The sequence below is a fragment of the Atractosteus spatula genome, unplaced genomic scaffold (assembly GCF_055471065.1).
Source record: "Atractosteus spatula isolate fAtrSpa1 unplaced genomic scaffold, fAtrSpa1.hap1 Scaffold_82, whole genome shotgun sequence".
Classification (NCBI taxonomy): domain Eukaryota; kingdom Metazoa; phylum Chordata; class Actinopteri; order Semionotiformes; family Lepisosteidae; genus Atractosteus; species Atractosteus spatula.
In genome coordinates this window covers 76231-184327 of record NW_028296915.1, presented here as the reverse complement: position 1 = coordinate 184327, position 108097 = coordinate 76231, and the positions used below count along the sequence as shown (strand labels likewise).

At 56.4% G+C, this 108097-nt stretch overlaps 2 protein-coding genes across 2 annotated transcripts; both read left to right on the top strand.

Annotated features, from left to right (window-relative positions):
- Window positions 1-10424: 10424 nt before the first annotated feature.
- On the top strand, window positions 10425-78986 carry LOC148805172 (phosphatidylserine lipase ABHD16A-like; the record flags this gene model as incomplete). Its single annotated transcript, XM_088909755.1, has 19 exons — window positions 10425-10513; window positions 10606-10672; window positions 12573-12659; window positions 13324-13409; window positions 13515-13588; window positions 27781-27891; window positions 50322-50436; window positions 50517-50618; window positions 52671-52734; window positions 54911-54960; window positions 57652-57775; window positions 60662-60766; window positions 60874-60937; window positions 67376-67432; window positions 68648-68710; window positions 69688-69764; window positions 74107-74205; window positions 74310-74356; window positions 78255-78986. Coding segments are annotated over 19 exons (1565 nt in total), but the record flags the coding sequence as incomplete, so codon positions are not given.
- A 16757-nt stretch (window positions 78987-95743) lies between these two features.
- Window positions 95744-106899, top strand: LOC148805171 (uncharacterized). The gene is made up of 2 exons (XM_088909756.1): window positions 95744-96007; window positions 106397-106899. Exons 1-2 carry the CDS (start codon window positions 95847-95849, stop codon window positions 106581-106583), a joined length of 348 nt encoding a protein of 115 aa, XP_088765882.1. The 5' UTR covers window positions 95744-95846; the 3' UTR covers window positions 106584-106899.
- Window positions 106900-108097: the final 1198 nt, after the last annotated feature.

Genomic DNA, 108097 nt, shown 5'->3' with positions numbered 1-108097 from the left:
TATGAAACCCCTCTCTCTCAGTGCAGTGTTCATGTACTGGAGTGTCCAGTCAGTGGTGTTTGCATGAACCCCTCTCGCTCTCAGTGCAGTTGTTCATCGTACTGGAGTGTCCAGTCAGTGTGTGTGTATGAACCCCTCTCTCTCTCAGTGCAGTGTTCATGTACTGGAGTGTCCAGTCAGTGTGTCTGTATGAACCCCTCTCTCTCTCAGTGCAGTGTTCATGTACTGGAGTGTCAGTCAGTGTGTGTGTATGAACCCCTCTCTCTCTCTCAGTGCAGTGTTCATGTACTGAGTGTCCAGTCAGTGTGTCTGTATGAACCCCCTCTCTTCAGTGCAGTGTTCATGTCCTGGAGTGTCCAGTCAGTGTGTGTGTATGAACCCCTCTCTCTCTCAGTGCAGTGTTCATGTCCTGGAGTGTCCAGTCAGTGTGTCTGTATGAACCCCTCTCTCTCTCAGTGCAGTGTTCATGTACTGGAGGTGTCCAGTCAGTGTGTGTGTATGAACCCTCCTCTCTCTCAGTGCAGTGTTCATGTACTGGAGTGTCCAGTCAGTGTGTGTATGACCCCCCTCTCTCTCAGTGCAGTGTTTCATGTACTGGAGTGTCCAGTCAGTGTGTGTCGTATGTAACCCCTCTCTCTCTCAGTGCAGTGTTAATGTCCTGGAGTGTCCAGTCAGTGTGTGTGTATGACCCCTCTCTCTCATCAGTGCAGTGTTCATGTCCTGGAGTGTCCAGTCAGTGTGTGTGGTATGAACCCCCTCTCCTCTCAGTGCAGTGTTCATGTACTGGAGTGTCCAGTCAGTGTGTGTGTATGAACCCCCTCTCTCTCAGTGCAGTGCAGTATGGATCAACTCGTGTTCATGTACTGGAGTGTCCAGTCAGTGTGTGTGTATGAATCCCCTCCTCTCTCTCTCAGTGCAGTGTTCCATGTACTGGAGTGTCCGTCAGTGTGTGTGTATGAACCCCTCTCTCTCCTCAGAGCAGTGTCTGTGTGTGTTGAACCCTCTGTGCCCAGTGTGTGTGTATACCCCCTCTCTCTCTCTCAGTGCAGTGTTCATGTCCTGAGTGTCAAGTCCAGTGTGTGTTGTATGAACCCCTCTCTCTCTCAGTGCAGTGTTCATGTCCTGGAGTGTCCAGTCAGTGTGTGTGTATGAACCCCTCTCTCTCTCAGTGCAGTGTTCATGTCCTGGAGTGACCAGTCAGTGTGTGTGTATGAACCCCTCTCTCTCTCAGTGCAGTGTTCATGTACTGGAGTGTCCAGTCAGTGTGTGTGTATGAACCCCCTCTCTCTCAGTGCAGTGTTCATGTACTGGAGTGTCCAGTCAGTGTGTCTGTATTAACCCCTCTCTCTCATGCAGTGTTAATGTCCTGGAGTGTCCAGTCAGTGTGTGTGTATGAACCCCTCTCTCTCTCAGTGCAGTGTTCATGTCCTGGAGTGTCCAGTCAGTGTGTCTGTATGAACCCCTCTCTCTCCAGTGCAGTGTTAATGTACTGGAGTGTCCAGTCAGTGTGTGTGTATGAACCCCTCTCTCTCTCAGTGCAGTGTTCATGTACTGGAGTGTCCAGTCAGTGTGTGTGTATGAACCCCTCTCTCTCAGTGCAGTGTTCATGTCCTGGAGTGTCCAGTCAGTGTGTGTGTATGAACCCCTCTCTCTCTCAGTGCAGTGTTCATGTACTGGAGTGTCCAGTCAGTGTGTGTGTATGAACCCCTCTCCTCTCTCAGTGCAGTGTTCATGTACTGGAGTGTCCAGTCAGTGTGCTGTATGAACCCCCCTCTCTCTCAGTGCAGTGTTAATGTCCTGGAGTGTCCAGTCAGTGTGTGTGTATGAACCCCTCTCTCTCTCAGTGCAGTGTTCATGTCCTGGAGTGTCCAGTCAGTGTGTGTGTATGAACCCCTCTCTCTCTCAGTGCAGTGTTCATGTACTGGAGTGTCCAGTCAGTGTGTCTGTATGAACCCTCTCTCTTTCAGTGCAGTGTTAATGTACTGGAGTGTCCAGTCAGTGTGTGTGTATGAACCCCTCTCTCTCTCAGTGCAGTGTTCATGTACTGGAGTGTCCAGTCAGTGTGTGTGTATGAACCCCTCTCTCTCTCAGTGCAGTGTTCATGTACTGGAGTGTCCAGTCAGTGTGTGTGTATGAACCCCTCTCTCTCAGTGCAGTGTTCATGTACTGGAGTGTCCAGTCAGTGTGTGTGTATGAACCCCTCTCTCTCTCAGTGCAGTGTTCATGTACTGGAGTGTCCAGTCAGTGTGTCTGTATGAACCCCCCTCTCTCTCAGTGCAGTGTTAATGTACTGGAGTGTCCAGTCAGTGTGTCTGTATGAACCCCTCTCTCTCTCTCTTGCAGTGTTCTGTATGTACGAGGTGTCCAGTCAGTGTGTGTGTATGAACCCCTCTCTCTCAGTGCAGTGTTCATGTACTGGAGTGTCCAGTCAGTGTGTCTGCATGAACCCTCTCTCTCTCAGTGCAGTGTTAATGTACTGGAGTGTCCAGTCAGTGTGTGTGTATGAACCCCTCTCTCTCTCAGTGCAGTGTTCATGTACTGGAGTGTCCAGTCAGTGTGTCTGTATGAACCCCTCTCTCTCAGTGCAGTGTTCATGTACTGGAGTGTCCAGTCAGTGTGTGTGTATGAACCCTCTCTCTCTCAGTGCAGTGTTACATGTACTGGAGTGTCCAGTCAGTGTGTCTGTATGAACCCCTCTCTCTCAGTGCAGTGTTCATGTACTGGAGTGTCCAGTCAGTGTGTCTGTATGAACCCCTCTCTCTCTCAGTGCAGTGTTAATGTACTGGAGTGTCCAGTCAGTGTGTGTGTATGAACCCCTCTCTCTCAGTGCAGTGTTCATGTACTGGAGTGTCCAGTCAGTGTGTGTGTATGAACCCCTCTCTCTCTCAGTGCAGTGTTCATGTACTGGAGTGTCCAGTCAGTGTGTGTGTATGAACCCCTCTCTCTCAGTGCAGTGTTCATGTACTGGAGTGTCCAGTCAGTGTGTGTGTATGAACCCCTCTCTCTCTCAGTGCAGTGTTCATGTACTGGGAGTGTCCAGTCAGTGTGTCTGTATGAACCCCCCTCTCTCAGTGCAGTGTTCATGTACTGGAGTGTCCAGTCAGTGTGTCTGTATTAACCCCCTCTCTCTCAGTGCAGTGTTCATGTACTGGAGTGTCCAGTCAGTGTGTCTGTATGAACCCCTCTCTCTCTCAGTGCAGTGTTCATGTACTGGAGTGTCCAGTCAGTGTGTGTGTATGAACCCCTCTCTCTCTCAGTGCAGTGTTCATGTACTGGAGTGTCCAGTCAGTGTGTCTGTATTAACCCCTCTCTCTCTCAGTGCAGTGTTCATGTACTGGAGTGTCCAGTCAGTGTGTGTGTATGAACCCCTCTCTCTCTCAGTGCAGTGTTCATGTACTGGAGTGTCCAGTCAGTGTGTGTGTATGAACCCCCCTCTCTCTCAGTGCAGTGTTAATGTCCTGGAGTGTCCAGTCAGTGTGTGTGTATGAACCCCTCTCTCTCTCAGTGCAGTGTTCATGTCCTGGAGTGTCCAGTCAGTGTGTGTGTATGAACCCCTCTCTCTCTCAGTGCAGTGTTCATGTACTGGAGTGTCCAGTCAGTGTGTGTGTATGAACCCCCTCTCTCTCAGTGCAGTGTTCATGTACTGGAGTGTCCAGTCAGTGTGTGTGTATGAACCCCCCTCTCTCTCAGTGCAGTGTTCATGTACTGGAGTGTCCAGTCAGTGTGTCTGTATTAACCCCCTCTCTCTCTCAGTGCAGTGTTAATGTCCTGGAGTGTCCAGTCAGTGTGTGTGTATGAACCCCTCTCTCTCTCAGTGCAGTGTTCATGTCCTGGAGTGTCCAGTCAGTGTGTGTGTATGAACCCCTCTCTCTCTCAGTGCAGTGTTCATGTACTGGAGTGTCCAGTCAGTGTGTGTGTATGAACCCCTCTCTCTCTCAGTGCAGTGTTCATGTACTGGAGTGTCCAGTCAGTGTGTGTGTATGAACCCCTCTCTCTCTCAGTGCAGTGTTCATGTACTGGAGTGTCAGTCAGTGTGTGTGTATGAACCCCTCTCTCTCTCAGTGCAGTGTTCATGTACTGGAGTGTCCAGTCAGTGTGTCTGTATGAACCCCCCTCTCTCTCAGTGCAGTGTTAATGTCCTGGAGTGTCCAGTCAGTGTGTGTGTATGAACCCCTCTCTCTCTCAGTGCAGTGTTCATGTCCTGGAGTGTCCAGTCAGTGTGTGTGTATGAACCCCTCTCTCTCTCAGTGCAGTGTTCATGTACTGGAGTGTCCAGTCAGTGTGTGTGTATGAACCCCCTCTCTCCTCAGTGCAGTGTTCATGTACTGAGTGTCCAGTCAGTGTGTGTGTATGAACCCCTCCTCTCTCTCAGTGCAGTGTTCATGTACTGGAGTGTCCAGTCAGTGTGTCTGTATGAACCCCTCTCTCTCTCAGTGCAGTGTTAATGTACTGGAGTGTCCAGTCAGTGTGTGTGTATGAACCCCCTCTCTCTCTCAGTGCAGTGTTCATGTCCTGGAGTGTCCAGTTCAGTGTGTCTGTATGAACCCCTCTCTCTCTCAGTGCAGTGTTAATGTACTGGAGTGTCCAGTCAGTGTGTGTGTATGAACCCCTCTCTCTCTCAGTGCAGTGTTCATGTACTGGAGTGTCCAGTCAGTGTGTGTGTATGAACCCCTCTCTCTCAGTGCAGTGTTCATGTACTGGAGTGTCCAGTCAGTGTGTGTGTATGAACCCCTCTCTCTCAGTGGCAGTGTTCATGTACTGGAGTGTCCAGTCAGTGTGTGTGTATGAACCCCTCTCTCTCTCTCAGTGCAGTGTTCATGTACTGGAGTGTCCAGTCAGTGTGTGTGTATGAACCCCCTCTCTCTCAGTGCAGTGTTCAATGTCCTGGAGTGTCCAGTCAGTGTGTGTGTATGAACCCCTCTCTCTCTCAGTGCAGTGTTCATGTCCTGGAGTGTCCAGTCAGTGTGTGTGTATGAACCCCTCTCTCTCTCAGTGCAGTGTTCATGTACTGGAGTGTCCAGTCAGTGTGTCTGTATGAACCCCTCTCTCTTTCAGTGCAGTGTTACATGTACTGGAGTGTCCAGTCAGTGTGTGTGTATGAACCCCTCTCTCTCTCAGTGCAGTGTTCATGTACTGGAGTGTCCAGTCAGTGTGTGTGTATGAAACCCCTCTCTCTCTCAGTGCAGTGTTCATGTACTGGAGTGTCCAGTCAGTGTGTGTGTATGAACCCCTCTCTCTCAGTGCAGTGTTCATGTACTGGAGTGTCCAGTCAGTGTGTGTGTATGAACCCCTCTCTCTCTCAGTGCAGTGTTCATGTACTGGAGTGTCCAGTCAGTGTGTCTGTATGAACCCCCCTCTCTCTCAGTGCAGTGTTAATGTTCTGGAGTGTCCAGTCAGTGTGTCTGTATGAACCCCTCTCTCTCTCTCAGTGCAGTGTTCATGTACTGGAGTGTCCAGTCAGTGTGTGTGTATGAACCCCTCTCTCTCAGTGCAGTGTTCATGTACTGGAGTGTCCAGTCAGTGTGTCTGCATGAACCCCTCTCTCTCTCAGTGCAGTGTTAATGTACTGGAGTGTCCAGTCAGTGTGTGTGTATGAACCCCCTCTCTCTCTCAGTGCAGTGTTCATGTACTGGAGTGTCCAGTCAGTGTGTCTGTATGAACCCCTCTCTCTCAGTGCAGTGTTCATGTACTGGAGTGTCCAGTCAGTGTGTGTGTATGAACCCCTCTCTCTCTCAGTGCAGTGTTAATGTACTGGAGTGTCCAGTCAGTGTGTCTGTATGAAACCCCTCTCTCTCAGTGCAGTGTTCATGTACTGGAGTGTCCAGTCAGTGTGTCTGTATGAACCCCTCTCTCTCAGTGCAGTGTTAATGTACTGGAGTGTCCAGTCAGTGTGTGTGTATGAACCCCTTCTCTCAGTGCAGTGTTCATGTACTGGAGTGTCCAGTCAGTTGTGTGTGTATGAACCCCTCTCTCTCTCAGTGCAGTGTTCATGTACTGGAGTGTCCAGTCAGTGTGTGTGTATGAACCCCCTCTCTCTCAGTGCAGTGTTCATGTACTGGAGTGTCCAGTCAGTGTGTGTGTATGAACCCCTCTCTCTCTCAGTGCAGTGTTCATGTACTGGAGTGTCCAGTCAGTGTGTCTGTATGAACCCCCCTCTCTCAGTGCAGTGTTCATGTACTGGAGTGTCCAGTCAGTGTGTCTGTATTAACCCCCCTCTCTCTCAGTGCAGTGTTCCATGTACTGGAGTGTCCAGTCAGTGTGTCTGTATGAACCCCTCTCTCTCTCAGTGCAGTGTTCATGTACTGGAGTGTCCAGTCAGTGTGTGTGTATGAACCCCTCTCTCTCTCAGTGCAGTGTTCATGTACTGGAGTGTCCAGTCAGTGTGTCTGTATTAACCCCTCTCTCTCTCAGTGCAGTTGTTCATGTACTGGAGTGTCCAGTCAGTGTGTGTGTATGAACCCCTCTCTCTCTCAGTGCAGTGTTCATGTACTGAGTGTCCAGTCAGTGTGTGTGTATGAACCCCCCTCTCTCTCAGTGCAGTGTTCATGTACTGGAGTGTCCAGTCAGTGTGTGTGTATGAACCCCTCTCTCTCTCAGTGCAGTGTTCATGTCCTGGAGTGTCCAGTCAGTGTGTGTGTATGAACCCCCTCTCTCTCTCAGTGCAGTGTTCATGTACTGGAGTGTCCAGTCGGTGTGTGTGTAGAACCCCTCTCTCTCTCAGTGCAGTGTTCATGTACTGGAGTGTCCAGTCGGTGTGTGTGTATGAACCCCTCTCTCTCTCAGTGCAGTGTTCATGTACTGGAGTGTCCAGTCAGTGTGTGTGTATGAACCCCCTCTCTCTCAGTGCAGTGTTCATGTCCTGGAGTGTCCAGTCAGTGTGTCTGTATTAACCCCTCTCTCTCTCAGTGCAGTGTTCATGTACTGGAGTGTCCAGTCAGTGTGTGTGTATGAACCCCCTCTCTCTCTCAGTGCAGTGTTCATGTACTGGAGTGTCCAGTCAGTGTGTGTGTATGAACCCCCCTCTCTCTCAGTGCAGTGTTCATGTACTGGAGTGTCCAGTCAGTGTGTGTGTATGAACCCCTCTCTCTCTCAGTGCAGTGTTCATGTCCTGGAGTGTCCAGTCAGTGTGTGTGTATGAACCCCTCTCTCTAGTGCAGTGTTCATGTACTGGAGTGTCCAGTCGGTGTGTGTGTATGAACCCCTCTCTCTCTCCAGTGCAGTGTTCATGTACTGGAGTGTCCAGTCGGTGTGTGTGTATGAACCCCTCTCTCTCTCAGTGCAGTGTTCATGTACTGGAGTGTCCAGTCAGTGTGTGTGTATGAACCCCCCTCTTCTCAGTGCAGTGTTCATGTACTGGAGTGTCCAGTCAGTGTGTCTGTATGAACCCCTCTCTCTCTCAGTGCAGTGTTCATGTACTGGAGTGTCCAGTCAGTGTGTGTGTATGAACCCCTCTCTCTCTCAGTGCAGTGTTCATGTACTGGAGTGTCCAGTCAGTGTGTGTGTATGAACCCCTCTCTCTCTCAGTGCAGTGTTCATGTCCTGGAGTGTCCAGTCAGTGTGTGTGTATGAACCCCTCTCTCTCTCAGTGCAGTGTTCATGTACTGGAGTGTCCAGTCGGTGTGTGTGTATGAACCCCTCTCTCTCTCAGTGCAGTGTTCATGTACTGGAGTGTCCAGTCAGTGTGTGTGTATGAACCCCTCTCTCTCTCAGTGCAGTGTTCATGTCCTGGAGTGTCCAGTCAGTGTGTGTGTATGAACCCCTCTCTCTCTCAGTGCAGTGTTCATGTACTGGAGTGTCCAGTCCAGTGTGTGTGTTATGAACCCCTCTTTTCTCTCAGTGCGGTGTACATGTACTGAGTGTCCAGTCAGTGTGTGTGTATGAACCCCCCTCTCTCTCAGTGCAGTGTTCATGTACTGGAGTGTCCAGTCAGTGTGTCTGTATTAACCCCTCTCTTCTCTCAGTGCAGTGTTAATGTCCTGGAGTGTCCAGTCAGTGTGTGTGTATGAACCCCTCTCTCTCTCAGTGCAGTGTTCATGTACTGGGAGTGTCCAGTCGGTGTGTGTGTATGAACCCCTCTCTCTCTCAGTGCAGTGTTCATGTACTGGAGTGTCCAGTCAGTGTGTGTGTATGAACCCCTCCTCTCTCAGTGCAGTGTTCATGTACTGGAGTGTCCAGTCAGTGTGTCTGTATGAACCCCCCTCTCTCTCAGTGCAGTGTTAATGTACTGGAGTGTCCAGTCAGTGTGTCTGTATGACCCCTCTCTCTCTCTCAGTGCAGTGTTCATGTACTGGAGTGTCCAGTCAGTGTGTGTGTATGAACCCCTCTCTCTCAGTGCAGTGTTCATGTACTGGAGTGTCCAGTCAGTGTGTCTGCATGAACCCTCTCTCTCTCAGTGCAGTGTTCATGTACTGGAGTGTCCAGTCAGTGTGTGTGTATGAACCCCTCTCTCTCAGTGCAGTGTTCATGTACTGGAGTGTCCAGTCAGTGTGTGTGTATGAACCCCTCTCTCTCTCAGTGCAGTGTTCATGTACTGGAGTGTCCAGTCAGTGTGTGTGTATGAACCCCTCTCTCTCAGTGCAGTGTTCATGTACTGGAGTGTCCAGTCAGTGTGTGTGTATGAACCCCTCTCTCTCAAGTGCAGTGTTCATGTACTGGAGTGTCCAGTCAGTGTGTCTGTATGAACCCCCTCTCTCAGTGCAGTGTTCATGTACTGGAGTGTCCAGTCAGTGTGTCTGTATGAACCCCTCTCTCTCAGTGCAGTGTTCATGTACTGGAGTGTCCAGTCAGTGTGTGTGTATGAACCCCTCTCCTCTCTCAGTGCAGTGTTCATGTACTGGAGTGTCCAGTCAGTGTGTCTGTATTAACCCCTCTCTCTCTCAGTGCAGTGTTCATGTACTGGAGTGTCCAGTCAGTGTGTGTGTATGAACCCCTCTCTCTCTCAGTGCAGTGTTCATGTACTGGAGTGTCCAGTCAGTGTGTGTGTATGAACCCCCCTCTCTCTCAGTGCAGTGTTCATGTACTGAGTGTCCAGTCAGTGTGTGTGTATGAACCCTCTCTCTCTCAGTGCAGTGTTCATGTCCTGGAGTGTCCAGTCAGTGTGTGTGTATGAAACCCCTCTCTCTCTCAGTGCAGTGTTCATGTACTGGAGTGTCCAGTCGGTGTGTGTGTATGAACCCCTCTCTCTCTCAGTGCAGTGTTCATGTACTGGAGTGTCCAGTCAGTGTGTGTGTATGAACCCCTCTCTCTCTCAGTGCAGTGTTCATGTACTGGAGTGTCCAGTCAGTGTGTGTGTATGAACCCCTCTCTCTCTCAGTGCAGTGTTCATGTACTGGAGTGTCCAGTCAGTGTGTCTGTATGAACCCCTCTCTCTCTCAGTGCAGTGTTCATGTACTGGAGTGTCCAGTCAGTGTGTCTGTATGAACCCCTCTCTCTCTCAGTGCAGTGTTAATGTCCTGGAGTGTCCAGTCAGTGTGTGTGTATGAACCCCTCTCTCTCTCAGTGCAGTGTTCATGTACTGGAGTGTCCAGTCAGTGTGTGTGTATGAACCCCTCTCTCTCTCAGTGCAGTGTTCATGTACTGGAGTGTCCAGTCAGTGTGTGTGTATGAACCCCTCTCTCTCTCAGTGCAGTGTTCATGTACTGGAGTGTCCAGTCAGTGTGTCTGTATGAACCCCTCTCTCTCTCAGTGCAGTGTTCATGTACTGGAGTGTCCAGTCAGTGTGTGTGTATGAACCCCTCTCTCTCTCAGTGCAGTGTTCATGTCCTGGAGTGTCCAGTCAGTGTGTGTGTATGAACCCCTCTCTCTCTCAGTGCAGTGTTCATGTACTGGAGTGTCCAGTCGGTGTGTGTGTATGAACCCCTCTCTCTCTCAGTGCAGTGTTCATGTACTGGAGTGTCCAGTCAGTGTGTGTGTATGAACCCCCTCTCTCAGTGCAGTGTTCATGTACTGGAGTGTCCAGTCAGTGTGTGTGTATGAACCCCTCTCTCTCTCAGTGCAGTGTTCATGTACTGGAGTGTCCAGTCAGTGTGTGTGTATGAACCCCTCTCTCTCTCAGTGCAGTGTTCATGTACTGGAGTGTCCAGTCAGTGTGTCTGTATGAACCCCTCTCTCTCTCAGTGCAGTGTTCATGTACTGGAGTGTCCAGTCAGTGTGTGTGTATGAACCCCTCTCTCTCTCAGTGCAGTGTTCATGTCCTGGAGTGTCCAGTCAGTGTGTGTGTGTATGAACCCCTCTCTCTCTCAGTGCAGTGTTCATGTACTGGAGTGTCCAGTCAGTGTGTGTGTATGAACCCCTCTCTCTCTCAGTGCAGTGTTCATGTACTGGAGTGTCCAGTCAGTGTGTCTGTATGAACCCCTCTGTCTCTCAGTGCGGTGTATTAACCCCTCTGTCTCTCAGTGCGGTGTATTAACCCCTCTCTCTCTCAGTGCGGTGTATTAACCCCTCTCTCTCTCTCAGGGGTGGCCCTACCAAGCCCAGGACTCTGGAGAAGCACACTGACAGTGTCCTCGGCTGGGTAAGTCTCTGACCTGACTGTGTGAGAGGAGGGACCCCTGACTGTACCCCTGGACCCCGAGAGAAACTGGTTCTGTTGCTTGTGTCTTTCAGGCCTCTGCTCTGTGGTCTCTGTCCTACTACACCTCCCCCCTGCTGGCCTGGTACTTCTACAGGAAGGGTAGGTCTGTGCTGGGGTCAGGGCGCCCCCCCTGGTCTGGTGTCTGATCCACAGCGCCCCTGTGGTCTGGTGTCTGATCCACAGCGCCCCCTGTGGTCTGGTGTCTGATCCACAGCTCCCCCTGTGGTCTGGTGTCTGATCCACAGCTCCCCTGTGGTCTGGTGTCTGATCCACAGCGCCCCTGTGGTCTGGTGTCTGATCCACAGCTCCCTGTGGTCTGGTGTCAGATCCACAGCTCCCTGTGGTCTGGTGTCAGATCCACAGCTCCCCGTGTGGTCTGATGTCAGATCCACAGCGCCCCTGTGGTCTGGTGTCTGATCCACAGCTCCCCCTGTGGTCTGGTGTCTGATCCACAGCGCCCCCTGTGGTCTGGTGTCTGATCCACAGCTCCCCCTGTGGTCTGGTGTCTGATCCACAGCTCCCCCTGTGGCCGGGTCTGGTGTCTGATCCACAGCTCCCTCTGTGGTCTGGTGTCTGATCCACAGCGCCCCTGTGGTCTGGTGTCTGATCCACAGCTCCCTGTGGTCTGGTGTCTGATCCACAGCTCCCTCTGTGGTCTGATGTCAGATCCACAGCTCCCCCTGTGGTCTGGTGTCTGATCCACAGCCCCCTGTGGTCTGGTGTCTGATCCACAGCTCCCCCTGTGGTCTGGTGTCTGATCCACAGCGCCCCCTGTGGTCTGGTGTCTGATCCACAGCGCCCCTGTGGTCTGGTGTCTGATCCACAGCGCCCTGTGGTCTGGTGTCTGATCCACAGCTCCCCCTGTGGTCTGGTGTCTGATCCACAGCTCCCTGTGGTCTGGTGTCTGATCCACAGCTCCCCCTGTGGTCTGGTGTCTGATCCACAGCTCCCTGTGGTCTGGTGTCAGATCCACAGTGCCCCTGTGGTCTGCTGTCTGAGCTCCACAGCTCCCCCTGTGGTCTGGTGTCTGATCCACAGCGCCCCCTGTGGTCTGGTGTCTGATCCACAGCTCCCTGTGGTCTGGTGTCAGATCCACAGTGCCCCTGTGGTCTGCTGTCTGAGCTCCACAGCTCCCCCTGTGGTCTGGTGTCTGATCCACAGCTCCCCCTGTGGTCTGGTGTCTGATCCACAGCGCCCTGTGGTCTGGTGTCTGATCCACAGCTCCCCCTGTGGTCTGGTGTCTGATCCACAGCCCCCTGTTGTCTGGTGTCTGATCCACAGCTCCCTCTGTGGTCTGGTGTCTGATCCACAGCGCCCCCTGTGGTCTGGTGTCTGATCCACAGCGCCCCCTGTGGTCTGGTGTCTGATCCACAGCTCCCTGTGGTCTGGTGTCAGATCCACAGCGCCCCTGTGGTCTGCTGTCTGAGCTCCACAGCTCCCCCTGTGGTCTGGTGTCTGATCCACAGCTCCCCTGTGGTCTGGTGTCTGATCCACAGCGCCCCCTGTGGTCTGGTGTCTGATCCACAGCTCCCCTGTGGTCTGGTGTCTGATCCACAGCGCCCCCTGTGGTCTGGTGTCTGATCCACAGCTCCCCCTGTGGTCTGGTGTCTGATCCACAGCGCCCCCTGTGGTCTGGTGTCTGATCCACAGCTCCCCCTGTGGTCTGGTGTCTGATCCACAGCGCCCTGTGGTCTGGTGTCTGATCCACAGCTCCCCCTGTGGTCTGGTGTCTGATCCACAGCTCCCTGTGGTCTGGTGTCTGATCCACAGCTCCCCCTGTGGTCTGGTGTCTGATCCACAGCGCCCCCTGTGGTCTGGTGTCTGATCCACAGCTCCCCCTGTGGTCTGGTGTCTGATCCACAGCTCCCCCTGTGGTCTGGTGTCTGATCCACAGCTCCCCCTGTGGTCTGGTGTCTGATCCACAGCTCCCTGTGGCCCGGGGCCTGTCTCTCCTAAGGTGTGTCCTCTGCTCTGCCTGACTGCTTGTCCATCTTTCCAGGATACGTCTGCAGCTCCAGACTGGTCCCAGTCAGCCAGTACCTGGGCACCCTGCTTGTCCTGCTGCTGGGGGTGGCCTGTCTGAGAGGTGAGGCTCCTTACTGGACAGGGTCTCTGACTGGACAGGGTCTCTAACTGGACAGTGAGTCTGACCGGACAGGGTCTCTAATTGGACAGTGAGTCTAACTGGACAGGGTCTCTAAATGGACAGTGAGTCTAACTGGACAGGGTCTCTAACTGGACAGTGAGTCTGACTGGACAGGGTCTCTGACTGGACAGTGAGTCTGACTGGACAAGGTCTGTAACTGGACAGGGTCTCTAACGAGGGGGACAGTGTCATTAACTGGACAGTTTCTCTAACGAGGGGGACAGTGTCAGTAACTGGAGGGCGTCTCTAACGAGGGGACAGTGTCAGTAACTGGACGGCGTCTCTAACGAGGGGACAGTGTCAGTAACTGGACGGCGTCTCTAACGAGGGGACAGTGTCAGTAACTGGAGGGCGTCTCTAACGAGGGGACAGTGTCAGTAACTGGACGGCGTCTCTAACGAGGGGACAGTGTCAGTAACTGGACGGCGTCTCTAACGAGGGGACAGTGTCAGTAACTGGACGGCGTCTCTAACGAGGGGACAGTGTCAGTAACTGGAGGGCGTCTCTAACGAGGGGACAGTGTCAGTAACTGGACGGCGTCTCTAACGAGGGGGACGGCGTCAGTAACTGGACAGCGTCTCTAACGAGGGTCTGATGTCCTCAGGGATCGGGCGCTGGACCAACCCCGAGTATGTCCAGTTCATCTCCATCCTGGAGGAGAATCGGAGGAGCAGGAGTCCGGAGAACAAGGTCGGTCGGGGTCGCGGGGGCTGAGGGGTCGCGGGGTTGCCGGGGGTGAGGGGTCGCGGGGGTGAGGGGTCGCGGGCTCACAGGCTCCTCTCTCCCTGTCCCCAGAGGAGGCTGGCCTGCTTCGACTTCGAGTTCTGCGCCTGGCCGGTGGACTTCAGCTGGAGCGAGGCGGGCAGCCGGTGAGTGTCCTGAGTGGGGCAGAGGGGGTGTGTGTCCTGAGTGGGGCAGAGGGGGTGTGTGTGTCCTGAGTGGGGCAGCCGGTGTGTGTCCTGAGTGGGGCAGAGGGCGTGTGTGTCCTGAGTGGGGCAGAGGGCGTGTGTGTCCTGAGTGGGGCAGAGCGGGTGTGTCCTGAGTGGGGCAGAGGGGCTGTGTGTCCTGAGTGGGGCAGAGGGCGTGTGTCCTGAGTGGGGCAGAGGGGCTGTGTGTGTCCTGAGTGGGGCAGAGGGGGTGTGTGTCCTGAGTGGGGCAGAGGGGCTGTGTGTCCTGAGTGGGGCAGAGGGGCTGTGTGTCCTGAGTGGGGCAGAGGGCGTGTGTCCTGAGTGGGGCAGAGGGGCTGTGTGTCCTGAGTGGGGCAGAGGGGCTGTGTGTGTCCTGAGTGGGGCAGAGGGGCTGTGTGTGTCCTGAGTGGGGCAGAGGGGCTGTGTGTCCTGAGTGGGGCAGAGCGGGTGTGTCCTGAGTGGGGCAGAGGGGCTGTGTGTCCTGAGTGGGGCAGAGGGGCTGTGTGTGTCCTGAGTGGGGCAGAGGGGCTGTGTGTGTCCTGAGTGGGGCAGAGCGGGTGTGTGTCCTGAGTGGGGCAGAGGGCGTGTGTGTCCTGAGTGGGGCAGAGCGGGTGTGTCCTGAGTGGGGCAGAGGGGCTGTGTGTCCTGGGTGGGGCAGAGGGCGTGTGTGTCCTGAGTGGGGCAGAGGGGCTGTGTGTGTCCTGAGTGGGGCAGAGGGGCTGTGTGTCCTGAGTGGGGCAGAGCGGGTGTGTCCTGAGTGGGGCAGAGGGCGTGTGTGTCCTGAGTGGGGCAGAGGGCGTGTGTGTCCTGAGTGGGGCAGAGCGGGTGTGTCCTGAGTGGGGCAGAGGGGCTGTGTGTCCTGAGTGGGGCAGAGGGCGTGTGTCCTGAGTGGGGCAGAGGGGCTGTGTGTCCTGAGTGGGGCAGAGGGGCTGTGTGTGTCCTGAGTGGGGCAGAGGGGCTGTGTGTCCTGAGTGGGGCAGAGCGGGTGTGTCCTGAGTGGGGCAGAGCGGGTGTGTCCTGAGTGGGGCAGAGGGGCTGTGTGTCCTGAGTGGGGCAGAGGGGCTGTGTGTGTCCTGAGTGGGGCAGAGGGGCTGTGTGTGTCCTGAGTGGGGCAGAGCGGGTGTGTGTCCTGAGTGGGGCAGAGGGCGTGTGTGTCCTGAGTGGGGCAGAGCGGGTGTGTCCTGAGTGGGGCAGAGGGGCTGTGTGTCCTGAGTGGGGCAGAGGGCGTGTGTGTCCTGAGTGGGGCAGAGGGGCTGTGTGTCCTGGGTGGGGCAGAGGGGCTGTGTGTGTCCTGAGTGGGGCAGAGGGGCTGTGTGTCCTGAGTGGGGCAGAGGGCGTGTGTGTCCTGAGTGGGGCAGCCGGTGTGTGTCCTGAGTGGGGCAGAGGGGCTGTGTGTCCTGAGTGGGGCAGAGGGGGTGTGTGTGTCCTGAGTGGGGCAGAGGGGCTGTGTGTCCTGGGTGGGGCAGAGGGCGTGTGTGTCCTGAGTGGGGCAGCGGGCTGTGTGTGTCCTGAGTGGGGCAGAGGGCGTGTGTGTCCTGAGTGGGGCAGAGGGGCTGTGTGTCCTGAGTGGGGCAGAGGGGCTGTGTGTGTCCTGAGTGGGGCAGAGGGGCTGTGTGTCCTGGGTGGGGCAGAGGGCGTGTGTGTCCTGAGTGGGGCAGCGGGCTGTGTGTCCTGAGTGGGGCAGAGGGCGTGTGTGTCCTGAGTGGGGCAGAGGGGCTGTGTGTCCTGGGTGGGGCAGAGGGCGTGTGTGTCCTGAGTGGGGCAGCCGGTGTGTGTCCTGAGTGGGGCAGAGGGGCTGTGTGTCCTGAGTGGGGCAGAGGGGCTGTGTGTCCTGAGTGGGGCAGAGGGGGTGTGTGTGTCCTGAATGGGGCAGAGGGGCTGTGTGTCCTGAGTGGGGCAGAGGGCGTGTGTGTCCTGAGTGGGGCAGAGGGGGTGTGTGTGTCCTGAGTGGGGCAGAGGGCGTGTGTGTCCTGAATGGGGCAGAGGGGCTGTGTGTCCTGAGTGGGGCAGAGGGGCTGTGTGTCCTGGGTGGGGCAGAGGGCGTGTGTGTCCTGAGTGGGGCAGCGGGCTGTGTGTCCTGAGTGGGGCAGAGGGCGTGTGTGTCCTGAGTGGGGCAGAGGGGCTGTGTGTCCTGAGTGGGGCAGAGCGGGTGTGTCCTGGGTGGGGCAGAGGGCGTGTGTGTCCTGAGTGGGGCAGCGGGCTGTGTGTCCTGAGTGGGGCAGAGGGGCTGTGTGTCCTGAGTGGGGCAGAGGGCGTGTGTGTCCTGAGTGGGGCAGCGGGCTGTGTGTCCTGAGTGGGGCAGAGGGGCTGTGTGTCCTGAGTGGGGCAGAGGGGCTGTGTGTGTCCTGAGTGGGGCAGAGGGGCTGTGTGTCCTGAGTGGGGCAGAGGGCGTGTGTGTCCTGAGTGGGGCAGAGGGCGTGTGTGTCCTGAGTGGGGCAGCGGGCTGTGTGTCCTGAGTGGGGCAGAGGGGCTGTGTGTCCTGAGTGGGGCAGAGGGGCTGTGTGTCCTGAGTGGGGCAGAGGGGCTGTGTGTGTCCTGAGTGGGGCAGAGGGGCTGTGTGTCCTGAGTGGGGCAGAGGGGGTGTGTGTGTCCTGAGTGGGGCAGAGGGGCTGTGTGTCCTGGGTGGGGCAGAGGGGCTGTGTGTCCTGAGTGGGGCAGAGGGGCTGTGTGTCCTGAGTGGGGCAGAGGGCGTGTGTGTCCTGAGTGGGGCAGAGCGGGTGTGTCCTGAGTGGGGCAGAGGGGCTGTGTGTCCTGAGTGGGGCAGAGGGCGTGTGTCCTGAGTGGGGCAGAGGGGCTGTGTGTCCTGAGTGGGGCAGAGGGGCTGTGTGTGTCCTGAGTGGGGCAGAGCGGGTGTGTCCTGAGTGGGGCAGAGGGGCTGTGTGTCCTGAGTGGGGCAGAGGGCGTGTGTCCTGAGTGGGGCAGAGGGGCTGTGTGTCCTGAGTGGGGCAGAGGGGCTGTGTGTGTCCTGAGTGGGGCAGAGGGGGTGTGTGTCCTGAGTGGGGCAGAGGGGCTGTGTGTCCTGAGTGGGGCAGAGGGGCTGTGTGTCCTGAGTGGGGCAGAGGGCGTGTGTCCTGAGTGGGGCAGAGGGGCTGTGTGTCCTGAGTGGGGCAGAGGGGCTGTGTGTGTCCTGAGTGGGGCAGAGGGGGTGTGTGTCCTGAGTGGGGCAGAGGGGCTGTGTGTCCTGAGTGGGGCAGAGGGGCTGTGTGTCCTGAGTGGGGCAGAGGGCGTGTGTGTCCTGAGTGGGGCAGAGCGGGTGTGTCCTGAGTGGGGCAGAGGGGCTGTGTGTCCTGGGTGGGGCAGAGGGCGTGTGTGTCCTGAGTGGGGCAGAGCGGGTGTGTCCTGAGTGGGGCAGAGGGGCTGTGTGTCTTGAGTGGGGCAGAGGGGGTGTGTGTCCTGAGTGGGGCAGAGGGCGTGTGTGTCCTGAGTGGGGCAGAGGGGCTGTGTGTGTCCTGAGTGGGGCAGAGGGGTTGTGTGTCCTGAGTGGGGCAGCCGGTGAGTGTCCTGAGTGGGGCAGAGGGGCTGTGTGTCCTGAGTGGGGCAGAGCGGGTGTGTGTCCTGAGTGGGGCAGAGGGCGGGTGTGTCCTGAGTGGGGCAGAGGGGGTGTGTGTCCTGAGTGGGGCAGAGGGCGTGTGTGTCCTGAGTGGGGCAGCGGGCGTGTGTGTCCTCAGTGGGGCAGAGGGGCTGTGTGTCCTGAGTGGGGCAGAGGGGCTGTGTGTGTCCTGAGTGGGGCAGAGGGCGTGTGTGTCCTGAGTGGGGCAGCGGGCGTGTGTGTCCTCAGTGGGGCAGAGGGGCTGTGTGTCCTGAGTGGGGCAGAGCGGGTGTGTCCTGAGTGGGGCAGAGGGGGTGTGTGTCCTGAGTGGGGCAGAGCGGGTGTGTCCTGAGTGGGGCAGAGGGGCTGTGTGTCCTGAGTGGGGCAGAGGGGCTGTGTGTCCTGAGTGGGGCAGAGGGCGTGTGTGTCCTGAGTGGGGCAGCGGGCGTGTGTGTCCTGAGTGGGGCAGCGGGCTGTGTGTCCTGAGTGGGGCAGAGGGCGTGTGTGTCCTGAGTGGGGCAGAGCGGGTGTGTCCTGAGTGGGGCAGAGGGGCTGTGTGTCCTGAGTGGGGCAGAGGGGCTGTGTGTCCTGAGTGGGGCAGAGGGCGTGTGTGTCCTGAGTGGGGCAGCCGGTGAGTGTCCTGAATGGGGCAGAGGGCGTGTGTGTCCTGAGTGGGGCAGAGGGGCTGTGTGTCCTGAGTGGGGCTGAGGGGGTGTGTGTCCTGAGTGGGGCAGAGGGGCTGTGTGTCCTGAGTGGGGCAGAGGGGGTGTGTGTCCTGAGTGGGGCAGAGGGCGTGTGTGTCCTGAGTGGGGCAGAGGGCGTGTGTCCTGAGTGGGGCAGAGGGGCTGTGTGTCTTGAGTGGGGCAGAGGGGGTGTGTGTCCTGAGTGGGGCAGAGGGCGTGTGTGTCCTGAGTGGGGCAGAGGGGCTGTGTGTGTCCTGAGTGGGGCAGAGGGGTTGTGTGTCCTGAGTGGGGCAGCCGGTGAGTGTCCTGAGTGGGGCAGAGGGGCTGTGTGTCCTGAGTGGGGCAGAGCGGGTGTGTGTCCTGAGTGGGGCAGAGGGCGGGTGTGTCCTGAGTGGGGCAGAGGGGGTGTGTGTCCTGAGTGGGGCAGAGGGGCTGTCTGTCCTGAGTGGGGCAGAGGGGCTGTCTGTCCTGAGTGGGGCAGAGCGGGTGTGTGTCCTGAGTGGGGCAGAGGGCGTGTGTGTCCTGAGTGGGGCAGAGGGGGTGTGTGTCCTGAGTGGGGCAGAGGGGCTGTGTGTCCTGAGTGGGGCAGAGCGGGTGTGTCCTGAGTGGGGCAGAGGGGCTGTGTGTCCTGAGTGGGGCAGAGGGCGTGTGTGTCCTGAGTGGGGCAGCGGGCTGTGTGTCCTGAGTGGGGCAGAGGGCGTGTGTGTCCTGAGTGGGGCAGCCGGTGAGTGTCCTGAGTGGGGCAGAGGGCGTGTGTGTCCTGAGTGGGGCAGAGGGGCTGTGTGTCCTGAGTGGGGCAGAGGGGGTGTGTGTCCTGAGTGGGGCAGAGGGGGTGTGTGTCCTGAGTGGGGCAGAGGGCGTGTGTGTCCTGAGTGGGGCAGAGGGCGTGTGTCCTGAGTGGGGCAGAGGGGCTGTGTGTCTTGAGTGGGGCAGAGGGGGTGTGTGTCCTGAGTGGGGCAGAGGGCGTGTGTGTCCTGAGTGGGGCAGAGGGGCTGTGTGTGTCCTGAGTGGGGCAGAGGGGCTGTGTGTCCTGAGTGGGGCAGCCGGTGAGTGTCCTGAGTGGGGCAGAGGGGCTGTGTGTCTTGAGTGGGGCAGAGCGGGTGTGTGTCCTGAGTGGGGCAGAGGGGGTGTGTGTCCTGAGTGGGGCAGAGGGGCTGTCTGTCCTGAGTGGGGCAGAGGGGCTGTCTGTCCTGAGTGGGGCAGAGCGGGTGTGTGTCCTGAGTGGGGCAGAGGGCGTGTGTGTCCTGAGTGGGGCAGAGGGGGTGTGTGTCCTGAGTGGGGCAGAGGGGCTGTGTGTCCTGAGTGGGGCAGAGCGGGTGTGTCCTGAGTGGGGCAGAGGGCGGGTGTGTCCTGAGTGGGGCAGAGGGCGTGTGTGTCCTGAGTGGGGCAGCGGGCTGTGTGTCCTGAGTGGGGCAGAGGGCGTGTGTGTCCTGAGTGGGGCAGAGCGGGTGTGTGTCCTGAGTGGGGCAGAGGGGCTGTGTGTCCTGAGTGGGGCAGAGGGGGTGTGTGTGTCCTGAGTGGAGCAGAGGGGGTGTGTGTCCTGAGTGGGGCAGAGGGGGTGTGTGTGTCCTGAGTGGGGCAGAGGGCGTGTGTGTCCTGAGTGGGGCAGAGGGGCTGTGTGTCCTGAGTGGGGCAGAGGGCGTGTGTGTCCTGAGTGGGGCAGAGGGGCTGTGTGTCCTGAGTGGGGCAGAGGGGGTGTGTGTCCTGAGTGGGGCAGAGGGGCTGTGTGTGTCCTGAGTGGGGCAGATGGCGTGTGTGTTCTGAGTGGGGCAGAGGGGCTGTGTGTCCTGAGTGGGGCAGAGCGGGTGTGTGTCCTGAGTGGGGCAGAGGGCGTGTGTGTCCTGAGTGGGGCAGAGGGGGTGTGTGTCCTGAGTGGGGCAGAGGGGCTGTCTGTCCTGAGTGGGGCAGAGGGGTGTGTGTCCTGAGTGGGGCAGAGGGGCTGTGTGTCCTGAGTGGGGCAGAGGGGGTGTGTGTCCTGAGTGGGGCAGAGGGGCTGTGTGTCCTGAGTGGGGCAGCCGGTGAGTGTCCTGAGTGGGGCAGAGGGGCTGTGTGTCCTGAGTGGGGCAGAGGGACTGTGTGTGTCCTGAGTGGGGCAGAGGGGGTGTGTGTCCTGAGTGGGGCAGAGCGGGTGTGTGTCCTGAGTGGGGCAGAGGGGCTGTGTGTCCTGAGTGGGGCAGAGGGCGTGTGTGTCCTGAGTGGGGCAGAGGGCGTGTGTGTCCTGAGTGGGGCAGCGGGCGTGTGTGTCCTGAGTGGGGCAGAGGGGGTGTGTGTCCTGAGTGGGGCAGAGGGGCTGTGTGTCCTGAGTGGGGCAGAGGGGCTGTGTGTCCTGAGTGGGGCAGAGCGGGTGTGTCCTGAGTGGGGCAGAGGGGCTGTGTGTCCTGAGTGGGGCAGAGGGCGTGTGTGTCCTGAGTGGGGCAGAGGGGCTGTGTGTCCTGAGTGGGGCAGAGGGCGTGTGTGTCCTGAGTGGGGCAGAGGGCGTGTGTGTCCTGAGTGGGGCAGAGGGGGTGTGTGTCCTGAGTGGGGCAGAGCGGGTGTGTGTCCTGAGTGGGGCAGAGGGCGTGTGTGTCCTGAGTGGGGCAGAGGGGCTGTGTGTGTCCTGAGTGGAGCAGAGGGGGTGTGTGTCCTGAGTGGGGCAGAGGGCGTGTGTGTCCTGAGTGGGGCAGAGGGGCTGTGTGTCCTGAGTGGGGCAGAGGGCGTGTGTGTCCTGAGTGGGGCAGAGGGGCTGTGTGTCCTGAGTGGGGCAGAGGGGGTGTGTGTCCTGAGTGGGGCAGAGGGGCTGTGTGTGTCCTGAGTGGGGCAGAGGGCGTGTGTGTCCTGAGTGGGGCAGAGGGGCTGTGTGTGTCCTGAGTGGGGCAGAGGGGCTGTGTGTCCTGAGTGGGGCAGAGGGGCTGTGTGTGTCCTTAGTGGGGCAGAGGGCGTGTGTGTCCTGAGTGGGGCAGAGGGGCTGTGTGTGTCCTGAGTGGGGCAGAGGGGGTGTGTGTCCTGAGTGGGGCAGAGGGGCTGTGTGTGTCCTGAGTGGGGCAGAGGGGCTGTGTGTCCTGAGTGGGGCAGAGGGGCTGTGTGTCCTGAGTGGGGCAGAGCGGGTGTGTGTCCTGAGTGGGGCAGAGGGCGTGTGTGTCCTGAGTGGGGCAGAGGGGGTGTGTGTCCTGAGTGGGGCAGAGGGGCTGTCTGTCCTGAGTGGGGCAGAGGGGTGTGTGTCCTGAGTGGGGCAGAGGGGCTGTGTGTCCTGAGTGGGGCAGAGGGGGTGTGTGTCCTGAGTGGGGCAGAGGGGCTGTGTGTCCTGAGTGGGGCAGCCGGTGAGTGTCCTGAGTGGGGCAGAGGGGCTGTGTGTCCTGAGTGGGGCAGAGGGGCTGTGTGTGTCCTGAGTGGGGCAGAGGGGGTGTGTGTCCTGAGTGGGGCAGAGCGGGTGTGTCCTGAGTGGGGCAGAGGGGCTGTGTGTCCTGAGTGGGGCAGAGCGGGTGTGTCCTGAGTGGGGCAGAGGGGCTGTGTGTCCTGAGTGGGGCAGAGGGCGTGTGTGTCCTGAGTGGGGCAGAGGGCGTGTGTGTCCTGAGTGGGGCAGCGGGCTGTGTGTCCTGAGTGGGGCAGAGGGCGTGTGTGTCCTGAGTGGGGCAGAGCGGGTGTGTCCTGAGTGGGGCAGAGGGGCTGTGTGTCCTGAGTGGGGCAGAGGGGGTGTGTGTGTCCTGAGTGGGGCAGAGGGGCTGTGTGTCCTGAGTGGGGCAGAGGGGCTGTGTGTCCTGAGTGGGGCAGAGGGCGTGTGTGTCCTGAGTGGGGCAGCCGGTGAGTGTCCTGAGTGGGGCAGAGGGGCTGTGTGTCCTGAGTGGGGCAGAGGGGGTGTGTGTCCTGAGTGGGGCAGAGGGGGTGTGTGTCCTGAGTGGGGCAGAGGGCGTGTGTCCTGAGTGGGGCAGAGGGGCTGTGTGTCCTGAGTGGGGCAGAGGGGCTGTGTGTCCTGAGTGGGGCAGAGGGGCTGTGTGTCCTGAGTGGGGCAGCCGGTGAGTGTCCTGAGTGTGGCAGAGGGGCTGTGTGTCCTGAGTGGGGCAGAGGGGCTGTGTGTGTCCTGAGTGGGGCAGAGGGGGTGTGTGTCCTGAGTGGGGCAGAGCGGGTGTGTGTCCTGAGTGGGGCAGAGGGGCTGTGTGTCCTGAGTGGGGCAGAGGGCGTGTGTGTCCTGAGTGGGGCAGAGCGGGTGTGTCCTGAGTGGGGCAGAGGGGCTGTGTGTCCTGAGTGGGGCAGAGGGGCTGTGTGTCCTGAGTGGGGCAGAGGGCGTGTGTGTCCTGAGTGGGGCAGAGGGCGTGTGTGTCCTGAGTGGGGCAGCGGGCTGTGTGTCCTGAGTGGGGCAGAGGGCGTGTGTGTCCTGAGTGGGGCAGAGGGCGTGTGTGTCCTGAGTGGGGCAGAGGGGCTGTGTGTCCTGAGTGGGGCAGAGGGGCTGTGTGTCCTGAGTGGGGCAGAGGGCGTGTGTGTCCTGAGTGGGGCAGCCGGTGAGTGTCCTGAGTGGGGCAGAGGGCGTGTGTGTCCTGAGAGGGGCAGAGGGGCTGTGTGTCCTGAGTGGGGCAGAGGGGGTGTGTGTCCTGAGTGGGGCAGAGGGGCTGTGTGTCCTGAGTGGGGCAGAGGGGGTGTGTGTCCTGAGTGGGGCAGAGGGGCTGTGTGTGTCCTGAGTGGGGCAGAGGGGCTGTGTGTCCTGAGTGGGGCAGCCGGTGAGTGTCCTGAGTGGGGCAGAGGGGCTGTGTGTCCTGAGTGGGGCAGAGCGGGTGTGTGTCCTGAGTGGGGCAGAGGGCGGGTGTGTCCTGAGTGGGGCAGAGGGGGTGTGTGTCCTGAGTGGGGCAGAGGGGCTGTCTGTCCTGAGTGGGGCAGAGGGGCTGTCTGTCCTGAGTGGGGCAGAGCGGGTGTGTGTCCTGAGTGGGGCAGAGGGCGTGTGTGTCCTGAGTGGGGCAGAGGGGCTGTGTGTCCTGAGTGGGGCAGAGGGGCTGTGTGTCCTGAGTGGGGCAGAGGGGCTGTGTGTCCTGAGTGGGGCAGAGGGGGTGTGTGTCCTGAGTGGGGCAGAGCGGGTGTGTGTCCTGAGTGGGGCAGAGGGCGTGTGTGTCCTGAGTGGGGCAGAGGGGCTGTGTGTGTCCTGAGTGGAGCAGAGGGGGTGTGTGTCCTGAGTGGGGCAGAGGGCGTGTGTGTCCTGAGTGGGGCAGAGGGGCTGTGTGTCCTGAGTGGGGCAGAGGGCGTGTGTGTCCTGAGTGGGGCAGAGGGGCTGTGTGTCCTGAGTGGGGCAGAGGGGGTGTGTGTCCTGAGTGGGGCAGAGGGGCTGTGTGTGTCCTGAGTGGGGCAGAGGGCGTGTGTGTCCTGAGTGGGGCAGAGGGCGTGTGTGTCCTGAGTGGGGCAGAGGGGCTGTGTGTGTCCTGAGTGGGGCAGAGGGGGTGTGTGTCCTGAGTGGGGCAGAGGGGCTGTGTGTCCTGAGTGGGGCAGAGGGGGTGTGTGTCCTGAGTGGGGCAGAGCGGGTGTGTGTCCTGAGTGGGGCAGAGGGCGTGTGTCCTGAGTGGGGCAGAGGGGCTGTGTGTCCTGAGTGGGGCAGAGGGCGTGTGTGTCCTGAGTGGGGCAGAGGGGCTGTGTGTGTCCTGAGTGGGGCAGAGGGCGTGTGTGTCCTGAGTGGGGCAGAGGGGCTGTGTGTGTACTGAGTGGGGCAGAGGGGGTGTGTGTCCTGAGTGGGGCAGAGGGGCTGTGTGTGTCCTGAGTGGGGCAGAGGGGGTGTGTGTCCTGAGTGGGGCAGAGGGGCTGTGTGTCCTGAGTGGGGCAGAGCGGGTGTGTGTCCTGAGTGGGGCAGAGGGCGTGTGTGTCCTGAGTGGGGCAGAGGGGCTGTGTGTGTCCTGAGTGGGGCAGAGGGGCTGTCTGTCCTGAGTGGGGCAGAGGGGCTGTGTGTCCTGAGTGGGGCAGAGGGGGTGTGTGTCCTGAGTGGGGCAGAGGGGCTGTGTGTCCTGAGTGGGGCAGCCGGTGAGTGTCCTGAGTGGGGCAGAGGGGCTGTGTGTCCTGAGTGGGGCAGAGGGGCTGTGTGTGTCCTGAGTGGGGCAGAGGGCGTGTGTGTCCTGAGTGGGGCAGAGGGGCTGTGTGTCCTGAGTGGGGCAGAGGGGGTGTGTGTCCTGAGTGGGGCAGAGGGGGTGTGTCCTGAGTGGGGCAGAGGGCGTGTGTGTCCTGAGTGGGGCAGAGGGCGTGTGTGTCCTGAGTGGGGCAGAGCGGCTGTGTGTCCTGAGTGGGGCAGAGGGCGTGTGTGTCCTGAGTGGGGCAGAGCGGCTGTGTGTCCTGAGTGGGGCAGAGGTCGTGTGTGTCCTGAGTGGGGCAGAGGGGCTGTGTGTGTCCTGCGTGGGGCAGAGGGGCTGTCTGTCCTGAGTGGGGCAGAGGGGCTGTGTGTCCTGAGTGGGGCAGAGGGCGTGTGTGTCCTGAGTGGGGCAGCGGGCTGTGTGTCCTGAGTGGGGCAGAGGGCGTGTGTGTCCTGAGTGGGGCAGAGGGCGTGTGTGTCCTGAGTGGGGCAGCGGGCTGTGTGTCCTGAGTGGGGCAGAGGGCGTGTGTGTCCTGAGTGGGGCAGAGCGGGTGTGTCCTGTGTGGGGCAGAGGGGCTGTGTGTCCTGAGTGGGGCAGAGGGGGTGTGTGTGTCCTGAGTGGGGCAGAGGGGCTGTGTGTCCTGAGTGGGGCAGAGGGCGTGTGTGTCCTGAGTGGGGCAGCCGGTGAGTGTCCTGAGTGGGGCAGAGGGGCTGTGTGTCCTGAGTGGGGCAGAGGGGGTGTGTGTCCTGAGTGGGGCAGAGGGGGTGTGTGTCCTGAGTGGGGCAGAGGGCGTGTGTCCTGAGTGGGGCAGAGGGGCTGTGTGTGTCCTGAGTGGGGCAGAGGGGGTGTGTGTCCTGAGTGGGGCAGAGGGGCTGTGTGTCCTGAGTGGGGCAGAGGGGGTGTGTGTCCTGAGTGGGGCAGAGGGGCTGTGTGTCCTGAGTGGGGCAGCCGGTGAGTGTCCTGAGTGTGGCAGAGGGGCTGTGTGTCCTGAGTGGGGCAGAGGGGCTGTGTGTGTCCTGAGTGGGGCAGAGGGGGTGTGTGTCCTGAGTGGGGCAGAGCGGGTGTGTGTCCTGAGTGGGGCAGAGGGGCTGTGTGTCCTGAGTGGGGCAGAGGGCGTGTGTGTCCTGAGTGGGGCAGAGGGCGTGTGTGTCCTGAGTGGGGCAGAGGGGCTGTGTGTCCTGAGTGGGGCAGAGCGGGTGTGTCCTGAGTGGGGCAGAGGGGCTGTGTGTCCTGAGTGGGGCAGAGCGGGTGTGTCCTGAGTGGGGCAGAGGGGCTGTGTGTCCTGAGTGGGGCAGAGGGGCTATGTGTCCTGAGTGGGGCAGAGGGCGTGTGTGTCCTGAGTGGGGCAGAGGGCGTGTGTGTCCTGAGTGGGGCAGCGGGCTGTGTGTCCTGAGTGGGGCAGAGGGCGTGTGTGTCCTGAGTGGGGCAGAGCGGGTGTGTCCTGAGTGGGGCAGAGGGGCTGTGTGTCCTGAGTGGGGCAGAGGGGGTGTGTGTGTCCTGAGTGGGGCAGAGGGGCTGTGTGTCCTGAGTGGGGCAGAGGGCGTGTGTGTCCTGAGTGGGGCAGCCGGTGAGTGTCCTGAGTGGGGCAGAGGGCGTGTGTGTCCTGAGAGGGGCAGAGGGGCTGTGTGTCCTGAGTGGGGCAGAGGGGCTGTGTGTCCTGAGTGGGGCAGAGGGGCTGTGTGTCCTGAGTGGGGCAGAGGGTGTGTGTGTCCTGAGTGGGGCAGAGGGGCTGTGTGTCCTGAGTGGGGCAGAGGGGGTGTGTGTCCTGAGTGGGGCAGAGGGCGTGTGTGTCCTGAGTGGGGCAGAGGGGCTGTGTGTGTCCTGAGTGGGGCAGAGGGGCTGTGTGTCCTGAGTGGGGCAGCCGGTGAGTGTCCTGAGTGGGGCAGAGGGGCTGTGTGTCCTGAGTGGGGCAGAGGGCGGGTGTGTCCTGAGTGGGGCAGAGGGGGTGTGTGTCCTGAGTGGGGCAGAGGGGCTGTCTGTCCTGAGTGGGGCAGAGGGGCTGTCTGTCCTGAGTGGGGCAGAGCGGGTGTGTGTCCTGAGTGGGGCAGAGGGCGTGTGTGTCCTGAGTGGGGCAGAGGGGGTGTGTGTCCTGAGTGGGGCAGAGCGGGTGTGTCCTGAGTGGGGAAGAGGGGCTGTGTGTCCTGAGTGGGGCAGAGGGGCTGTGTGTCCTGAGTGGGGCAGAGGGGGTGTGTGTCCTGAGTGGGGCAGAGCGGGTGTGTGTCCTGAGTGGGGCAGAGGGCGTGTGTGTCCTGAGTGGGGCAGAGGGGCTGTGTGTGTCCTGAGTGGAGCAGAGGGGGTGTGTGTCCTGAGTGGGGCAGAGGGCGTGTGTGTCCTGAGTGGGGCAGAGGGGCTGTGTGTCCTGAGTGGGGCAGAGGGCGTGTGTGTCCTGAGTGGGGCAGAGGGGCTGTGTGTCCTGAGTGGGGCAGAGGGGGTGTGTGTCCTGAGTGGGGCAGAGGGGCTGTGTGTGTCCTGAGTGGGGCAGAGGGCGTGTGTGTCCTGAGTGGGGCAGAGGGCGTGTGTGTCCTGAGTGGGGCAGAGGGGGTGTGTGTCCTGAGTGGGGCAGAGGGGCTGTGTGTCCTGAGTGGGGCAGAGGGGGTGTGTGTCCTGAGTGGGGCAGAGCGGGTGTGTGTCCTGAGTGGGGCAGAGGGCGTGTGTGTCCTGAGTGGGGCAGAGGGGCTGTGTGTCCTGAGTGGGGCAGAGGGGCTGTGTGTCCTGAGTGGGGCAGAGGGGGTGTGTGTCCTGAGTGGGGCAGAGGGGCTGTGTGTGTCCTGAGTGGGGCAGAGGGCGTGTGTGTCCTGAGTGGGGCAGAGGGGCTGTGTGTGTCCTGAGTGGGGCAGAGGGGGTGTGTGTCCTGAGTGGGGCAGAGGGGCTGTGTGTGTCCTGAGTGGGGCAGAGGGGGTGTGTGTCCTGAGTGGGGCAGAGGGGCTGTGTGTCCTGAGTGGGGCAGAGCGGGTGTGTGTCCTGAGTGGGGCAGAGGGGGTGTGTGTCCTGAGTGGGGCAGAGGGGCTGTGTGTCCTGAGTGGGGCAGCCGGTGAGTGTCCTGAGTGGGGCAGAGGGGCTGTGTGTCCTGAGTGGGGCAGAGGGGCTGTGTGTGTCCTGAGTGGGGCAGAGGGGGTGTGTGTCCTGAGTGGGGCAGAGCGGGTGTGTGTCCTGAGTGGGGCAGAGGGCGTGTGTGTCCTGAGTGGGGCAGAGGGGCTGTGTGTCCTGAGTGGGGCAGAGGGCGTGTGTGTCCTGAGTGGGGCAGAGGGGGTGTGTGTCCTGAGTGGGGCAGAGGGGGTGTGTCCTGAGTGGGGCAGAGGGCGTGTGTGTCCTGAGTGGGGCAGAGGGCGTTTGTGTCCTGAGTGGGGCAGAGCGGCTGTGTGTCCTGAGTGGGGCAGAGGGGGTGTGTGTCCTGAGTGGGGCAGAGGGGCTGTGTGTGTCCTGAGTTGGGCAGAGGGGCTGTGTGTCCTGAGTGGGGCAGAGGGCGTGTGTGTCCTGAGTGGGGCAGAGGGGCAGTGTGTGTCCTGAGAGGGGCAGAGGGGGTGTGTGTCCAGAGTGGGTGTGTCTTGTCCTCAGGAAGGACCTGTCCTGAGTGGGTGTGTTGTCCTCAGGAAGGACCTGTCCTGAGTGGATATATGTCCTGAGTGGGTGTGTGTTGTCCTCAGGAAGGACCTGTCCTGAGTGGGTGTGTTGTCCACAGGAAGGACCTGTCCTGAGTGGATATGTGTCCTGAGTGGGTGTGTGTTGTCCTCAGGAAGGACCTGTCCTGAGTGGGTGTGTGTCCTGAGTGGGTGTGTGTTGTCCTCAGGAAGGACCTGTCCTGAGTGGGTGTGTTGTCCACAGGAAGGACCTGTCCTGAGTGGATATGTGTCCTGAGTGGGTGTGTGTTGTCCTCAGGAAGGACCTGTCCTGAGTGGGTGTGTGTCCTGAGTGGGTGTGTGTTGTCCTCAGGAAGGACCTGTCCAGAGGCGGGGTGCCTCTGCTGAAGACAGAGCCCAGACACAGAGGAGCAGCGGACAGTGTCCTGAGCACCATCCAGAAACTGCCCTGTCAGGTGATCAGGTGAGACTCCTCTCTCCTCTCCAGGAACCCCATCCCTCTCTCTCTCTCTCTCTCCTCTACAGTCACCTCATCCCTCTCTCCTCTCTCCTCTACAGGAACCCCATCCCTCTCTCCTCTCTCCTCTACAGGCACCTCATCCCTCTCTCCTCTCTCCTCTCTCCTCTCTCCTCTACAGGTACCTCATCCCTCTCTCCTCTCTCCTCTACAGGTACCCCATCCCTCTCTCCTCTCTCCTCTACAGGAACCCCATCCCTCTCTCCTCTCTCCTCTCCAGGAACCCCATCCCTCTCTCCTCTCTCCTCTCTCCTCTACAGTCACCTCATCCCTCTCTCCTCTCTCTACAGGTAACTCATCCCTCTCTCCTCTCTCTACAGTCACCTCATCCCTCTCTCCTCTCTCTGCAGGTAACTCATCCCTCTCTCCTCTCTCCTCTACAGTCACCTCATCCCTCTCTCCTCTCTCCTCTACAGTCACCTCATCCCTCTCTCCTCTACAGGTACCTCATCCCTCTCTCCTCTCTCCTCTCCAGGAACCTCATCCCTCTCTCCTCTCCTCTACAGGTACCTCATCCCTCTCTCCTCTCTCCTCTCCAGGAACCCCATCCTTCTCTCCTCTCTCCTCTCCAGGAACCCCATCCCTCTATCCTCTCTCTACAGTCACCTCATCCCTCTCTCCTCTACAGGCACCTCATCCCCCTCTCCTCTCTCCTCTACAGGGAACTCATCCCTCTCTCCTCTCTCCTCTACAGTCACCTCATCCCCCTCTCCTCTCTCCTCTACAGGCACCTCATCCCTCTCTCCTCTACAGGCACCCCATCCCTCTCTCCTCTCTCCTCTCTCCTCTACAGGTACCTCATTCTTCTCTCCTCTCTCCTCTCTCCTCTACAGGTACCTCATCCCTCTCTCCTCTCCTCTACAAGTACCTCATCCCTGTCTCCTCTCTCTACAGTCACCTCATCCCTCTCTCCTCTTCTCTACAGGTACCTCATCCCTCTCTCCTCTCTCCTCTACAGTCACCTCATCCCTCTCTCCTCTCTCCTCTACAGGTAACTCATCCCTCTTTCCTCTCTCCTCTACAGGCACCTCATGCCTCTCTCCTCTCTCCTCTACAGTCACCTCATCAATTCAGTTCAATTCAATTCAATTCAAGGTGCTTTATTAGCATGACCGATGGGTACAATCAGTGTTGCCAAAGCAAATGAAAGTAATGATATTTACATGAAACAAAACAAAAATAGAAGTAAAATAAAATCTACAGACATATTACAGACATTTACAACAAAGACATATTATAAAATATTGACATATTCTGTAGGCGGCTGGAGCATTATTGTGAGACAGGCTGACTGTTCCTCAGGCTGTGACAGGAGATCACATACTGGGCTGCCAGTTCAACTGAGTTCCCTCCTCCCTCTCCCAGTAGGATTGGGACCCGTTGTGATTCTGGCAGGTGTGGGAACTCTGGGATTAGATTTCTGAATTTCGGGAAGAATGTTTCTCTAATCCCAGAGTATCTGTCACAGTGCAGTAGGAAGTGCACCTCTGTCTCTATTTCTCCCCGCTGGCAGTGGGAGCACAGCCTGTCCTCTCTGGACAGCCAGGTCTGCCTGTGTCCAGTGTCTGTGTCCAGGCTGTGGTCACTGAGCCTGTCCTCTTTGGGCAGCCAGGTCTGCCTGTGTCGCCCAGTTTCTATGGCCAGGCTGTGGTCACTGAGCCTGTACTTCGTCAGGGTCTGTTTCTGTTTGTTATTTTTTATTTTGGTCAAATATTCAGCTAGTGTGTATTGTCTGTTTAGGGTTCTGTAGCATTCCAGTTTATGTTGTGTTTGTGTGTGTGTCCCAGTGTGTGAGATATTGCTGTTTGATCTGTACTGTGATGTGGTTGAGTCTGGGTTGTGGTGCTCTAGCAGTGCTGTCCTGAGGCTGGTTGTGTGTTGTGTGTGTTGTGCTGTGATGTGGTTGAGTCTGGGTTGTTGTGCTCTAGCAGTGCTGTCCTGAGGCTGGTTGTGTGTTGTGTGTATTGTGCTGTGATGTGGTTGAGTCTGGGTTGTGGTGCTCTAGCAGTGCTGTCCTGAGGCTGGTTGTGTGTTGTGTGTGTTGTGCTGTGATGTGGTGGAGTCTGGGTTGTGGTGCTCTAGCAGTGCTGTCCTGAGGCTGGTTGTGTGTTGTGTGTGTTGTGCTGTGATCTGGTGGAGTCTGGGTTGTGGTGCTCTAGCAGTGCTGTCCTGAGGCTGGTTGTGTGTTGTGTGTGTTGTGCTGTGATGTGGTGGAGTCTGGGTTGTGGTGCTCTAGCAGTGCTGTCCTGAGGCTGGTTATGAGTTGTGTGTGTATTGTGCTGTGATGTGGTTGAGTCTGGGTTGTGGTGCTCTAGCAGTGCTGTCCTGAGGCTGGTTATGAGTTGTGTGTATTGTGCTGTGATGTGGTTGAGTCTGGGTTGTGGTGCTCTAGCAGTGCTGTCCTGAGGCTGGTTATGAGTTGTGTGTATTGTGCTGTGATGTGGTGGAGTCTGAGTTGTGGTGCTCTAGCAGTGCTGTCTTGAGGCTGGTTGTGTGTTGTGTGTGTTGTGCTGTGATGTGGTGGAGTCTGGGTTGTGGTGCTCTAGCAGTGCTGTCCTGAGGCTGGTTGTGTGTTGTGTGTGTTGTGCTGTGATGTGGTTGAGTCTGGGTTGTGGTGCTCTAGCAGTGCTGTCCTGAGGCTGGTTGTGTGTTGTGTGTGTTGTGCTGTGATGTGGTGGAGTCTGGGTTGTGGTGCTCTAGCAGTGCTGTCCTGAGGCTGGTTGTGTGTTGTGTGTGTTGTGCTGTGATGTGGTTGAGTCTGGGTTGTGGTGCTCTAGCAGTGCTGTCCTGAGGCTGGTTGTGTGTTGTGTGTGTTGTGCTGTGATGTGGTTGAGTCTGGGTTGTTGTGCTCTAGCAGTGCTGTCCTGAGGCTGGTTGTGTGTTGTGTGTATTGTGCTGTGATGTGGTTGAGTCTGGGTTGTGGTGCTCTAGCAGTGCTGTCCTGAGGCTGGTTGTGTGTTGTGTGTGTTGTGCTGTGATGTGGTGGAGTCTGGGTTGTGGTGCTCTAGCAGTGCTGTCCTGAGGCTGGTTGTGAGTTGTGTGTGTTGTGCTGTGATGTGGTGGAGTCTGGGTTGTGGTGCTCTAGCAGTGCTGTCCTGAGGCTGGTTGTGTGTTGTGTGTATTGTGCTGTGATGTGGTGGAGTCTGGGTTGTGGTGCTCTAGCAGTGCTGTCCTGAGGCTGGTTGTGTGTTGTGTGTGTTGTGCTGTGATGTGTTTGAGTCTGGGTTGTGGTGCTCTAGCAGTGCTGTCCTGAGGCTGGTTAGTGTCGGTGTGGCTCAGGTCAGTGAGCCTCAGGACCAGCTGGCTCAGGGGGCTCTGTTTTGGGCTCAGCTCTTGGCTCAGCAGGGCTTTGTGGTGGTAGGAATTTTGGTCGCTGTTTTGTAGGTGTAGCCAATACTTTAATATTCTTTTCTGTATGTTTATCAATAGTGGGTACTGGCCTAATTCGGCCCTGCACCCGTTGTTAGGAGTTCTTCTCTGCACACGGAGGATGTTTCTACAGATCTCCATGTGCAGAGTTTCTGTGGGGTGTTTGTCCCATTGGGTGTACTCCTGGTCTGTGAGGGGACCCCACACTTCACTGCCATATAGGGCAATGGGTTGGATTACACTTTCAAATATTTGGAGCCAGATTCTTGTTGGTGGGTTGATGTTGAAGAGCCTCTTTCTTATTGCGTAGAAAGCCCTGAGTGCCTTCTCCCTCAGTGCCTTCACTGCCAGGTCAAAACTCCCGGAAGAGCTGATGGTGAGACCGAGATATGTGTAGCTGGATGTGTGCTCCAATGTGTTGTTGTTGAGTGTGAATTTGTACCTGTTTCCCTGAGGTCTGGCTTTCTTCTGGAAAACCATAACTCTGGTCTTGTCCAGATTGACTGTCAGCGCCCAGGTGTGACAGTCCTGCTCCAGCAGTGCCAGGTTCTGCTGCAGCCCCTGTTCTGGGTCCAGATGGGCTGGCAGTGCCCAGGTGTGACAGCGCTGCCCCAGCAGTGCCAGGCTCTGCTGTTCTGGGTCCAGATGGGCTGGCAGTGCCCAGGTCTGATAGTCCTGCTCCAGCAGTGCCAGGCTCTGCTGTTCTGGGTCCAGATGGGCTGTCAGTGCCCAGGTCTGACAGTGCTGCCCCAGCAGTGCCAGGCTCTGCTGTTCTGGGTCCAGATGGGCTGGCAGTGTCCAGGTGTGACAGTCCTGCTCCAGCAGTGTCAGGCTCTGCTGTTCTGGGTCCAGATGGGCTGTCAGTGCCCAGGTGTGACAGCACTGCTCCAGCAGTGCCAGGCTCTGCTGTTCTGGGTCCAGATGGGCTGGCAGTGCCCAGGTCTGACAGTCCTGCTCCAGCAGTGCCAGGTTCTGCTGTTCTGGGTCCAGATGGGCTGGCAGTGTCCAGGTCTGACAGTCCTGCTCCAGCAGTGCCAGGCTCTGCTGTTCTGGGTCCAGATGGGCTGTCAGTGCCCAGGTCTGATAGTCCTGCTCCAGCAGTGCCAGGCTCTGCTGTTCTGGGTCCAGATGGGCTGGCAGTGCCCAGGTCTGACAGTCCTGCTCCAGCAGTGTCAGGCTCTGCTGTTCTGGGTCCAGATGGGCTGGCAGTGCCCAGGTGTGACAGTCCTGCTCCAGCAGTGCCAGGCTCTGCTGTTCTGGGTCCAGATGGGCTGGCAGTGCCCAGGTCTGACAGTCCTGCTCCAGCAGTGCCAGGCTCTGCTGTTCTGGGTCCAGATGGGCTGGCAGTGTCCAGGTCTGACAGTCCTGCTCCAGCAGTGCCAGGCTCTGCTGTTCTGGGTCCAGATTGACTGTCAGCGCCCAGGTCTGACAGTACTGCTCCAGCAGTGCCAGGCTCTGGTGTTCTGGGTCCAGGTGGGCTGGCAGTGCCCAGGTCTGACAGTCCTGATCCAGCAGTGCCAGGCTCTGGTGTTCTGGGTCCAGGTGGGCTGGCAGTGCCCAGGTCTGACAGTCCTGCTCCAGCAGTGCCAGGCTCTGGTGTTCTGGGTCCAGGTGGGCTGGCAGTGCCCAGGTCTGACAGTCCTGCTCCAGCAGTGCCAGGCTCTGCTGTTCTGGGTCCAGATTGACTGTCAGCGCCCAGGTCTGACAGTACTGCTCCAGCAGTGCCAGGCTCTGGTGTTCTGGGTCCAGATGGGCTGGCAGTGCCAGGTGTGACACTCCTGCCCCAGCAGTGCCAGGCTCTGCTGTTCTGGGTCCAGATGGGCTGGCAGTGCCCAGGTCTGACAGTACTGCTCCAGCAGTGCCAGGCTCTGGTGTTCTGGGTCCAGATGGGCTGGCAGTGCCAGGTGTGACACTCCTGCCCCAGCAGTGCCAGGCTCTGCTGTTCTGGGTCCAGATGGGCTGGCAGTGCCCAGGTGTGACAGTCCTGCTCCAGCAGTGCCAGGCTCTGCTGTTCTGGGTCCAGATGGGCTGGCAGTGCCAGGTGTGACACTCCTGCTCCAGCAGTGCCAGGTTCTGCTGTTCTGGGTCCAGATGGGCTGGCAGTGCCCAGGTCTGACAGTCCTGCTCCAGCAGTGTCAGGCTCTGCTGTTCTGGGTCCAGATGGGCTGGCAGTGCCCAGGTCTGACAGTCCTGCTCCAGCAGTGCCAGGTTCTGCTGTTCTGGGTCCAGATGGGCTGGCAGTGCCCAGGTCTGACAGTCCTGCTCCAGCAGTGCCAGGCTCTGCTGTTCTGGGTCCAGATGGGCTGGCAGTGCCCAGGTCTGATAGTCCTGCTCCAGCAGTGCCAGGCTCTGCTGTTCTGGGTCCAGATGGGCTGGCAGTACCCAGGTCTGACAGTCCTGCTCCAGCAGTGCCAGGCTCTGCTGTTCTGGGTCCAGATGGGCTGGCAGTGTCCAGGTGTGACAGTCCTGCTCCAGCAGTGTCAGGCTCTGCTGTTCTGGGTCCAGATGGGCTGGCAGTGCCCAGGTCTGACAGTCCTGCTCCAGCAGTGCCAGGCTCTGCTGTTCTGGGTCCAGATGGGCTGGCAGTGTCCAGGTGTGACAGTCCTGCTCCAGCAGTGCCAGGCTCTGGTGTTCTGGGTCCAGATTGACTGTCAGCGCCCAGGTCTGACAGTACTGCTCCAGCAGTGCCAGGTTCTGCTGCAGCCCCTGTTCTGTGGGTGACAGCAGGACCAGGTCATCTGCGTAGAGCAGGAACTTGATTTCTGTGTCGTGTAGTGTGAGACCAGGAGCTGCAGACTGCTCCAACATTCCTGCTAATTCGTTGATATAGATATTGAACAGTGTTGGGCTCAGGCTGCAGCCCTGTCTCACCCCGCGGCCTTGGGTGAAGAATTTGGTCCTTTTGTTTCCAATTTTCACTGCACATTTGCTCTCTGAATACATTGATTTAATTATGTCGTACACTTTGCCCCCTATGCCACTTTGGAGTAGTTTATAAAACAATCTCTCATGCCAAATCGAGTCAAATGCTTTTTTGAAATCGACAAAGCAGGCAAAGATTTTTCCTTTGTGTTTTTGGTGGACGTGTTTGTCTATCAGTGTGTGTAGGGTGTAAATGTGATCAGATGTGCGGTGATCTGGCAAGAAGCCAATCTGAATTTTACTCAGGACATTGTGTTCGGTAAGGAAGGCCAGTATTCGCGTGTTCAGGATACTGCAGAATACCTTCCCCAGGTTACTGTTCACACAGATGCCCCGGTAGTTGTTGGGATCGAGTTTATCTCCACTCTTATAGATGGGCGTGATCAGTCCTTGGTTCCAGGCCTCGGGGAAACATCCGGCTGTCATGATGAGATTGAGGAGTTTGAGCAGGGCTTGTTGCAGCTTTGGGCTGCTGTGTCTCAGCATCTCGTTGATGACACCATCATGGCCACAGGCTTTGCGTGGTCTGAGGGCCTGGAGTTTGTCCAGTAGCTCCTGCTCAGTGATTGGGGAGTCTAAGGGGTTTTGGTTGTCTTTGGTTGTCTCATCCCTCTCTCCTCTCTCCTCTACAGTCACCTCATCCCTCTCTCCTCTCTCCTCTACAGGTAACTCTTCCCTCTCTCCTCTCTCCTCTACAGTCACCTCATCCCTCTCTCCTCTCTCCTCTACAGGTAACTCTTCCCTCTCTCCTCTCTCCTCTACAGGCACCTCATCCCTCTCTCCTCTCTCCTCTACAGGTAACTCTTCCCTCTCTCCTCTCTCCTCTACAGGCACCTCATCCCTCTCTCCTCTCTCTACAGTCACCTCATCCCTCTCTCCTCTCTCCTCTACAGTCACCTCATCCCTCTCTCCTCTCTCCTCTACAGGTAACTCTTCCCTCTCTCCTCTCTCCTCTACAGGCACCTCATCCCTCTCTCCTCTCTCCTCTCTCCTCTACAGTCACCCCATCCCTCTCTCCTCTCCTCTACAAGTACCTCATCCCTCTCTCCTCTCTCCTCTACAGTCACCTCATCCCTCTCTCCTCTCTCCTCTACAGGTACCTCATCCCTCTCTCCTCTCTCCTCTACAGTCACCTCATCCCTCTCTCCTCTCTCCTCTACAGGTAACTCTTCCCTCTCTCCTCTCTCCTCTACAGGCACCTCATCCCTCTCTCCTCTCTCCTCTACAGGTAACTCTTCCCCCTCTCCTCTCTCCTCTACAGGCACCTCATCCCTCTCTCCTCTCTCTACAGTCACCTCATCCCTCTCTCCTCTCTCCTCTACAGTCACCTCATCCCTCTCTCCTCTCTCCTCTACAGGTAACTCTTCCCTCTCTCCTCTCTCCTCTACAGGCACCTCATCCCTCTCTCCTCTCTCCTCTCTCCTCTACAGTCACCCCATCCCTCTCTCCTCTCCTCTACAAGTACCTCATCCCTCTCTCCTCTCTCCTCTACAGTCACCTCATCCCTCTCTCCTCTCTCCTCTCCAGGAACCCCATCCCTCTCTCCTCTCTCCTCTACAGTCACCTCATCCCTCTCTCCTCTCTCCTCTCTCTTCTACAGTCACCTCATCCCTCTCTCCTCTCTCCTCTACAGGTAACTCTTCCCTCTCTCCTCTCTCCTCTACAGTCACCTCATCCCTCTCTCCTCTCTCCTCTCTCCTCTACAGTCACCCCATCCCTCTCTCCTCTCCTCTACAAGTAACTCATCCCTCTCTCCTCTCTCCTCTACAGTCACCTCATCCCTCTCTCCTCTCTCCTCTCCAGGAACCCCATCCCTCTCTCCTCTCTCCTCTACAGTCACCTCATCCCTCTCTCCTCTCTCCTCTACAGGCACCTCATCCCTCTCTCCTCTCTCCTCTCTCCTCTACAGTCACCTCATCCCTCTCTCCTCTCTCCTCTACAGTCACCTCATCCCTCTCTCCTCTCCTCTACAAGTACCTCATCCCTCTCTCCTCTCTCCTCTCCAGGAACCCCATCCCTCTCTCCTCTCTCCTCTACAGGCACCTCATCCCTCTCTCCTCTCTCCTCTCTCCTCTACAGTCACCCCATCCCTCTCTCCTCTCCTCTACAAGTACCTCATCCCTCTCTCCTCTCTCCTCTACAGTCACCTCATCCCTCTCTCCTCTCTCCTCTCCAGGAACCCCATCCCTCTCTCCTCTCTCCTCTACAGTCACCTCATCCCTCTCTCCTCTCTCCTCTCTCTTCTACAGTCACCTCATCCCTCTCTCCTCTCTCCTCTACAGGTAACTCTTCCCTCTCTCCTCTCTCTTCTACAGTCACCTCATCCCTCTCTCCTCTCTCCTCTCTCCTCTACAGTCACCCCATCCCTCTCTCCTCTCCTCTACAAGTAACTCATCCCTCTCTCCTCTCTCCTCTACAGTCACCTCATCCCTCTCTCCTCTCTCCTCTCCAGGAACCCCATCCCTCTCTCCTCTCTCCTCTACAGTCACCTCATCCCTCTCTCCTCTCTCCTCTACAGGCACCTCATCCCTCTCTCCTCTCTCCTCTCTCCTCTACAGTCACCTCATCCCTCTCTCCTCTCTCCTCTACAGTCACCTCATCCCTCTCTCCTCTCTCCTCTACAGGTAACTCTTCCCTCTCTCCTCTCTCCTCTACAGGCACCTCATCCCTCTCTCCTCTCTCCTCTCTCCTCTACAGTCACCCCATCCCTCTCTCCTCTCCTCTACAAGTACCTCATCCCTCTCTCCTCTCTCCTCTACAGGCACCTCATCCCTCTCTCCTCTCTCCTCTCCAGGAACCCCATCCCTCTCTCCTCTCTCCTCTACAGTCACCTCATCCCTCTCTCCTCTCTCCTCTCTCTTCTACAGTCACCTCATCCCTCTCTCCTCTCTCCTCTACAGGTAACTCTTCCCTCTCTCCTCTCTCCTCTACAGTCACCTCATCCCTCTCTCCTCTCTCCTCTCTCCTCTACAGTCACCCCATCCCTCTCTCCTCTCTCCTCTCCAGGCACCTCATCCCTCTCTCCTCTCTCCTCTCCAGGAACCCCATCCCTCTCTCCTCTCTCCTCTACAGTCACCTCATCCCTCTCTCCTCTCTCCTCTACAGTCACCTCATCCCTCTCTCCTCTCTCCTCTACAGGTACCTCATCCCTCTCTCCTCTCTCCTCTACAGTCACCTCATCCCTCTCTCCTCTCTCCTCTACAGGTAACTCATCCCTCTCTCCTCTCTCCTCTACAGTCACCTCATCCCCCTCTCCTCTCTCCTCTACAGGCACCTCATCCCTCTCTCCTCTCTCCTCTACAGTCACCTCATCCCTCTCTCCTCTCCTCTACAGGTACCTCATCCCTCTCTCCTCTCTCCTCTCTCCTCTACAGGTACCTCATCCCTCTCTCCTCTCTCCTCTCTCCTCTACAGTCACCTCATCCCTCTCTCCTCTCTCCTCTACAGTCACCTCATCCCTCTCTCCTCTCTCCTCTACAGGTACCTCATCCCTCTCTCCTCTCTCCTCTACAGGTACCTCATCCCTCTCTCCGCTCCTCTACAGGTAACTCATCCCTCTCTCCTCTCTCTACAGTCACCTCATCCCTCTCTCCTCTCTCTACAGTCACCTCATCCCTCTCTCCTCTCTCTACAGGTAACTCATCCCTCTCTCCTCTCCAGGAACCCCATCCCTCTCTCCTCTCTCCTCTCCAGGAACCCCATCCCTCTCTCCTCTCCTCTCCAGGAACCCCATCCCTCTCTCCTCTCTCTACAGGTAACTCATCCCTCTCTCCTCTCTCTACAGTCACCTCATCCCTCTCTCCTCTCTCTACAGGTAACTCATCCCTCTCTCCTCTCTCCTCTACAGTCACCTCATCCCTCTCTCCTCTACAGGCACCTCATCCCTCTCTCCTCTCTCCTCTACAGTCACCTCATCCCTCTCTCCTCTCTCCTCTACAGTCACCTCATCCCTCTCTCCTCTCTCCTCTACAGGTACCTCATCCCTCTCTCCGCTCCTCTACAGGTAACTCATCCCTCTCTCCTCTCTCTACAGTCACCTCATCCCTCTCTCCTCTCTCCTCTACAGTCACCTCATCCCTCTCTCCTCTCTCTACAGGTAACTCATCCCTCTCTCCTCTCTCTACAGTCACCTCATCCCTCTCTCCTCTCTCTACAGGTAACTCATCCCTCTCTCCTCTCTCTACAGGTAACTCATCCCTCTCTCCTCTCTCTACAGTCACCTCATCCCTCTCTCCTCTCTCTAAAGGTAACTCATCCCTCTCTCCTCTCCAGGAACCCCATCCCTCTCTCCTCTCTCCTCTCCAGGAACCCCATCCCTCTCTCCTCTCCTCTCCAGGAACCCCATCCCTCTCTCCTCTCTCTACAGGTAACTCATCCCTCTCTCCTCTCTCCTCTACAGTCACCTCATCCCTCTCTCCTCTCCAGGTACCTCATCCCTCTCTCCTCTCTCCTCTCTCCTCTACAGGTACCTCATCCCTCTCTCCTCTCTCCTCTACAGTCACCTCATCCCTCTCTCCTCTCTCCTCTACAGTCACCTCATCCCCCTCTCCTCTCTCCTCTACAGGCACCTCATCCCTCTCTCCTCTCCTCTACTGTCACCTCATCCCCCTCTCCTCTCTCCTCTACAGATACCTCATCCCTCTCTCCTCTCTCCTCTACAGGTACCTCATCCCTCTCTCCTCTCTCCTCTCTCCTCTACAGTCACCCCATCCCTCTCTCCTCTCCTCTACAGTCACCTCATCCCTCTCTCCTCTCTCCTCTCCAGTCACCTCATCCATCTCTCCTCTCTGCTCTACAGGCACCTCATCCTTCTCTCCTCTCTCCTCTACAGTCACCTCATCCCTCTCTCCTCTCTCCTCTACAGTCACCTCATCCCTCTCTCCTCTCTCTACAGGTAACTCATCCCTCTCTCCTCTCTCTACAGTCACCTCATCCCTCTCTCCTCTCTCTACAGGTAACTCATCCCTCTCTCCTCTCCAGGAACCCCATCCCTCTCTCCTCTCTCCTCTCCAGGAACCCCATCCCTCTCTCCTCTCCTCTCCAGGAACCCCATCCCTCTCTCCTCTCTCTACAGGTAACTCATCCCTCTCTCCTCTCTCCTCTACAGTCACCTCATCCCTCTCTCCTCTCTCCTCTCTCTTCTACAGTCACCTCATCCCTCTCTCCTCTCTCCTCTACAGGTAACTCTTCCCTCTCTCCTCTCTCCTCTACAGTCACCTCATCCCTCTCTCCCCTCTCCTCTCTCCTCTACAGTCACCCCATCCCTCTCTCCTCTCCTCTACAAGTACCTCATCCCTCTCTCCTCTCTCCTCTACAGTCACTTCATCCCTCTCTCCTCTCTCCTCTCCAGGAACCCCATCCCTCTCTCCTCTCTCCTCTACAGTCACCTCATCCCTCTCTCCTCTCTCCTCTACAGTCACCTCATCCCTCTCTCCTCTCTCCTCTACAGGTAACTCTTCCCTCTCTCCTCTCTCCTCTACAGTCACCTCATCCCTCTCTCCTCTCTCCTCTACAAGTACCTCATCCCTCTCTCCTCTCTCCTCTACAGTCACCTCATCCCTCTCTCCTCTCTCCTCTACAGGTACCTCATCCCTCTCTCCTCTCTCCTCTCTCCTCTACAGGTAACTCATCCCTCTCTCCTCTCTCCTCTACAGTCACCTCATCCCCCTCTCCTCTCTCCTCTACAGGCACCTCATCCCTCTCTCCTCTCTCCTCTACAGTCACCTCATCCCTCTCTCCTCTCCTCTACAGGTACCTCATCCCTCTCTCCTCTCTCCTCTCTCCTCTACAGGTACCTCATCCCTCTCTCCTCTCTCCTCTCTCCTCTACAGTCACCCCATCCCTCTCTCCTCTCCTCTACAGTCACCTCATCCCTCTCTCCTCTCTCCTCTCCAGTCACCTCATCCCTCTCTCCTCTCTCCTCTACAGGCACCTCATCCTTCTCTCCTCTCTCCTCTACAGTCACCTCATCCCTCTCTCCTCTCTCCTCTACAGTCACCTCATCCCTCTCTCCTCTCTCCTCTACAGTCACCTCATCCCTCCCTCCTCTCTCCTCTACAGGTAACTCATCCCTCTCTCCTCTCTCTACAGTCACCTCATCCCTCTCTCCTCTCTCTACAGTCACCTCATCCCTCTCTCCTCTCTCTACAGGTAACTCATCCCTCTCTCCTCTCCAGGAACCCCATCCCTCTCTCCTCTCTCCTCTCCAGGAACCCCATCCCTCTCTCCTCTCCTCTCCAGGAACCCCATCCCTCTCTCCTCTCTCTACAGGTAACTCATCCCTCTCTCCTCTCTCTACAGTCACCTCATCCCTCTCTCCTCTCTCTACAGGTAACTCATCCCTCTCTCCTCTCTCCTCTACAGTCACCTCATCCCTCTCTCCTCTACAGGCACCTCATCCCTCTCTCCTCTCTCCTCTACAGTCACCTCATCCCTCTCTCCTCTCTCCTCTACAGGTACCTCATCCCTCTCTCCGCTCCTCTACAGGTAACTCATCCCTCTCTCTCCTCTCTCTACAGTCACCTCATCCCTCTCTCCTCTCTCCTCTACAGTCACCTCATCCCTCTCTCTCTCTCTCTACAGGTAACTCATCCCTCTCTCCTCTCTCTACAGTCACCTCATCCCTCTCTCCTCTCTCTACAGGTAACTCATCCCTCTCTCCTCTCTCTACAGGTAACTCATCCCTCTCTCCTCTCTCTACAGTCACCTCATCCCTCTCTCCTCTCTCTAAAGGTAACTCATCCCTCTCTCCTCTCCAGGAACCCCATCCCTCTCTCCTCTCTCCTCTCCAGGACCCCATCCCTCTCTCCTCTCTCTACAGGTAACTCATCCCTCTCTCCTCTCTCCTCTACAGTCACCTCATCCCTCTCTCCTCTCCTCTACAAGTACCTCATCCCTCTCTCCTCTCTCCTCTACAGTCACCTCATCCCTCTCTCCTCTCCAGGTACCTCATCCCTCTCTCCTCTCTCCTCTACAGGTACCTCATCCCTCTCTCCTCTCTCCTCTACAGTCACCTCATCCCCCTCTCCTCTCTCCTCTACCGGCACCTCATCCCTCTCTCCTCTCCTCTACAGTCACCTCATCCCCCTCTCCTCTCTCCTCTACAGATACCTCATCCCTCTCTCCTCTCTCCTCTACAGGTACCTCATCCCTCTCTCCTCTCTCCTCTCTCCTCTACAGTCACCCCATCCCTCTCTCCTCTCCTCTACAGTCACCTCATCCCTCTCTCCTCTCTCCTCTCCAGTCACCTCATCCCTCTCTCCTCTCTGCTCTACAGGCACCTCATCCTTCTCTCCTCTCTTCTCTACAGTCACCTCATCCCTCTCTCCTCTCTCCTCTACAGTCACCTCATCCCTCTCTCCTCTCTCCTCTACAGTCACCTCATCCCTCTCTCCTCTCTCTACAGTCACCTCATCCCTCTCTCCCTCTCTCTACAGGTAACTCATCCCTCTCTCCTCTCCAGGAACCCCATCCCTCTCTCCTCTCCTCTCCAGGAACCCCATCCCTCTCTCCTCTCTCTACAGGTAACTCATCCCTCTCTCCTCTCTCTACAGTCACCTCATCCCTCTCTCTCTCTCTACAGGTAACTCATCCCTCTCTCCTCTCTCCTCTACAGTCACCTCATCCCTCTCTCCTCTACAGGCACCTCATCCCTCTCTCCTCTCTCCTCTACAGTCACCTCATCCCTCTCTCCTCTCTCCTCTACAGTCACCTCATCCCTCTCTCCCGCTCCTCTACAGGTAACTCATCCCTCTCTCTTCCTATCTCTATAGTCACCTCATCCCTCTCTCCTCTCTCCTCTACAGTCACCTCATCCTCTCTCCTCTCTCTACAGGTAACTCATCCCTCTCTCCTCTCTCTACAGTCACCTCATCCCTCTCTCCTCTCTCTACAGGTAACTCATCCCTCTCTCCTCTCTCTACAGGTAACTCATCCCTCTCTCCTCTCTCCTCTCTCCTCTACAGTCACCCCATCCCTCTCTCCTCTCCTCTACAAGTACCTCATCCCTCTCTCCTCTCTCCTCTACAGGCACCTCATCCCTCTCTCCTCTCTCCTCTCCAGGACCCCATCCCTCTCTCCTCTCTCCTCTACAGTCACCTCATCCCTCTCTCCTCTCTCCTCTCTCTTCTACAGTCACCTCATCCCTCTCTCCTCTCTCCTCTACAGGTAACTCTTCCCTCTCTCCTCTCTCCTCTACAGTCACCTCATCCCTCTCTCCTCTCTCCTCTCTCCTCTACAGTCACCCCATCCCTCTCTCCTCTCCTCTACAAGTACCTCATCCCTCTCTCCTCTCTCCTCTACAGTCACCTCATCCCTCTCTCCTTCTCCTCTCCAGAACCCCATCCCTCTCTCCTCTCTCCTCTACAGTCACCTCATCCCTCTCTCCTCTCTCCTCTACAGTCCACCTCATCCCTCTCTCCTCTCTCCTCTACAGGTACCTCATCCCTCTCTCCTCTCTCCTCTACAGTCACCTCATCCCTCTCTCCTCTCTCCTCTACAGGTAACTCATCCCTCTCTCCTCTCTCCTCTACAGTCACCTCATCCCTCCTCCTCTCCTCTCTCCTCTACAGGCACCTCATCCCTCTCTCCTCTCTCCTCTACAGTCACCTCATCCCTCTCTCCTCTCCTCTACAGGTACCTCATCCCTCTCTCCTCTCTCCTCTCTTCTCCCTCACAGGTACCTCATCCCTCTCTCCTCTCTCCTCTCTCCTCTACAGTCACCTCATCCCTCTCTCCTCTCTCCTCTACAGTCACCTCATCCCTCTCTCCTCTCTCCTCTACAGTCACCTCATCCCTCTCTCCTCTCTCCTCTACAGGTACCTCATTCCTCTCTCCGCTCCTCTACAGGTAACTCATCCCTCTCTCCTCTCTCTACAGTCACCTCATCCCTCTCTCCTCTCTCTACAGTCACCTCATCCCTCTCTCCTCTCTCTACAGGTAACTCATCCCTCTCTCCTCTCCAGGAACCCCATCCCTCTCTCCTCTCTCTCCTCTCCAGGAACCCCATCCCTCTCTCCTCTCCTCTCCAGGAACCCCATCCCTCTCTCCTCTCTCTACAGGTAACTCATCCCTCTCTCCTCTCTCTACAGTCACCTCATCCCTCTCTCCTCTCTCTACAGGTAACTCATCCCTCTCTCCTCTCTCCTCTACAGTCACCTCATCCCTCTCTCCTCTCTCCTCTACAGTCACCTCATCCCTCTCTCCCTCTCTCCTCTACAGGTACCTCATCCCTCTCTCCGCTCCTCTACAGGTAACTCATCCCTCTCTCCTCTCTCTACAGTCACCTCATCCCTCTCTCCTCTCTCCTCTACAGTCACCTCATCATCCCTCTCTCCTCTCTCTACAGGTAACTCATCCCTCTCTCCTCTCTCTACAGTCACCTCATCCCTCTCTCCTCTCTCTACAGGTAACTCATCCCTCTCTCCTCTCTCTACAGGTAACTCATCCCTCTCTCCTCTCTCTACAGTCACCTCATCCCTCTCTCCTCTCTCTAAAGGTAACTCATCCCTCTCTCCTCTCCAGGAACCCCATCCCTCTCTCCTCTCTCCTCTCCAGGAACCCCATCCCTCTCTCCTCTCCTCTCCAGGAACCCATCCCTCTCTCCTCTCTCTACAGGTAACTCATCCCTCTCTCCTCTCTCCTCTACAGTCACCTCATCCCTCTCTCCTCTCCAGGTACCTCATCCCTCTCTCCTCTCTCCTCTCTCCTCTACAGGTACCTCATCCCTCTCTCTCTCTCCTCTACAGTCACCTCATCCCTCTCTCCTCTCTCCTCTACAGTCACCTCATCCCCCTCTCCTCTCTCCTCTACAGGCACCTCATCCCTCTCTCCTCTCCTCTACTGTCACCTCATCCCCCTCTCCTCTCTCCTCTACAGATACCTCATCCCTCTCTCCTCTCTCCTCTACAGGTACCTCATCCCTCTCTCCTCTCTCCTCTCTCCTCTACAGTCACCCCATCCCTCTCTCCTCTCCTCTACAGTCACCTCATCCCTCTCTCCTCTCTCCTCTCCAGTCACCTCATCCATCTCTCCTCTCTGCTCTACAGGCACCTCATCCTTCTCTCCTCTCTCCTCTACAGTCACCTCATCCCTCTCTCCTCTCTCCTCTACAGTCACCTCATCCCTCTCTCCTCTCTCTACAGGTAACTCATCCCTCTCTCCTCTCTCTACAGTCACCTCATCCCTCTCTCCTCTCTCTACAGGTAACTCATCCCTCTCTCCTCTCCAGGAACCCCATCCCTCTCTCTCTCTCTCCTCTCCAGGAACCCCATCCCTCTCTCCTCTCCTCTCCAGGAACCCCATCCCTCTCTCCTCTCTCTACAGGTAACTCATCCCTCTCTCCTCTCTCCTCTACAGTCACCTCATCCCTCTCTCCTCTCTCCTCTCTCTTCTACAGTCACCTCATCCCTCTCTCCTCTCTCCTCTACAGGTAACTCTTCCCTCTCTCCTCTCTCCTCTACAGTCACCTCATCCCTCTCTCCCCTCTCCTCTCTCCTCTACAGTCACCCCATCCCTCTCTCCTCTCCTCTACAAGTACCTCATCCCTCTCTCCTCTCTCCTCTACAGTCACTTCATCCCTCTCTCCTCTCTCCTCTCCAGGAACCCCATCCCTCTCTCCTCTCTCCTCTACAGTCACCTCATCCCTCTCTCCTCTCTCCTCTACAGTCACCTCATCCCTCTCTCCTCTCTCCTCTACAGGTAACTCTTCCCTCTCTCCTCTCTCCTCCTACAGTCACCTCATCCCTCTCTCCTCTCTCCTCTACAAGTACCTCATCCCTCTCTCCTCTCTCCTCTACAGTCACCTCATCCCTCTCTCCTCTCTCCTCTACAGGTACCTCATCCCTCTCTCCTCTCTCCTCTCTCCTCTACAGGTAACTCATCCCTCTCTCCTCTCTCCTCTACAGTCACCTCATCCCCCTCTCCTCTCTCCTCTACAGGCACCTCATCCCTCTCTCCTCTCTCCTCTACAGTCACCTCATCCCTCTCTCCTCTCCTCTACAGGTACCTCATCCTCTCTCTCCTCTCTCCTCTCTCCTCTACAGGTACCTCATCCCTCTCTCCTCTCTCCTCTCTCCTCTACAGTCACCCCATCCCTCTCTCCTCTCCTCTACAGTCACCTCATCCCTCTCTCCTCTCTCCTCTCCAGTCACCTCATCCCTCTCTCCTCTCTCCTCTACAGGCACCTCATCCTTCTCTCCTCTCTCCTCTACAGTCACCTCATCCCCTCTCTCCTCTCTCCTCTACAGTCACCTCATCCCTCTCTCCTCTCTCCTCTACAGTCACCTCATCCCTCCCTCCTCTCTCCTCTACAGGTAACTCATCCCTCTCTCCTCTCTCTACAGTCACCTCATCCCTCTCTCCTCTCTCTACAGTCACCTCATCCCTCTCTCCTCTCTCTACAGGTAACTCATCCCTCTCTCCTCTCCAGGAACCCCATCCCTCTCTCCTCTCTCCTCTCCAGGAACCCCATCCCCTCTCTCCTCTCCTCTCCAGGAACCCCATCCCTCTCTCCTCTCTCTACAGGTAACTCATCCCTCTCTCCTCTCTCTACAGTCACCTCATCCCTCTCTCCTCTCTCTACAGGTAACTCATCCCTCTCTCCTCTCTCCTCTACAGTCACCTCATCCCTCTCTCCTCTACAGGCACCTCATCCCTCTCTCCTCTCTCCTCTACAGTCACCTCATCCCTCTCTCCTCTCTCCTCTACAGGTACCTCATCCCTCTCTCCGCTCCTCTACAGGTAACTCATCCCTCTCTCCTCTCTCTACAGTCACCTCATCCCTCTCTCCTCTCTCCTCTACAGTCACCTCATCCCTCTCTCCTCTCTCTACAGGTAACTCATCCCTCTCTCCTCTCTCTACAGTCACCTCATCCCTCTCTCCTCTCTCTACAGGTAAACTCATCCCCTCTCTCCTCTCTCTACAGTAACTCATCCCTCTCTCCTCTCTCCTCTACAGTCACCTCATCCCTCTCTCCTCTCTCTAAAGGTAACTCATCCCCTCCTCCAGAACCCCATCCCTCTCTCCTCTCTCCTCTCCAGGAACCCCATCCCTCTCCCTCTCTCTACAGGTAACTCATCCCTCTCTCCTCTCTCCTCTACAGTCACCTCATCCCTCTCTCCTCTCCTCTACAAGTACCTCATCCCTCTCTCCTCTCTCCTCTACAGTCACCTCATCCCTCTCTCCTCTCCAGGTACCTCATCCCTCTCTCCTCTCTCCTCTACAGGTACCTCATCCTCTCTCTCTCTCCTCTACAGTCACCTCATCCCCCTCTCTCTCCTCTACAGGCACCTCATCCCTCTCTCCTCTCCTCTACAGTCACCTCATCCCCCTCTCCTCTCTCCTCTACAGATACCTCATCCCTCTCTCCTCTCTCCTCTACAGGTACCTCATCCCTCTCTCCTCTCTCCTCTCTCCTCTACAGTCACCCCATCCCTCTCTCCTCTCCTCTACAGTCACCTCATCCCTCTCTCCTCTCTCCTCTCCAGTCACCTCATCCCTCTCTCCTCTCTGCTCTACAGGCACCTCATCCTTCTCTCCTCTCTTCTCTACAGTCACCTCATCCCTCTCTCCTCTCTCCTCTACAGTCACCTCATCCCTCTCTCCTCTCTCCTCTACAGTCACCTCATCCCTCTCTCCTCTCTCTACAGTCACCTCATCCCTCTCTCCTCTCTCTACAGGTAACTCATCCCTCTCTCCTCTCCAGGAACCCCATCCCTCTCTCCTCTCCTCTCCAGGAACCCCATCCCTCTCTCCTCTCTCTACAGGTAACTCATCCCTCTCTCCTCTCTCTACAGTCACCTCATCCCTCTCTCCTCTCTCTACAGGTAACTCATCCCTCTCTCCTCTCTCCTCTACAGTCACCTCATCCCTCTCTCCTCTACAGGCACCTCATCCCTCTCTCCTCTCTCCTCTACAGTCACCTCATCCCTCTCTCCTCTCTCCTCTACAGGTAACTCATCCCTCTCTCCTCTCTCTACAGTCACCTCATCCCTCTCTCCTCTCTCTACAGATACCTCATCCCTCTCTCCTCTCTCCTCTACAGGTAACTCATCCCTCTCTCTTCTATCTCTATAGTCACCTCATCCCTCTCTCCTCTCTCCTCTACAGTCACCTCATCCCTCTCTCCTCTCTCTACAGGTAACTCATCCCTCTCTCCTCTCTCTACAGTCACCTCATCCCTCTCTCCTCTCTCTACAGGTAACTCATCCCTCTCTCCTCTCTCTACAGGTAACTCATCCCTCTCTCCTCTCTCTACAGTCACCTCATCCCTCTCTCCTCTCTCTACAGGTAACTCATCCCTCTCTCCTCTCCAGGAACCCCATCCCTCTCTCCTCTCTCCTCTCCAGGAACCCCATCCCTCTCTCCTCTCCTCTCCAGGAACCCCATCCCTCTCTCCTCTCTCTACAGGTAACTCATCCCTCTCTCCTCTCTCTACAGTCACCTCATCCCTCTCTCCTCTCTCCTCTACAGTCACCTCATCCCTCTCTCCTCTCTCCTCTCTCTACAGTCACCTCATCCCTCTCTCCTCTCTCCTATACAGGTAACTCATCCCTCTCTCCTCTCTCTACAGTCACCTCATCCCTCTCTCCTCTCTCCTCTACAGGCACCTCATCCCTCTCTCCTCTCTCCTCTCTCCTCTACAGGCACCTCATCCCTCTCTCCTCTCTCTACAGGTAACTCATCCCCCTCTCCTCTCTCCTCTACAGTCACCTCATCCCTCTCTCCTCTCTCTACAGGTACCTCATCCCTCTCTCCTCTCTCCTCTCTCCTCTACAGGTACCTCATCCCTCTCTCCTGTCTCCTCTCTCCTCTACAGTCACCCCATCCCTCTCTCCTCTCCTCTACAGTCACCTCATCCCTCTCTCCTCTCTCCTCTCCAGTCACCTCATCCCTCTCTCCTCTCTCCTCTCCAGTCACCTCATCCCTCTCTCCTCTCTCCTCTACAGGCACCTCATCCCTCTCTCCTCTCTCCTCTACAGTCACCTCATCCCCCTCTCCTCTCTCCTCTACAGTCACCTCATCCCTCTCTCCTCTCTCTACAGGTAACTCATCCCCCTCTCCTCTCTCCTCTACAGTCACCTCATCCCCCTCTCCTCTCTCCTCTACAGTCACCTCATCCCTCTCTCCTCTCTCCTGTACAGTCACCTCATCCCTCTCTCCTCTCTCCTCTACAGTCACCTGATCCCTCTCTCCTCTCTCCTCTACAGGCACCTCATCCCTCTCTCCTCTCTCCTCTACAGTCACCTCATCCCCCTCTCCTCTCTCCTCTACAGTCACCTCATCCCTCTCTCCTCTCTCTACAGGTAACTCATCCCCCTCTCCTCTCTCCTCTCCAGTCACCTCATCCCCCTCTCCTCTCTCCTCTCCAGTCACCTCATCCCTCTCTCCTCTCTCCTCTACAGTCACCTCATCCCCCTCTCCTCTCTCCTCTACAGTCACCTCATCCCTCTCTCCTCTCTCTACAGGTAACTCATCCCCCTCTCCTCTCTCCTCTACAGTCACCTCATCCCTCTCTCCTCTCTCCTCTCCAGTCACCTCATCCCTCTCTCCTCTCTCCTCTACAGTCACCTCATCCCTCTCTCCTCTCTCCTCTACAGGCACCTCATCCCTCTCTCCTCTCTCCTCTACAGTCACCTCATCCCCCTCTCCTCTCTCCTCTACAGTCACCTCATCCCTCTCTCCTCTCTCTACAGGTAACTCATCCCCCTCTCCTCTCTCCTCTACAGTCACCTCATCCCCCTCTCCTCTCTCCTCTACAGTCACCTCATCCCTCTCTCCTTCTCCTCTACAGTCACCTCATCCCTCTCTCCTCTCTCCTGTACAGTCACCTCATCCCTCTCTCCTCTCTCCTCTACAGTCACCTGATCCCTCTCTCCTCTCTCCTCTCCAGGTACCTCATCCCTCTCTCCTCTCTCCTCTCTCCTCTACAGGTACCTCATCCCTCTCTCCTCTCTCCTCTACAGTCACCTCATCCCTCTCTCCTCTCTCTACAGTCACCTCATCCCTCTCTCCTCTCTCCTATACAGGTAACTCATCCCTCTCTCCTCTCTCCTCTCTCCTCTACAGGCACCTCATCCCTCTCTCCTCTCTCCTCTCTCCTCTACAGTCACCTCATCCCTCTCTCCTCTCTCCTCTACAGTCACCTCATCCCTCTCTCCTCTCCTCTACAAGTACCTCATCCCTCTCTCCTCTCTCCTCTACAGTCACCCCATCCCCCTCTCCTCTCAATTCAATTCAATTCAAGGTGCTTTATTCTCTCTCTCTTCTGTCACCTCATCCCTCTCTCCTCTCTCCTCTACAGTCACCTCATCCCCCTCTCCTCTCTCCTCTACAGTCACCTCATCCCTCTCTCCTCTCTCTACAGGTAACTCATCCCCCTCTCCTCTCTCCTCTACAGTCACCTCATCCCCCTCTCCTCTGTCCTCTACAGTCACCTCATCCCTCTCTCCTCTACAGGTACCCCATCCCTCTCTCCTCTCTCCTTTACAGGAACCTCATCCCTCTCTCCTCTCTCCTCTCTCCTCTACAGGTACCCCATCCCTCTCTCCTCTCTCCTCTACAGGAACCCCATCCCTCTCTCTCTCTCTCCTCTACAGTCACCTCATCCCTCTCTCCTCTCTCCTCTACAGGTACCTCATCCCTCTCTCCTCTCTCCTCTACAGTCACCTCATCCCTCTCTCCTCTCTCTACAGGTAACTCATCCCCCTCTCCTCTCTCCTCTACAGTCACCTCATCCCCCTCTCCTCTGTCCTCTACAGTCACCTCATCCCTCTCTCCTCTACAGGTACCCCATCCCTCTCTCCTCTCTCCTTTACAGGAACCTCATCCCTCTCTCCTCTCTCCTCTCTCCTCTACAGGTACCCCATCCCTCTCTCCTTTCTCCTCTACAGGAACCCCATCCCTCTCTCCTCTCTCCTCTACAGGAACCCCATCCCTCTCTCTCTCTCTCCTCTACAGTCACCTCATCCCTCTCTCCTCTCTCCTCTACAGGTACCTCATCCCTCTCTCCTCTCTCCTCTACAGGTACCTCATCCCTCTCTCCTCTCTCTACAGTCACCTCATCCCTCTCTCCTCTCCTCCACAGTTACCTGATCGCTCACTCCTTCGGCAGACGTATGCTGTATCCCGGCTCGGTCTATCTGCTACAGAAGGCCATGAGGCCCATGCTGGTGCAGGGCCAGACCAGACTGGTGGAGGAGGTAAGAGGGGAGGAGGTCAGTGGTTCGGGTCCGGGCCGTGTCGGTCAGGGGTTCGAGTGTGACTCTGCTGTTTGTCTCAGTTCCAGGGCACGAGGGCCAAGCTGTTGGCCTGCGACAACAACGAGATCGACACCATGTTTGTGGACCGAAGGAGGAACGAGGATGAGCGAGGCAGGACGCTGGTGAGAGGAGACACAGGAGAGAGGGAGCAACCAGGGAGAGAGGGGTGTGAGAGGAGACACAGGAGAGAGGGGTGTGAGAGGAGAAACAGGAGAGAGGGGTGTGAGAGGAGACACAGGAGAGGGGGGTGTGAGAGGAGACACAGGAGAGAGAGACACCAGGGAGAAAGGGTTGTGAGAGGAGACACAGGAGAGAGAGAGACCAGGGAGAGAGGCGTGTGAGAGGAGACACAGGAGAGAGAGACACCAGGGAGAGGGGTGTGTGAAAGGAGACACAGGAGAGAGAGACACCAGGGAGAGGGGTGTGTGAAAGGAGACAAAGGAGGGAGGGGAGTGTCAGAGGAGACACAGGAGAGAGAGACACCAGGGAGAGAGGCGTGTGAGATGAGACACAGGAGAGAGGGGAGTGAGAGGAGACACAGGAGAGAGGGGTGTGAGAGGAGAGACAGGAGAGAGGTGTGTGAGAGGAGACAGAGGAGAGAGGGGTGTGAGAGGAGACACAGGAGAGAGGGGTGTGAGAGAAGAGACAGGAGAGAGGGGTTTGAGAGGAGACACAGGAGGGTGTGAGAGGAGAGACAGGAGAGAGGGGTGTGAGAGGAGACACAGGAGGGTGTGAGAGGAGACACAGGAGGGTGTGAGAGGAGAGAGGGGTGTGAGCAGAGACAGGAGAGAGGGGTGTGAGGAGAGACAGGAGAGAGGGGTGTGAGAGGAGACACAGGAGGGTGTGAGAGGAGACACAGGAGAGAGGGGTGTGAGAGGAGAGACAGGAGAGAGGGGTGTGAGAGGAGAGAGAGGAGAGAGGGGTGTGAGAGGAGAGACAGGAGAGAGGGGTGTGAGAGGAGAGACAGGAGAGAGGGGTGTGAGGAGAGACAGGAGAGAGGTGTGTGAGAGGAGACACATGAGGGTGTGAGAGGAGACAGAGGAGAGAGGGGAGTGTGAGAGGAGAGACAGGAGAGAGGTGTGTGAGAGGAGACAGAGGAGAGAGGAGTGTGAGAGGAGACACAGGAGAGAGGGGTGTGAGAGAAGAGACAGGAGAGAGGGGTGTGAGAGGAGACACAGGAGGGTGTGAGAGGAGAGACAGGAGAGAGGGGTGTGAGAGGAGACACAGGAGGGTGTGAGAGGAGACACAGGAGGGTGTGAGAGGAGAGAGGGGTGTGAGCAGAGACAGGAGAGAGGGGTGTGAGGAGAGACAGGAGAGAGGGGTGTGAGAGGAGACACAGGCGGGTGTGAGAGGAGACACAGGAGAGAGGGGTGTGAGAGGAGAGACAGGAGAGAGGGGTGTGAGAGGAGACACATGAGGGTGTGAGAGGAGACAGAGGAGAGAGGGGAGTGTGAGAGGAGAGACAGGAGAGAGGTGTGTGAGAGGAGACAGAGGAGAGAGGAGTGTGAGAGGAGACACAGGAGGGTGTGAGAGGAGACAGAGGAGAGACAGGAGAGAGGGGTGTGAGAGGAGAGACAGGAGAGAGGCGAGTGTGAGAGGAGACAGAGGAGAGAGGAGTGTGAGAGGAGAGACAGGAGAGAGGGGTGTGAGAGGAGAGACAGGAGAGAGGGGTGTGAGGAGAGACAGGAGAGAGGTGTGTGAGAGGAGACACATGAGGGTGTGAGAGGAGACAGAGGAGAGAGGGGAGTGTGAGAGGAGAGACAGGAGAGAGGTGTGTGAGAGGAGACAGAGGAGAGAGGAGTGTGAGAGGAGACACAGGAGAGAGGGGTGTGAGAGGAGAGACAGGAGAGAGGGGTGTGAGAGGAGACAGAGGAGAGAGGGGAGTGTGAGAGGAGAGACAGGAGAGAGGTGTGTGAGAGGAGACAGAGGAGAGAGGAGTGTGAGAGGAGACACAGGAGAGAGGGGTGTGAGAGAAGAGACAGGAGAGAGGGGTGTGAGAGGAGACACAGGAGGGTGTGAGGGGAGAGACAGGAGAGAGGGGTGTGTGAGAGGAGACACAGGAGGGTGTGAGAGGAGACACAGGAGGGTGTGAGGGGAGACACAGGAGGGTGTGACAGGAGAGAGGGACGGTGCTCGAGCTCTGAGTGACGCCTCTCTGTGTCTCTGTCTGTCAGGTGATCTGCTGTGAAGGAAACGCTGGTTTCTATGAGATCGGATGCATGAACACGCCTCTGGAAGGTACGAGTCTGCCGATGGGTTAGTGATCACTGAACACTGTTAGATCACACACACACTACACACCATCACTGATCACTGTTAGAGCACACACAATACACACCATCACTGAACACTGTTAGAGCACACACACTACACACCATCACTGATCACTGTTAGAGCACACACACACCATCACTGATCACTGTTAGATCACACACACTACACACCATCACTGGTCACTGTTAGAGCACACACACATCATCACTGATCACTGTTAGATCACACACAATACACACCATCACTGAACACTGTTAGAGCACACACACTACACACCATCACTGATCACTGTTAGAGCACACACAATACACACCATCACTGAACACTGTTAGAGCACACACACACCATCACTGATCACTGTTAGATCACACACACACCATCACTGAACACTGTTAGATCACACACACTACACACCATCACTGATCACTGTTAGAGCACACACAATACACACCATCACTGAACACTGTTAGAGCACACACACACCATCACTGAACACTGTTAGAGCACACACACACCATCACTGATCACTGTTAGATCACACACACTACACATCATCACTGATCACTGTTAGATCACACACACTACACACCATCACTGAACACTGTTAGAGCACACACACACCATCACTGAACACTGTTAGATCACACACACTACACACCATCACTGATCACTGTTAGAGCACACACAATACACACCATCACTGAACACTGTTAGAGCACACACACACCATCACTGAACACTGTTAGAGCACACACACACCATCACTGATCACTGTTAGATCACACACACTACACATCATCACTGATCACTGTTAGATCACACACACACACACCATCACTGAACACTGTTAGAGCACACACAATACACACCATCACTGAACACTGTTAGAGCACACACACTACACACCATCACTGATCACTGTTAGAGCACACACAATACACACCATCACTGAACACTGTTAGAGCACACACACACCATCACTGATCACTGTTAGATCACACACACTACACACCATCACTGGTCACTGTTAGAGCACACACACATCATCACTGATCACTGTTAGATCACACACACTACACACCATCACTGATCACTGTTAGAGCACACACAATACACACCATCACTGAACACTGTTAGAGCACACACACTACACACCATCACTGATCACTGTTAGAGCACACACAATACACACCATCACTGAACACTGTTAGAGCACACACACACCATCACTGATCACTGTTAGATCACACACACACCATCACTGAACACTGTTAGATCACACACACTACACACCATCACTGATCACTGTTAGAGCACACACAATACACACCATCACTGAACACTGTTAGAGCACACACACACCATCACTGAACACTGTTAGAGCACACACACACCATCACTGATCACTGTTAGATCACACACACTACACATCATCACTGATCACTGTTAGATCACACACACACCATCACTGAACACTGTTAGAGCACACACACACCATCACTGAACACTGTTAGATCACACACACATCATCACTGATCACTGTTAGATCACACACACTACACACCATCACTGATCACTGTTAGATCACACACACACCATCACTGATCACTGTTAGATCACACACACACCATCACTGATCACTGTTAGATCACACACACTACACACCATCACTGATCACTGTTAGATCACACACACATCATCACTGATCACTGTTAGATCACACACACTACACACCATCACTGATCACTGTTAGATCACACACACACCATCACTGAACACTGTTAGATCACACACACTACACACCATCACTGATCACAGTGATCGTTCTGCACCAGTCACCCCTCCTGGGAGACGCACAGTGATCGTTCTGCAGCAGTCACCCCTCCTGGGAGACGCACAGTGATCGTTCTGCAGCAGTCACCCCTCCTGGGAGACGCACAGTGATCGTTCTGCAGCAGTCACCCCTCCTGGGAGACGCACAGTGATCGTTCTGACCCAGTCACCCCTCCTGGGAGACGCACAGTGATCGTTCTGCACCAGTAACCCCTCCTGGGAGACGCACAGTGATCGTTCTGCACCAGTAACCCCTCCTGGGAGACGCACAGTGATCGTTCTGACCCTGACCCTTCTCTCCTCTCAGGGGGGTACTCCGTTCTGGGCTGGAATCACCCCGGATTCGCAGGGAGCACGGTAAGGACACCCCGTTCTCTACTGCCCCCCAGATCGGACAACCATGAGCCCAGTGCAACACGCAACACCGTCACAGCATGAGCCCAGTACAACACACAACACCGTCACAGCATGAGCCCAGTACAACACAGCACTGTCACAGCATGAGCCCAATACAACACACAACACCGTCACAGCATGAGCCCAGTACAACACAACACCGTCACAGCATGAGCCCAGTACAACACAACACCTTCACACCATGAGCCCAGTACAACACACAACACCGTCACAGCTTGAGCCCAGTACAACACAACACCGTCACAGCATGAGCCAAGTACACACACAACACCGTCACAGCATGAGCCCAGTACAACACAACACCGTCACAGCATGAGCCCAGTACAACACAACACCGTCACAGCTTGAGCCCAGTACAACACACAACACCGTCACAGCATGAGCCCAGTACAACACACAACACCGTCACAGCATGAGCCCAGTACAACACAACACCTTCACACCATGAGCCCAGTACAACACACAACACCGTCACAGCATGAGCCCAGTACAACACAACACCGTCACAGCATGAGCCCAGTACAACACAACACCGTCACAGCTTGAGCCCAGTACAACACAACACCTTCACACCATGAGCCCAGTACAACACACAACACCGTCACAGCTTAAGCCCAGTACAACACACAACACCGTCACAGCATGAGCCCAGTACAACACACAACACCGTCACAGCTTGAGCCCAGTACAACACACAACACCGTCACAGCTTGAGCCCAGTACGACACACAACACCGTCACAGCATGAGCCCAGTACAACACACAACACCGTCACAGCATGAGCCCAGTACAACACAACACCGTCACAGCATGAGCCCAGTACAACACACAACACCGTCACAGCTTAAGCCCAGTACAACACACAACACCGTCACAGCTTGAGCCCAGTACAACACACAACACCGTCACAGCATGAGCCCAGTACGACACACAACACCGTCACAGCATGAGCCCAGTACAACACAACACCGTCACAGCATGAGCCCAGTACAACACACAACACCGTCACAGCATGAGCCCAGTACAACACAACACCGTCACAGCATGAGCCCAGTACAACACACAACACCGTCACACCATGAGCCCAGTACAACACACAACACCGTCACACCATGAGCCCAGTACAACACAACATTGTCACAGCATGAACCCAGTACAACACACAACACCATCACAGCATGAGCCCAGTACAACACACAACACCATCACACCATGAGCCCAGTACAACACAACACCGTCACAGCATGAGCCCAATACAACACACAACACCGTCACACTATGAGCCCAGTACAACACACAACACCGTCACAGCATGAGCCCAGTACAACACAACACCGTCACAGCATGAGCACAGTATAACACACAACACCGTCTCAGCATGAGCCCAGTACGACACACAACACCGTCACACCATGAGCCCAGTACGACACACAACACCGTCACAGCATGAGCCCAGTACAACACACAACACCGTCACACCATGAGCCCAGTACAACACACAACACCGTCACAACATGAGCCCAGTACAACACACAACACCGTCACATCATGAGCCCAGTACAACACACAACACCGTCAAAGCTTGAGCCCAGTACGACACACAACACCGTCACAGCATGAGCCCAGTACGATACACAACACCGTCACAGCTTGAGCCCAGTACGACACACAACACCGTCACAGCTTGAGCCCAGTACAACACAACACCGTCATAGCATGAGCCCAGTACAACACACAACACCGTCACAGCTTGAGCACAGTACAACACAACACTGTCACAGCTTGAGCCCAGTACAACACACAATATCGTCACACCATGAGCCCAGTACAACACACAACACCGTCACACCATGAGCCCAGTACAACACACAACACCGTCACAGCATGAGCTCAGTACAACACACAATATCGTCACACCATGAGCCCAGTACAACACACAACACTGTCACACCATGAGCTCAGTACAACACACAACACCGTCACAGCATGAGCACAGTATAACACACAACACCGTCACACCATGAGCCCAGTATAACACACAACACCGTCACAGCATGAGCCCAGTATAACACACAACGGCGTCACAGCATGAGCTCAGTACAACACACAACACCGTCACAGCATGAGCCCAGTACACACACAACACCGTCACAGCATGAGCCCAGTACAACACACAACACCGTCACAGCATGAGCCCAGTACAACACAACACCGTCACAGCATGAGCCCAGTACAACACACAACACCGTCACAGCATGAGCCCAGTACAATACACAACACCGTCACAGCATGAGCCCAGTACAACACACAACACCGTCACAGCATGAGCCCAGTACAACACACAACACCGTCACAGCATGAGCCCAGTACAACACAACACCGTCACACCATGAGCCCAGTATAACACACAACACCGTCACAGCATGAGCCCAGTACAACACACAACACCGTCACACCATGAGCCCAGTACAACACACAACACCGTCACAGCATGAGCGCAGTACAACACACAACACTGTCACACCATGAGCTCAGTACAACACACAACACCGTCACAGCATGAGCCCAGTACAACACACAACACCGTCACAGTAGCTGTTATTTCACCGTTGTTCCCTCTGTGACCTGCAGGGGGTGCCGTTTCCCCAGAACGAGGCGAACGCTATGGACGTGGTGATGCAGTACGCTATCCAGCGTCTGGGCTTCCAGCCAGAGGACATCGTCCTGTACGCCTGGTCCATCGGGGGCTTCACAGGTACAGGCAGTGTGTCTGTATGAACCCCTCTCTCTCTCAGTGCAGTGTTCATGTACTGGAGTGTCCAGTCAGTGTGTCTGTATGAACCCCTCTCTCTCTCAGTGCAGTGTTAATGTACTGGAGTGTCCAGTCAGTGTGTGTGTATGAACCCCTCTCTCTCTCAGTGCAGTGTTAATGTACTGGAGTGTCCAGTCAGTGTGTGTGTATGAACCCCTCTCTCTCTCAGTGCAGTGTTCATGTACTGGAGTGTCCAGTCAGTGTGTCTGTATGAACCCCTCTCTCTCTCAGTGCAGTGTTAATGTACTGGAGTGTCCAGTCAGTGTGTGTGTATGAACCCCTCTCTCTCTCAGTGCAGTGTTAATGTACTGGAGTGTCCAGTCAGTGTGTCTGTATGAACCCCTCTCTCTCTCAGTGCAGTGTTCATGTACTGGAGTGTCCAGTCAGTGTGTCTGTATGAACCCCTCTCTCTCAGTGCAGTGTTCATGTACTGGAGTGTCCAGTCAGTGTGTCTGTATGAACCCCTCTCTCTCAGTGCAGTGTTCATGTACTGGAGTGTCCAGTCAGTGTGTCTGTATGAACCCCTCTCTCTCTCAGTGCAGTGTTCATGTACTGGAGTGTCCAGTCAGTGTGTGTGTATGAACCCCTCTCTCTCAGTGCAGTGTTCATGTACTGGAGTGTCCAGTCAGTGTGTCTGTATGAACCCCTCTCTCTCAGTGCAGTGTTCATGTACTGGAGTGTCCAGTCAGTGTGTCTGTATGAACCCCTCTCAATTCAATTCAATTCAATTCAAGGTGCTTTATTAGCATGACCGATGGGTACAATCAGTGTTGCCAAAGCAAATGAAAGTAATGATATTTACATGAAACAAAACAAAAATAGAAGTAAAATAAAATCTACAGACATATTACAGACATTTACAACAAAGACATATTATACAATATTGACATATTCTGTAGGCGGCTGGAGCATTATTGGGAGACAGACTCACTGTTCCTCAGGCTGTGACAGGAGATCACATACTGGGCTGCCAGTTCAACTGAGTTCCCTCCTCCCTCTCCCAGTAGGATTGGGACCCGTTGTGATTCTGGCAGGTGTGGGAACTCTGGGATTAGATTTCTGAATTTAGGGAAGAATGTTTCTCTAATCCCAGAGTATCTGTCACAGTGCAGTAGGAAGTGCACCTCTGTCTCTATTTCTCCCCGCTGGCAGTGGGAGCACAGCCTGTCCTCTCTGGACAGCCAGGTCTGCCTGTGTCGCCCAGTTTCTATGGCCAGGTTGTGGTCACTGAGCCTGTACTTCGTCAGGGTCTGTTTCTGTTTGTTATTTTTTATTTTGGTCAAATATTCAGCTAGTGTGTATTGTCTGTTTAAGGTTCTGTAACATTCCAGTTTATGTTGTGTCTGTGTGTGTGTGTCCCAGTGTGTGAGATATTGCTGTTTGATCTGTGCTGTGATGTGGTTGAGTCTGGGTGGTGGTGCTCTAGCAGTGCTGTCCTGAGGCTGGTTAGTGTCGGTGTGGCTCAGGTCGGTGAGCCTCAGGACCAGCTGGCTCAGGGGGCTCTGTTTTGGGCTCAGCTCTTGGCTCAGCAGGGCTTTGTGGTGGTAGGAATTTTGGTCACTGTTTTTTAGGTGTAGCCAATACTTGAATATTCTTTTCTGTATGTTTATCAATAGTGGGTACTGGCCTAATTCGGCCCTGCACCCGTTGTTAGGAGTTCTTCTCTGCACACGGAGGATGTTTCTACAGATCTCCATGTGCAGAGTTTCTGTGGGGTGTTTGTCCCATTGGGTGTAATCCTGGTCTGTGAGGGGACCCCACACTTCACTGCCGTATAGGGCAATGGGTTGGATTACACTTTCAAGTATTTGGAGCCAGATTCTTGTTGGTGGGTTGATGTTGAAGAGCCTCTTTCTTATTGCGTAGAAAGCCCTGAGTGCCTTCTCCCTCAGTGCCTTCACTGCCAGGTCAAAACTCCCGGAAGAGCTGATGGTGAGACCGAGATATGTGTAGCTGGATGTGTGCTCCAATGTGTTGTTGTTCAGTGTGAATTTGTACCTGTTTCCCTGAGGTCTGGCTTTCTTCTGGAAAACCATAACTCTGGTCTTGTCCAGATTGACTGTCAGTGCCCAGGTCTGACAGTACTGCTCCAGCAGTGCCAGGTTCTGCTGCAGCCCCTGTTCTGTGGGCGACAGCAGGACCAGGTCATCTGCGTAGAGCAGGAACTTGATTTCTGTGTCGTGTAGTGTGAGACCAGGAGCTGCAGACTGCTCCAACATTCCTGCTAATTCGTTGATATAGATATTGAACAGTGTTGGGCTCAGGCTGCAGCCCTGTCTCACCCCGCGGCCTTGGGTGAAGAATTTAGTCCTTTTGTTTCCAATTTTCACTGCACATTTGCTCTCTGAATACATTGATTTAATTATGTCGTACACTTTGCCCCCTATGCCGCTTTGGAGTAGTTTATAAAACAATCTCTCATGCCAAATCGAGTCAAATGCTTTTTTGAAATCGACAAAGCAGGCAAAAATTTTTCCTTTGTGTTTTTGGTGGACGTGTTTGTCTATCAGTGTGTGCAGGGTGTAAATGTGATCAGATGTGCGGTGATCTGGCAAGAAGCCAATCTGACCTCTCTCTCTCAGTGCAGTGTTCATGTACTGGAGTGTCCAGTCAGTGTGTGTGTATGAACCCCTCTCTCTCTCAGTGCAGTGTTAATGTACTGGAGTGTCCAGTCAGTGTGTCTGTATGAACCCCTCTCTCTCTCAGTGCAGTGTTCATGTACTGGAGTGTCCAGTCAGTGTGTCTGTATGAACCCCTCTCTCTCTCGCTGCAGTGCTCATGTACTGGAGTGTCTGTATGAACCCCTCTCTCTCTCTGTCTCTCTCACAGCGACCTGGGCTGCGATGTCCTATCCAGACCTCCGTGCTCTTGTGCTGGATGCCTCCTTCGATGACCTCCTCCCCTTGGCCCTAAAGGTCATGCCGGAGAGCTGGAGTAAGAGCCCGTCTCTCCGCCTGTCGAAGACCAGACTGAGGCCGGAGGTGGTGGTGTTGGTGGGTCGGGGTCGAAGTTCACGGCCTGCCTCTCTCTCTGCCCTCTAGGGTCGCTGGTGACCAGGACAGTCCGGCAGTACATGAACCTAAACAACGCGGAGCAACTCTGCAAGTAAGACTCTCTCATCAGGGTAGAGATCGATACTGTAGATCAATATCAATAGCAGCTCTGGGAGTAAGACCCTCTCATCAGGGTAGAGATCGATACTGTAGATCAATATCAATAGCAGCTCTGGGAGTAAGACCCTCTCATCAGGGTAGAGATCGATACTGTAGATCAATATCAATAGCAGCTCTGCGAGTAAGACCCTCTCATCAGGGTAGAGATCGATACTGTAGATCAATATCAATAGCAGCTCTGTGAGTAAGACCCTCTCATCAGGGTAGAGATCGATACTGTAGATCAATATCAATAGCAGCTCTGTGAGTAAGACCCTCTCATCAGGGTAGAGATCGATACTGTAGATCAATATCAGTAGCAGCTCTGGGAGTAAGACCCTCTCATCAGGGTAGAGATCGATACTGTAGATCAATATCAATAGCAGCTCTGCGAGTAAGACCCTCTCATCAGGGTAGAGATCGATACTGTAGATCAATATCAGTAGCAGCTCTGCGAGTAAGACCCTCTCATCAGGGTAGAGATCGATACTGTAGATCAATATCAGTAGCAGCTCTGGGAGTAAGACCCTCTCATCAGGGTAGAGATCGATACTGTAGATCAATATCAATAGCAGCTCTGCGAGTAAGACCCTCTCATCAGGGTAGAGATCGATACTGTAGATCAATATCAGTAGCAGCTCTGCGAGTGAGACCCTCTCATCAGGGTAGAGATCGATACTGTAGATCAATATCAATAGCAGCTCTGTGAGTGAGACCCTCTCATCAGGGTAGAGATCGATACTGTAGATCAATATCAATAGCAGCTCTGGGAGTGAGACCCTCTCATCAGGGTAGAGATCGATACTGTAGATCAATATCAATAGCAGCTCTGGGAGTGAGACCCTCTCATCAGGGTAGAGATCGATACTGTAGATCAATATCAATAGCAGCTCTGGGAGTGAGACCCTCTCATCAGGGTAGAGATCGATACTGTAGATCAATATCAATAGCAGCTCTGCGAGTAAGACCCTCTCATCAGGGTAGAGATCGATACTGTAGATCAATATCAATAGCAGCTCTGCGAGTAAGACCCTCTCATCAGGGTAGAGATCGATACTGTAGATCAATATCAATAGCAGCTCTGTGAGTGAGACCCTCTCATCAGGGTAGAGATCGATACTGTAGATCAATATCAGTAGCAGCTCTGGGAGTGAGACCCTCTCATCAGGGTAGAGATCGATACTGTAGATCAATATCAATAGCAGCTCTGGGAGTAAGACCCTCTCATCAGGGTAGAGATCGATACTGTAGATCAATATCAATAGCAGCTCTGCGAGTAAGACCCTCTCATCAGGGTAGAGATCGATACTGTAGATCAATATCAATAGCAGCTCTGCGAGTAAGACCCTCTCATCAGGGTAGAGATCGATACTGTAGATCAATATCAATAGCAGCTCTGGGAGTAAGACCCTCTCATCAGGGTAGAGATCGATACTGTAGATCAATATCAATAGCAGCTCTGGGAGTAAGACCCTCTCATCAGGGTAGAGATCGATACTGTAGATCAATATCAATAGCAGCTCTGGGAGTGAGAACCTCTCATCAGGGTAGAGATCGATACTGTAGATCAGTATCAATAGCAGCTCTGCGAGTGAGACCCTCTCATCAGGGTAGAGATCGATACTGTAGATCAATATCAGTAGCAGCTCTGGGAGTGAGACCCTCTCATCAGGGTAGAGATCGATACTGTAGATCAATATCAATAGCAGCTCTGGGAGTAAGACCCTCTCATCAGGGTAGAGATCGATACTGTAGATCAATATCAATAGCAGCTCTGCGAGTAAGACCCTCTCATCAGGGTAGAGATCGATACTGTAGATCAGTATCAATAGCAGCTCTGCGAGTAAGACCCTCTCATCAGGGTAGAGATCGATACTGTAGATCAGTATCAATAGCAGCTCTGTGAGTAAGACCCTCTCATCAGGGTAGAGATCGATACTGTAGATCAATATCAATAGCAGCTCTGGGAGTAAGACCCTCTCATCAGGGTAGAGATCGATACTGTAGATCAATATCAATAGCAGCTCTGCGAGTGAGACCCTCTCATCAGGGTAGAGATCGATACTGCGTCACTCTGCTTTGTCCCTGTGATCGATACTGCGGGTTGTCACTCTGCTCTGCTCTGTCCCTGTGATCGATACTGCGGGTTGTCACACTGCTCTGTCCCTGTGATTGATACTGCGGGTTGTCACTCTGCTCTGTCCCTGTGATCGATACTGCGGGTTGTCACACTGCTCTGTCCCTGTGATCGATACTGCGGGTTGTCACACTGCTCTGTCCCTGTGATCGATACTGCGGTTTGTCACACTGCTCTGCTCTGTCCCTGTGATCGATACTGCGGGTTGTCACACTGCTCTGTCCCTGTGATCGATACTGTGGGTTGTCACACTGCTCTGCTCTGTCCCTGTGATCGATACTGCGGGTTGTCACACTGCTCTGCTTTGTGCCTGTGATCGATACTGCGGGTTGTCACACTGCTCTGCTCTGTCCCTGTGATTGATACTGCGGGTTGTCACACTGCTCTGCTCTGTCCCTGTGATCAATACTGCGGTTTGTCACACTGCTCTGTCCCTGTGATCGATACTGCGGGTTGTCACACTGCTCTGCTCTGTCCCTGTGATCGATACTGCGGGTTGTCATACTGCTCTGCTCTGTCCCTGTGATCGATACTGCGGGTTGTCACTCTGCTCTGTCTCTGTGATCGATACTGCGGGTTGTCACACTGCTCTGCTCTGTCCCTGTGATCGATACTGCGGGTTGTCACACTGCTCTGCTCTGTCCCTGTGATCGATACTGCGGGTTGTCACACTGCTCTGTCCCTGTGATCGATACTGCGGGTTGTCACACTGCTCTGCTCTGTCCCTGTGATCGATACTGCGGGTTGTCACTCTGCTCTGTCCCTGTGATCGATACTGCGGGTTGTCACACTGCTCTGCTCTGTCCCTGTGATCAATACTGCGGTTTGTCACACTGCTCTGCTCTGTCCCTGTGATCGATACTGCGGGTTGTCACTCTGCTCTGTCCCTGTGATCGATACTGCGGGTTGTCACACTGCTCTGCTCTGTCCATGTGATCGATACTGCGGGTTGTCACACTGCTCTGTCCCTGTGATCGATACTGCGGGTTGTCACACTGCTCTGCTCTGTCCCTGTGATCGATACTGCGGGTTGTCATACTGCTCTGCTCTGTCTCTGTGATCGATACTGCGGGTTGTCACACTGCTCTGCTCTGTCCCTGTGATCGATACTGCGGGTTGTCACTCTGCTCTGTCCCTGTGATCGATACTGCGGGTTGTCATACTGCTCTGCTCTGTCCCTGTGATCGATACTGCGGGTTGTCACACTGCTCTGCTCCGTCCCTGTGATCGATACTGCGGGTTGTCACTCTGCTCTGTCTCTGTGATCGATACTGCGGGTTGACACACTGCTCTGTCCCTGTGATCGATACTGCGGGTTGTCACTCTGCTCTGTCTCTGTGATCGATACTGCGGGTTGACACACTGCTCTGTCCCTGTGATCGATACTGCGGGTTGACACACTGCTCTGTCCCTGTGATTGATACTGCGGGTTGACACACTGCTCTGCTCTGTCCCTGTGATTGATACTGCGGGTTGTCACACTGCTCTGCTCTGTCCCTGTGATCGATACTGCGGGTTGACACACTGCTCTGCTCTGTCCCTGTGATCGATACTGCGGGTTGTCACACTGCTCTGCTCTGTCCCTGTGATCGATACTGCGGGTTGTCATACTGCTCTGCTCTGTCCCTGTGATCGATACTGCGGGTTGTCACACTGCTCTGTCCCTGTGATCGATACTGCGGGTTGTCACACTGCTCTGTCCCTATGATCGATACTGCGGGTTGTCACACTGCTCTGTCCCTGTGATCGATACTGCGGGTTGTCACACTGCTCTGTCCCTGTGATCGATACTGCGGGTTGTCACACTGCTCTGCTCTGTCCCTGTGATCGATACTGCGGGTTGTCACTCTGCTCTGTCCCTGTGATCGATACTGCGGGTTGTCACTCTGCTCTGTCCCTGTGATTGATACAGTACTGCGGGTTGTCACACTGCTCTGTCCCTGTGATCGATACTGCGGGTTGTCACACTGCTCTGTCCCTGTGATCGATACTGCGGGTTGTCACACTGCTCTGTCCCTGTGATCGATACTGCGGGTTGTCACTCTGCTCTGTCCCTGTGATCGATACTGCGGGTTGTCACACTGCTCTGTCCCTGTGATCGATACTGCGGGTTGTCACACTGCTCTGCTCTGTCCCTGTGATCGATACTGCAGGTTGTCACACTGCTCTGTCCCTGTGATCGATACTGCGGGTTGTCACACTGCTCTGTCCCTGTGATTGATACTGCGGGTTGTCACACTGCTCTGCTCTGTCCCTGTGATCGATACTGCGGGTTGTCACACTGCTCTGTCCCTGTGATCGATACTGCGGGTTGTCACACTGCTCTGTCCCTGTGATCGATACTGCGGGTTGTCACACTGCTCTGCTCTGTCCCTGTGATCGATACTGCGGGTTGTCACACTGCTCTGCTCTGTCCCTGTGATCGATACTGTGGGTTGTCACACTGCTCTGCTCTGTCCCTGTGATTGATACTGCGGGTTGTCACACTGCTCTGTCCCTCTGATCGATACTGCGGGTTCTCACACTGCTCTGCTCTGTCCCTGTGATCGATACTGCGGGTTGTCACTCTGCTCTGCTCTGTCCCTGTGATCGATACTGCGGGTTGTCACACTGCTCTGCTCTGTCCCTGTGATCGATACTGCGGTTTGTCACTCTGCTCTGTCCCTGTGATTGATACTGCGGGTTGTCACTCTGCTCTGCTCTGTCCCTGTGATCGATACTGCGGGTTGTCACACTGCTCTGCTCTGTCCCTGTGATCGATACTGCGGGTTGTCACACTGCTCTGTCCCTGTGATCGATACTGCGGGTTGTCACACTGCTCTGCTCTGTCCCTGTGATCAATACTGCGGGTTGTCACACTGCTCTGCTCTGTCCCTGTGATCGATACTGCGGGTTGTCACACTGCTCTGTCCCTGTGATCGATACTGTGGGTTGTCACACTGCTCTGCTCTGTCCCTGTGATCGATACTGTGGGTTGTCACACTGCTCTGTCCCTGTGATCGATAATGCGGGTTGTCACTCTGCTCTGTCTCTGTGATCGATACTGCGGGTTGTCACACTGCTCTGTCCCTGTGATCGATACTGCGGGTTGTCACACTGCTCTGCTCTGTCCCTGTGATCGATACTGCGGGTTGTCACTCTGCTCTGTCCCTGTGATTGATACTGCGGGTTGTCACTCTGCTCTGTCCCTGTGATCGATACTGCGGGTTGTCACACTGCTCTGCTCTGTCCCTGTGATCGATACTGTGGGTTGTCACTCTGCTTTGTCCCTGTGATTGATACTGCGGGTTGTCACACTGCTCTGTCCCTGTGATCGATACTGCGGGTTGTCACACTGCTCTGCTCTGTCCCTGTGATCGATACTGCGGGTTGTCACACTGCTCTGTCCCTGTGATCGATACTGCGGGTTGTCACACTGCTCTGCTCTGTCCCTGTGATCGATACTGCGGGTTCTCACACTGCTCTGCTCTGTCCCTGTGATCGATACTGCGGGTTCTCACACTGCTCTGCTCTGTCCCTGTGATCGATACTGCGGGTTGTCACACTGCTCTGCTCTGTCCCTGTGATCGATACTGCGGGTTGTCACTCTGCTCTGTCCCTGTGATCGATACTGCGGGTTGTCACACTGCTCTGTCCCTGTGATCGATACTGCGGGTTGTCACACTGCTCTGCTCTGTCCCTGTGATCGATAATGCGGGTTGTCACACTGCTCTGTCCCTGTGATCGATACTGCGGGTTGTCACACTGCTCTGTCCCTGTGATCGATACTGCGGGTTGTCACACTGCTCTGCTCTGTCCCTGTGATCGATACTGCGGGTTGTCACTCTGCTCTGTCCCTGTGATCGATACTGCGGGTTGTCACTCTGCTCTGTCCCTGTGATCGATACTGCGGGTTGTCACTCTGCTCTGTCCCTGTGATCGATACTGCGGGTTGTCACACTGCTCTGTCCCTGTGATCGATACTGCGGGTTGTCACACTGCTCTGTCCCTGTGATCGATACTGCGGGTTGTCACACTGCTCTGTCCCTGTGATCGATACTGCGGGTTGTCACACTGCTCTGTCCCTGTGATCGATACTGCGGGTTGTCACTCTGCTCTGTCCCTGTGATCGATACTGCGGGTTGTCACACTGCTCTGTCCCTGTGATCGATACTGCGGGTTGTCACACTGCTCTGTCCCTGTGATCGATACTGCGGGTTGTCACTCTGCTCTGTCCCTGTGTGGTTTGTAAGATCTGTATCTTGTCCTCTGCAGGTATCAGGGTCCAGTTTTGCTCATTCGCAGAACGAGAGATGAGATCATCACGACTACGTGAGTGAAACTGTCCTTCTGTGTCTCCTCTTGCCCCTGCGTGTGACAGGAGCCGCTCTGTGTCTCCTCCCGTCCCTGCGTGTGAGAGGAGCTCCTCTGTGTCTCCTCCTGTACCTGCATGTGACAGGAGCTCCTCTGTGGCTGTGTCTCCTCCTGTACCTGCATGTGACAGGAGCTCCTCTGTGGCTGTGTCTCCTCCTGTACCTGCATGTGACAGGAGCTTCTCTGTGGCTGTGTCTCCTCCTGTCCCTGCGTGTGACAGGAGCCACTCTGTCTCCTCCTGTCCCTGCGTGTGACAGGAGCCACTCTGTCTCCTCCTGTACCTGTGTGTGACAGGAGCCACTCTGTGTCTCCTCCTGTCCCTGCGTGTGACAGGAGCTGCTCTGTCTCCTCCTGTCCCTGCGTGTGACAGGAGCCGCTCTGTCTCCTCCTGTCCCTGCGTGTGACAGGAGCTGCTCTGTGTCTCCTCCTGTCCCTGCGTGTGACAGGAGCTCCTCTGTGTCTCCTCCTGTACCTGTGTGTGACAGGAGCTGCTCTGTCTCCCCCTGTCCCTGCGTGTGAGAGGAGCTGCTCTGTCTCCTCCTGTACCTGCGTGTGACAGGAGCCGCTCTGTGTCTCCTCCTGTACCTGTGTGTGACAGGAGCTCCTCTGTGTCTCCTCCTGTCCCTGCGTGTGACAGGAGCCGCTCTGTCTCCTCCTGTCCCTGCGTGTGACAGGAGCTCCTCTGTGTCTCCCCCTGTCCCTGCGTGTGACAGGAGCTGCTCTGTCTCCTCCTGTCCCTGCGTGTGACAGGAGCCGCTCTGTCTCCTCCTGTCCCTGCGTGTGACAGGAGCCACTCTGTGTCTCCTCCTGTCCCTGCGTGTGACAGGAGCTGCTCTGTCTCCCCCTGTCCCTGCGTGTGACAGGAGCTCCTCTGTGTCTCCTCCTGTACCTGTGTGTGACAGGAGCCGCTCTGTCTCCTCCTATCCCTGCATGTGACAGGAGCTCCTCTGTGTCTCCTCCTGTACCTGTGTGTGACAGGAGCCGCTCTGTCTCCTCCTGTCCCTGTGTGTGACAGGAGCTCCTCTGTCTCCTCCTGTCCCTGTGTGTGACAGGAGCTCCTCTGTGTCTCCCCCTGTCCCTGCGTGTGACAGGAGCTCCTCCGTGTCTCCTCCTGTCCCTGCGTGTGACAGGGTTAGGGTTAGACTAACCCACTGGGCTCTGATTCTCCTCCAGGGGTCCAGAAGACATCATGTCCAACAGAGGAAACGACCTGCTGCTGAGACTCCTGCAGTTCAGGTGAGACTTCCTGAGACACACACAGCACAATACACAGACACCCTGAGACACACACAACACACACCCTGACACCCTGAGACACACAGCACACACACAGACACCCTGAGACACACCCTGAGACACACACAACACACACCCTGACACCCTGAGACACACACCCTGAGACACACACAACACACCCTGACACCCTGAGACACACACAGCACACACACCCTGACACCCTGAGACACACAGCACACACACCCTGACACCCTGAGACACACACAACACACCCTGACACCCTGAGACACACAGCACACACACAGACACCCTGAGACACACAGCACACACACCCTGACACCCTGAGACACACACAGCACACACACCCTGACACCCTGAGACACACACAGCACACACACCCTGACACCCTGAGACACACAGCACACACACCCTGACACCCTGAGACACACAGCACACACACCCTGACACCCTGAGACACACACCCTGAGACACACACAACACACCCTGACACACTGAGACACACACAGCTCACACACAGACACCCTGAGACACACAGCACACACACCCTGACACCCTGAGACACACACAACACACCCTGACACACTGAGACACACAGCACAATACACAGACACCGAGACACACAGCATACACACCCTGAGACACACAGCATACACACTCTGAGACACACACACTGAGACTCACACAACACACCCTGACACCCTGAGACACACACCCTGAGACACACACAACACACCCTGACACACTGAGACACACACAGACACCCTGAGACACACAGTACACACACCCTGACACCCTGAGACACACACAACACACCCTGACACACTGAGACACACACAGCTCTCACACAGACACCCTGAGACACGCACTGAGACTCTGCTCTCTGGCTCATGCTGGGATAAGTGGGGTTCAGGCGGGAGGCCTGGTGGGGACCCCTTTGTGACCTCTGGCTGTGACAGGTACCCCAAGGTGCTGACGGAGGAGGGGGTTCGTGCTGTGAGAGAGTGGCTGAGTTCGGGGAGCGAGGTTGAGGAAGGTAAGACAGAGCTGGGGTCCTGCTTCTCTGGGTTGTGTGTTGTGTGTTGTGTGTCTGCAGACTCTGTCCTCTCTGTCCTGTTCAGCTGCTCTGTACAGCCGCTATGAGGTGGACGATGACTGGAGCTCCTCTGTGTTGTGTGTTGTGTGTTGTGTGTTGTGTGTTGTGTGTTGTGTGTTGTGTGTCTGCAGTCACTCTGTCCTCTCTCTGTCCTGTCCAGCTGCTCTGTACAGCCGCTATGAGGTGGACGATGACTGGAGCTCCTCTGTGTTGTGTGTTGTGTGTTGTGTGTCTGCAGTCACTCTGTCCTCTCTGTCCTGTTCAGCTGCTCTGTACAGCCGCTATGAGCTGGACGATGACTGGAGCTCCTCTGTGTTGTGTGTTGTGTGTTGTGTGTTGTGTGTCTGCAGTCACTCTGTCCTCTCTCTGTCCTGCCCAGCTGCTCTGTACAGCCGCTATGAGCTGGACGATGACTGGAGCTCCTCTGTGTTGTGTGTTGTGTGCTGTGTGTTGTGTGTTGTGTGTCTGCAGTCACTCTGTCCTCTCTCTGTCCTGCTCAGCTGCTCTGTACAGCCGCTATGAGGTGGACGATGACTGGAGCTCCTCTGTGTTGTGTGTTGTGTGTTGTGTGTTGTGTGTTGTGTGCTGTGTGCTGTGTGTTGTGTGTTGTGTGTCTGCAGTCACTCTGTCCTCTCTCTGTCCTGCTCAGCTGCTCTGTACAGCCGCTATGAGGTGGACGATGACTGGAGCTCCTCTGTGTTGTGTTGTGTGTTGTGTGTTGTGTGTCTGCAGTCACTCTGTCCTCTCTCTGTCCTGTCCAGCTGCTCTGTACAGCTGCTATGAGGTGGACGATGACTGGAGCTCCTCTGTGTTGTGTGTTGTGTGTTGTGTGTTGTGTGTTGTGTGTTGTGTGTTGTGTGTCTGCAGTCACTCTGTCCTCTCTCTGTCCTGTCCAGCTGCTCTGTACAGCCGCTATGAGGTGGACGATGACTGGAGCTCCTCTGTGTTGTGTGTTGTGTGTTGTGTGTTGTGTGTTGTGTGTTGTGTGTCTGCAGTCACTCTGTCCTCTCTCTGTCCTGCTCAGCTGCTCTGTACAGCCGCTATGAGCTGGACGATGACTGGAGCTCCTCTGTGTTGTGTGTTGTGTGCTGTGTGTTGTGTGTTGTGTGTCTGCAGTCACTCTGTCCTCTCTCTGTCCTGTCCAGCTGCTCTGTACAGTCGCTATGAGGTGGACGATGACTGGAGCTCCTCTGTGTTGTGTGTTGTGTGTTGTGTGTCTGCAGTCACTCTGTCCTGCTCAGCTGCTCTGTACAGCCGCTATGAGCTGGACGATGACTGGAGCTCCTCTGTGTTGTGTGTTGTGTGTCTGCAGTCACTCTGTCCTCTCTCTGTCCTGTCCAGCTGCTCTGTACAGCCGCTATGAGCTGGACGATGACTGGAGCTCCTCTGTGTTGTGTGTTGTGTGTTGTGTGTTGTGTGTTGTGTGTTGTGTGTCTGCAGTCACTCTGTCCTCTCTCTGTCCTGCCCAGCTGCTCTGTACAGCCGCTATGAGCTGGACGATGACTGGAGCTCCTCTGTGTTGTGTGTTGTGTGTTGTGTGTTGTGTGTTGTGTGTTGTGTGTCTGCAGTCACTCTGTCCTCTCTCTGTCCTGTACAGCCGCTATGAGCTGGACGATGACTGGAGCTCCTCTGTGTTGTGTGTTGTGTGTTGTGTGTCTGCAGTCACTCTGTCCTCTCTCTGTCCTGTCCAGCTGCTCTGTACAGCTGCTATGAGCTGGACGATGACTGGAGCTCCTCTGTGTTGTGTGTTGTGTGTTGTGTGTTGTGTGTTGTGTGTCTGCAGTCACTCTGTCCTCTCTCTGTCCTGTCCAGCTGCTCTGTACAGCTGCTATGAGCTGGACGATGACTGGAGCTCCTTTGTGTTGTGTGTTGTGTGTTGTGTGTTGTGTGTTGTGTGTCTGCAGTCACTCTGTCCTCTCTCTGTCCTGTCCAGCTGCTCTGTACAGCCGCTATGAGCTGGACGATGACTGGAGCTCCTCTGTGTTGTGTGTTGTGTGTCTGCAGTCACTCTGTCCTCTCTCTGTCCTGCCCAGCTGCTCTGTACAGCCGCTATGAGGTGGACGATGACTGGAGCTCCTCTGTGTTGTGTGTTGTGTGCTGTGTGTTGTGTGTTGTGTGTCTGCAGTCACTCTGTCCTCTCTCTGTCCTGCTCAGCTGCTCTGTACAGCCGCTATGAGCTGGACGATGACTGGAGCTCCTCTGTGTTGTGTGTTGTGTGTTGTGTGTTGTGTGTCTGCAGTCACTCTGTCCTCTCTCTGTCCTGCTCAGCTGCTCTGTACAGCTGCTATGAGCTGGACGATGACTGGAGCTCCTCTGTGTTGTGTGTTGTGTGTTGTGTGTTGTGTGTTGTGTGTTGTGTGTCTGCAGTCACTCTGTCCTCTCTCTGTCCTGCTCAGCTGCTCTGTACAGCCGCTATGAGGTGGACGATGACTGGAGCTCCTCTGTGTTGTGTGTTGTGTGCTGTGTGTTGTGTGTTGTGTGTCTGCAGTCACTCTGTCCTCTCTCTGTCCTGCTCAGCTGCTCTGTACAGCCGCTATGAGGTGGACGATGACTGGAGCTCCTCTGTGTTGTGTGTTGTGTGCTGTGTGTTGTGTGTTGTGTGTCTGCAGTCACTCTGTCCTCTCTCTGTCCTGTCCAGCTGCTCTGTACAGCCGCTATGAGGTGGACGATGACTGGAGCTCCTCTGTGTTGTGTGTTGTGTGTTGTGTGTCTGCAGTCACTCTGTCCTGCTCAGCTGCTCTGTACAGCCGCTATGAGCTGGACGATGACTGGAGCTCCTCTGTGTTGTGTGTTGTGTGTCTGCAGTCACTCTGTCCTCTCTCTGTCCTGCCCAGCTGCTCTGTACAGCCGCTATGAGCTGGACGATGACTGGAGCTCCTCTGTGTTGTGTGTTGTGTGTTGTGTGTCTGCAGTCACTCTGTCCTCTCTCTGTCCTGTACAGCCGCTATGAGCTGGACGATGACTGGAGCTCCTCTGTGTTGTGTGTTGTGTATTGTGTGTCTGCAGTCACTCTGTCCTCTCTCTGTCCTGTCCAGCTGCTCTGTACAGCTGCTATGAGCTGGACGATGACTGGAGCTCCTCTGTGTTGTGTGTTGTGTGCTGTGTGTTGTGTGTCTGCAGTCACTCTGTCCTCTCTCTGTCCTGTCCAGCTGCTCTGTACAGCCGCTATGAGCTGGACGATGACTGGAGCTCCTCTGTGTTGTGTGTTGTGTGTCTGCAGTCACTCTGTCCTCTCTCTGTCCTGCCCAGCTGCTCTGTACAGCCGCTATGAGGTGGACGATGACTGGAGCTCCTCTGTGTTGTGTGTTGTGTGCTGTGTGTTGTGTGTTGTGTGTCTGCAGTCACTCTGTCCTCTCTCTGTCCTGCTCAGCTGCTCTGTACAGCCGCTATGAGCTGGACGATGACTGGAGCTCCTCTGTGTTGTGTGTTGTGTGTTGTGTGTTGTGTGTCTGCAGTCACTCTGTCCTCTCTCTGTCCTGCCCAGCTGCTCTGTACAGCCGCTATGAGCTGGACGATGACTGGAGCTCCTCTGTGTTGTGTGTTGTGTGTCTGCAGTCACTCTGTCCTCTCTCTGTCCTGCCCAGCTGCTCTGTACAGCCGCTATGAGGTGGACGATGACTGGAGCTCCTCTGTGTTGTGTGTTGTGTGCTGTGTGTTGTGTGTTGTGTGTCTGCAGTCACTCTGTCCTCTCTCTGTCCTGCTCAGCTGCTCTGTATAGCCGCTATGAGCTGGACGATGACTGGAGCTCCTCTGTGTTGTGTGTTGTGTGTTGTGTGTTGTGTGTCTGCAGTCACTCTGTCCTCTCTCTGTCCTGCTCAGCTGCTCTGTACAGCTGCTATGAGCTGGACGATGACTGGAGCTCCTCTGTGTTGTGTGTTGTGTGTTGTGTGTTGTGTGTCTGCAGTCACTCTGTCCTCTCTCTGTCCTGCTCAGCTGCTCTGTACAGCCGCTATGAGGTGGACGATGACTGGAGCTCCTCTGTGTTGTGTGTTGTGTGCTGTGTGTTGTGTGTTGTGTGTCTGCAGTCACTCTGTCCTCTCTCTGTCCTGCTCAGCTGCTCTGTACAGCCGCTATGAGGTGGACGATGACTGGAGCTCCTCTGTGTTGTGTGTTGTGTGCTGTGTGTTGTGTGTTGTGTGTCTGCAGTCACTCTGTCCTCTCTCTGTCCTGCTCAGCTGCTCTGTACAGCCGCTATGAGGTGGACGATGACTGGTGCTCCTCTGTGTTGTGTGTTGTGTGTTGTGTGTCTGCAGTCACTCTGTCCTCTCTCTGTCCTGCTCAGCTGCTCTGTACAGCCGCTATGAGGTGGACGATGACTGGTGCTCCTCTGTACTGCAGTCCTACCGGACAGACCGTCCTGCTGAGTTCCCCTGGGCTGTCGGTGAGTGTGTTCCTCCTGTCGGACCGGCTGGGGTTCGGGGTTCGGGGTTCGGGGTGACTCCAGTGGGAAGGGGGTCAGGATGAAGACTCTTGTCTGTGTTCCAGGAGAGGACATGAGCGCAGAGGGACGGAGACAGCTGGCTCTCTTCCTGGTGAGTAACGGCAGATTCTCAGCAGGACACAAGGCAGGGTAACACACACACTCACACACAGACACTGAGACACACACACACACACACACACACACACACACACACACACACTGGCACAGACACTGAGACACACAGACACTGACACACACACACACTGACACAGTGGCACAGACACTGAGACACACGCACACTGACACACACACACACACTGGCACACTGGCACAGACACTGAGACACACACAAACAGACACTTAGACACACACACGCACGCGCACACACACACACACACACACACACACACTGGCACAGACACTGAGACACACAGACACTGACACACACACACACACTGGCACACTGGCACAGACACTGAGACACACACACACAGACACTTAGACACACACACGCACGCGCGCACACACACACACACACACACACACACACACTGGCACAGACACTGAGACACACGCACACTGACACAGTGGCACAGACACTGAGACACACTGACACAGACACAGACTGAGACACACACACACAGTGGCACACTGGCACAGACACTGAGACACACGCACACTGACACAGACACTGAGACACACACACACACTGACACACACGCACACTGACACAGTGGCACAGACACTGAGACACACACGCACACTGACACAGACACTGAAACACACACACACACTGACACACTGACACAGACACTGAGACACACACGCACACTGACACAGTGGCACAGACACTGAGACACACGCACACTGACACAGACACTGAGACACACACGCACACTGACACACTGGCACAGACACTGAGACACTCGCACACTGACACAGACACAGACTGAGACACACACACACAGTGGCACAGACACTGAGACACACACACACACGCACACAGACACAGACACTGAGACACACACACTGACACACTGGCACAGACACTGAGACACACACACACACACACACTCACACTGGCACAGACACTGAGACACACAGACACTGACACACACGCACACTGACACAGTGGCACAGACACTGAGACACACACACACACTGGCACAGTGGCACAGACACTGACACACACACGCACACTGACACAGACACTGAGACACACGCACACTGACACAGTGGCACAGACACTGAGACACACTGACACAGTGGCACAGACACTGAGACACATGCACACTGACACAGTGGCACAGACACTGAGACACACGCACACTGACACAGACACTGAGACACACGCACACTGACACAGACACTGAGACACACACACACACTGACACAGTGGCACAGACACTGAGACACACGCACACACACACACACACTGACACAGACACTGAGACACTCGCACACTGACACAGACACTGAGACACGCACACTGACACACTGGCACAGACACTGAAACACACACACACTGACACACTGACACAGACACTGAGACACACACGCACACTGACACACTGGCACAGACACTGAGACACACACACACATGCACACAGACACAGACACTGAGACACATGCACACTGACACAGTGGCACAGACACTGAGACACATGCACACTGACACAGTGGCACAGACACTGAGACACACACGCACACTGACACAGACACTGAGACACACACACACACTGACACAGTGGCACAGACACTGAGACACACACACACACTGACACAGTGGCACAGACACTGAGACACACACACACACTGGCACAGTGGCACAGACACTGACACACACACGCACACTGACACAGACACTGAGACACACACACAGTGACACAGTGGCACAGACACTGAGACACACTGACACAGTGGCACAGACACTGAGACATGCACACTGACACAGACACTGAGACACACACACACACACACACTGACACAGTGGCACAGACACTGAGACACACACACACTGACACAGACACTGAGACACTCGCACACTGACACACACACTGACACAGTGGCACAGACACTGAGACACACGCACACTGACACAGACACTGAAACACACACACACACTGACACACTGACACAGACACTGAGACACACACGCACACTGACACACTGACACAGACACTGAGACACACACTGACACACTGACACACTGGCACAGACACTGAGACACTCGCACACTGACACAGACACAGACTGAGACACACACACACAGTGGCACACTGGCACAGACACTGAGACACACACGCACACTGACACACTGACACAGACACTGAGACACACACGCACAGTGGCACACTGACACAGACACTGAGACACACACGCACACTGACACACTGGCACAGACACTGAGACACTCGCACACTGACACAGACACAGACTGAGACACACACACACAGTGGCACACTGGCACAGACACTGAGACACACACGCACACTGACACACTGACACAGACACTGAGACACACACTGACACACTGACACACTGGCACAGACACTGAGACACTCGCACACTGACACAGACACTGAGACACACACGCACACTGACACAGTGGCACAGACACTGAGACACACGCACACTGACACAGACACTGAGACACACACGCACACTGACACAGTGGCACAGACACTGAGACACACACACACTGACACAGACACTGAGACACACACTGACACACTGACACACTGGCACAGACACTGAGACACTCAGACACAGACACTGAGACACACACTGACACACTGACACACTGGCACAGACACTGAGACACTCGCACACTGACACAGACACTGAGACACACACTGACACACTGACACACTGGCACAGACACTGAGACACTCAGACACAGACACTGAGACACACACGCACACTGACACAGTGGCACAGACACTGAGACACGCACACTGACACAGACACTGAGACACACACTGACACACTGGCACAGACACTGAGACACACACACACTGACACAGACACTGAGACACACACGCACACAGACACAGACACTGAGACACACACACACGCACACTGACACAGTGGCACAGACACTGAGACATGCACACAGACACAGACACTGAGACACACACACTGACACACTGGCATAGACACTGAGACACACACACAGTGGCACAGACACTGAGACACACACACACATGCACACAGACACTGAGACACACACACACATGCACACAGACACTGAGACACACACACACATGCACACTGACACAGACACTGAGACACACACACTGACACACTGGCACAGACACTGAGACACACACACACTGACACAGACACTGAGACACACACACACACACACACACACTGACACAGTGGCACAGACACTGAGACACACACACACACACACACACACTGACACAGACACTGAGACACTCGCACACTGACACAGACACTGAGACACGCACACTGACACACTGGCACAGACACTGAAACACACACACACTGACACACTGACACAGACACTGAGACACACACGCACACTGACACACTGGCACAGACACTGAGACACACACACACATGCACACAGACACAGACACTGAGACACACACACACGCACACTGACACAGTGGCACAGACACTGAGACACACACGCACACAGACACAGACACTGAGACACACACTGACACACTGGCACAGACACTGAGACACACACAGTGGCACAGACACTGAGACACACACACACACATGCACACTGACACAGACACTGACACACACACACACTGCCACACAGACACTGAGACACACACTCACACACTGGGAATTTCAATAGCAAGCGGGAAGCCAGTGCAGGGGTGTCAGCACAGAGGTTAGCTGCGCCGTGTGGCGCCCTGGTACGAGCCCCACAGCGGCGGGGCGCCTCTGAGCCCGGGACCGTGAGGGGGCGAGCGGACTGCCGTCTCCGGTGACGCCCCCTGTCTCTCTGTCTCCCCCTGCAGGCCCGCAGGCACATGCGCAACTTCGACACCACGCACTGCACCCCCCTCCCGCCCTCCGAGTTCCAGCTGCCCGCCAGGCTGTAGCGCCCCAGATCGGCGGGGACCCTGGCGGGGGGGTGGGGGGGGCTCCCCGCTCCTCGCCCCCGCGGCAGGGCGCGCCCCAGCGCAGCGCCTCGGCCCTCTCTGTGCGACTCCGCGGGGTCGAACCCGGCGCCGGCGCCAGAGCGATTTTGGAAGCAGCTGCCTGGACTCTGCGGGCTCTCCCCCAGCGACACCGATGGGAAGATGGAGTCTGCAGTGGGGAACAGGGAGCAGGAAGAGGGGAGCAGGAAGTTCGGGAACAGGAAGCAGGAAGTGGGGGAGCAGGAAGTGGGCATCAGGAAGCAGGAAGTGGGGGAGCAGGAAGTGGGCAACAGGAAGCAGGAAGTGGGGGAGCAGGAAGTGGGGCAACAGGAAGCAGGAAGTGGGCAACAGGAAGCAGGAAGTGGGGGAACAGAAAGTGGGGGGGAACCTTGTATTTATTCTGCCCCAGGGAAACACTGGCAGCTTTTATTCGGGTTAGTTTTTGGCGGACGAGCCTGCGTGCCCGTCCGAACCCGGGTTCGACCTGTGACTGGACGGCTGATACAGGAAGTGGGTTCTGCCAGGCCTGAATGTGGGGGGTGGGCCGAACCGGGCCGGGCCGGCACTGATCTACCTGTACAGCGAAGCTGCAGTAAAGAGTCGTCTCTCCTTCTGTCTGCTGTCGTTATTCACGCGAGCGCTGCAGGGAGGGGCCCACACCTCGTGAAGCTGCAGGTTCGAGTCTTTGTCCCTCAGTGCGCCTGTTTACTGAAGGAGACAGTGAGACACTGATCACTTCTTCAGATTTATAAAAAAGCAGACCGCTACGAGGCTCTGGGTGAGAACATGCAGTTGTTTGCTCGTGTTTTGAGACGACACCCGCAGCTCTTCTGATCAGGGTACGTGATCTTCCTGCTCACACAGAGGCGCAGAAGACACCGATATTAAACACAGAATCCACCGCCCCCCACCCGGGCACACAGAGGACCACAGCTACAGAGCTGTTCCTCTCGCACCGGTAACAGAGCGCCTGAACTGGGCAGACTGGGGTCACTGGATCACCCGAGAGACGACACCCGCAGCTCTTCTGATCAGGGTACGAGATCTTCCTGCTCACACAGAGGCGCAGAAGACACCGATATTAAACACAGAATCCACCGCCCCCCACCCGGGCACACAGAGGACCACAGCTACAGAGCTGTTCCTCTCGCACCGGTAACAGAGCGCCTGAACTGGGCAGACTGGGGTCACTGGATCACCCGAGAGACGACACCCGCAGCTCTTCTGATCAGGGTACGAGATCTTCCTGCTCACACAGAGGCGCAGAAGACACCGATATTAAACACAGAATCCACCGCCCCCCACCCGGGCACACAGAGGACCACAGCTACAGAGCTGTTCCTCTCGCACCGGTAACAGAGCGCCTGAACTGGGCAGACTGGGGTCACTGGATCACCCGAGAGACGACACCCGCAGCTCTTCTGATCAGGGTACGAGATCTTCCTGCTCACACAGAGGCGCAGAAGACACCGATATTAAACACAGAATCCACCGCCCCCCACCCGGGCACACAGAGGACCACAGCTACAGAGCTGTTCCTCTCGCACCGGTAACAGAGCGCCTGAACTGGGCAGACTGGGGTCACTGGATCACCCGAGAGACGACACCCGCAGCTCTTCTGATCAGGGTACGTGATCTTCCTGCTCACACAGACGCGCAGAAGACACCGATATTAAACACAGAATCCACCGCCCCCCACCCGGGCACACAGAGGACCACAGCTACAGAGCTGTTCCTCTCGCACCGGTAACAGAGCGCCTGAACTGGGCAGACTGGGGTCACTGGATCACCCGAGAGACGACACCCGCAGCTCTTCTGATCAGGGTACGAGATCTTCCTGCTCACACAGACGCGCAGAAGACACCGATATTAAACACAGAATCCACCGCCCCCCACCCGGGCACACAGAGGACCACAGCTATAGAGCTGTTCCTCTCGCACCGGTAACAGAGCGCCTGAACTGGGCAGACTGGGGTCACTGGATCACCCGAGAGACGACACCCGCAGCTCTTCTGATCAGGGTACGTGATCTTCCTGCTCACACAGAGGCGCAGAAGACACCGATATTAAACACAGAATCCACCGCCCCCCACCCGGGCACACAGAGGACCACAGCTACAGAGCTGTTCCTCTCGCACCGGTAACAGAGCGCCTGAACTGGGCAGACTGGGGTCACTGGATCACCCGAGAGACGACACCCGCAGCTCTTCTGATCAGGGTACGAGATCTTCCTGCTCACACAGAGGCGCAGAAGACACCGATATTAAACACAGAATCCACCGCCCCCCACCCGGGCACACAGAGGACCACAGCTACAGAGCTGTTCCTCTCGCACCGGTAACAGAGCGCCTGAACTGGGCAGACTGGGGTCACTGGGGGCCGGAGTTGCTGTGCATGGTCACAGGAACACCCGAGAGACAAGGCGCTATATCTCGCGAGCGAGACCGGCACAAACGCAGCACTGACGACGGAGGGGGGTTTCATCGTTTGTGCTGTCTGTAGGGGGGCAACTTCACGGAGCTCTCCCAGCGAACAGAAAGACAACTTTACAGATATCCCAACAAGTGATTCAGTTTTTTTCTACACGTCACCAGGATCCTACACAGAACATGGGACTTGGTCAGTGAAAACTCTGGATTTTCCTTGTTCAGATACATGGTGTCCATCCATAGTCTCGTTACGCCCACTGCTGAGTGGGCTGAAGCCAAGATGTTCTAGACTCCAGCCTGCTGTTGTCCGATTGTTAGAGTGTCTGTGTTCATAAAGATGCCTTTAGTGCATAGAGGCCACCCAGTTAAAGCACTGGATAACTTCTGTAAACTCCAGTCTGTCCAGGATCCACACCAGCTCGAGTGCAGGAGACCACATCACTCCTGTCCTGGAGTCCCTGCCCTGGCTGCCAGTCAGGTGTCAGAATCCTCCTGCTCTGTGTGGCTCGGCCCCTCCGGCTCCGTCTGAGTCACTGTCGCCCTGCTCCCCATCTCCCAGCCTCCGTTCCTCTGACTCTGGACTCCTGTCTGTCTACATTCTGGGGGTGACGGGGCCTTCTCCTCCTGCTGGAACTGTCGGAGAGCGTCTCCTGCCCAGCCAGACTCCAGCCCTTCCTCTGACTCTGGGCTCCTGTCTGTCGACACTCTGGGGGTGACGGGGCCGTCTCCTCCTGCTGGAACTGTCGGAGAGCGTCTCCTGCCCATCCAGACTCCAGCCCTTCCTCTGACTCTGGGCTCCTGTCTGTCTACACTCTGGGGGTGACGGGGCCGTCTCCTCCTGCTGGAACTGTCGGAGAGCGTCTCCTGCCCATCCAGACTCCAGCCCTTCCTCTGACTCTGGGCTCCTGTCTGTCTACACTCTGGGGGTGACGGGGCCGTCTCCTCCTGCTGGAACTGTCGGAGAGCGTCTCCTGCCCATCCAGACTCCAGCCCTTCCTCTGACTCTGGGCTCCTGTCTGTCTACACTCTGGGGGTGACGGGGCCGTCTCCTCCTGCTGGAACTGTCGGAGAGAGTCTCCTGCCCATCCCGACTCCAGCCCTTCCTCTGACTCTGGGCTCCTGTCTGTCTACACTCTGGGGGTGACAGGGCCCTTCTCCTCCTGCTGGAACTGTCGGAGAGAGTCTCCTGCCCATCCCGACTCCAGCCCTTCCTCTGACTCTGGGCTCCTGTCTGTCGACACTCTGGGGGTGACGGGGCCGTCTCCTCCTGCTGGAACTGTCGGAGAGCGTCTCCTGCCCATCCCGACTCCAGCCCTTCCTCTGACTCTGGGCTCCTGTCTGTCGACACTCTGGGGGTGACGGGGCCGTCTCCTCCTGCTGGAACTGTCGGAGAGCGTCTCCTGCCCATCCAGACTCCAGCCCTTCCTCTGACTCTGGGCTCCTGTCTGTCGACACTCTGGGGGTGACGGGGCCGTCTCCTCCTGCTGGAACTGTCGGAGAGCGTCTCCTGCCCATCCCGACTCCAGCCCTTCCTCTGACTCTGGGCTCCTGTCTGTCTACACTCTGGGGGTGACAGGGCCCTTCTCCTCCTGCTGGAACTGTCGGAGAGCGTCTCCTGCCCATCCAGACTCCAGCCCTTCCTCTGACTCTGGGCTCCTGTCTGTCTACACTCTGGGGGTGACGGGGCCGTCTCCTCCTGCTGGAACTGTCGGAGAGCGTCTCCTGCCCATCCCGACTCCAGCCCTTCCTCTGACTCTGGGCTCCTGTCTGTCGACACTCTGGGGGTGACGGGGCCGTCTCCTCCTGCTGGAACTGTCGGAGAGCGTCTCCTGCCCATCCAGACTCCAGCCCTTCCTCTGACGCTGGGCTCCTGTCTGTCGACACTCTGGGGGTGACGGGGCCGTCTCCTCCTGCTGGAACTGTCGGAGAGCGTCTCCTGCCCATCCCGACTCCAGCCCTTCCTCTGACTCTGGGCTCCTGTCTGTCTACACTCTGGGGGTGACAGGGCCCTTCTCCTCCTGCTGGAACTGTCGGAGAGCGTCTCCTGCCCATCCCGACTCCAGCCCTTCCTCTGACTCTGGGCTCCTGTCTGTCTACACTCTGGGGGTGACGGGGCCGTCTCCTCCTGCTGGAACTGTCGGAGAGCGTCTCCTGCCCATCCCGACTCCAGCCCTTCCTCTGACTCTGGGCTCCTGTCTGTCTACACTCTGGGGGTGACGGGGCCGTCTCCTCCTGCTGGAACTGTCGGAGAGAGTCTCCTGCCCATCCAGACTCCAGCCCTTCCTCTGACTCTGGGCTCCTGTCTGTCTACACTCTGGGGGTGACGGGGCCGTCTCCTCCTGCTGGAACTGTCAGAGAGCGTCTCCTGCCCATCCCGACTCCAGCCCTTCCTCTGACGCTGGGCTCCTGTCTGTCGACACTCTGGGGGTGACGGGGCCGTCTCCTCCTGCTGGAACTGTCGGAGAGCGTCTCCTGCCCATCCAGACTCCAGCCCTTCCTCTGACGCTGGGCTCCTGTCTGTCGACACTCTGGGGGTGACGGGGCCGTCTCCTCCTGCTGGAACTGTCGGAGAGCGTCTCCTGCCCATCCAGACTCCAGCCCTTCCTCTGACTCTGGGCTCCTGTCTGTCTACACTCTGGGGGTGACGGGGCCGTCTCCTCCTGCTGGAACTGTCGGAGAGAGTCTCCTGCCCATCCAGACTCCAGCCCTTCCTCTGACTCTGGGCTCCTGTCTGTCTACACTCTGGGGGTGACAGGGCCCTTCTCCTCCTGCTGGAACTGTCGGAGAGCGTCTCCTGCCCATCCAGACTCCAGCCCTTCCTCTGACTCTGGGCTCCTGTCTGTCTACACTCTGGGGGTGACGGGGCCGTCTCCTCCTGCTGGAACTGTCGGAGAGAGTCTCCTGCCCAGCCAGACTCCAGCCCTTCCTCTGACTCTGGGCTCCTGTCTGTCTACACTCTGGGGGTGACGGGGCCGTCTCCTCCTGCTGGAACTGTCGGAGAGAGTCTCCTGCCCATCCCGACTCCAGCCCTTCCTCTGACTCTGGGCTCCTGTCTGTCGACACTCTGGGGGTGACGGGGCCGTCTCCTCCTGCTGGAACTGTCGGAGAGAGTCTCCTGCCCATCCAGACTCCAGCCCTTCCTCTGACTCTGGGCTCCTGTCTGTCTACACTCTGGGGGTGACGGGGCCGTCTCCTCCTGCTGGAACTGTCGGAGAGAGTCTCCTGCCCATCCCGACTCCAGCCCTTCCTCTGACTCTGGGCTCCTGTCTGTCGACACTCTGGGGGTGACGGGGCCGTCTCCTCCTGCTGGAACTGTCGGAGAGAGTCTCCTGCCCATCCAGACTCCAGCCCTTCCTCTGACTCTGGGCTCCTGTCTGTCGACACTCTGGGGGTGACGGGGTCGTCTCCTCCTGCTGGAACTGTCGGAGAGAGTCTCCTGCCCATCCAGACTCCAGCCCTTCCTCTGACTCTGGGCTCCTGTCTGTCTACACTCTGGGGGTGACGGGGCCGTCTCCTCCTGCTGGAACTGTCGGAGAGCGTCTCCTGCCCATCCAGACTCCAGCCCTTCCTCTGACTCTGGGCTCCTGTCTGTCGACACTCTGGGGGTGACGGGGCCGTCTCCTCCTGCTGGAACTGTCGGAGAGCGTCTCCTGCCCATCCAGACTCCAGCCCTTCCTCTGACTCTGGGCTCCTGTCTGTCTACACTCTGGGGGTGACGGGGCCGTCTCCTCCTGCTGGAACTGTCGGAGAGCGTCTCCTGCCCATCCCGACTCCAGCCCTTCCTCTGACTCTGGGCTCCTGTCTGTCTACACTCTGGGGGTGACGGGGCCGTCTCCTCCTGCTGGAACTGTCGGAGAGAGTCTCCTGCCCATCCAGACTCCAGCCCTTCCTCTGACGCTGGGCTCCTGTCTGTCTACACTCTGGGGGTGACGGGGCCGTCTCCTCCTGCTGGAACTGTCGGAGAGCGTCTCCTGCCCATCCAGACTCCAGCCCTTCCTCTGACTCTGGGCTCCTGTCTGTCTACACTCTGGGGGTGACGGGGCCGTCTCCTCCTGCTGGAACTGTCGGAGAGCGTCTCCTGCCCATCCAGACTCCAGCCCTTCCTCTGACTCTGGGCTCCTGTCTGTCGACACTCTGGGGGTGACGGGGCCGTCTCCTCCTGCTGGAACTGTCGGAGAGAGTCTCCTGCCCATCCAGACTCCAGCCCTTCCTCTGACTCTGGGCTCCTGTCTGTCGACACTCTGGGGGTGACAGGGCCGTCTCCTCCTGCTGGAGCTATCGGAGAGAGTCTCCTGCCCATCCAGACTCCAGCCCTTCCTCTGACTCTGGGCTCCTGTCTGTCGACACTCTGGGGGTGACGGGGCCGTCTCCTCCTGCTGGAACTGTCGGAGAGCGTCTCCTGCCCATCCAGACTCCAGCCCTTCCTCTGACTCTGGGCTCCTGTCTGTCTACACTCTGGGGGTGACGGGGCCGTCTCCTCCTGCTGGAACTGTCGGAGAGCGTCTCCTGCCCAGCCAGACTCCAGCCCTTCCTCTGACTCTGGGCTCCTGTCTGTCTACACTCTGGGGGTGACGGGGCCGTCTCCTCCTGCTGGAACTGTCGGAGAGAGTCTCCTGCCCATCCAGACTCCAGCCCTTCCTCTGACTCTGGGCTCCTGTCTGTCGACACTCTGGGGGTGACAGGGCCGTCTCCTCCTGCTGGAACTGTCGGAGAGAGTCTCCTGCCCATCCAGACTCCAGCCCTTCCTCTGACTCTGGGCTCCTGTCTGTCGACACTCTGGGGGTGACGGGGCCGTCTCCTCCTGCTGGAACTGTCGGAGAGCGTCTCCTGCCCATCCAGACTCCAGCCCTTCCTCTGACTCTGGGCTCCTGTCTGTCGACACTCTGGGGGTGACGGGGCCGTCTCCTCCTGCTGGAACTGTCGGAGAGAGTCTCCTGCCCATCCAGACTCCAGCCCTTCCTCTGACTCTGGGCTCCTGTCTGTCTACACTCTGGGGGTGACGGGGCCGTCTCCTCCTGCTGGAACTGTCGGAGAGCGTCTCCTGCCCATCCAGACTCCAGCCCTTCCTCTGACTCTGGGCTCCTGTCTGTCGACACTCTGGGGGTGACGGGGCCGTCTCCTCCTGCTGGAACTGTCGGAGAGAGTCTCCTGCCCATCCAGACTCCAGCCCTTCCTCTGACTCTGGGCTCCTGTCTGTCTACACTCTGGGGGTGACGGGGCCGTCTCCTCCTGCTGGAGCTATCGGAGAGAGTCTCCTGCCCATCCAGACTCCAGCCCTTCCTCTGACTCTGGGCTCCTGTCTGTCTACACTCTGGGGGTGACGGGGCCGTCTCCTCCTGCTGGAACTGTCGGAGAGAGTCTCCTGCCCATCCAGACTCCAGCCCTTCCTCTGACTCTGGGCTCCTGTCTGTCGACACTCTGGGGGTGACGGGGCCGTCTCCTCCTGCTGGAACTGTCGGAGAGCGTCTCCTGCCCATCCAGACTCCAGCCCTTCCTCTGACTCTGGGCTCCTGTCTGTCGACACTCTGGGGGTGACGGGGCCGTCTCCTCCTGCTGGAACTGTCGGAGAGCGTCTCCTGCCCATCCAGACTCCAGCCCTTCCTCTGACTCTGGGCTCCTGTCTGTCGACACTCTGGGGGTGACAGGGCCGTCTCCTCCTGCTGGAACTGTCGGAGAGAGTCTCCTGCCCATCCAGACTCCAGCCCTTCCTCTGACTCTGGGCTCCTGTCTGTCTACACTCTGGGGGTGACGGGGCCTTCTCCTCCTGCTGGAACTGTCGGAGAGAGTCTCCTGCCCATCCAGACTCCAGCCCTTCCTCTGACTCTGGGCTCCTGTCTGTCTACACTCTGGGGGTGACAGGGCCGTCTCCTCCTGCTGGAACTGTCGGAGAGAGTCTCCTGCCCATCCAGACTCCAGCCCTTCCTCTGACTCTGGGCTCCTGTCTGTCGACACTCTGGGGGTGACGGGGCCGTCTCCTCCTGCTGGAGCTATCAGAGAGAGTCTCCTGCCCATCCAGACTCCAGCCCTTCCTCTGACTCTGGGCTCCTGTCTGTCGACACTCTGGGGGTGACGGGGTCGTCTCCTCCTGCTGGAGCTATCAGAGAGAGTCTCCTGCCCATCCAGACTCCAGCCCTTCCTCTGACTCTGGGCTCCTGTCTGTCTACACTCTGGGGGTGACAGGGCCGTCTCCTCCTGCTGGAGCTATCAGAGAGAGTCTCCTGCCCATCCAGACCAGCCCTTCCTCTGACTCTGGGCTCCTGTCTGTCTACACTCTGGGGGTGACAGGGCCGTCTCCTCCTGCTGGAGCTATCGGAGAGAGTCTCCTGCCCATCCAGACTCCAGCCCTTCCTCTGACTCTGGGCTCCTGTCTGTCGACACTCTGGGGGTGACGGGGCCGTCTCCTCCTGCTGGAACTGTCGGAGAGCGTCTCCTGCCCATCCAGACTCCAGCCCTTCCTCTGACTCTGGGCTCCTGTCTGTCTACACTCTGGGGGTGACGGGGCCGTCTCCTCCTGCTGGAACTGTCGGAGAGAGTCTCCTGCCCATCCAGACTCCAGCCCTTCCTCTGACTCTGGGCTCCTGTCTGTCTACACTCTGGGGGTGACAGGGCCGTCTCCTCCTGCTGGAACTGTCGGAGAGCGTCTCCTGCCCATCCAGACTCCAGCCCTTCCTCTGACTCTGGGCTCCTGTCTGTCTACACTCTGGGGGTGACAGGGCCTTCTCCTCCTGCTGAACTGTCGGAGAGAGTCTCCAAGGACTGATCACGCCCATCTATAAGAGTGGAGATAAACTCGATCCCAGCAACTACCGGGGCATCTGTGTGAACAGTAACCTGGGGAAGGTATTCTGCAGTATCCTGAACACACGAATACTGGCCTTCCTTACCGAACACAATGTCCTGAGTAAAAGTCAGATTGGCTTCTTGCCAGATCACCGCACATCTGATCACATTTACACCCTGCACACACTGATAGACAAACACGTCCACCAAAAACACAAAGGAAAAATTTTTGCCTGCTTTGTCGATTTCAAAAAAGCATTTGACTCGATTTGGCATGAAAGATTGTTTTATAAACTACTCCAAAGCGGCATAGGGGGCAAAGTGTACGACATAATTAAATCAATGTATTCAGAGAGCAAATGTGCAGTGAAAATTGGAAACAAAAGGACTAAATTCTTCACCCAAGGCCGCGGGGTGAGACAGGGCTGCAGCCTGAGCCCAACACTGTTCAATATCTATATCAACGAATTAGCAGGAATGTTGGAGCAGTCTGCAGCTCCTGGTCTCACACTACACGACACAGAAATCAAGTTCCTGCTCTACGCAGATGACCTGGTCCTGCTGTCGCCCACAGAACAGGGGCTGCAGCAGAACCTGGCACTGCTGGAGCAGTACTGTCAGACCTGGGCACTGACAGTCAATCTGGACAAGACCAGAGTTATGGTTTTCCAGAAGAAAGCCAGACCTCAGGGAAACAGGTACAAATTCACACTGAACAACAACACATTGGAGCACACATCCAGCTACACATATCTCGGTCTCACCATCAGCTCTTCCGGGAGTTTTGACCTGGCAGTGAAGGCACTGAGGGAGAAGGCACTCAGGGCTTTCTACGCAATAAGAAAGAGGCTCTTCAACATCAACCCACCAACAAGAATCTGGCTCCAAATACTTGAAAGTGTAATCCAACCCATTGCCCTATACGGCAGTGAAGTGTGGGGTCCCCTCACAGACCAGGATTACACCCAATGGGACAAACACCCCACAGAAACTCTGCACATGGAGATCTGTAGAAACATCCTCCGTGTGCAGAGAAGAACTCCTAACAACGGGTGCAGGGCCGAATTAGGCCAGTACCCACTATTGATAAACATACAGAAAAGAATATTCAAGTATTGGCTACACCTAAAAAACAGTGACCAAAATTCCTACCACCACAAAGCCCTGCTGAGCCAAGAGCTGAGCCCAAAACAGAGCCCCCTGAGCCAGCTGGTCCTGAGGCTCACCGACCTGAGCCACACCGACACTAACCAGCCTCAGGACAGCACTGCTAGAGCACCACAACCCAGACTCAACCACATCACAGCACAGATCAAACAGCAATATCTCACACACTGGGACACACACACACAGACACAACATAAACTGGAATGTTACAGAACCTTAAACAGACAATACACACTAGCTGAATATTTGACCAAAATAAAAAATAACAAACAGAAACAGACCCTGACGAAGTACAGGCTCAGTGACCACAACCTGGCCATAGAAACTGGGCGACACAGGCAGACCTGGCTGTCCAGAGAGGACAGGCTGTGCTCCCACTGCCAGCGGGGAGAAATAGAGACAGAGGTGCACTTCCTACTGCACTGTGACAGATACTCTGGGATTAGAGAAACATTCTTCCCTAAATTCAGAAATCTAATCCCAGAGTTCCCACACCTGCCAGAATCACAACGGGTCCCAATCCTACTGGGAGAGGGAGGAGGGAACTCAGTTGAACTGGCAGCCCAGTATGTGATCTCCTGTCACAGCCTGAGGAACAGTGAGTCTGTCTCCCAATAATGCTCCAGCCGCCTACAGAATATGTCAATATTGTATAATATGTCTTTGTTGTAAATGTCTGTAATATGTCTGTAGATTTTATTTTACTTCTATTTTTGTTTTGTTTCATGTAAATATCATTACTTCCATTTGCTTTGGCAACACTGATTGTACCCATCGGTCATGCTAATAAAGCACCTTGAATTGAATTGAATTGAATTGTCTCCTGCCCATCCAGACTCCAGCCCTTCCTCTGACTCTGGGCTCCTGTCTGTCTACACTCTGGGGGTGACGGGGCCGTCTCCTCCTGCTGGAACTGTCGGAGAGAGTCTCCTGCCCATCCAGACTCCAGCCCTTCCTCTGACTCTGGGCTCCTGTCTGTCGACACTCTGGGGGTGACGGGGCCGTCTCCTCCTGCTGGAACTGTCGGAGAGAGTCTCCTGCCCATCCCGACTCCAGCCCTTCCTCTGACTCTGGGCTCCTGTCTGTCTACACTCTGGGGGTGACGGGGCCGTCTCCTCCTGCTGGAACTGTCGGAGAGCGTCTCCTGCCCATCCAGACTCCAGCCCTTCCTCTGACTCTGGGCTCCTGTCTGTCTACACTCTGGGGGTGACAGGGCCCTTCTCCTCCTGCTGGAACTGTCGGAGAGCGTCTCCTGCCCATCCAGACTCCAGCCCTTCCTCTGACTCTGGGCTCCTGTCTGTCTACACTCTGGGGGTGACAGGGCCGTCTCCTCCTGCTGGAGCTATCGGAGAGCGTCTCCTGCCCATCCAGACTCCAGCCCTTCCTCTGACTCTGGGCTCCTGTCTGTCTACACTCTGGGGGTGACAGGGCCGTCTCCTCCTGCTGGAACTGTCGGAGAGCGTCTCCTGCCCTGAGCTCTTTCACACCATCTATAGAAGCACTAAATAATCAGCATTTGTTTTCTAAGCTGTAGAAACGGTGCGCCTGACTTGGTCTCTTCGCGTGGTGAAACCTGAGGCCAACAGCAGCTCCTGCCCTGTTTATTCCGTGAAGGAACGGCAGCATGAAGTGGCAGCATGAAGTGAAGTGAGTATCTTCCTCAAGGCCTGGGTGACAGCCCCCGGGCGACGACATCGGGTCACAAAGAGCAGGTAAGGAGAGCGCTGCAGTCAGGCCAGAGGGAGTACGAGGGGAACAGGCTGATCATCGCTCTGCCAAGGCCCACAGCGAGGGCTGCTGGCTCGATCCCAGCGCCGGTACAGGACCGCCCGCCCTTCGGAGAAGTGACCCGGATCTTCCTCACCTAGTACTCGGCCTGCCTGAACGAGCTGGGCCAGTCCGCATGCTTGTCCTGTGGAGGTCAGTCTACACACCGCCCTGGCGTCCCAGGAGATATCTGACAGTCGGAGAACAGAGGGAGGCGCAGCGGGGTTCAGAGCCCCGAGCCCCGAGCCCAGACTGCTCCTCTAGTCTTCACAAGGAACTGGCAGCAGCTGAGGCCCCCCACGCAGGAGTTCGCTACTGTTACTGGTGTGGGTGTGTGTGAGAGAAACGATCCTTGTGTCTCATCACCACTTCCAGCAGCAGGAGGAGAGCTGGAAACGCCTTCATGAAAGAAAGGGTTGTTTTATTGCGCTCATGACAGGCAGGCACAGCCGCTCGCTGAGATAGCTGCAGCTGCGCGATGGGAAGAAAGTTTCCCTCTCGGCGGGTGGCTCTCCGTCCGAGTAAACTTCTCTCCCGATGTACAGTAAGACAAAAAACTTTATTCGTGGTTGTTAAGAGATTTTATTATTGCAATATAAAAGTTAAAGAAAAGAAAAAAAACACAATGCGGTCGAATTAATCAGCCTCATTAATTAATTGACCAGCGGCGGCTGGAGTTCACTAATAACTCTGCCCTGAAAGACAGTTTTCCAGGAGCCCGCAGTGCTTGACGAGCAGAGAGCGGGACCACACCGAGCGCAGCGACAGACCGGTACTTGTATTTGTGTTGTATTATTTGTTCTTGTTAATTTTTACATTAAAAAACAATTCAAGTGTGACGCGTCGGTCGGACGCGGAGCTCTCGGGCGCCGGTTGAGTGACGTCACCACTGTCCAATCAGCACAGGGCTCTCAGCAGGAGGCGGGAGACACGCGGCTCTTGTCCAATCACACGGCTCCAGTCCCGGGACACTTCCGGGAAACGTCCACTGGGTGGCGACAGAGAGACACGAGTCTATGGAGGCGAGTCTCACGGCGCTCATTAATCTCAAACCTGGATTACACAAACCTTTCTTATTTTATCTCACTCTTAGCGTCACGTACGTGGCCTTCATCAAGTTCTCCGTCTTTCGTTGCTCTGTTAAGTCAGTCGATGTAGTTTTTGTCTTGTTATACTGCAGTGTCTCTACGTGCACGTCCCCTGAACTGGTGTATTTGAGTCTTTGACTTGTAATCAAACTGGAAAAAGAAACGAGCCGCAGGTGTTCCAGGACTCGGAGCCCCTGCGTGATCGGGTCATGTGTCGCTCACAGCTCTGCAGTCACCGTGTCGTGTCGTGTTACAGCACCTTACTGTGCGCCGGAGGCCCGTTAGAGGGAGAAGTGAGATTGATCCTTATGATCAGAAACACATGCTGCAGGTGAAGTGACGTCGCCCACGTGTACGTGTGGGCTGTCGGCTGGTCCTGCAGACCTGCTCTCAGCCGGACAGGAGGGAAGCGCGGTCGCTCTCCTGTGTCGGCCGGAGGAAGCGGAGCTGTGAAGAGAGGGAACGGAGCCCTTCAGGAGACGCTCCTGAGAGATGAGAGACGCTGCGCTGGAAACCCACTTCCTGCCAAACTGCAGAGCCGCGCCTCTGCAGCACCTGTCCGGGAGGAAGGCGAGCACACAGCTGAACACCCCCCCCCCCCCCCCTCCGGGAGAGGGCAGTGAAGGACAGAGGCGAGGGGCAACAGACAGGGATGCCAAACGCAGTGCTAGGACTCCAAGCGTCACAGCGAAAAGCCATTCGTGTGGAGGAAGGGAAGTTCGCGGAGCCTCTTCAGGTGTCGAGGAAAAGAGGGACAGACTGCTGCAGGAATGTGGGAGCTGCAGATCTAGCAGTGCGAACACGGCTGTACTGAGAGCGACAGACGGAGTTCATGCTGTTGCAGCGCTGGGTACCTGCTTCATTCCAATGCGTGTGATTCATGTGCAACTAACTGAATGTACAGCCACACCCCCCAGAAGAGTGATGTTGAGATGGCGAGTATTGCTTATTTTCAGTCCTGTGCAATTAGTTTAATTCTTTTAAGAAAGTGTGAGTGTTATTACAATAATACTGCTGTCTGTGACTCTATAGAGTCTATAGGATGAGGGAGTGTGAGTGTTACAGTGATCCTGCTGTCTGTGACTCTATAGAGTCTGTAGGATGAGGCAGTGTGAGTGGTGTTACACTGACTGCTGTCTGTGACTCTATAGAGTCTATAGGATGAGGGAGTGTGAGTGTTGTTACAGTGATACTGCTGTCTGTGACTATAGAGTCTCTAGGATGAGGGAGTGTGAGTGGTGTTACAGTGATACTGCTGTCTGTGACTCTAAAGAGTCTCTAGGATGAGGGAGTGTGAGTGGTGTTACAGTGATCCTGCTGTCTGTGACTCTATAGAGTCTATAGGATGAGGCAGAGTGAGTGGTGTTACAGTGATACTGCTGTCTGTGACTCTATAGAGTCTATAGGATGAGGGAGTGTGAGTGTTACAGTGATCCTGCTGTCTGTGACTCTATAGAGTCTGTAGGATGAGGCAGTGTGAGTGGTGTTACACTGACTGCTGTCTGTGACTCTATAGAGTCTATAGGATGAGGGAGTGTGAGTGTTGTTACAGTGATACTGCTGTCTGTGACTCTAAAGAGTCTCTAGGATGAGGGAGTGTGAGTGTTGTTACAGTGATACTGCTGTCTGTGACTCTATAGAGTCTATAGGATGAGGGAGTGTGAGTGTTACAGTGATACTGCTGTCTGTGACTCTATAGAGTCTATAGGATGAGGGAGTGTGAGTGGTGTTACAGTGATACTGCTGTCTGTGACTCTATAGAGTCTCTAGGATGAGGGAGTGTGAGTGGTGTTACAGTGATCCTGCTGTCTGTGACTCTATAGAGTCTATAGGATGAGGGAGTGTAAGTGTTGTTACAGTGATACTGCTGTCTGTGACTCTATAGAGTCTCTAGGATGAGGGAGTGTGAGTGGTGTTACAGTGATACTGCTGTCTGTGACTCTATAGAGTCTATAGGATGAGGGAGTGTGAGTGTTACAGTGATACTGCTGTCTGTGACTCTATAGAGTCTATAGGATGAGGGAGTGTGAGTGGTGTTACAGTGATACTGCTGTCTGTGACTCTATAGAGTCTCTAGGATGAGGCAGTGTGAGTGGTGTTACACTGATACTGCTGTCTGTGACTCTATAGAGTCTATAGGATGAGGGAGTGTGAGTGGTGTTACAGTGATACTGCTGTCTGTGACTCTATAGAGTCTATAGGATGAGGGAGTGTGAGTGTTGTTACAGTGATACTGCTGTCTGTGACTCTATAGAGTCTCTAGGATGAGGGAGTGTGAGTGTTGTTACAGTGATACTGCTGTCTGTGACTCTATAGAGTCTATAGGATGAGGGAGTGTGAGTGGTGTTACAGTGATACTGCTGTCTGTGACTATAGAGTCTCTAGGATGAGGGAGTGTGAGTGGTGTTACAGTGATACTGCTGTCTGTGACTCTATAGAGTCTCTAGGATGAGGGAGTGTGAGTGTTGTTACAGTGATACTGCTGTCTGTGACTCTATAGAGTCTATAGGATGAGGGAGTGTGAGTGGTGTTACAGTGATACTGCTGTCTGTGACTCTATAGAGTCTCTAGGATGAGGCAGTGTGAGTGGTGTTACAGTGACACTGCTGTCTGTGACTCTATAGAGTCTCTAGGATGAGGGAGTGTGAGTGGTGTTACAGTGATACTGCTGTCTGTGACTCTATAGAGTCTCTAGGATGAGGGAGTGTGAGTGGTGTTACAGTGATACTGCTGTCTGTGACTCTATAGAGTCTCTAGGATGAGGCAGTGTGAGTGGTGTTACAGTGATACTGCTGTCTGTGACTCTATAGAGTCTCTAGGATGAGGCAGTGTGAGTGTTACAGTGATACTGCTGTCTGTGACTCTATAGAGTCTATAGGATGAGGGAGTGTGAGTGGTGTTACAGTGATACTGCTGTCTGTGACTCTATAGAGTCTCTAGGATGAGGGAGTGTGAGTGGTGTTACAGTGATACTGCTGTCTGTGACTCTATAGAGTCTCTAGGATGAGGGAGTGTGAGTGTTGTTACAGTGATACTGCTGTCTGTGACTCTATAGAGTCTCTAGGATGAGGGAGTGTGAGTGTTGTTACAGTGATACTGCTGTCTGTGACTCTATAGAGTCTATAGGATGAGGGAGTGTGAGTGGTTTTACAGTGATACTGCTGTCTGTGACTCTATAGAGTCTCTAGGATGAGGGAGTGTGAGTGGTTTTACAGTGATACTGCTGTCTGTGACTCTATAGTCTATAGGATGAGGGAGTGTGAGTGGTGTTACAGTGACACTGCTGTCTGTGACTCTATAGGCTCTATAACATGAGGGAGTGTGAGTGTTACAGTGACACTGCTGTCTGTGACTCTATAGAGTCTATAGGATGAGGGTGTGTGAGTGTTGTTACAGTGATACTGCTGTCTGTGACTCTATAGAGTCTCTAGGATGAGGGAGTGTGAGTGGTGTTACAGTGATACTGCTGTCTGTGACTCTATAGAGTCTCTAGGATGAGGGAGTGTGAGTGTTGTTACAGTGATACTGCTGTCTGTGACTCTATAGAGTCTCTAGGATGAGGCTGTGTGAGTGTTGTTACAGTGATACTGCTGTCTGTGACTCTATAGAGTCTCTAGGATGAGGGAGTGTGAGTGGTGTTACAGTAATACTGCTGTCTGTGACTCTATAGAGTCTATAGGATGAGGAAATGTGAGTGGTGTTACAGTGATACTGCTGTCTGTGACTCTATAGAGTCTCCAGGATGAGGGAGTGTGGGTGGTGTTACAGTGATACTGCTGTCTGTGACTCTATAGAGTCTATAGGATGAGGGAGTGTGAGTGGTGTTACAGTGATACTGCTGTCTGTGACTCTATAGAGTCTCTAGGATGAGGGAGTGTGAGTGGTGTTACAGTGATACTGCTGTCTGTGACTCTATAGAGTCTCTAGGATGAGGGAGTGTGAGTGGTGTTACAGTGATCCTGCTGTCTGTGACTCTATAGAGTCTCCAGGATGAGGGAGTGTGGGTGGTGTTACAGTGATACTGCTGTCTGTGACTCTATAGAGTCTATAGGATGAGGGAGTGTGAGTGGTGTTACAGTGATACTGCTGTCTGTGACTCTATAGAGTCTCTAGGATGAGGGAGTGTGAGTGGTGTTACAGTAATACTGCTGTCTGTGACTCTATAGAGTCTATAGGATGAGGGAGTGTGAGTGGTGTTACAGTGATACTGCTGTCTGTGACTCTATAGAGTCTCTAGGATGAGGGAGTGTGAGTGGTGTTACAGTGACACTGCTGTCTGTGACTCCTGTCGGCTCTGTGTTGTCAGAGAGCGCGCTATCGCTGCCAAGCTGGTGTGGAAGATGGAGAAGAGACTGAAGGAGGTGGAGGAGGAGCCCACAGCCCCGCACAGCCAGCTGAGGTACACAGAGCAGAGAGCCCACAGCCCCGCACAGCCAGCTGAGGTACACAGAGCAGAGAGCCCACAGCTAGCTGAGGTACACAGAGCAGAGAGCCCACAGCCCCGTGCAGCCAGCTGAGGTACACAGAGCAGAGTGCCCACAGCTAGCTGAGGTACACAGAGCAGGGAGCCCACAGCCAGCTGAGGTACACAGAGCAGGGAGCCCACAGCCCCGCACAGCCAGCTGAGGTACACGGAGCAGAGAGCCCACAGCCAGCTGAGGTACACAGAGCAGAGAGCCCACAGCCCCACGCAGCCAGCTGAGGTACACAGAGCAGGGAGCCCACAGCCCCGTGCAGCCAGCTGAGGTACACAGAGCAGAGAGCCCACAGCCAGCTGAGGTACACAGAGCAGAGAGCCCACAGCCCCATGCAGCCAGCTGAGGTACACAGAGCAGGGAGCCCACAGCCCCGTGCAGCCAGCTGAGGTACACAGAGCAGAGAGCCCACAGCCCCGTGCAGCCAGCTGAGGTACACAGAGCAGGGAGCCCACAGCCAGCTGAGGTACACAGAGCAGAGAGCCCACAGCCCCGCGCAGCCAGCTGAGGTACACAGAGCAGAGAGCCCACAGCTAGCTGAGGTACACAGAGCAGGGAGCCCACAGCCCCGCGCAGCCAGCTGAGGTACACAGAGCAGAGAGCCCACAGCCCCGCACAGCCAGCTGAGGTACACAGAGCAGAGAGCCCACAGCCAGCTGAGGTACACAGAGCAGAGAGCCCACAGCCCCGTGCAGCCAGCTGAGGTACACAGAGCAGAGTGCCCACAGCTAGCTGAGGTACACAGAGCAGGGAGCCCACAGCCCCGCGCAGCCAGCTGAGGTACACAGAGCAGAGAGCCCACAGCCCCGCACAGCCAGCTGAGGTACACAGAGCAGAGAGCCCACAGCCCCACGCAGCCAGCTGAGGTACACAGAGCAGGGAGCCCACAGCTAGCTGAGGTACACAGAGCAGAGAGCCCACAGCCAGCTGAGGTACACAGAGCAGAGAGCCCACAGCCCCGCACAGCCAGCTGAGGTACACAGAGCAGAGAGCCCACAGCCCCGCACAGCCAGCTGAGGTACACAGAGCAGGGAGCCCACAGCCAGCTGAGGTACAGTACACAGAGCAGAGAGCCCACAGCCCCATGCAGCCAGCTGAGGTACACAGAGCAGGGAGCCCACAGCCCCGTGCAGCCAGCTGAGGTACACAGAGCAGAGAGCCCACAGCCCCGTGCAGCCAGCTGAGGTACACAGAGCAGAGAGCCCACAGCCAGCTGAGGTACACAGAGCAGAGAGCCCACAGCCCCGCGCAGCCAGCTGAGGTACACAGAGCAGAGAGCCCACAGCTAGCTGAGGTACACAGAGCAGGGAGCCCACAGCCCCGCGCAGCCAGCTGAGGTACACAGAGCAGAGAGCCCACAGCCCCGCACAGCCAGCTGAGGTACACAGAGCAGAGAGCCCACAGCCAGCTGAGGTACACAGAGCAGAGAGCCCACAGCCCCGTGCAGCCAGCTGAGGTACACAGAGCAGAGTGCCCACAGCTAGCTGAGGTACACAGAGCAGGGAGCCCACAGCCCCGTGCAGCCAGCTGAGGTACACAGAGCAGAGAGCCCACAGCCAGCTGAGGTACACAGAGCAGAGAGCCCACAGCCAGCTGAGGTACACAGAGCAGAGAGCCCACAGCCCCGCACAGCCAGCTGAGGTACACAGAGCAGAGAGCCCACAGCCCCGCGCAGCCAGCTGAGGTACACAGAGCAGGGAGCCCACAGCCCCACGCAGCCAGCTGAGGTACACAGAGCAGAGAGCCCACAGCCCCGCGCAGCCAGCTGAGGTACACAGAGCAGAGAGCCCACAGCCCCGCACAGCCAGCTGAGGTACACAGAGCAGGGAGCCCACAGCCAGCTGAGGTACACAGAGCAGAGAGCCCACAGCCCCACGCAGCCAGCTGAGGAACACAGAGCAGAGAGCCCACAGCCCCGCGCAGCCAGCTGAGGTACACAGAGCAGAGAGCCCACAGCTAGCTGAGGTACACAGAGCAGGGAGCCCACAGCCCCGCGCAGCCAGCTGAGGTACACAGAGCAGAGAGCCCACAGCCCCGCACTGCCAGCTGAGGTACACAGAGCAGAGAGCCCACAGCCCCACGCAGCCAGCTGAGGTACACAGAGCAGGGAGCCCACAGCTAGCTGAGGTACACAGAGCAGAGAGCCCACAGCCAGCTGAGGTACACAGAGCAGAGAGCCCACAGCCCCGCACAGCCAGCTGAGGTACACAGAGCAGAGAGCCCACAGCCCCGCACAGCCAGCTGAGGTACACAGAGCAGAGAGCCCACAGCCCCGCGCAGCCAGCTGAGGTACACAGAGCAGGGAGCCCACAGCCCCGCGCAGCCAGCTGAGGTACACAGAGCAGAGAGCCCACAGCCCCACGCAGCCAGCTGAGGTACACAGAGCAGAGAGCCCACAGCCCCGCGCAGCCAGCTGAGGTACACAGAGCAGAGAGCCCACAGCCCCGCACAGCCAGCTGAGGTACACAGAGCAGGGAGCCCACAGCCAGCTGAGGTACACAGAGCAGAGAGCCCACAGCCCCACGCAGCCAGCTGAGGAACACAGAGCAGAGAGCCCACAGCCCCGCGCAGCCAGCTGAGGTACACAGAGCAGAGAGCCCACAGCGAGCTGAGGTACACAGAGCAGGGAGCCCACAGCCCCGCGCAGCCAGCTGAGGTACACAGAGCAGAGAGCCCACAGCCCCGCACAGCCAGCTGAGGTACACAGAGCAGAGAGCCCACAGCCAGCTGAGGTACACAGAGCAGGGAGCCCACAGCCCCGTGCAGCCAGCAGAGAGCCCACAGCCCCGCACAGCCAGCTGAGGTACACAGAGCAGAGAGCCCACAGCTAGCTGAGGTACACAGAGCAGAGAGCCCACAGCCAGCTGAGGTACACAGAGCAGGGAGCCCACAGCCCCGTGCAGCCAGCTGAGGTACACAGAGCAGAGAGCCCACAGCCCCACGCAGCCAGCTGAGGTACACGGAGCAGAGAGCCCACAGCCAGCTGAAGTACACAGAGCAGAGAGCCCACAGCCCCGTGCAGCCAGCTGAGGTACACAGAGCAGAGAGCCCACAGCCCCGCGCAGCCAGCTGAGGTACACAGAGCAGAGAGCCCACAGCCCCGCACAGCCAGCTGAGGTACACAGAGCAGAGAGCCCACAGCCAGCTGAGGTACACAGAGCAGAGAGCTAGCAACCAGCTAGCTGAGGTACACAGAGCAGGGAGCCCACAGCCCCGCGCAGCCAGCTGAGGTACACAGAGCAGAGAGCCCACAGCCCCACGCAGCCAGCTGAGGTACACAGAGCAGAGAGCCCACAGCCCCACGCAGCCAGCTGAGGTACACAGAGCAGAGAGCCCACAGCCCCGCACAGTCAGCTGAGGTACACAGATCAGAGAGCCCACAGCCAGCTGAGGTACACAGAGCAGAGAGCCCACAGCTAGCTGAGGTACACAGAGCAGGGAGCCCACAGCCCCGCGCAGCCAGCTGAGGTACACAGAGCAGGGAGCCCACAGCCCCACGCAGCCAGCTGAGGTACACGGAGCAGAGAGCCCACAGCCAGCTGAAGTACACAGAGCAGAGAGCCCACAGCCCCGCACAGCCAGCTGAGGTACACAGAGCAGAGAGCCCACAGCCAGCTGAGGTACACAGAGCAGAGAGCTAGCAACCAGCTAGCTGAGGTACACAGAGCAGGGAGCCAACAGCCCCGCGCAGCCAGCTGAGGTACACAGAGCAGAGAGCCCACAGCCCCACGCAGCCAGCTGAGGTACACAGAGCAGAGAGCCCACAGCCCTGCACAGTCAGCTGAGGTACACAGAGCAGGGAGCCCACAGCCAGCTGAGGTACACAGATCAGAGAGCCCACAGCCAGCTGAGGTACACAGAGCAGAGAGCCCACAGCCCCGTGCAGCCAGCTGAGGTACACAGAGCAGAGAGCCCACAGCTAGCTGAGGTACACAGAGCAGGGAGCCCACAGCCAGCTGAGGTACACAGAGCAGAGAGCCCACAGCCCCGTGCAGCCAGCTGAGGTACACAGAGCAGGGAGCCCACAGCCTCGCGCAGCCAGCTGAGGTACACAGAGCAGGGAGCCCACAGCCTCGCGCAGCCAGCTGAGGTACACAGAGCAGAGAGCCCACAGCCCCACGCAGCCAGCTGAGGTACACAGAGCAGGGAGCCCACAGCCAGCTGAGGTACACAGAGCAGAGAGCCCAAAGCCCCGTGCAGCCAGCTGAGGTACACAGAGCAGAGAGCCCACAGCCCCGCACAGCCAGCTGAGGTACACAGAGCAGAGAGCCCACAGCCCCGTGCAGCCAGCTGAGGTACACAGAGCAGAGAGCCCACAGCCCCGCACAGCCAGCTGAGGTACACAGAGCAGAGAGCCCACAGCCCTGCGCAGCCAGCTGAGGTACACAGAGCAGGGAGCCCACAGCCCCGTGCAGCCAGCTGAGGTACACAGAGCAGAGAGCCCACAGCCCCGCGCAGCCAGCAGAGAGCCCACAGCCCCGCACAGCCAGCAGAGAGCCCACAGCCCCGTGCAGCCAGCTGAGGTACACAGAGCAGAGAGCCCACAGCCCCGCACAGCCAGCTGAGGTACACAGAGCAGAGAGCCCACAGCCCCGCACAGCCAGCTGAGGTACACAGAGCAGAGAGCCCACAGCCCCGCACAGCCAGCTGAGGTACACAGAGCAGAGAGCCCACAGCTAGCTGAGGTACACAGAGCAGGGAGCCCACAGCCCCGCGCAGCCAGCTGAGGTACACAGAGCAGAGAGCCCACAGCCCCGCACAGCCAGCTGAGGTACACAGAGCAGAGAACCCACAGCCCCGCACAGCCAGCTGAGGTACACAGAGCAGAGAGCCCACAGCCAGCTGAGGTACACGGAGCAGAGAGCCCACAGCCAGCTGAGGTACACGGAGCAGAGAGCCCACAGCCAGCTGAGGTACACAGAGCAGGGAGCCCACAACCCCGCGCAGCCAGCTGAGGTACACAGAGCAGAGAGCCCACAGCCCCGCGCAGCCAGCTGAGGTACACAGAGCAGAGAGCCCACAGCCCCGCACAGCCAGCTGAGGTACACAGAGCAGAGAGCCCACAGCCCCGCACAGCCAGCTGAGGTACACAGAGCAGAGAGCCCATAGCCCCGCGCAGCCAGCTGAGGTACACAGAGCAGAGAGCCCACAGCCCCGCACAGCCAGCTGAGGTACACAGAGCAGAGAGCCCACAGCCAGCTGAGGTACACGGAGCAGAGAGCCCACAGCCCCGCACAGCCAGCTGAGGTACACAGAGCAGAGAGCCCATAGCCCCGCGCAGCCAGCTGAGGTACACAGAGCAGAGAGCCCACAGCCCCGCACAGCCAGCTGAGGTACACAGAGCAGAGAGCCCACAGCCAGCTGAGGTACACAGAGCAGAGAGCCCACAGCCCCGCACAGCCAGCTGAGGTACACGGAGCAGAGAGCCCACAGCCCCGCACAGCCAGCTGAGGTACACGGAGCAGAGAGCCCACAGCCAGCTTAGGTACACGGAGCAGAGAGCCCACAGCCAGCTTAGGTACACAGAGCAGAGAGCCCACAGCCCCGCGCAGCCAGCTGAGGTACACAGAGCAGAGAGCCCACAGCCAGCTGAGGTACACAGAGCAGGGAGCCCACAGCCCCACACAGCCAGCTGAGGTACACAGAGCAGGGAGCCCACAGCCAGCTGAGGTACACAGAGCAGAGAGCCCACAGCCAGCTGAGGTACACGGAGCAGGGAGCCCACAGCCAGCTGAGGTACACAGAGCAGAGAGCTCACAGCCCCGCACAGCTAGCTGAGGTACACAGAGCAGAGAGCCCACAGCCAGCTGAGGTACACAGAGCAGAGAGCACACAGCCAGCTGAGGTACACAGAGCAGAGAGCCCACAGCCCCGCGCAGCCAGCTGAGGTACACAGAGCAGAGAGCCCACAGCCCCGCACAGCCAGCTGAGGTACACGGAGCAGAGAGCCCACAGCCAGCTGAGGTACACAGAGCAGGGAGCCCACAACCCCGCGCAGCCAGCTGAGGTACACAGAGCAGAGAGCCCACAGCCCCGCGCAGCCAGCTGAGGTACACAGAGCAGAGAGCCCACAGCCCCGCACAGCCAGCTGAGGTACACAGAGCAGAGAGCCCACAGCCCCGCACAGCCAGCTGAGGTACACAGAGCAGAGAGCCCATAGCCCCGCGCAGCCAGCTGAGGTACACAGAGCAGAGAGCCCACAGCCCCGCACAGCCAGCTGAGGTACACAGAGCAGAGAGCCCACAGCCAGCTGAGGTACACGGAGCAGAGAGCCCACAGCCCCGCACAGCCAGCTGAGGTACACAGAGCAGAGAGCCCATAGCCCCGCGCAGCCAGCTGAGGTACACAGAGCAGAGAGCCCACAGCCCCGCACAGCCAGCTGAGGTACACAGAGCAGAGAGCCCACAGCCAGCTGAGGTACACAGAGCAGAGAGCCCACAGCCCCGCACAGCCAGCTGAGGTACACGGAGCAGAGAGCCCACAGCCCCGCACAGCCAGCTGAGGTACACGGAGCAGAGAGCCCACAGCCAGCTTAGGTACACGGAGCAGAGAGCCCACAGCCAGCTTAGGTACACAGAGCAGAGAGCCCACAGCCCCGCGCAGCCAGCTGAGGTACACAGAGCAGAGAGCCCACAGCCAGCTGAGGTACACAGAGCAGGGAGCCCACAGCCCCACACAGCCAGCTGAGGTACACAGAGCAGGGAGCCCACAGCCAGCTGAGGTACACAGAGCAGAGAGCCCACAGCCAGCTGAGGTACACGGAGCAGGGAGCCCACAGCCAGCTGAGGTACACAGAGCAGAGAGCTCACAGCCCCGCACAGCTAGCTGAGGTACACAGAGCAGAGAGCCCACAGCCAGCTGAGGTACACAGAGCAGAGAGCACACAGCCAGCTGAGGTACACAGAGCAGAGAGCCCACAGCCCCGCACAGCCAGCTGAGGTACACAGAGCAGAGAGCCCACAGCCCCGCACAGCCAGCTGAGGTACACAGAGCAGAGAGCCCACAGCCAGCTGAGGTACACAGAGCAGGGAGCCCACAGCCCCGCGCAGCCAGCTGAGGTACACAGAGCAGAGAGCCCAGAGCCAGCTGAGGAGAGAATGTGGGGGTTCGGTCATAGGCTCTGGGGTAATATTGGGGTACAGGCTGTGTGGCAGTGTGGGAGTATAGGTTGTGTGGGGGTGCATCTGTGGACAGTGTGGGGGTATGTGCTATGTGGTAGTGTGGGGGTACAGGTTGTGGGGAGAGAATGTGGGGGTACTGGCTGTGGCAGTGTCGGGGTATGGGCTGTGTGATACTGTGGGGGTAAAGATTGTGGGGAGAATGTTGGGGTACGTACTGTGTGGTAGTGTGGGGGTACAGATTGTGGGGAGAATGTGGGGGTACGTACTGTGTAGTAGTGTGGGGGTACAGATTGTGGGGGTATGTACTGTGTGGTAGTGTGGGGGTGCACATTGTGGGGAGAGAATGTGGGGGTACAGGCTGTGTGGTAGTATGGGGTGCAAGTTGTGGGGGAGAATGTGGAGGGTGCTGTCTTTGTGGTAGTGTTGGGTACAGGTTGTGGGGAGAACGTTGGGGTACAGGATGTGTAGTAGTGTGGGTGTACAGGTTGTGGGGAGAATGTGGGGGTATGGGCTGTGTGGTAGTGTGGGGGTGCACATTGTGGGGAGAGAATGTGGGGGTACAGGCTGTGTGGTAGTATGGGGTGCAAGTTGTGGGGGAGAATGTGGGGGGGTGCTGTCTTTGTGGTAGTGTTGGGTACAGGTTGTGGGGAGAACGTTGGGGTACAGGATGTGTAGTAGTGTGGGTGTACAGGTTGTGGGGAGAATGTGGGGGTATGGGCTGTGTGGTAGTGTGGGGGTGCACATTGTGGGGAGAGAATGTGGGGGTACAGGCTGTGTGGTAGTATGGGGTGCAAGTTGTGGGGGAGAATGTGGGGGGTGCTGTCTTTGTGGTAGTGTTGGGTACAGGTTGTGGGGAGAACGTTGGGGTACAGGATGTGTAGTAGTGTGGGTGTACAGGTTGTGGGGAGAATGTGGGGGTATGGGCTGTGTGATAGTGTTTGCGGTACAGGTTGTGGGGAGAATGGGGTACAGGCTGTGTGGAGGGAGCGTGTCGGGGTGCACGTTGTGGGGAGGGAGAATGTGGGGGTACAGGCAACGAGGAAGGTGAGTGTTGGGGTTCCGTCCGTTGGGAGGGAGAGATGGGGTTACAGGATGTGGGATAATGTTGGGGTACGAGTTCTGGGGCAGTGTAGGTTTTGTGGGGAGAATGTGGGGGGTGCCGTCTTTGTGGTAGTGTTGAGTACAGGTTGTGTGGAGAACATTGGGGTACAGGTTGTGGGGAGAATGTGGGGGTATGGGCTGTGTGGCAGTGTGGGGGTACGGACTGTGTTGTAGTATGGTGCGCATGTTGTGGGGGCAGTGTGGAGAGAGACTGGGGGTACAGGTGACGAGGAAGGTGGGGTATCATCCGTTGAGAGGGTGAGGTTACAAGCTGTGGGGTAATGAGAGGGTACGGGCTGTGTGGCAGTGTGGGGGTGCAAGTTGTGGGGGAGATTGTGGGGGGTGTTGTCTTTGTGGTAGTGTTGGGTACAGGTTGTGGGGAGAACGTTGGGGTACAGGATGTGTAGTAGTGTGGGTGTACAGGATGTGGGGAGAATGTGGGGGTACAGGCTGTGTGATAGTGTTTGCGGTACAGGTTGTGGGGAGAATGGGGTACAGGCTGTGTGGAGGGAGCGTGTGGGGGTGCACGTTGTGGGGAGGGAGAATGTGGGGGTACAGGCGATGAGGAAGGTGAGTGTTGGGGTTTCATCCATTGGGAGGGAGAGGATGGGGTTATAGGTTGTGTGAAGTGTTGGGGTGCATGTTGGGGGTGGAGAATGTGGGGGTGTGGGCTGTGTGGTAGTATTGGGGTATGGGCTCTGTTGTAGTATGGGGTGCTCATTGTGGGGCATTTGGGGGTATGTGCTGTTAAGGAGAGAGAATGTGGGGGTACAGGCAATGAAGAAGGTGAGTCTTGGGGTACCGTCCATTAGGAGGGAGAGGGTGGGGTTACAGGCTGTGGGGTAATGGGGTACGAGTTGTGGGGCAGTGTAGGTTTTGTGGGGAGAGTGTGGGGGTACAGGTTGTGGGGAGAATGTGGGGGTACAGGCAGTGTGGGGGTACAGGGTGTGGGGAGAATGTGGGGGTACAGGGTGTGTGGTAGTATGGGGGTACAGGTTGTGGGAGAGAATGTTGGGGTATGGGCAGTATGGGTGAGTCTTGGGGTACCGTCTGTTGGGAGGGAGAGGGTGTGGTTACAGGCTGTGGGGTAATGTTGGGGTACAGGTTGTGGGGCAGTGTGGGGATGATCGTTTTGGGGAGAGAATGGGGGTAAAGACTGTATGGAAGTGTGGGGGTACAGGCCATGGAGAGAGAATGCGGAGGTACAGGCTGTGTGGGGGTACAGGTTGTGGGGTACTAGGGTGTTGGGGTATGGGTTGTGAGGAGGTGTGAGTGTGGGGTACTGGCTGTGAGGAGGTGTGAGTGTGGGGGTACGGGCTGTGTGGTGGTGTGGGGTACTAGGGTGTTGGGGTACGGGCTGTGAGGAGGTATGAGTGTGGGGTACGGGCTGTGAGGAGGTGTGAGTGTGGGGGTGCGGGCTGTGTGGTGGTGTGGGGTACTAGGGTGTTGGGGTACGGGCTGTGAGGAGGTATGAGTGTGGGGTACGGGCTGTGAGGAGGTGTGAGTGTGGGGGTGCGGGCTGTGTGGTGGTGTGGGGTACTAGGGTGTTGGGGTACGGGTTGTGAGGAGGTGTGAGTGTGGGGTACGGGCTGTGAGGAGGTGTGAGTGTGGGGGTGCGGGCTGTGTGGTGGTGTGGGGTACTAGGGTGTTGGGGTACGGGCTGTGAGGAGGTGTGAGTGTGGGGTACGGGCTGTGAGGAGGTGTGTGTGTGGGGGTACGGGCTGTGTGGTGGTGTGGGGTACTAGGGTGTTGGGGTATGGGTTGTGAGGAGGTGTGAGTGTGGGGTACGGGCTGTGAGGAGGTGTGATTGTGGGGGTACGCGCTGTGTGGTGGTGTGGGGTACTAGGGTGTTGGGGTATGGGTTGTGAGGAGGTGTGAGTGTGGGGGTACAGGTTGTGGGGTACTAGGGTGTTGGGGTACAGGGTGTGAGGAGGTGTGAGTGTGGGGTACGGGCTGTGAGGAGGTGTGAGTGTGGGGGTACGGGCTGTGTGGTGGTGTGAGTGTGGGGTACGGGCTGTGAGACAGGGTGTCCTGTGCTCGGGGTCGGTGTTGTGGATCTTTCCCACACTGACCCCTCTCTCTGTCCTGCAGACGCACCCTGCTGGCCGTCCCTGTCCTGCCCTCCCGCCGCTCCCTGCTGGACGACCTCTCTCTGGACACCTCCGACTCCGAGGACCGCCCCCCAGCCCCGAGGACAGCCTGGGCCCCCCTTCCTACAGCCCGACTGACCAGACAGACAGACAGAGGACTGACTCTGCTCGAGACGTTTACTGTTTGACTGTCTGAGCTGATACCAAGGACATTGTCCACTGTAGCCTGATAATTTTGTATCTTCATCATCATCACTATTGAAAGACACCTTCTGTGCTTCTACCCTACTGTTGTGAACAGGCCAGGGAGAATCGTGGGTGTCTACGCTCTGCGCTACCCCTGGTGGTGCGTCCTGTCTGTCGACACCCCTCTCCCTCACTGGGGGCAGTTTGAGCTGCGTTCGTTCGTGTGTGAGACGTGGTTCTCATGTGGTTTTTCACTGTCTGTTCCTTGATCTCTGACGCTGGGAGGAGAGTTTTAATATAAACTGGGTTTGAAACTCTTCTGAGCTCCAGTCGTTAATGGAAACCATAACACACACAGACACCCTGAGCCACACACACACACACACCCTCACACACTCACACACCCTGACCCACACTCACATACACTGACACCCTAACACCCTAACAGACAGACAGACAGACAGACACCCTGAGCCACACAAACACACCCTCACACACTCGCATACACAGACACCCTGAGCCACACACATACACACCCTCACACACTAACAGATGTATCTACCTGATGGGCCAACGTAGAGACACACAGGGGCATGTACAGCAGCACCAGCAGCCACAGTTGCAGCAGGCTATGATGTAAGGTGTGAGTAGCGCAGGCTGAAGAGATGATAGTTCTTCAGTCTGGATTTGAACACCGAGATTGACTCGGCATCCCGAATATGGGGTGGGAGACTGTTCCATATGCTAGGGTTCCTGTAACTAAAGGCTTTACCGCCAACTGTTTTTTTATTAATGCGTGGAATATGAAGAAGACCTGCAGAAGACCTTCTGTGATCTAAGCGACTTGGATGGTAACATTAATAAGTTCCATTAGACAGACAGGTGCCTGACCTCTGAGAGCCTTGTAAGTAAGTAGAAGGATTTTGAAGTCCGCCCTGTACCTGATAGGAAGCCAATGAGAGAGATATGTATGGGGGTTATGTGGTCATACTTTCTGCTCCAAGTAACAATTCTAGCTGCTGCATTCTGTAAGTATTCAAACTCTTTGCTGTGACAAATCTAACATACTTTAGGCAGACAAAATGACCTTAAAAAGCCACGTGATTTTTGAGTAGTCTGCCTGTGTGTAGTAACAGTGGTTCACATTATTTCAGAACGTATACTCCCGTCTCTGTAACTTTCCTCAGTCAGCTAGTGAACATTCTGTATTTACACCACGAATGCGCTACCTTGTCTTGCGCGCGGTCACGCTGGCCGTCCACAAGCACGGGCAGGAGCAGGGAAGACGAGGCCGCTCTGTAGTGCCCCTGTGGCTCTCCAGCAGAGGGGAGCACTTTGCTCAACAGCCCCGAGCCGAAGGACCCAGTAATAAAGCTGAAAATCTGGCCAGTCCTCCAGTCTCCCTGGGGCGCTGAAGAGTATTTCATCTGACGCTGAGGTTCCTGTAACTCAACACAAAATTGAACACGGCGAGTTATGAGTTTGTGAAGAAGTGACAGCGGTACAATGTCAACCA

Excerpts from the sequence above, each read along its gene's own strand:
- LOC148805171 (XM_088909756.1), top strand. The coding sequence starts at position 95,847 with ATGAGGGAGTGTGAGTGGTGTTACAGTGACACTGCTGTCTGTGACTCC. Across the intron at positions 96,008-106,396 it reads GCCCCGCACAGCCAGCTGAG|ACGCACCCTGCTGGCCGTCC; the intron begins GTACACAGAGCA and ends TCTGTCCTGCAG.